The sequence below is a fragment of the Lissotriton vulgaris genome, chromosome 3_1, assembly GCF_964263255.1.
Source record: "Lissotriton vulgaris chromosome 3_1, aLisVul1.2, whole genome shotgun sequence".
In the NCBI taxonomy this organism is placed as follows: Eukaryota; Metazoa; Chordata; class Amphibia; order Caudata; family Salamandridae; genus Lissotriton; species Lissotriton vulgaris.
In genome coordinates this window covers 194,202,812-194,346,990 of record NC_141689.1, presented here as the reverse complement: position 1 = coordinate 194,346,990, position 144,179 = coordinate 194,202,812, and the positions used below count along the sequence as shown (strand labels likewise).

General features: G+C 46.8%; 1 protein-coding gene across 1 annotated transcript; it reads right to left on the bottom strand.

Moving 5' to 3' along the window:
* Nucleotides 1–47,657: 47,657 nt before the first annotated feature.
* Nucleotides 47,658–99,653, bottom strand: LOC147726208 (aquaporin-3-like). The gene is made up of 6 exons (XM_086960308.1): nt 99,311–99,653; nt 63,773–63,899; nt 61,914–62,051; nt 59,919–60,037; nt 57,491–57,708; nt 47,658–49,673 (listed from the first exon to the last, which is right to left on the bottom strand). Exons 1-6 carry the CDS (start codon nt 99,416–99,418, stop codon nt 49,505–49,507), a joined length of 879 nt encoding a protein of 292 aa, XP_086816434.1. The 5' UTR covers nt 99,419–99,653; the 3' UTR covers nt 47,658–49,504.
* Between the last annotated feature and the right edge of the window lie 44,526 nt (nt 99,654–144,179).

Sequence of the window (144,179 nt, the reverse complement as noted above, 5' to 3'; positions counted from 1 at the left end):
CAATAATTACAAAGAAATTAAAAGAATCACAAGGTTGCGTCGTGATTGGGTGGGTCCACAGCAGTTGGCCAGCGGTGCCGTCAGATGGCAATGGCCAACCTAGGTAGTGCGGTGTCACAATTCTTTTACGCAGATCCCTGCCTTTCACTATCCTTAAGACATGAACGCATCCAGAGGGCTGCTATGCCTTTTCTAAACTTTGGCTTGGCGGGCGACACTTTGTGTCGGCTCGGTGTACATGCCTTCAGGATCCAAACACAAATATTTCTCCAGCTCATCCGTCTCATCGCAGAAATCTAAGCCACCCACTAACTCATAGGAGGGGATTGGAACCTGGCAAGGGATGCAGTATTCGACCGCACCAGCTCTATGGATGTAGGTAATTACAGGGATTGGAATGAAACATAGATTTGAGTGCCATCTGCATAGAAATGCACATAAAAACCAAGATAATTTATAATGAATATAAAAGGTAAAGAGTATATCACCAATTTTAATTACAAAGTTTGGTGCAATGGAGGGGGCATAAAACCTTCCAAGACAAAAAAATGAGTTACCAAGAAGATCGGAAGAGAAACTTGAAAGAATGGTACCCTAAATCCCTAAAAAATGGAGGGGAGATATGAATGATTGATGTCATCAGAAGCTGCAGAAAGGTCCATAAATAGCAAAATAGAAAAGAGTTTATAATGAGGCGAGTGAAAAATAGAATTAAACACAGCTTGATGGACTGTCTCAGAGAGCAAAAAAACAAACTGGAAGGCAGGCAAAAGATTGCAAAGAGAAACATCTTCTGCACTTAATAGTGAACAATGCTTTCAAAGTGTTAAGACAAATATAGCAAGACAGAAATGGGAGAATAATTAGAAATAAGTGAAGGAGCCAAATAAATATTTTTTTAAAAACACTAACAGTTGTAGAATGAAGAGGGCAAAATACATGACAAAGAGACATTGAACAGCAAAGTACAATACAGCAAATGTAAGGGATAAAAAATGTTGATAAGAGTTGCAAATAAAGGATGATATGGATCAGCTTTGGGATTTGCGCTACAGATAAATTTGGGGATTTTATGATTAAAGACAACAGTTAAATTCAACAAAAAGGACAAGTTAAATGCCTAAATTAAGCATTACTATTGTGCCACTAGAATGAGTGAGAGAAAATTAAGCATGATTAAGATCTTTTTTAACATAAAGCAAGAACATTCCTCAGCAGAGCTTGAAGAGGAAAGAGAAGGCCCTGGAGGTCAAGAAGCCAGGTGATGATTTAGAGTTGAATAGAGATGACAAGGATTGTGATAACTCTTAGGAATACAGGAATGAAAGTGTTTTTCTTTAGAGCTCTGCTGCCTATCTGCTGTGTTTGCTTAAAACAAATCCACATGCATACATAGAGTTATCGGTTTCTAAAGCCTAATTGTTGGTAGTATGAAATAGAGGAAATGACAGGAGAAGGCTTGGGGGTTTAAATTTATGCCATTTGCACTCCTCCAGCAGTTGAGTTGAAAGAGGAGTAAGTCCGAGTTGAGAAGGCTCATGTGGTGGTATAGATGGAGAATGTACAAGTAGTGTGAAGAGTATCTCCTTCATGTACAATGTCCACAGATGCCATATGGAACCGGGCACTATAGACGGAAACAAGCCATTTAGAATTGCCTGGTCTGGTTCTATATAGACTGGGGCATGCATGTTGCGCTATGTCTTTGTGTGTGTTTCCGCTTCCGGGTCGGAAGCATAGCTTGCGAGAGGTCGGAGGAGGAAGCAATAACGTGGAAGAGGAGAATGTTTGTGGGCAGCATCCAGGAAGGCACCCGGCAGTGTGGTATGCTGGCATCTACGTATCCATGGAGAGACAGGATGCGTTGATTCTATGATACCTCATAACTATTCTAGAATAGTATAAATTCAAGATGAATTATCTATTTTGGTTACATCTGCAGATGTGAAAGGATTGTTGTTCCAGTCACTTTATGAATGAAAGTTTTAGGAATCAATCATGAAGGTCATCTGGGCATCCCTAAGTTAAAATCCAGAAGTAAAATGCTATATTGGTGGCCAGGTTTGGACAAAGATATGGAAAATGTTGTTAGAAGCTGTTCAACTTGTGTTAATGCTGACAAATCCTTAAAAGTATTTAGACCCTCATTTGGATTAAGAACAATTCCAGATAACCCATGGGAAAATGTCAGTATAGATTGGCTAGGTCCCATTGAGGATAATGATGGAAACAATGAATACATTTTAGTTATAATTGATGAATTTTCAAAATGGCCTGGAATTGATGTCACTGAAAACTTTGACAGTTAACATGTCATACATTTCTTGCAAAATGTATTCATTCGAGAAGGAATACCTAAAGAAATCTTAAGTGATAATGGTCCACAATTTTCATCTGAGAAGTACACAACATTTTTGGAAAAATATGGAATTCGCAAGAAATGCCCACCAGTTTATAATCCTGCAGGAAATGGAATTGTTGAAAGGTTCAACAGAGTCATTATGGGCTGTATCCAGGCGGCAGTGAAAGCAGGAAAAAATTGGGAAAAAGAACTGTTGAGCACATTATGGGCTTGTAGGATTACTCCCACAGGCACTGGATATAGTCCTTTTAGAATATTAAGAGGAAGATAACCTTTTTGTAAAGACAATGTAGCTTGGAATAATATGAAAATTAATAACAAATGGTCACCTGCTCTAGTTAGATCCAATATGAGGAAAATGCATGATTCTTACAAAGTTCATTTTGATAAAATGCATAACCCTAATGATATTAAATTAAAGACTGGTGATTGGGTCAAAGTAAAGTTGTCTTATGAAGTTAAGAAAGGTCTCAGCAAATATTCGACACCCTTACAAGTCACTTTACCTTATTCCAAATCAGCCAGATTAAGTGTTGGAAATATATGGTATTACAATAGAATGTCATTGTACAAAAATTCTGAGCATAATGAAGATTATACAAAAACAATTCCTTCCAATTCAAAAGCTATTTCTCCCATGAATTGGATGTGGGATAAAGTGATTCGCTCATCTTCTGATGGTTCAACCAGTGTTTCGTCCTTGTCTAGTCAACAACCTACAAGTATGGGTTCTACAAATTCTACTTGTGTTACTAATGAATCTTCAGAATCTTCAAGTAATTTTACAAAAGTAACACGTGTTGGTAGAACCATAAGTGTACCAGTGAGATTTAGAAGTTATGTAATGTAATTTTAAATGTTTATAAAGAAAGGGATAGCTGCTACAGTATGTACTAATCGTTTATTTCATTCTTTTTAGGTTTTTCCTTTTTTTTATTTAGGTCATAATATTTAATTGTGCATTTATAATATGTTCCTTATTATTTATTATACATTTTTATATAAAGGAAGGCAATGTGGTATCCTGGCATCTACGTATCCATGGATACACAGGATGCGTTGATTCTATGATACCTTATAACTATTCTAGAATAGTATGTGTTCAGTTACCTGCTTGGCTCCTTAGTATGTGGATGTTATTACCTGTACCTGCTTGTCAAATAAACTACATCTTTCTACAAATCCTCTTGAAGCAGTCATATTTACAGGCAGTTCTTGTATGTTGAAGCTCCTGTTTAATCCAACACATGCTCCTCGGCTGTCGTTATTTTGTCTGTTTGGTTTTGAGGCTATAAGTGTTATTTGGTTGAAGTTACTAAAAGATCAAGTTTGCTGAAGTCAACGCTTCTGTAGAAAATCTTTTGCTTACCACAAAAGGGGCCCATTAGGATGGCAGACGGACTTTGTCCGCCCGCCATCCTGTCATAAAACGGGACCGCCTGCCATAAGGGCGGCGGTCCCGTGGGGGCCATTAGGATGCGCCCGCCTCACTGGCGGGCGTATCCCGCATTTTTAACATTGCGGTGTGCGGTGCTTAAAGCACCGCAGACGCAATGCTAAAAATGCACATTGTGCACTTCAATGCACAACGTGACAGGCATCGTGTGGTGCCTGTCACGTTGTACAGTGAAGTGGAGGGGGGTACCTATGTGCACCTCCCACCCCCCGGAGTCCCTGGGGCATGCAATGGGCCCCCACAAGACATTCCCGCATGCCTTGCAGCCACGGAAAAGCATGTCCCCGCCTTCATCCTAATATGGATGGCGGTGTCTAACAGACACCGCCACCATATGAAACCCTTTTCCGCCCTGTCAACTCCTTGACAGGGCGGAAAAGCGGTGGACAGTCTTGCCATCAGCCGCGGTCCCCCCGCCATAGTAATATGGCGGGGGAAATGGGTGGCGGGCGGGGAAGGATGTCAGGCAGATCGCCACCGCCTGCATAGCGGTGGTGATCTGCCCGACATCCTAATGGGACCCTAAGTGTTCACAGTGAGCTTTGAACTGTGTTCGTAGGCTCATCGACGAACTTGTGCTGTCTATATGAGAACTGTGGAAACTGTGAAAAAGATATCCTTTTCTGTTTATCTGTATTTTTGCAGCTCTGGTGAGTAAGAGAGCAGTTAGCACAGGCTCAACACAAGGATTATTTGTCTTTCTTTATTTTGAAAATGTTGTGTGAATGTGTAGTGTCTTAAGTCATATGTTTTGTAATACTGATGTGTTTTCTAATGTTTAACTCTCACTATGCTCTGTAATGTTCTTGGATTGTTTCTTTTCAGTCTCTGTCACTGTGATCTATTTTGAAATCCATCTCTGGCTGCCAGGAGATTGGTCCGTTCCTTCTGGGCCTTTCTTCTGAGCAACTGGACTCATAGCCTTGGGTCTTTTCATTTGGATAAATCTTAGAAAGAAAAGGCTCTGGAATATCCATCGGACTCCCACCTCGTTTGTCAGCTGCCCTGACACTACATCCGGTACCAGGAGTGGGGTGAAGCTCTACAATGACCAACAGGCTGGTTCATCAACTTCTGGAGCCACAGGTTGAAACTGTTACATGGATTAAAGGGACCTTCAGCACCTCCTACATGTATTTACAGAGGCGTGACTTCAATTGTTCCACCTCCGCTTAAACGTCGCCTTTAAAGGCATTGGGGCAGATTTATGATAACTGGCGCATCCCCAGGGATGCGCCAGTTATTTTGCGCCGCTGCTCCGCCACCCATGGTGCGCCGCATTTACAAGGCGGCGCACCATGGGGCAAAAACGGCACAGATGCGTGACGCATCTGTGCCGTAAAGGTGGCGCATTGCTGGAGTTGCGTCGCAAGCGCGACGCAGCTCCAGCAAGGCTCGGGAGTGCCCTATCTGTCCAATGCTGCATCAAGCCATACGCCTGCTTCAAGCAGGTGCAGGGTTTTGGCGCAGCATTGGCCTGAAAGTGACTGAGTGAAATCCTATAGATTTCACTCAGCCACTTTTGCGAGGTGCACCTGCCCCGGAACGCCCACCCTACGTGGAACGCCCACAAGTGGCGCAGGGCTTTACAACGTGACGCATCTGCCTAGATGTGTCACGTTGTAAATGGGTCGTAGGGATGCGCCACGTTTACGGCGCAGTTGCGTGACGCAAACGTGGCGCATTACCAACATAAATCTGCCCCTTACTGTTTGGTCCATCGCCCACTTTCGATAGTATTGTTTTTTTTACTTTGTCTTCATGCACCCATGAGAAGCTCAAGACTGCTACCATTGTCTCTTCGAGCCTTGTGGATCTTGGGATTGCTGCTATTCAGTACTGGTGTCCTCGCTCCATGCGTCCTCCCTCCACCATTGTTAGCTCCTTGCCGCGTTAATATTCAGAGCCCGAGACGACATTGCCTCCTTCTTGCTCCGCCATTGTTTATTGCGTGTCACGGAGTCTGCTGGAGATCGTGACAGCCATTTGATGCATTCTAGCACTGCTTCTTCTCAGCTGTGGGAGCTCCTGGCTGCTTGCTTCATGGCATTCCCGCTCCAGCCCACTGATTTCTGACGCCTTTCCTGTCTTGCGCGGGTTGATGACGTTTTTTTGTTTTGTGCTGCTTCATCTGCAACATGAAGAGCCTATTATTTCTTCTACTCACAGGATTCTTATTTCCGGACTTGTGTACCTCATTAAGCGGCCATATTGCTTCAGGCTTTTTGACTATTACTTTTATGGGCTATCAGTGGGCTTTCCTGTTTTCAGTTTCTATTTTTGGTAAGTTCTGGTGGTGTTTTTCAGTGTTTTACAGTGATTTTAATATCTAAAAAAACTGTACTTTTCAGTCGTTACTCATTTTCGCGCCATAAAAAAACAACTGAAACAGTGTTTTACCGGTGTTTATGGAACTCTTTGCTTTTATTATTGCTTGCTTTCTTCATCAGGGCCCAGGCATGGTAAGGACCACACTGTATGACATTTAAAGTGGATAAGAGGGCGATCATGATGTGTGCTGAAGAGATGAATGCCAGAATGTCACAATCGGACCAGACCAAGCAGTGTATATAAGTACAAATTACAGAGAATCGTTTGTGGCAGCCAGGAACTTCTCACAGTTCAGATAATTTTTTATAATTTACCCTACAATATCACTGGGAGCTTCGGACAACATGATTTACAAGTGTTCATATGTGCCACCAGAATGACACTCTACAAGCATAATACAAAGTTACACGTTGGATGAGCACAACAGAACGTGTATTTAGAAAGTGTATTTTCGCCCCGAAGAGCAGGAGCACCACAGTGCTGAATAACTGATATTTTGTTTCCCGACTCTATGGCACTCATCTTTTCAACCTCAGAAGATGAAAGGCTGAGTGGATGGATGTGCCAGGATTTGAACTAGGTTCCATTAAGTCAAACACGGGTCCCTACAATGGATGTATTAGTCCACGGAGCAACCAGCCCTGGATATTTTCTATTTTATGATTTTTTTCCCTAAATTTTTATATTTTGCTAAACATCGATATACATATATGCCTCTAGGGCCTTAACCTTCAATTTTTTTCTTTTTTTTCTTCTGAAATCGTATACTGCTCTACATTTCAGAAGCTTAATACAGACATGAAATACTTTTCATTGTCCTTTGATTCTGCAGCTCAGATTTAACACGCATTTGCAATGCAACAGGTCTCACATTTATGCGAGTTTAAGCTATTGGCATTGTATTTAAAAACAAAAACAAAAAATAAAAGGCAAGGTTATTTGCAATGTCAATAGCTCAAACTCTTGTAAATGCGAAACCTATTGCATTGCAAATGCTTGTTTTAAATGAAAGCGTGAATTGGGAACTCAGCAAGTTGGAAGTTACAGTCTGTGTTCCAGAGTCGCTACCCCTCTCCTGCTCAGAGAGTCTTGCATTACATTGTATCATCAATATAGCGCACTCACACGTGCTGTGTGAGCGAAGCGCATTTTGGTACTTCATTTGGTGTGTTTCAAACTAATGGCTCACAGCGCATATATTGCATTTCTGTGTTGTTTACGCGTGGGTACCATTGGCCAGCTGTGCAATAGGATGCAATATCTAAATATGGTGCCCCAGCTCACATATAGCTCCAATACCTTTGGGTCGAGTTCCCGCTATATAATACTGCTGTGGCTGCTGAAGTGAATGGAGCGTGTGGTCTATTGCGACTGCAAGGTGTACACGTTCCGTGAATGTGCATACGACTTGCACTGCTATGATTGAGCTGTGCCTCTTTTGTGTGTGCAACGGAAGGTGCATGGCTGTGCTGTGTTTGATAGACTCTTTCACTGCAGCTGCCTGTTATTTACCGTCCCTAGGTGGCAGAAGCTTGCTCACCTAATTAGTGTACTGTTTCAGTTCTAGCGCCTGTTATGTAGCTGCTCTGTGTGCTCACCTCAAGTGACTTTCTGGTGTCTCTCTGCTGTACTTTCTGCTTGTGACAGGAAAGTGTGCTTTGCCTGTTTTATCTGTGTGGGGGACACTTGTTCAGCGGCTGCTTGTGCTTAATTTGAGCCGGTGGTTTTCGGCGCTCAGCAGAATTGTCAACATCGACCCTTATGACAGTCTGCCACGCTGTTAGTCTAATTTAGAAATTAGTACAAAAGTGTATTATTAAATGATATACATTAGAAACGACTAATACCTCTGCTAAAGCCATTCTAACAGCTTTGGGTATCTGGAATGGCCTGACTAGTCACACTTGTAGCAGTGTGATGTTAATAGTTCTGCTGGTACTGTCATTGGCTGGACTCGCAGGTGCAATAAGGTGACGCAAGCTACAGTGGCCTCCTGACAAAGCACTGGCTCTTTTTCTTTTTTTTTACAGACTAAGCACTTCTGCTTGCGCTGTATCTATTTACAGCATGATAGGGAGGTTACACTGCTCCTGCCTGTGCAGTGCCTGTTCTCCATACCTGCGTGTGTAAGTAGGGCAGTCAGCTCCGAAGGTTCCAGTTCATCTTATAAACAAAGGATTTTTTTGAGATGCCTTCGGTTCTTCACAAAACCTTTAACCAAACAAATTTGATGAAAAAAAAGCATGAATGCGGCACTTTTTTTGTGAACAAGGACGGCATGAACAGTTCATTGTGCTCATTTGGTGATTTGGAGCAGCAGGAAGGAAGCATGAGGCGCTTTAACTGCAGTAAATAAATACATGCAGTACTGCACACTGCTTCCGCCGCCCCTTCTCACACAGGGCTAACATTAAGAAATGCTACGAGGAAGAGGTTTACTTCCCAATTGTTTCAAAGCTCTGTCATTTATAAAAGCACAAGCAATAATAAAGATTTGACTAAGACCACACAGCGTGTGAACGTGGTGAAGCCGGGCTTAGACCCACTTGTCCTAATTCCGAAAAAAACAATACACTGCAACAATAGTAATGCTAACACCAGTGACGCGTCTCTTGCAAATATTTTCAGAAGGCGCTGCCATGTGTGCCTCCCGGCATAAAATCGGACGAGGTGTTATTGTTGAATCTCCTTTGAATCTCGGGTGAAAGAACAGCAAAGCCTCGTTAAATGTCTCAACAGGGGTGTAACGCACAACTCAGCACCTCCAGTGGTGTATGTAGCCAGTTCCTCCTCAGGGCACAGACACTGGTGGCGAGTCACAGTCCCACAGTTAATACAAAATACAGACCCCGTGCAACTGGAAGGAGCAGACACTCTAGGCCGGCTTAAAACTCCAGGCTTTGGAGGAAGTTGCACATTTATGGAGAAGACCCGTCTTCTTAAAGGTGGAACTGCTTATAATTGAGTTGCAAAACAATGCCAAATAATTAGCACGAACGGGATGATAACTTTTAAAAATAGGACTGACAGCAGGGTGAGAGGAGGAGCTCTTCTCCTCTTGTTAATTCAATTAAAACAAGGGAACTGCGCTGAGCTCGGGGTTTAACTTAAGCCCCGGGGGAGATATACCCTACAGCGGAGAGGGACACAGAACCAGCGCCGAGTGCAAAGCGCGGCGCCCGTTTCAAGAGCACCGCGCTGAAAGTAAAAGTGGGTTTGAAGGCCATGAACAGCGGGAGGAGGGTGAAATGTTTAATGGAATTACCGATGCCTAGCTCGGATTCTGGGTTTGTACTGCTTTGGATCCCTTTATTGGTCAAAAGGTGCAAATGGCCAAGTGGTGAATCAAATGTGAAAAATTCAGCCATACTCGGTTTAAACCAGGTCAGCTGATTTGCAGTCGGTAGGGTAATGTCGGGCAGAGTCGGTTTTAATCGAATTCCGGACAGCCTAGCTATCAGTTATTAGGTCTTGGCTGTCGAAAGCAGCGCATGCGCTGCTCTTGGCATTCGAGAGCTTCTTGGAATCAATACAGATTCTGAAGCTATTTAAGGCGGAGTTGAAGCCCCACCCATCTTTTTAATTGGCCAGCGTCATCTTCAAAGCAAACGCGGCTTCTGATTATAAAGGAGGCTTCTTGGTCCCTCCTTGTTGCCGCCTTGTCTCCTTTTGGCTACGCCCACCGGGATTTGATCTTTTACTGGTGGCGTGACACTCTCTCCCTCATTAGGTGGTACAAACTTTTTTATTCACATTCAGCTTTGGAAAAGTCAGCCTAAGGAGATCCGTTCGTGGTGCGTAGTACCGGCTATCTCGCACTTTTGCTTCCTCTTCCGCACCGCCTTCAGCCTGCTGGACTTCGAGATAGAGGGGATGAATCTTGCTTGTGGGATACAATTGAGAAGCGAGTGGGACAAAGAACCTAAATACTTTTTCAGTGTGGGATGTACGAGTTCCAATATGTGAGTGAAAATTGTCTAACAAGTGCCTGTTTTACACTCTAGCCGCACATTACAGTGTGGAGAATGCAAACCAGCTGAGCAGCTGTCTATTATCTGTGCACTTTGTGCTTCGCTTTGATTCAGGGGTCCGGCCTGCGTTCTGAAATAGTACAGCTCTGTTTTTTTATGTTTGCAGAAGCTTTATTGATGACATTTTTAACATGCAAAGACATCAGCAGAAAGGACAGAACACAGGTTCAAGCATAATGCTGATATATATAATCAGAAACAAGCAGCTTTTTGTGAGGTTTTAAAGATAAAGAAGGGGGAGGGAATGGAGAAGAAAAAGGAGTGAGAGGGGGAAGGGGAGAAAAAATTAAGTTAAGCTAACAATCTATAAACAATAAACATTAAATACTAAGAATATTAAGTACGCCATATATATAAATAGTATAAACATTCAAGACATAATGTTCAATATAAAAATAATGTGACAGGATAAACCTGTAAGAGATGACAAGAAAGAAGGGAGAGAGTCAAATCCTTGAAGGGGGTTTAAAGTTTTCTGACTTGATATGCGCAGTTTTCTTTAAGGCCAGACAATCCAAATATGAGGTAAAAGGTAACCAAAAGAGATCAGTGTTACGGATTGGTTTACAGGAGGAGGCAAAGGCAACATCCAGTCTGTGAAAATGACATAAAGTATTCCACCAACCTTGTATGGAAATGTTTGTGACGGATTTCCAATTAGAGGATACATATTTGTTGGTAATGCAAGAGCAAGCATGAGATCAAAAAGACCATGAGATTGTGCAGGGAGGTCCAAAGAGTCAAGAAGGCTACCCAAAAAGAGAAGAGAGTTAGAATAAGGAACAGTAAGTGAAAAAATATGTGTAAGATATGACCAAATTCTTTCCCAGAATTTAGAAACGACAGGACAGAGAAAGAAAAGGTGAAGAAGATCAGCATGAAGAGTATCACATGTCCAACATTTAGAGTTAGAGGAGGTTGAAAAACGTGGCAAAGTATGAGGAGAAAAATAAAGTTGATGACAAAGATACAATAAAGATTGGGTGAGAGAAGCAGAACGAGAGATTTTTAGGGACCTGGACCATAATTTATCCCAAAGGGCAACAGACCAAGCACAATCAAAGTCTGCTTCCCAGGAAAGTTCCACTTTAGTTTTAGTACGGTCTGGATTGGGAGAAGTAAAACATTTATAAACAAGAGATGCTTTAGGAAGAGTAGTGAGAATTTTAAGGAGAGGAGAATTAGATATAGGTGTAGAAGAGGATGGAAGAGAATAATAAAGGTCAAGAATTACTGCCATGAGAGTGGTAAACTTCTGTAAAAAGAAACGCAGACAATGAAATAAGAGTTGAAATTGGGGAAAGGAGCAAGGTAAAATTCCATCGAAGAGTTGGTTAGCCCACATGACACCCCTTATTCTCCAAGCGTACCAAAATGGGTCTATTATTTAAAAGGATCAGTGAATTATACCAAATGGGGGAATTTAAAAAAGATTCACGTGTGATAGTGATAGGAGAAACCAGAGGTTTTAAAAGAGAAGTGTGTTTGAATAAGGGAAGTAAAGTATAAGGAGATTTGGCAGAAAATGTATAACGTCTTCAAAGGAGAATGGTAGCAGTAGTGTTTGTTCAATAAGGAGCCAAAGGGGGGTAAAAGGAGTAGGTTCTGATAAAAGCCATCTAGAAACTTGGCGTAATGAAAAAGATTTATGATAAAGGAGGAAATCTGGAAAATTGACTCAACCATTACATTTGGATTTTCGAAGAGATGCAAGAGAGATCCTAGATTGTTTGCCTTTCCAAAGAAACTTTGAAAGAGACGAGTCAATATGCTTAAAATGAATTGCAGGAACATGGACAGGTAACACAGAAAAGATGTATATTAGAATAGGAGCAATCATCATCTTAACTGAATCCAATCGACCCCACCAGGAAAGAAAAAGAGGATTCCAAGCGGAGAATGAGTTATCAATGCGGGACAAAACGGCAGACATATTTAGCTTAATTGAAGAAGGAATAGAATTAGAGAACAAAATGCCTAGATCACAGCTTTCCAAACTTTTCATGTTGGGGGCACACTTTTTGGAGATGCATAATTTTGGGACACAGTAAGGCAGTGTAGCGAGAAAGCGTAGCGTAGCGAGCCCGAAACACGTAAGGGGAGTTCGGGGGTTCTCACTCACTCGGTCTGTCTGTCTCCCTCTCTCTCTCTAACTGTCTTCCTCCCTCTGGTCTCGCTCTATCTGTCTCCTCCCTCTGTTTCTCTCCCTCCCTCTGTCTACCCCGGACTCCCTCCCTCTGTCTCCCTTTCTCCCTCTGTCTCCCTCTGTCTCCCACAGTTTCCCTCTCTCTCTATCTCCCTCCCTCCCTCTGTCTGTCTCCCTCCCTCTGACCCCCTCCCTCTGGCTCCCTCCCTCCCTCGGTCTCCCTCCCGCCCTCAGTCTCCCTCCCTCCCTCTGGCACCCTCCCTCCCACTATCTCCCCCCCCTCCCTCTGTCTCCCTCCGTCCCTCTCCCTCCCTTCCCCTCCCTCTGTCTCCCTCCCTCCCTCTGTCGCCCTCCCTCCCTCTGCCTCCCTCCCTCCCTCCCTCTGTCTCCCTCCCTCTGTCTCCCTCCCTCTGGCTCCCTCCCTCTGGCTCGCTCCCTCCCTCTGGCTCCCTCTCTCTGGCTCCCTCCTTCAGTCTCCCTCCCTCGGTCTCCCTCCCTCCATCTGGCTCTCTCCCTCCCTCTGTCTCCCTCCCCTCCCTCTGTCTACCTCCCAATGTCTCCCTCCCTCTGTCTCCCTCTCTCCCTCTGACTCCCTCCCTCCCTCTGTTTCCCTCCCTTCCTCTGTCTGTCTCCCTTCCTCTGTCTCCCTTCCTCTGTCTCCCTCCCTCTGGCTCCCTCCCTCTGGCTCACTCCCTCTGGCTCCCTCCCTCTGGCTCCTTCCCTCTTTCTCCCTCCCTCGATCTCCCTCCCTCCCTCTGTCTCCCTCCCTCCCTCTGTCTCCCTCCCTTCCTCCCTCCCTCCCTCCGTCTCCTTCCCTCCCTCTACCTCCCTCCTTCTCCCTCCCTCTCCCTCCCTCCATCTCCCTCCCTCTTCCTCCCTCTGTCTCCCTCTGTCTCCCTCCCCCTCCATCCGTCTCCCTCCCTCTGTCTCCCTCTCTCCCTCTGTCTCCTATTGTCTCCCTCCCTCTGGCTCCCTCCCTCTGGCTCCCTCCCTCTGGTTCGCTCCCTCCCTCTGGCTCACTCCCTCACTCTGGCTCGCTCCCTCCCTCTGTCTCCCTCCCTCTGGCTCCCTCCCTCTGGCTCCCTCCCTCTGGCTCACTCCCTCTGGCTCCCTCCCTCTGGCTCCTTCCCTCTGGCTCCCTCCCTCGATCTCCCTCCCTCCCTCTGTCTCCCTCCCTCTCTCTGTCTCCCTCCCTTCCTCCCTCCCTCCGTCTCCTTCCCTCCCTCTACCTCCCTCCTTCTCCCTCCCTCTTCCTCCCTCTGTCTCCCTCCCCCTCCATCTGTCTCCCTCCCTCTGTCTCCCTCTCTCCCTCTGTCTCCTATTGTCTCCCTCCCTCTGACTCCCTCCCTCTGGTTCGCTCCCTCCCTCTGGCTCACTCCCTCACTCTGGCTCGCTCACTCACTCTGGCTCGCTCACTCCCTCTGGCTCGCTCCCTCTGGCTCCCTCCCTCGGTCTCCCTCCCTCCCTCGGTCTCCCTCCCTGCCTCTGTCTCCCTCCCTCCCTCTGGCTCCCTCCCTTCCTCTGTCTCCCTCCCTCCCTCTGTCTCCCTCCCTCCGTCTCCTTCGCTCCCTCTACCTCCCTCCTTCTCCCTCCCTCTCCCTCCCTCCATCTCCCTCCCTCTTCCTCCCTCTGTCTCCCTCCCCTCCATCCGTCTCCCTCCCTCTGTCTCCCTCTCTCCCTCTGTCTCCTATTGTCTCCCTCCCTCTGTCTCCCTCCCTCTGGCTCCCTCCCTCTGGTTCGCTCCCTCCCTCTGGCTCACTCCCTCACTCTGGCTCCCTCCCTCCCTCTAGCTCCCTCCCTCGGTCTCCCTCCCTCGGTCTCCCTCTCTCCCTCGGCCTCCCTCCCTCCCTCGGTCTCCCTCCCTGCCTCTGTCTCCCTCCCTCCCTCTGGCTCCCTCCCTTCCTCTGTCTCCCTCCCTCCCTCTGTCTCCCTCCCTCTGTCTCCCTCTCTCTGTCTCCCTCCCTCCCTCTGTCTCCCTCCCTCTGCCTGTCACCCTCTGCCTGTCAACTTCTGTCACCTCACCCCAGCTTACAGGGCACACACAGCCGCACCAGAGTACTTCACAGGTCTTTAAAAGACCATTTACGGGGGCGTGTCCAAGATGGCGGCCTGAGAGGACGCGACGCGAAGAGGCTCCTCATCCCAAACCCCCATTAAATCATAATCGCATATTCTTTTTCCCCCCGACACGCTCTACAGCCTGCCTGCTTCAAGAGGAATACCTGCCCGGGCACCAGGCGAGATCACACGCGCTAGTTACCCGGGCGCGGATCCATCGGAGGCAGTGGAAGCTGTTCCGGGCCGGGAAGGAGAGCGCGGCGGCTCGGCCTGCCGGACGGGGGCGGCTGACGGAGCTCTCTGAGGCAGACTGGCCGAGACAGCACCGAGACACGGTTGAACCCCGCTTCGAGAAGGGAGACGTGAAGCGAGGAGAGGGAGCCCGTCCGCCCGGTGGGAGGTGCACGGAGCAAGGAGCTGAGCCTGGCGGCACGAAGCAGCACGAGGCCCCGGCTTTGGCCTACTCGGAGGGAGATGAAATGGACGCCGCGGGAGACAGGCGATTCCCCGCACGGAGGTGAGGAGCGAGCCAGCGGGGCTCCTGGGGTCCGGAGCTCGGGGGGCAGGCGCTCAAGCCCCTGGCGTGAGAGCCTAGAGATTGGGGCCCTTCGGCAGCGCCACAAGGCTGCACCAAGGCACAGCAGCGGCCACACAGCTACGCGCCCTCACGCAGGTTGAAAGAAGATGTCTCTAAAGGGCGGATACCGAGCCACCAGGGAAGGCCCTGCGAGAGGCGAGAGGAGGGGAGCTGGTCCTGGTGCCGAGGGTGCGGATTCGGGGGGCACAAATCGATCGAGCCCCCGGTGATCGGTGGTAGCCCAGCACACGGAGTGGCGGTGGTCTGATTGAGAGGACACGACTGCAGGCCCAGCACGGACACAGGCCGACCGGCTGTTGGACGCATAGGACCCATCGCAGCCGGCGCGGTCGGCGCTCGGCTGCCCTCGCGGACCCGCCATTGACTCCGAACTTGCTGGGGGACACAGCAGGCGGGTGGGATACTGCCGGACTCAAAAGGGAGGTAGAAAATGTCATCCACAAACCGCAGAGGGGGTTGTACCATCCCAGAAATGCTGGCTAAGGGCGCATCTAAGGGGGAGAAGAGCCCCGACAAACCAATGCCTAAAGAGAAGGAATGGGACGAGGGGGAAGCTCCGGCAGCTAAGTCATTCATAGAAGCCCTATTCACTTCTCTTAGGGAGGACATTCAAACCCTCAAGCAAGACATGGCGGGAGGACACAAGGAACTGCGCCACGACATTGACGACCTTGGAGAACGTGTGGCGGAGGTCGAGAACACTGGGCAAGCCAGAAGCGGGGAGGTAGAACTCCTACAGCATGAAATTATCCGGCTCCACGAACAACACACGGACCTACAGGCACACACGGAGGACCTCGATAACCGCTCGAAACTCAACAATATACGAGTCCGAAATGTACCATCCAAGGCGGAAGGGGAGAATGGTTTACCTGCAGGGTTTGTTCCGAGACATATTGGGGGAGAATGAGGACTTTGTGATTCGCATTGACAGGGCCCACAGGGTGGGTCTAGCACGCCGAGCGCCCGCTACCCCGCCGGACATTTTAGCCTTCCTGCCAGATTATCCCCTCAAAGAGCGCATTTTGACCCCTTCGCTTTCAGGGTCACGTGGTGGAGCTCTTTCAAGACCTGTCGGCGATCACTCTACAGAAGTGACGAGCATTTAGAGTGGCTACCACCTTCCTGCGCGACAAAGGGATCCCGTATTCCTGGGGACACCCATTTAGACTTATTTTCAAATGGAATGGGGCCCTCTATCAACTTCGGTCCCTGCGAGACACTTGCGACCTGCTGGGCATTCCCCACGAGGGGGATACATCGGATGACGACTCAGGCACGCGGCCCTCTCAATCGAAGTCCCCACGGATGACAAAGGATGGCTGGCAGACAGTACAACGCAAACGCTCATCCAAGAAAGGGCTTAAACCAGATCTCAAGACCGTGGCGCAGGAACATGCAGCAGCGATACAAGAGGTCTCTAAAGACACGAACGCCGGATCCTGAGAGGACACAAACGGGGGCGATATCTTGCACAGTCACAATGCCAGGATGGGGGGGGGGCGGGACGGGGGGCCTCGGGCCGCCATTGCCACAGTTTTCCCTTCATTAGAACTTCTACCACAGGCCTGGACTGTAACTGTATAGGCCTGGGACAATGTTCAGCAGTTGGGGATTCACAGTTGGGGTTCAGGAGGGGAGGGAGGGGCTGGGGGGAGTGGGACAATGGGCGCCTTTAGGAGTGAATGAAGTTGGGGTTCAGGGCAGAAGGGGGGACAGGGGGGCTCCGGTGTGTTTGGTTCAATCAGGCGGCAGGCGTAGGGGTATAGGGTAGCTTCAGACCACGACACGGAGGTACAGGGTGCACATCTCCTCATGGCTGACGAGTCCATCCAGGTTCTTACCCTAAATGTTAAAGGACTCAACAACCCAATCAAGAGAAGGGCAGTACTCTCCTACTTAGAAAACTCAGGGGCGGCTATATGCCTTCTCCAGGAGACGCATCTGCTGGCCAAAGACTGGCATCGTATGAGGTCCAGGGCTTTCCCAACTCAGTTTTACTCCTCCACCACAGAGAAGGTCGGGTGTGAGATAAGGTGGCAGAAATCAAAGGCAAACTCTTGGCCTACACTGTTCTGATTGGAGGACTGTCGATCACAGTGGGGTCCCTTTACGCTCCCAACACCAAACAGGAGGTCTTTCTTAAGGGGCATTATCAGAGGTCATGGGCACAGACACGAGGCACATTTTGATAGGTGGGGACATAAATCTGGTCATGGACAACGAAAGTGATAGGTCAGGCATGAGGTTTGGCGATTCAGGAGCACTCTCCACAGAGGTGAAGCGCTGGCTCACCAGCAGGGGGTTCCTCGACACATGGAGAGAGATCCACCGAGCATCCCCGGGGTACACCTTTTACTCACACGTGCATCGCACATAAGCCAGGATAGACCATTTTCTAGGTTCTACAGAACTGGCCCCCATGGTCCAAGATGTTGAGGTCGCCCCATCGGCCCTTTCGGACCACGACGCGGTGGTGCTTCACCTGATGGTCCCACGAATACAGCCACATAAGGGTAAAGGGCGCCTTTGGGATAATTTGCTTTCCCGCAAGGGGGTCGCACAGCAACTTTCCCAGAGCATTACGGACTATTTAAGCCAAAACGATACGGGTTAGGTGGCCATACCGGCTGTCTGGGGGGCACTCAAGGCGGTCGTCAGAGGGGAGCTCATTGCGATCTCGGCGGCGGACAATAGAGAACGAAAAGAACGTCGTCGCGAGTTGGCAGAGCAAATGCTACAGCTTGAAAGAGTTCACTGTCGGACGGGGGCCCCCAGAATCTGGCGCAAGTTGAAGGCAGCCAGGGCGCAGCTTGCAAGCCTCGATTTAGATCGGGCGGAATACGCAGCACTACTATGTGGGGGGACAAGACTGGCCGCCTCCTGGCTAGTAAACTTAAAGCAAAAATTGTCCACTCCAAGATCCCGGTCATTCGCGCGGAGGACGGAGGGGAGCTCCGAGAAGACGACCGCATTGCGGAGGAGTTCAGGGCATTCTATGCCAAGCTGTACACGGCTGATCGGGCCCTGGTGGATGGGCTAGGGACAACATATCTAGATGAAGCAAACGTAACAACCCTCAACGAGGCGAATGTCCTGGCTCTAGATGCCCCCATACGCCTAGAAGAGGTGATCTCGGCAATAGCACGCCTCAAGCCGTTGAAGGCGCCAGGCCCGGACGGATTTTCCGTGGGCTTTTATAAGACGTTCTGCCCCCTCCTGGCCCCTATTCTAACAACATTATTCAACTCCTTTCAGGGCCCGGGCTCAATTCTGCAGGAGATGTTGGAGGCAGACATTCTAGTCCTACAGAAACCAGGCAAAGACGCATCCCTTTGTGCGGCCTATAGACCGATCTCGCTCCTCAACCTCGACTTAAAGCTTTTCACAGGCATTCTGGCCGCGAGGCTAGGCCCCTGTCTCCCTGGTATAATTGCTTCGTGGTATCCTGGGGCATACTCGTCCGGGCAGTGTGATAAAAAGCGTGGGCTTGAAATTCAGTTGGGTTCCGTCCACTTGACCCACACACTGCAGGAACGAAGTATGAACCAGCCCACTTCCACAACCCATATGCCACTCACAAGAGATAACTATGAGTGTGCGCATGAACCAGGAAAGGGGGTGATATTATGAGGAGACACCAAGTCAAATACCACCCTGGTTAGTATAACGAGACAACAGCTCCCTCCTCCACGCTTCCGCACCTAAACAGACAAAAAACAGCCTTTAAACATATATGTCCCACAGAGTATGAACATTAAACCATGTCCTGTCACCACAATCGCTTTGATCCTACCGGTCACATGTGCAGGTTTTGCTTCGTGGTATCCTGGGGCAGCAAACAGCATAAAATCCTTTCCAAGATAACTCCTCTCGGAATCGGTAAAATATGGGTAGCGTCCAAACAAATCCAACAGTGTCTCGTATTGCAATCAGGGGAAAAATGCCTGTTTACTGGCGTACAAAAAACCCCTGCCAATGTACTCAGGGCAAGTGAGGGGGCAAAGAAATCCCAGGTTCCCAATCTACGAGTAGAAGCAGACTCGCGGAATGACCTAAAACGTCATTTCCGCTTAAAACGACAAGAAGCGCTTCCACAGACGCGAAAGGAAAACTAATCAAACAATTCGTTTTCGAAGCGCGCCAATACACAGTTAGTCGCTTCACAGCAGTCACAGTCAAATAAGGGGAGCAGGAGCCCCTGGGAACCTCCCCCTAATGTTTCAATTAAACTAGGACGGACTGGAAAGAAACGAAGGGGGAACAGGGACAGAAAGCAACTAACTAGCTACGGGGCAAAAAGGAAACAAGGAATGGGACAACAAAGGGGGGAAGGAAAACTCAGGCTTGATTAAGGATTTTAGAAACACACACGAGCCCGTGAGGAAACAGAATCCAATAGAGCACCAAACACAGGACCAGGAACCAGGAACCAGGAACCCTCCATTAACAATATCAGTCAAGGAAATAGAGGTAAGACTAACTTTTATCCTTGCCCTAGTAGGTCATGTGATGACAGGCCATAGTAACAAAAAAGGGACTTGACCCAAATCCTAACAGTACCCCCCCCTGATGACCCTCCCCACCGGGCGGGGTTTTCTGGGATGCAGTCTATGGGTACATGCACCTGACCAAACGAGGTGCATGTACCCCCTCAACTGGCTCCCACGTCCTATCCTCAGGGGCATATCCCTTCCAATCCACCAAATAGTAAAGACGGCCCCTCCTACGCCTGGAATCGAGTATAGCCTGGACCTCGAACTCATCCTGTCCATCAATTACCACAGGAGGAGGAGGGGGCAGCACCTGAGCAGAAGGCACATAGGGTTTCAACAATGATGTGTGGAACACAGGATGGACTTTGAATTCCACTGGCAGCTGGAGCTTCATAGCCACCGGATGGATCACCTGAACCACCGGAAAAGGTTCCACAAACCTGGGTTGCAATTTGTGGGATCCCTGCATTTGCAGGTTACGGGAAGCCAACCATACCTGGTCTCCCACCCGATAAGAGGGGCAGGGGCCCAATGCCTATCTGCCTGTGTTTTCATTGCTGCCTTAGCCTCCAGCAAACGCTCCCTTGCAGCACCCCAGATGTCACTCAACCTCTTACATACATCATCTATGGCTGGCACATGCCCAGTGGGTTGGATAGCTAATGCTCTAGGATGGTACTCCAAGGAACAAAAAAATGGGGTCATACCCAAGGTGGAGTGCTGACTGTTATTATAGGCAAATTCCGCTATAAGAAGAGCAGTCACCCAATTACACGATAAAGACGAAACAAGACACCTCAGGTATTGCTCCATGGTCTGGTTGGTGCGTTCAGTCTGACCATCGGACTGCGGATGATACGTGGAGGACAACCGTATTTCCATCTTGAGTACCAAACACAGCTCCGTCCAGAAATGGGACACAAACTGAGCACCTCTATCAGATATGATTGCCGATGGTAATCCATGGAGCTTCACCACCGAAGATTTAAACACTAAGGCCATCTCCTTAGCCGTAGGGATCTTGGATAGCGGGATGAAATGCGCCATTTTAGTGAATAAATCAACCACCACCAAAACGGCGGTGAATCCCGACACAGATGGAAGGTGAGTCACAAAATCCATACTGATGGTATGCCAAGGAGAAGGAGGAACCTCTAAGGGCTGCAAAAGACCAGAGGACTTACTGTGCGAAGGCTTATTAGTGGCACAAACAGGGCAAGCGGTCACGTAATCCTGAATGTCTCTAGCCAGAGTCTCCCACCAAAACCATCTTAAGCACAACTCCTTTGTCTTCTGCATCTCAGGGTGTGCCACCAATGCAGAAGAATGACACCACTGCAGAACCATTTCCCTCAAAACCGGGGGAATGAACAACAGACTCTCATGATATAGTAACCCATCCTGAATCACAACCCTGGGCAACGCCACCCACGGAGCCAAATCCATCTGACATAATCGCTCTTTCACAGAGGAAGGGAAGTCATTAGCCGTTGTCCCTCCGAGGATCTTCTCACCGGCAATCATAGGTCTGTCTTCTTTCAGAGGACTCACTTCCTTAAGATCTACGTAAATCCGGGAAAGAGCGTCAGACTTGATTTGCTGTGCTGCGGGTCTATAAGTTATGGCAAAGTCATACTCATTAAAGAATAAGACCCACCGCATTTGACGCGGAGTCAAAGCACGAGCAGACCGAAAGAACTCTCGGTTTTTATGGTCGGTATATATCGTGATAGTGTGACGGGTGCCCCATAAGTAATGTCGCCATTCCTCAAAAGACAACTTTACAGCCAATAATTCCCTCTCCGCCACAGTGTAGTTGCATTCTGCCGGCAACAAGGTTTTCGAAAAAAAGGCGATAGGGTGCATGTGACCTGTCTCCTCGTTTCGTTGGGATAACACCCCACCCACTGCACACAATGAAGCATCCGTTTCCACGAAGAACGGCAGGGCAGGATCAGGATTCACCAACACAGGTGCCGATGTAAATGTCATGAGCAACAGTTGGAAAGCGTCCTGAGCCTCATTAGACCATACAAAAGGAACCCCCTTCCTCAACAGCCAGGTCAAAGGTGCCACTATATCGGAAAAATGAGATATAAAACGCCGATAAAAATTGGCAAACCCCAAGAGCACCTGAATGTGCTTAACTGTAGATGGTATGGGCCAGGTCACAATAGCCTGCATCTTTTTTGGGTCCATCCGAATACCTTCCGCTGAAATGATGAATCCCAAGAACTCCACCTCAGAGGCGCTGAACTGACACTTTTCTAATTTGGCATACAGATGATGTTCCTGTAATTTCTGTAGCACTTGTGTCACATGGTCATGATGTTCAGCACTGGTCTCCGAGAAGATAAGAATGTCATCCAGATAGACGATAACAGTTCTATCCAAAAACTCGCTAAGGACCTCATTAATGAAGAACTGAAATGCCGCTGGCGCATTACATAAGCCAAACGGCATTACACAGTACTCAAACAAACCATGTTTGGTCTTAAAAGCCGTCTTCCATTCATCCCCGGGGCGAACACAGATAAGATGATAAGCGCCCCGCAAATACAATTTGGTAAACACCTTGGCCTTGCGGAGCTGGTCCAACAGCACGGGGATGAGTGGAAGAGGGTATTTGTTCTTCACCGTGGCCTTATTTAAGGCCCTATAGTCCACACAGGCCCTCAACGTCCCCTCCTTCTTTGGTATGAAGAAGATCGCTGATGACACAGGCGAACAGGAGGGACGGATGAAACCCATTTTCAACATCTCATCCAGGTATTCCTTAAGATGCAGCTCCTCAGGTTCTGATAACGCATATATGCGGCTGCATGGTAAAGGAATACCCGGCACCAGATCAATCTTACAGTCAAAAGACCGGTGCGGAGGAAGACCCTGGGCTTGTCCTTTATCAAAAACATTTTTGAAGGAGGAGCTACGCGGGCATCCAAGATGGTCGCGGAGCAGAGAGCTCCCGATACCCGTGCCGCCCTCTTGCATCTATCCTTTTGATATCCTGATTATTTCGATGGGCTTTTGAAGTTCTACTTCTGCTGATCCTGCTACACTTTCCAAGGCTGAGATCGGACTTCGGGAACCATTTCTACGTCGTCATTCACTTTCTGGCCTAACCCCGGACGGGACCGGGGTCTCTACTGCTCTGGCTGGCCGAGACGTAACTCAACAACAGCGGTCATCGGACATCTGCTCCACCGGTGTCATTGTCACTTTCACTTTTGGTTTCCCTTCTACCTCCTAATTGACTGCTCTGGACGTGCTCCTCATCCCAGACCACGGTAGCCTGACCCGCTGTGCGTTCTGGCCACAACCCTGGTTTCGCAGACTACAATTTTGGGCAGAAGTGTTGATTTGGCGACCTACAGATCACTGCCATTTATACCAGGTCCAAAAGGCCCTTCGGGGCGCTGCTTTCAATATGGCGACTAAACCCGATATTGAGAAGCGCAAGACAAAGGTACCGACTCGTGGGGGCTCGGTTTAGTCCAATGTCATGGACTGCTACACACAACCGAAAGGTTCCCCCAGTGCTGCTGGCCGTAGTCTTGAGGACCCGAAGACGGACCTGGCGGCGACGTCGGAGGTGTCCCTCCAGGATCTCATGGCCGCCATCACTGGGATCAAGACGGACATGGGGCACCAGTATGGGGCTATTGTCTCGAAGATAGACACGGTGGCGGTTGATGTCACCCTCATAAGAGCGGACTTGGCTAAGACCAATGAGAGGGTCAAAGCCTTGGACCTTAAGGCCTCCAGTCTTGTCACCGACATGGCGGACGTGCAGTCGGAGATCGGCCCTCTTACCCCACCTATTTCCATCGGTTCAGGCCCAGTCTTAGACTCCGCTGTGGGTTTGGCTTCAGCTTTAACATAACTTCCTCGGGACACTTGGAAACGGCTACGTTCCCCTCGCCTCTCTGATAATCGATGGGTCAATTTTAACACGAGATCAATGAATGCAGCATGATCCTCTGGGGGATCTGCAACCTGGGAAACCACATCCTTGAGGTCCTCACAAAGACCCTGGTCAAATAAAGACGTCCTTTTGGCCATCGGCCAATGAGTCTCGGACACCAACCGGTTGAATGTGGCAATATACGACAGTAAATCCTGTCTGCCCTGCCGTAGCTTCAAGAGCTCCGCATCGCTAGCTTGCATAAAAGCATGTTTAGCGAACAATCCCCGCATTAGTTCTTTAAAGGCTGAATAATCATACAGCACACGATCATCACTATCAATTAAGGGAATTGACCACTGGGCAGCGGTGCCAGCCAAATATGAAATAGTAAAGGCTACCTTGGCGGAATCATCAGGAAAGGCGCTGGGCTTGCACATAAAGTGTAATTGGCATTAGTTCATAAACATACCAAACTTATCACTATCACCCGTAAACCTCTCAGGGGGAGCCAATGGTACAGCAACTGGGGTTATAACAGACACTGCTATAGGGGCTCTGCCTCCACTGGTGTTCTGTGCTGACCCACCACCATACTGGAACATCGCAGGCTGCAACACCGATCCCTGTCCCCTATGCTGCGACTGATCCCTGGTCCTCAATTCCTGTCGTAAGCCCACGTTTTCCTGACCTCGGTCCTGTACCTGAGGTTGTAGCGCCACCAGAGCCCCCATTACATCCTGCATAGTAGGTATACTAGCAGCCCCACCCGAGGGATCCCCCAGGTCCTCCTCCATACTCGTCCGGGCAGTGTGATAAAAAGCGTGGGCTTGCTATTCAGTTGGGTTCCGTCCACTTGACCCACACACTGCAGGAACGAAGTATGAACCAGCCCACTTCCACAACCCATATGCCACTCACAAGAGATAACTATGAGTGTGCGCATGAACCAGGAAAGGGGGTGATATTATGAGGAGACACCAAGTCAAATACCACCCTGGTTAGTATAACGAGACAACAGCTCCCTCCTCCACGCTTCCGCACCTAAACAGACAAAAAACAGCCTTTAAACATATATGTCCCACAGAGTATGAACATTAAACCATGTCCTGTCACCACAATCGCTTTGATCCTACCGGTCACATGTGCAGGTTTTGCTTCGTGGTATCCTGGGGCAGCAAACAGCATAAAATCCTTTCCAAGATAACTCCTCTCGGAATCGGTAAAATATGGGTAGCGTCCAAACAAATCCAACAGTGTCTCTTATTTCAATCAGGGGAAAAAACGCCTGTTTACCGGCGTACAAAAAACCCCTGCCAATGTACTCAGGGCAAGTCAGAGGGGGCAAAGAAAACCCAGGTTCCCAATCTACGAGTAGAAGCAGACTCGCGGAATGACCTAAAACGTCATTTCCGCTTAAAACGACAAGAAGCGCTTCCACAGACACCAAAGGAAAACGAATCAAACAATTCGTTTTCGAAGCGCGTCAATACACAGTTAGTCGCTTCACAGCAGTCACAGTCAAATAAGGGGAGCAGGAGCCCCTGGGAATCTCCCCCTAATGTTCTAATTAAACTAGGACAGACTGGAAAGAAACGAAGGGGGAACAGGGACAGAAGGCAACTAACTACCTACGGGGCAAAAAGGAAACAAAGAATGGGACAACAAAGGGGGGAAGGAAAACTCAGGCTTAATTAAGGATTTTAGAAACACACACGAGCCCGTGAGGAAACAGAATCCAATAGAGCACCAAACACAGGACCAGGAACCAGGAACCCTCCATTAACAATATCAAGCAAGGAAATAGAGGTAAGACTAACTTTTATCCTTGCCCTAGTAGGTCATGTGATGACAGGCCATAGTAATAAAAAAGGGTCTTGACCCAAATCCTAACATATATGTTCGAAAATTAAATCAGAAAAGTAATGTCAAAAAAATTTGATGTAGTATTATAATTGTAGAATAAATATTACTAATGGAGAAAGGTAGATGTAAATATATAAATATTATTATAATAATCACAATTTAAATATAACATTTTATTCTTATTTGTAAAATAGGTAGATCTGCAGTTTTTGAAAAATTTTATTGACAGATTGTATTTATAATATGTACAGGACAGTATAAATGTTTTACATTTCTAAAAAAAATTATTTTTAACAGTTTTATTCAAATATTATATACAGTGTTGTTTCAGATTTGTTATAAAGTTTATCAACAGTTTTAAACTTTTTATTCTTTTTTAATAAACATTTTTCTTACATTTTCAATAAATATTTAATTAATAATGTTAATATATAATATATTAATTGTATTAATTAAATATTTCGAATATTTACATGAACAGAAAATAATAAACAGGTAAGTATATATTTGCTACATTTACATGCTAAATATATTTTGTATATCATTTATACATATTAAATACAATGTTGTTAATAATAATTAATATTTGTAATTAATTATTATTAAGTATATACTAAGCTTTTAAATAAAACAATTATTAATACAATATAAAAAAGTACATAATTTATACAGTAGCATACAATGTTTGATATGTATTTTAAAATTATTTACATACTTATATACAATTATTATTAACAATAATTAATATATTATAATACTTATTATTATTAATTTACAAATGTAAATTAATTATGAAATATTTTAACAAATAACAAACATATTTTGAACATGATCAATGAAGTGTAAATTCGGATTTGTATTTATTTACAATATATATACATAAATAGGATTAATAATAAGAATAAATAATATTTATTATTTATTAATATTATTAATTTACAAATGTTACATATTTTTATAGTAAGTTTAAAAATAAAACATAAATGTAAATATTATATAAACTGAAGTTGTATTTGTTATATGTAATTATTACAATGTACATATATTAAATTAAGTATTAATAATAAATAATAATATGTTATTATTATTTATTAATAATTTGCTAAGGAGATTTATTGTAAGATTATTTTTATAAGTGGTAGAAAAAAAATGTATAACATTATAAGTATAGTAGTATATTTTATTTTTACTTTGAACATTGTATTTAATATGTTTAAGTTTCTATTAGTGTTTAAATGGGACTATTTTTTAACCGCGTAAGGTTATTCTGCTTCATTCCGGACTAGAGAAGCTCGCCGTTGGATGGTGCATCGCGTTGCGAAAGGTAAGGTGAATTGTAACTATTATATGTTATAGATTAGTAGTGTTTGAGTGTATTTTGGAGGTGTGTAGTGTTATTGTGTGTGTTTAGTTGTGGCTTTGGTATGTTTTAGGTGGTACTTGGCTTTTACGGAGGTGTTATGAGTGTTTGAGGACTAGTGTATTTTCTGAGTTTAATGGAAAAATATGTGTATTATAATGTTTTACAGTAATGTTTATGTATATTTGGAAATATTTGGGGGCTTTGTGTGGGTGGTTTTGTTTTCGATATTTTTTACAGGTTCCGGGATTTCACCATTTCGTTCCGGAGAAGGATGCGGTTTGTTTTTGGAGAATAGATTGTACTACTTTATTAAAGTATTATTTTTATACTCTCTCTTCTTTTTTCGTGGTTTCATGGAGCGATTTTTACTCTTTTTGACTATTTGTAGGGTTTTTAAGGGTTTCGATTTGGATTGGGAGAAGACTATGCGTTTTTTTTTAACAAACGTGTGTGTATGTTACTTTGATTAATAAAGTGACCATACTTTTTTTCTCAGGATTTCCTGGAACGTTTTTCCTATTTTTACTTGTTTTCGGGTTTTTGAGGGTTCACAAATTGGATTTGTAATGGATTAACAGTGGAGTACACTGATTGCAAGTGGTTGGATTACGTATTCTTCTGCAACATGAATTGTAAGTTATTTAATTTTATTTTCATTTGGGTGGGAAATGTGATTGTTATTATTATTGTTATATTTTATATCATATTAAATATTTCTAATTGTCTACAATTCTTTTTTTGGTACATAAATATGTTAGACAATTATGGAATATTTATTATGATATAAAAATGGTATGCTACTTATCACAATTTTATTAAATAAATGAGAGTATTGTTATTTGTGTGTAGATAATTCACAGTATGCTTTTGGCTATTAAGGATAGATAGTCTAGGCCTCTTGTAGAAGGATATAGGGTGACATGGCTTTGGAGTAGTCTAAACATTTGTTTTGTTTGTTTAGTTAGTTTTGGTCCTAGTTGTGTTACTGATTGTTGTATACGTAGCTCTTGGTAGCTCTGTACTTTTTGTAAAGCTTCTATTAGTTTTTGGACAGTGGGTTTTCCTCTGCTAGTGGTAGCTTGAAATGCATTGTGCCATCCTTCTACACTGTTGTTAGTTTTAGCTTCTTGATTCAGTTTACTTAAATATACATTCCACCAAGCTATGTGAAATTTAGGTTGGCGTCTGTGTCCTGATCTATGTAGCCTTCCCACCCAAGTATCCTCAAAGTAGTCTAGGAGTGGTGCTAGTTTTTCCTCATATTTTTTATAATATGGGCTATCGATTAGAATGTTATAATGTTCTGCTATGTCTGTAACAGGGACATATGATAGGGCTATTAATTTTTGTATTTGGTATGCAAAGGTGCTGTCTGTAGCATATTGTATGCTTAATGTAGATTTTTGGAGATGTCTCCAAATGCTTTGATTAAAATGATAATAGCAACCTTGTATTGCTGTGTGTGGAAAAGTTTTTAATATACTATTGATCATAGCTAGTTCGAAATCAATAATTATTTTCTGAGGAAAATAATTATTTTTTTCCTGTTTATTGTGTTTAGGACTTCTGTGTAAATATTTTGTTGTTTGTTGGGAAACAAGCAGTAAATAAAAGGGATGTTAGAATGATGGTACAATCCATGTATGCTCTTTAGTTGGTAAAATTGTTTAGGACATGTTTTAAAAGTCCCATCCATCATCCAATTTTGGCACTCTTGTAATTTTCTTAGATTGTTAGCAGTACCAAACATTATAATTCGGTTGGTAGGGCATTTGTTGTCAAATAGTAGGAATGGTTCCTTATTATGTGTTATACTCAGTTCAGGGGGAATAACAACTTATTCTAACGTTTTAGGGTTAGGTTGAGTAGTTGTTGTGACTCTTTTTTGTCTTGCAATTGTGCGTTTTAGGGAATCAATTGAGGGGAGTTGGCCAGAAGCATGTTGAGGAACTTTTAAGAGTTCCTCTTTTAATATTTGGGTTGTTGGTTTGTCAGTCCCTGAACTTGCTTCTTTTATGCTTTCAAGGGCATCCCTGACCTCAATTTCAGTTATATTAGGGGGGTGATTGTGTTCTTTGGTAGATAGTACATTAGCTTCTTTTGTTGTAGCCCTACCATAACATTTATTAGAGTAATATTTGCTACATTTCCAAAATACTTTGCGTCCTGACTGTTTTTCTTAGGTATAAACATACCCTATATAAAATAGTAAAATATATTTTAAGTTTAAATACTGATATACATGTTTTATATGCATTCATATTTCAATGATTATACTTACATTTGTTCTTTGTTGTAATTCGAAATGTTGAGAAGGTGTTTTCAAGCTTTTTCTTGTATTTTCTTGTTATATTTCTGTTGGTAGAAAATGAAAATAATTAGATAATCTATTATTTTATTACATTTTGAGCAGTTTCTAGGGAGAATCTCTCTTGTAGTTAGCATTTTAGAGTTTTTAACTAATTTACAAAATATACTTACTATTTTATTTTGTGTAGTCTTTAGCTTTATTGGAGTTATTTTATGGATTTCTTCGAAAATTCCCTTAAGAAGATAGAATAAAGATAAAATGTGTATTAGAAATTTGGGTTCAATTAATGCAGTTGGTGTGTTACAGAACATTTTAAAATACTTACAATATGGATTTTGTAGTATATAATCCGTTCAACTTTTATTGCTGTGTTTTGGAGATGTCTGTAGCAGAAATGTAAAAGGTAACAAAAAAAATGTTATTTAAACTGTTTTGAGAAATAGTTACACTTTTAGCCTACTACTTTACTTTTATTTAAAAATTAGTTTAACTTACTTTAATTATTTCTGTAGGAGTCTTGTATGGAAAAGTAGTTAGAAGCAGGAAATAGCAGTAGCAAAGTAATCTTTTTATAGTGTATATTTGATTAGTTAATTCATTTGATTGGATGATTTAAGAATGGGAGCTTTTCATTAGTTGTTTTAAATTTTTTAAAATTTAATTGATATGTTTGGTGTTGTGGAAATGCTATTTACTTAATACTTTTGCAGTAAACCAGGTTTGTTTTTATTATTTTTAAAATGTATGTAATAATATTTTGCACATATTTGTTAAAAGTATGCTGTTTATTTATAAATTTACTTGCAATGTTTGGATGATAAATGTAAAACAGTTATAATTTTCTTGTATGTGTGGTAAAAAAACGTTTATTCTTTGTGTTATATCTATTGTGGAGTGTATTATATATTTAAAATATATAGTTGGATTGTATTTAAAACGTTTTAGCTATTTTTTATTGAGTCGATATTCCATTATTTTCGATATTAGTGTTATCTATATATTTTGTGTCGATATTTTTGTTGTGTACTGTTTAATTTTGTAATACACGATATTTGTTTATTCTATATTTTGTCTTTCGATATTATTGTTGTCGTTAATTATTATATTCGATATTTAGTAGTCAATATTTTTGTAGGTTCTTCAATAAGTATTGGATGTCGATATAATGGTAGTCGATATTATATCACTGATATTTTATCAACTCGATATTGTGCTCGACGATATTATGTCAGTGATCCTTTGCAGAGATATGAAGCGTGTCAGCATTTCTAAGGCTGAGGTAACTCGCATCTAAGGTAGCGGCATTCCTGAAGTATACTTCTTAGCACCCAAAAGAAAGCAATTATGGTATCATGAAATAAAGGAAAGAAAACCTCCTCATGTGGTTGGTGTTCTTTGAAGGTAAACATTGACTCCCATTAACGCAGGGACCAGTGTGTGAAAGGCATTTTTGCAGGAGCGCTGGATTCGTAATTACATCAATGCAGGTACCTAAGATGGCGGACGATATGAAGGAGAAGAGCCGCAGTAGAAAAGTCATTAAGTGTGTCGCGCTATTTATCTTTAAAAGCTCTCACCAGGGACTCCAGTCGTTCCAAGATTAAGCGCAGAGAAGCACATTTGCGGGTCTGAAAGGCATCCCGGTGCAGCGGAGCAATCCCCTAGGCGGCCATTCTGAACTGCGCCTTAGCCACACCACAGCTCTGTTTTTTTACATCACCGTACACGTGGTTCAGACACAATACATAAAAAGAACTCTTATTGTAACCTCGCCCCCATCCTCCCAAACCTCGCCCCCTCCATTTCCATTCCACAGCACTGCCTGTTAGTCGGATTGTTGCGGTGTGGGTTGCTTGTTCTATCAAACACTAGAAGGTCAGAAAAGACCATGCTTCATCAGCCCTGCATACACAGGACACAGCGCAGAACCCTAGGGAGGTGTGTAGGCAGGTACATCATAGCTGATTTTTTTGTCCACAAATTGTTTCAGTTTCACTTATGATACTTTTGCGCAGTGTCTCGCAGTCTAATGTGCATGACAACGTTTAAATATGCTGTAGTCGAAAGACCGTACAGACCATCACCCTCGAATGTTTGCATAATTTGGGGAGTATGTGGCGACTTTGGAAATACAGGCTGAAATCACATGAGCAAATTTTTTCCATCGAGCACTAGTTGGACAATGAGGGATGCTAGGCTTCGCTGCCTGCGGCAAGCAGTGCCGTTGTTTTGTTTCCCTGTTGGTGCACGGGGATTACAGGACGTCTTTCCCCTTCTGATTAGGTTCTCCCTGCATTCCCTATCAGGTTTGTTTCTAAGGTACTGATTCAATTTGTTCGCCCATTCAGCAGCTAGAAATTACGGACTTCAGTTTTTTTAATCTTCGCTAGTATAAAACTCTCTCATTTTCCAGACAGATTATTAAAGAAAAAATATTCAGGACAATTTTTTTTGTATGTAGTTGTTAAAGCTCTTTCAAAATCTCAAGCAAATGTGGTTATCAAAGAGTCCATTTAGGGCTGGCGTATGAATGGGTCTGATGGGAGTGAGTTTCTATTTATTTACTTCACTTGGCTCATAACTAAATGATTATCAGATTTGTCGCGTAAAAGTTGGTAATTAATTACCTGCAGAATGTTGTGCTTGCCGCACCTAGGGCCTTATTTATGAAGGTCTTGCGCCGCCGGTGCGTCACTTTTAAAATGGGAAAAAGTGACGCACCAGTGGCGCAAGGCCTTCATAAATGGGGCCCCTAGTTCCTTGTGCCGCTGTATTTATTGGGAGTTCTTTCCCCCATTACATTCACAGGTTGCGGGTCCCGAAAGTTACCTGGGTAAAATTGTGAGTTTGCAGTGAGTGTGGCTGCAAATTTCATAACTCCGATCTCCTAGTACATTTTCGTTTTGTGCAACCACTACCTGGAATTGAATAGCCCAGGCATTCATTTACCTTAATTTTAGGTACTTAAAAATGTACCAGGAAAACATACGATTGGATGAAACTAGGCCCAGCAACTCATGTTTATTACAGAGTCGTGAATTTTAGTGGTAAGGAACCGTGGGCTAGATGTAGGTGGCTAAATACAGGTCAGTAACGCCAAAATTCTGTACATTTCAGCGTTACCGACTTGTATTTAGCCATGTGCAAAGTAGGTATTACCGAACGCCATCGGTAAAAAGGAATCGGTAAAAATAACAAAAAACTGTTACCGATTCCCTATTTACCGATTGGCAGACAAAATACTGAATCGGTAATAAGGAATCGATAAAAATAAGGGAAGCCAGTTACCGATTCCTTATTTACCCATTGGCAGTCAAAAATACCGAATTGGTAAATAAGGAATCGGTAAAAAATCGCAAATGCGATGTACCAAAATTCGGTAATACCGAATTAGCTAAAAATCAGTATTAAAGAATCTGTATTTAGCATTGACTCAAAGCAGGTGGTAATCAGGTGCACTGCATATAAACAGCCCCAAAATGCAACTGTGTGAACACAATGGGGGCCCTCTACGTGATAGCACGGCGTCTACGTTTGCGAGCCGCAAGACTGAGGATCTGGAGACCGGAGGAGCGCGTGTACACACTGCGCATTACTCTGTTCCAACTGACTGAGGCTGAAATCCATGTGAGGTACAAGCTACACCCAAACACCATCCTGGACCTGATACGGGACCTGCATCCACTCCTGGAGCACCAGACACCAAGGGTGCACGCAGTACCCACTCATGTACAGGTACTCTGTTGCCTGCACCTCCTGGCATCTGGCAGTTACCAAGAGGTAATAGCTGTGGCAGGTGGAGTCTCACAGAGTTGCCTGTCGCGTTTTTTCAAGAAATTCCTGGATGACATGTTGCAAAGGATGATTCAGAAAAGGGGGTGGTGATGAACAGAGTGTCTGAATTAAGCAGACCACTCTTACCCAGTTTGGGTAAGAGTGGTCTGCTTAATTCAGACACTCTGTTCATCACCACCCCCTTTTCTGAATCATGTTGCAAAGGATGCCACACTACATCAAATTCCCCAGCACACAGGCAGAACTGCTGAAGAGAAAGTTGGACTTTTATCAGAAGGCCCAGTTCCCACACGTCATTGGTTGCATTGACGGGACACATATACCAATCTGCCCCCCTGCTGCGACTGAGTACATCTACCGCAATCGCAAATCCACACATTCGATTAATGTCCAGGTCATATGTGATACGTCTTTCATCATCATCGACATAGTTGCAAAATTCCCAGGGAGCACCCATGATTAATACATATTTAGGAACAGTGGGATCTATACCTGTCTCCTTGCAGGGGAATTCGGAGAAGGCTACCTGCTAGGTAAGTACATATGACACCCCCTGAGGTATACACCTGTTGCTGCGAATGTAGAATGTGAATTACTTACTTACTTCTCACACACAGGTGAAAGTGCCTATGCGGTGCGCTCTTTAATCCTGACTTTGTACCTGCACCCATCCACCCCCAGTGAAAGGCGTTACAATGTTGCACATAGATCGACACGCAATGTGGTTGAGCGAACATTTGGGCTCCTCAAAAGCCGGTTTCGCTGCCTGTCAAAAGTCGAGGTGCACAGCAGTACCAGCCCCTGGTCTGCTGCAAAATCATTGCTGTATGCGCCATGCTGCAAAACCTTGCCACTAAGAGGGGAACACCTGTGGAAATGTGTGATTCTGAAGAGGAGGATGAGGATGAGGAAGGTACACAGCCACAGCACAGCACAGCAGGTGGCGCAGCTGCAGCAGATGGGAGACAGAGACGGTCAGAGATCACACAAAATTATTTCTGAGTAAGTAATGAGACAAAGCCTGTTAATGCATTTGTGTCAAGGTGTTTAATAGACCTTACAGCTGGGAATTGTCCAGCACACCGTAACACCAGCTATGTGTCCAATGGGTTACGTCACCCAAAACAGAATGCAATTAGAGGGCCGTGCCTATCTCTGCGCACCCCCGCACTCCAGTGCTGGGTTCAGCATGCACACTGTCCTCACCAGTGCTGTGTCCTGCAGCAGACCCATGCCTCACACTGCGCCTCCTGCTTCTTTGGCAAGGGGGGAGTTACAGTGCTGCAACTGCTTGCCTCCTCACTGTCGTCCACATCCCCTGTAGCAGTGGCAGCAATCTGGTTAGTCTGCATCACCTCTACGGCACTGGTGACTGTGACCAGGCCCTGAATGACCTCACGGCTGCACTTTGCCATTTCAAGTTGCATGGCTACAGATCTGCGACTAAGCACATGCATTGTTCACAGACTTGGTGAAATCCTGCAAGTATCTTCCTGTCTCTCCGTCTTGCAGCGCGCTCACCATCCAACCTGCCACATAACTGCCTCACTGCCTCCGACACCTCCTTCAATCCCTCTTCCACAGTATTGTTGAGGCAGTAGATGGCCTCCTTCTTGTCGTCAACCTTCCTGTTGTTAGCCACCATCTGTTGTTGAATGGCCCTCATTCTCTTCCCCTGCAGGCGCTGCACATTGAGCATCTGCCCCTCCAGTCCAGAGAAGACACTGGATCTATCAGCGTCACGACTCTGTGCCCTCTGTCGCCGTCTACGGGCACCTGTGGTGGCTGCCTTCATGGGGGACTGTGCCCCAGATGCCTGTGTGTTATCGCCCGGTGTGGTCTTTTGGGCTTCCTGCCTGTCCTCCTCTGTGGCATCCTATCTCCTGGAGTGTGGCCACTGTGTACCTTTTGATCATTATGGTGGTGGTGGGGATGTTGGTGTACTGTCTGCAGGTGACATGACTTCCTCCTCAAAACTGTTTTCCTCCCTGGAAGCCTCGCTAGTCTCCCCTTCTGCAGCCCAGGGCGCTGTTCCGCCTGTGGATACAGAAAGTACTAGTACTCACTTTTCTGCCAGCATCTGTCTGCAAATACATTTTACAACTGACATTCTAGCTGTCCGTCCTCCTCTATCTCATCTATTGCTGTGTGTGACATGCCTATGCTTATTGGGGACTGGCTGATTTGCTACCAGTTGTTAGGGACTACATTTCCCATGATGCATTGCTGATCTTACACAAAACATGTTCCGGAGTGGGATACTTGCATGGGGATTGGGGTTAGGGATGGAAGGGGAGACATCATGCTGTGCATGCATCTTACCTTGTCTCTTGGAAGCTGTTGCCAAGCTATCCACGTCCCCGACACCACTGACGCTCTCTGGCTGGAGGGTGAACTCTACCAGTTGGTCTAGGGTAGTTGGTGCAGGTGCTGTGGAGCTTCCCCCTCCTGTCTTCCCCTCTTGTTTGTGCCGGTCAACCACCCTCTCCTTCGCACATGCCCTCAAGTCGTACCATCGCTTTTTCAAGTCCTCAATTTTGCGATGTGTGACACCAATAGAGTTGATCTTCTCCTGGATTGCCAGCCGAATGCTCCTTTTATGGGACTCAGGGACGTTCAGTGGTCTCTTGCCAAAGAGCTGGTTGTGGTCTTTGACTACTTCCTCTGTGAGGACCTCCAACTCCCCCTCACTGAACGTGTGCTTCCTTTTCCTTCCGGCAGCATCTTTACCCTTCTCCTGTGAGGCCATAGTGCAGTTCCTCTGTGTTCGCTGGGTGGTGCCTGTGCAGCTCCTCTGCTCTTGCTCCTGCTCCCTGTCTCTCCAACAGCTACAAATACAGTGCACCTGCATGGGTGTGGCCACTTCCTGGTTGTGAGGTTATGTGGATGCACAGGATTGGCTGATTCGACAATTACAGATTTTTTAAATTACTGATTCGTTAATTACTGAATCGGTATTACAGAATCGGTAATGCCGATTCGGTAATGGAGAATCAGTAATTTTTTTACCGATTTGCAGTAAATCGCTAATTTTTAGCGATTATTACCGAATCAGTATTTTTTACCAATTTTTTACCTACATCGGAAATACCGAGTCCTTAATAGCGATTCGGTAAAAATCGCTATTAACTTACCTACATCTGGCCCTGTGTTTTTAAATGTTTTACTTAGCTTCCCTATCCCCAAGTATTATAAATGAGATTTTAATGTGAATTGTTATATGGGCAGTAAATGTTTTACATCACGAGAATGTGAATTTTAAATTGGATGTACCAAGGGTGTGTTATTCACTGCGCCTTTCTCACTTATTCAGTGGTCACAGCTGCACGCACATGGCGCTGGAATTTACCCGGTGCGATAGATAGGCTCAAAATCAGCTTTACCGCTGTCGGTCTATAAATTAACAGACAGCCTGTCGGCACAACTAAAGTGTCCCCAAAACGTAATTGCAGGCGCTATGTGCTTTCAGACGGCATCTGCTCAGGAGACACCCCCTATCTCCATTTAGCAGGAGATAGAGAGGGTGTCTCCTTCAGAGCTTAAACCAAAAGGAGCGTGATGTCCGTGTGGAGAGGTGTGGAGTAGTGTGGCTCACTGGTTAGAGGAGGTAGACCTGGAAGCAGAGGTCAGCCCGGGACCAGGGTTCAATTCCCGGCTCGGCGGGGTCTTGAGTCCTAAAATGTCCATGGACTCGGCAATTCTCGCTCTGGTGCCTACTTGATTCACGGGTTCACACTCTGCGACTCTGGGCAATAGCTTGCTTAATCTCCACAACGGCCCCTCGCCGCGGGATGCCTGGCTTTCACCTTGCGGATACCCTGCCGGGGTTATCTCACAGGGGAATGCTGGGATGGGTTTCCTAAGCAAGCGCTTAGAGACTGGTTGGTGATTTGCGCTATATAAATACCTGTACATTTACATTTACATGCCTTTCATTGCACACGTTTCTTATTCAGGTACTCGGTAAACGCTAGCACTGTTATATAGCATTACCAGTCAACCCTGGGCCCTCAACACTCTTGAAAGTGGTTCATATTGTGCACTAGTCACAATATGAACTGCTGTGTGGAGGGGGTGTGCCCCACCACCCGGACCGGCACTGCGTGCTTTTTATTTGTGGGTGTCTATTTCTGTTTATTTATACGAGCACCGGTTCCAGCTTACCCCAGAAGCCCCGGTCGGCACTTCTGTCTTTGGTTTCATTTTGAGGGTTGTACTTAGAGGAATGTTTTACTCTGAGATAATATGGGGCAGCCGGCGGTGACGTGGGGAGGGGGAGGGGCATGGTGGGGGGTAGTAACTATGAATTACGGTTGTTTACAGGTAAGTAAACATATAAATAAATAAAAAGAATTTTGTTGCGCGCACTACATTACATTTGGGAATGCAGTGCACGCAACGAAATTTGTTTTATTTATTTATATGTTTACTAACCTGTATACCTACGTAATCCATAGTTTACTACCCCCCACCTTGCCCCTCCCCATGTCACCGTCCGGCAGGTACTCCCACTACCGACCGCGGCTGATATGGGGTACATTGTAAATCCTAAGGTGCACTGTCAGAGGTCAGCGGTGGGTGCGAGGCTTCGGGCGGTTGGCGAGCACCCATGCACCAGCACAAAAGGCAACACGGGCCCCCACTCCCAGGGGTTAATCGGCAAAGGGGATAACGCTCATGCCCCGTTCAGTGTTTAAATGGCCATCCGTCTTTTGCACACAATGGTCTCGTCTATCGGGGTTTCTTAAAGGGGAAGGGATGCTTAGTGGCCAAGGAGCCAGTGCACCCCCTCCCCACAGCACACCACGCTCCTCACCCTTCAGCGAGTTTGCCACATGTACCTCACACATCCTAATTACTGTTATCATACCCTCACCATCTCCATGTTTTACCGCACTCCCCACTGTTTCAGCATCCACCACACTCTGCCTGCTTAGCACGTTTGCCGCATGCATCTAACTTGCCAAAACTATTGCACTCAAAACGTTCAGCGTGTTTATAAAACCAATGTCCCATATTCTCCACACCAACCACATAATACATACCAGACCCAGATATTCACTGCACTCTCACAGCACACTCATCAGAAAACCCCGGAAATTGTTAAAGGGTATTAGCTCCGACAGATTTCCTCAACCACACCACCGCCATTCCTAAACTTGAATATGGAGTAAATGTCGCACTTCCCTATTGCAACTTACCACACCGCTCGCTGATTTTAGCTTCCTTCCCATTCCGGCTCCGTTTAGTAAACTACCTTCTCCTATGCTGGATACACTAACCAACATTTTTAGCGTTTCTTTTTCCATTGAGTGCAGTAGGTCTTGCCTTTTATTAAGTTAAAGCCATTTGCTTTGCTATACAATACCATTAGTAAAGCACATGGCTTTAACTTAATCAAAGGCGAGAGCTATTGCATTTTCAATGCTTGTTTTTACATTGTTACAGCTCTGATTAGTGCTGCTTACACATTTTAGCTCATGTTTTGAACGCATCCTGCTCATAGCAATATATATGTTTTATTATGGCGGTCATCTTCAATTGGGCTTTTATGCTGTAATTCGTACTTGCTTTTTGCTTTCTCCCACTGTTATTTTATTATTGTTTTGCTGTTTCACTAACTACTTTGTTTTTTAGGCATGGCTACTTCACAGAATGTGTTACACCCACCTCCATTTTTACGAAACCCTGGCAAACCGGAGATCAAATGAAAGCAGTTGCTTCGCAATTTTGAAAGTTATTTGGTTACCATAGATGGGCTTGATTATTCATCTTACAGAAAACTTGCACTTCTTTTTAGTCATTTAGATATTACAGGCCAGAATGTTTTTGACAATCTTCTTGTTATACCTCCCACTATGGGTAATTCTGTATGGAATGTATACATTGCAGCTAAACAGAAGTTTAAAAAACACTTTTCTGAGGTACCTAGTGTGTTATTGGAGAGGCACAGTTTTGTTATGCGCGAACAGGCTAGTGATGAAACTGTTGAAGAGTACATAGCTGCATTACATGTTTTATCCACACCTTGCAGATTTGAGAATTCATTTGACACTCATTTAAGGGATCAATTTGTTTTCAACTGCTTCCCAAAGAAAATGCATGAAAGATTACTTACCTGACGCAATCCATCTCTATCTGAGGTAATTGACATTGCGAAGAGTACTGATCGTTCCATCATGTCTACTCAAGCATTGGCTTGTCAAGAAGGATGTTCCCTAGTTTCTCTGATAACTGGTGATAATGCCATCTCTGCTATCAAATCCAGTATAGATAAAAAGAGACTAACTGTGTGTTATCGCTATGACTCTAGACTTCACATAAGCAGCAATTCCTTATGTCCTGCTATCGGGAAGAAATGTTTCTAATGCCAAAACAATTGACATTTTCAAACAGTTTGCAGGTTTCAGAGCGCTATGTGTAAAACCAGAATTGACGTTTAAAAAGTAACTAGTAAAGATGTGTCTGATAATGATATTCGTGATTGTGCCTACAACTTATCTAATGTAGTCCTGACTATTGATAACGGCCTGGACATGGTCAAAGTAGAGTGTCCATTTTGTCAAGCTGTCACTGGGGGCAAATCTCTACAATTAATGGTTGATTCAGGTGCCCCATAACAGTCTTAGCCAACAGCACTTTTTACTTGTGTTATGGTCTTCTTCCTTCTTCCTTCAAACTTAATGCCCTGGATATATGTCCCAGGGCATGTGAGTACTATTCTTCTATGATGATTTGCAAATTTTAGGCAGAATGGTTCATAGTCAGGATTTATATGGTTATCAATTGAAGAGGCCTGGTTGGCTGGATGGATCTAGAAAAGTTAGGCCTATACCTTGTCATACAAATCCCATTATTCTTGGACAAATGCCCTTACTTTCCCTTACTGATTATTGCAAGACTGGTGTTCTACCTGATTTAATGCTTAAGTTCCCAAGTGAGTTCAAAGATGTGATAGGAACTGTAAATGGTTTTGAGCACAAGATCAGGTTGAAATAAAATGCAGTACCTATTGTCCACAAAATGAGACCTGTTCCGATCAGTGTTCGTACTGATTTGGAAAAATTGCTTAATAAATTAACAGAAGAAGGTTTTATTATTCCCACAGATTCTTCAAAATGGGTATCTCCAATTGTTTTAGCTCAAAGGAAAAATGGGGATCTTCGTCTCTGTGTGGATTTAAGATCTTTGAATCGCAACATAATTTTAGATTGTCACCCACTCCCTCACATTCAAGAGATGTTATATAACATAGCTCAAGCCATATATTTTTCAGCAATAGATTTACACTCTGCCTACCACAAAATTGCCTCAAGTACTTAGTCCCAAGAATTTACTACCTTTAAAACACCGTTTGGGGCTTATCAGTACTTGAAGTTGCCCTGTGGTATTGCCTCAGTGGCCAGCATTTTAGAAGACTAGCAGCCCGTCCCGACGTTGCGCGGGAGCAATTAGGCTTCAGGGCCTCCTCCCGCCCCGCTTTTGTAACCTGCAGACGTCACTTTTTCCTCCTGTAATTTACTTTGCTTCAGGGCCTCCGCCCGCCCCACTTTTGTAACTTGCACACGTCACTTTTTCCTTGTGCACATGTTATCCACCCCCTTCTCTCCACTCCACCCAAGGGACGCAGGTTAAAACCCCTCTGGCTACACGTCACTTTTTCCTCCTTTTCCTCCTGTAATGCACCGTTTGTGTGACATTATGTAGTGCACCGTTTGCGTCCTCTTTCTTGTCCTCAGGCTTCCCCGACCGCCGCCCGCCCGTCCAGTCCCCCGCCCTGCCCGTCCCGTCCCGTCCTCAGCCCGGCCCGGCCTGTCCCGTCACCCGCCTGCCCCTACATGAGTGCCCTTACCTCCGACGGCGCTGCTCCCGCCTGTCCGCTCGCACCACCGCTCCTCCCCTGCGCCATGTCCGCCGCTCCTCCTCCGCCACCGGTCCTCTGCTCCTGACATCACCGCTCCTCCCCCGCGCCATGTCCGCCGCTCCTCGGACGCCGCTCCTCCCCGTGCTCCTAACATGACCACGCATGTCGCGGCCGGCGCTACTTTTGAGGGACTACTTTTTTTTTAATCAAAAATTTTAAATAACGTTTATTTTTTTAATTTATGTAGCCTATAACCATCTACACGCCCTGCCAATTGCAACGGTGTATCGGGTGTGTAGATTGGCGCAGTGGTTCCCGAGTTTACCCGCCTCAAAGCCTGAAAGTTTCTGCTTTATTATAGTAGTATAGATTATGGACATTCTTTTTAAAGATCTCAAGAATGTCCAGGCCTTCCAAGTACTATTCTTGTCTTTACTCAGTTCAGAGAAGAATATTTCTTAATTCTAGACAAAGTATTTGGAATTCCTAGCTCCAGAGTCATAACTATTCAACCTGAAAAGTGTAAATTTCTGGTTCAACACCTAGATTATCTTGGACACACCATAACCTCGAATGACATCAAACCTACATTTTGCAATCTCAAATCTATTTTAAAAGCTCCTCCTCCAGTTTACAGGGATTCTTTAAGGACATTTCTAGGTCTCTGTGAATATTATGCGCGCTTTGTACCATTTTATGCTTCTGCGGTTCAGCCTTTGAGAAACTTACTTAAGAAAGGTGTCAAATTTTTATGGACTGATGAGACTAATGACGCTTTCACCAATCTCAAATAACTTGTTATGAATGCTCCTGCCCATAGTCCTTTTGTTGCAGGTCAACAATGGATACTTTCTGTGGATGCTAGCATGAAGGGCATCGGTGCAGTGTTGGGGCAAAGAATTAAGGGAAAAGAGGTCACCATAGCATTCGCATCCAAAACCCTTTTAGAAGCAGAGACACATTATAGCACCATAGAAAGAGAATTTTTAGCTTGTGTCTGGGATACACAGACATCTAAAACGTATATGTGGGGCTGTTCATTCAAAATCAATATTGACCACAAGCCACTTATTTTTGTCCTACATGGTAATGGTTTAGGTACAGCATCGTCCCTCCTTGTACGTTTGCTTTAAAAACTGAAAGAATACGATTTTACTCTCAAGTATAGACAAGGTGGGAAGAATTTTAGGGCTGATTGCATTTCACGTTTGCCTTTACCTACCAATTATGACATCGAGGAGGATTGTGAATGTGTGGTGGCTGCTCTAGATGTTGTATCTCCTTGCTATAATGTCATTTCTGAAAAGGACTGGTTGGAAGCTTTCTCAAGACGAGGTGCTCAAAAAGGTTATTGAATGCATCAGGAAGAGTTGGTCTTTTATGCGCAGTCTCTCTGATGATTTGAGAATTTTTGCTCAAGTCTCTCCTAAACTCTCTATTGAAAACCAAATCTGCACCAGGGCACTTGGGAATCACGGCCACTTGCAAAAAACTATGGGAACATTATTGGTGGCCTGCCATGAATGAACAGATGTCTTCATTTGTCAACTTGTGTCCCCAGTACATTCTGTATGATAAGCTCTGGAAAATGGTCCAAAAATCTTTGTATTCTGTACCTCTACCTGATGGTCCTCGGTTGAAAGTAGCCTTAGATGGTGCTGGTCCTCTCACCCTCCTCACTTCTTTCAACAAGTTACTTATAGTTCTTATTGACTACTATCCAAAGTGGGTTTATTTTGATGTTGTCAAGTCGGCTTCCACCCAGTCTATTTTAAATTTCCTTCAACATGTTTTTTTCTTTGAAGGAAACCCACGAGAAATAATGACAGATAATGGCACGCATTTTGTCTCAATGCAAAAAAGGGTATGCAGTTCTATGTGGATGAAACAGCTTGAGTAAGAGAGCAGCCACTTTCTTAGTATCTAGATAGAGGACGGGAATTTCTCTATTCGGAATTAGGACCCTCACACACCCAGCCAGCTAGGTGTCATGCTACATCATTGGGTCTGCTCCTCGTTGGGTCGGCGCTACAATACCCGACGGGCACCCATGAAGGAGCTCTTTAGCGGAGATCTTTTAATTCCTGCCGTTAGGTGTAGTGCGTGTGAGGGGCCTAGTGTGTGTAGATGTAAAGGGGGGTGATGTTAAAACAGGAAGAAAGTGTCCAATCAGAACTATTTAATGAATATGGCTCCTCTCCTGATTAAAAACGAAGTGTGGCACATCCCTGCAGTAATGTTACAGGATATAGCTATCTAAGGTCAACCTTTTTCTAGCTTATTCGTCAGGTAGACAGAAATTCTTCATGACCAATTAAAGTATCTATCTACACTAATCGTTGTGCTTTATAATATAAGTGAACCACAAACAGTACCCTAAAAGTGGTAACTGTCGATCTAGAGGCACAACCCCATTGGGGTCAGCAATTCACGTTGATGTGTTCCAGCAGAGATAGACACTGTAACAACTAGTGTCACGTCTTCTCAGAGAATTGGCGGAGGATCTATCCCTTGCTCTGCTGGAACATTTTGTCTCCTCACTTATGAGAAAGTGTCTCACTGATTTTGATATAAAAAATCTTCAGCTTGCTCTGTTTAGCACTTCAGCAAATGGTTTAGTTGAAAGGGCTAACCGTTTCATCAAGGACGGTATTCAATCTGCCCTATCCTCAGGTCTTAACGTTTAGGAATTCCTAAGAATGAATCAATAACTATTTTATATAATGAATATGAATTACTTTTTTATATAGCGCAAACAAATACCCAACGGCGTCAAGGCGCTGAAAACAGTTCCACTATCTGATAGGAGCAGAAAGTCTTTATAGGTCAATATTTAAAAGGCAAAAAGCCAGGTCTTCAAGGACTTTCAAAAAGGAAGATGTAATTCTACACAGGAGATAAATGGTGGATGAGTATTCCAAAGCTTAGCCACTGTGACTGATAAAGCCCTTCCTTCCCATCGTACGTAACCCCCTGTATCTGGGAACAAAAAGCCAATGTTTGTTTGCCAACTGCAGTTGTCTAGTGGGGCATGTCGTTGACAGATATGTCTGATTTCCTCTGGTCCTGAATTATGTAATGCCTTGTGCACAATGCACACGGGTTTAAACAGAATTCTTTTTTTGATGATAGACAGTGTAATTTCTTAATGACAGCATATTTTGAATGATATTTAGGAATATCTAGGCCAATCTTGCTGTCGCATTTTGCACTAGTTGTAATTTTCTGATGGAAGCCTTATTTATATCTAAGTGAAGGGCATTACATGTCCATCTTGGATAGGATCAATGCTACTGCAGCTTGCTTCCGTGCGGCCAATGAAAGACATGGAAATATCTTTCTAAGGGTTCTTATGACCAAAATGCAAGATGACACAATCCTATTAACTTGAAGATTATCTATGACACCAGGATTCCTTGCTGAATCAAGTGGACAGGTACATGATCCGAGCATTTCAGGCCACCAAGAATGTGTCCATGGAGGATTCTGATGTCCAAACATTAGAACCTCAGTTTTGTCCCTGTTTAATTGAAGATAGTTGTTTACCATCCTTAATGCCAATGGCTTCAAGCAATTGTTAAAAATGTCAGACAAGGCCTCTATGGGCCAGAGGTTTCAAGCATTTTTTGTCTTTGCAAACGGCCGATTCACAGAATCGGCTATTTGCAAACCCCAAAAAATGCTTTTCAGATGTAGTAAACACTTTTTTGCGATTCGGTAACCTGTTTTGTGACCATGAATGCGGTCGTAAAACATTCACATTTTACCACCTACTTCAAGTAGGTGGTAACCCATTCGCAAATGGGAAGGGGTGACTGAGGGACCCCTTCATCTTTGGAATGTTAGCAAAAGCATTGTTTAAGAACAAGCAGTGGTCCCACGGACCACAGCCTGCTCTTAAAAAAATGAAAATAAAACTTTTCATTTTTATTTTTGTAAAGCAGCCTTTTTTCCTTTTAGGAAAACGGCTGCTTCACAAAAAAAATATTACTTTATTTAAAAGCAATCACAGACATGGTGGTCTGCTAATTTCAGCAGGCCACCATCTCTGTGATTTTTGCTATTTCTAATTTATTTATTTATTATTACACTTAATTAAGCGCACAGCTACCCGGAGGTTTCCCGGCGCTAGAGCAAACTGATCAGTGATAGGAGGGAGGGACATTAGTTGTTGAAAAGCCAGATCTTTATTCCTTTACGGAATTTCAGAAAGCACGATTCCGTGCGCAAGGACTGAGGAAGAGAATTCCATAAGGATGGGGCCAACAGAGCAAACGAGCGGCCACCCATTTTAGCTCTGTTGATGCGCGGAATTTGAAATTTGTTATGCGATGAGGACCTAAGTGTACGGGGGGGAACATATTGCTGAACTAGAGCAGCAAGATAGCGCGGGGCTCTATCAGTCATGATTTTATGCATGTAGCAGAGTGCTTTAAAGTGCACTCTGCTTTCAATGCGCAACCAGTGCAGGTTCCGCATAATAAATAAAAAAAGAGAATGTAACCATTGCTAAAGACTGGGTCTGCATTGCATGCAGACCAGCATATAGCAAAAGCATTTCAATATTTATCAGACGATCAAGTTTGGGATTCTGCTCATTTTGTCAAGCTGAAAGGAAGGGATAGGTTTAAACCTAAGTACCCTAAACATTTTTTGATAGAAAAGACAATGAATCAGCAGCAATGAAATGAAACTTCCTTTCAATATGGGAATCCATTCATGTTTTCATTTTTCTTTCGTTAAGAAGGTCATTGATGGGACACAGTTAACATAAGCACCTCACCTGTGGTCATACAGGGACAGACAGAATTTGAGGTTTCAGCACATATAACACTGTAAAAGATTTAAGGGAAAACTTTTGTGTTTAGTGTATTGAAAGGAATATGGCTCAGAGGAAAGGTCCTGGAACCTATCAGTTATATTAATTTACTACTATTATTACAACAGTTTCACCAATAAATCCCTTTGAAGTCCAAAACCGGTGGGGAGAGTCTTGGAAGGGGTGTACTGTCATAAGGATCTGGGAACCACAGGTTCTAACCCGCCATTTTGTATTGCCTGGACTGATCCTGCAGAGGCTGGGGCATGTTGCTCTTTCCCTTGTGAGTGTTTCCTCTTCCAGATCAGGTGTGGTTCATGGGAGAACGCAGCGACAAAGTGGAAAGCAAAAGGGGCAGATTTACAAGCCCCTTGTGCCTCATTTGCGCCGCCATTGCGTCAATTCTGTGACACCATGGCGGTGTAAACCATGGGCCACGTTGCGCCCTATTTACAAAGTCCATCAACTGTGTTTTTTGCAATTTTCACCCCGAGCGTGCTGGGTATACTCAGACGTGAGTCCCAGGCTCTCCACACCACTGGAGTCAAGCTATCCAGGCTGATGAAGGCTGATAGCCAGAAACCGGTCCTTGGATGCTTGATTCCGGTCTGGGAAAGACATGGCTTGGTAGTTCGGACTGGACTGTTCCCATGGGGCACAGGGTCAGAGCTGATTTGCACATAGCCAGTGTCTAACCCAGGGTGGTGTGGAGTGCAAAAAGACGATGGATTTAGGCCCAGATCCTTGTACTGGGGTGAATGTATGGCATTGTTCTACATTCTGTCCATCAACTGTGTTTTTTGCTATTTACAAAGTGACGCATCTAGGGAGATGCCTCACGTGGTAAAGCCCTGCGCCACATGAAACCTGCGTCAGATTTCATGCGACAGGCATCTGTTTATCCTTGCACCATGATCCGCTGTATTGTAAATGTGGCGCATCTGTGGGGGCGCTAGGGTAAACTTGCATGACGCATCTTTCCTGGCGCATCCCTGCTGATTTGCAGGGATCTGCCAGGAAACGTAAATCTGCCCCAAAGTATTTATGTTCGGTGTCCAAGAGGGTAAACGATGGTTGTTGTATGTCAAAGCTCCCTGTTGTATCCGACACATACTCCTCAGCTCTCCTCTCGGCTGTCTAGACCCATTATATTGTGCACTTGGGTTTCAGGCTGAAGATGTTGATTTGTTGAGGTTACTAACAGATTATATACCCTGCACTCATCAATTATGCATTTGAATATTTGTCGCCTTCCACAATAAGTGTTCACAGCAAGTTTTAAACTGTTTGTTGGTTCATTGATGAATTGGTGCTGTGAGGGTGACAATTGTGGAAAAGCAGTCTTTTTCTGTTTTTCTGAGCTGCATCCCACCAGTGTCCTCCCAAACTTCCTGGTGGATGCATAACAAACAGCAAGAGGGCAGCAGGTATCCTGTGAGTCAGCATTATGGTCTAATACTCCTGTGTCCCATGAGGGACCACCAAAAAGAGATGTGCCTAGGGTCCCAATGTGGAGAGGTTGTGGCTGGCTTTTAGCTAGTAGCCAGGCAACTGGATCTTACCCTATTGCGCTCACTGAGTTTTAGTCCAACCAGCGATGGACTGGTATTTCTCGCCCATCTACTGCTACGTAGAGGTTGCTGATCCAGGATCCCCTTCAATGTACTATCATCCTTTGCACTTCTTGAACATGGTCTGAGGACTAGGGGGGTCTAGAGCAATCTTCCTGCCTTTGGCTCACACCCGACCTTCTGCAAACCATCAGCTCTTGGGATACCAATCTATATGCCATACATGCTTAGAGCCAGTTAATGAAGATATCTCTCCCCCTGGCTTCTTTAAAATAATTCTTGGAGTCTTCCAGCACACACTCATACGGTTCTCTCAACTCAAACACTCCTCTTCAGATATTCAGCCAATCGCGCACCTGCTGCCGCTGTCAATCCACCAGACTGCAGAGGGTCACTCCGTGACCTCATACTTCCTTCCTGCCAAAGTTAGCATGTTGCTTTTCTCTTCCTGGCTCACTAACTGGCTGCCCAGAGCCCTGCACAAACACTGCACTCAATACAAATTGAAGAGATACCAACACTGGACCATAATGGATTAGATTTGTAACTTGGAAGATACAGATTCCACAAAAGCAAATTTTAATGGAGCGGACACTTCACAACGAGGAAGTAAGACACAAGTGGTGGGTGTAAGACTCGGGTAGGTTTGCACACACTCAAGTTGATACAAGAAATCATAACAATGCTTCACTTTTGTAATAAAATTTATTTTTTATAAAAATGAGGCAAGAATAAACATATTCCATAGTCTGCCTGAAATATTTATAGGCCTATGGAAAATCAACCTAATGTACGACTGCAGACTAGCTGAAGCATATCTATTTGATAGGGATGCCGGACTATCTGAAGCATGTATGTCCCACGCACTCTAATAGTGTGTCTCCCAGAGCCAGGCTGATGGCCGAGGGCACGAATGGCTGAAACATACAAATACGACTACCTGAGAGCATGCCGTAAAACAATTTGATGTTGATCCTAGTCACTGTCATACATAGCAGTAGTATTTCCATATCATCAGTCCCATTACTTTATGGACCAAAAAACGTCATAAGGCATTTACATTGGTGCGGCCACTGTAATGAATACTTCAATGGTGTATTCACCACTTCTGCGGGTTTCGCGATATTTTGGGGGAGCTAGGTCACCAATACCAGGCGAGTCAGCCCATGCTCCCAGACCTACCATAAACATGTTCCTAGAATATTTTGTCTATTAATAAGGCACAGCAGCCTCCATGAGACTGCAGGCAGCACAAAGTGCCCGCTAGTCGTCCCAACAACTAGTAGCTTGATTCGCAGACTGCGGAAGCTTGGGTCTTTGTGATAACTTGAGAGACATCTCTGCGTCCAGTCACTAACTTATGATCCCAAATTTCTAGCAGTATGCTGCCATTTTTGTCGTAAAAAAAAACACAAATATGCAATGTACACAGTCTAAGACAAGCTGGTCCGAGTGCCAAAGGTAATATGTCAGTCTTACGCATTTAATACAATATGGCACTCAGCCTTATTTACAAAGCTGCCAAAACTCTACAAGTGCTTCTAACTAGGTTGACGCTAAAGCAATATCCCGATAAATATGAGTCAGTCAAGTGTTTCCTGATATAGCTCCTTGTTTAAAGTTTGGCGGACAGTATACGCTGTCACAAATATAGCAGATATATCCCATCCACCGTATTACAAGTGCATTGTAGCCTATGGCTTGTAGTGCGGTGGACGAGAAATACGTCACATTCGATGGAGTATCCAATCCGCCAAACTCTAAGTAGGGCCCATAGTCATGAAGGGTGGTGGAAGAGCTGAAACCGTAAAGGCACTGTGAGTGATAAACTTAGATTACGCACGTAAACCTCTTGGTTTAGCACTGGCGTGTGGCTACTGTGCTACGGAGCTTCCAAGTCAGTAGCAAGAGTCAAGCAATCCCATGAACTTTGGATGGGCAGCTGATTACTTTTTGTCATAGGGGGTTTCTAGGTCACTCTTCGAGGCTAAGTCCCCTGACGATCACTCGATACAGATCCGTAATAAACCATTCGAAAATCTAATCCAATGCTTTTCAGCGTATTATGATCAGCTTTCGAGGTCAGTCCCACACAGTCCGCCACATGGTAGAATCTCAACTTCCTCTTATAGCTAACAAGAATTTTCACGGAAAATAAAGGAATTTTGAAGTTGGTGTTCTTATGCAACCTGAAGGGACACATGACCTGTATCTATAGTAAGGATAAATAACTAGTGTGTCTAACAGCCAGTCAGGAAGCTACAAAGCTTCCCAAGAGAAATTGCAAAGATAGTGCTAGCATAGTTACATCAGATGATGTGCTTTAAAAGAAAATGACCTGGTGTCTTTGTGGGTCATACAGAAGACTGGAAGAAAAGGATTGCACACAGTTCTTGGAAGCATCAGGCTTAAGAAACAAATCTAGAATATAAGCCACAACATTGAACACAGCTGTGATTCCGCGTCTTCCTGATCACCGGTTGCTGTGGTGCTGTGTATATTAGGAGTCCAGAAGATGGCAAGTGCTGGCCACTCAGATCCTTTCCTTGTGCTTGACATTGGCCAACTTGACATTTTCCTGCTCGGTGGATTGAGGCTTAGGCTGAAGGTGGAACCCGATCATCAGCTGGTAGACCAAAATGCCGGCGAGTGATCCAAGTATGGGGGACACAATTGGAACCCACCACCACTGTCCGCCGGCCCTGCAGGAAAAACAAAAGTTAAACTGAGACATTTCAAGCTATCTGATTACATGTTTTCCATTAGGAGCAAACTACCGTAAAGATCAGTAGAGTTGATGTAATCAAAAATCAATTGGTAAATGCTGGCACTAAGAACATTTAGGGTCAGTAAGAAAAATATACATAGTCTTGAAGTCACATAAATGACTTTGTTAAAGATACATTATGGCTGGCTCCTTACTGAGGTCATATATTAAAGAATGTTAGGAAATAAGTTTAAAAAAAATACAACTTCAGTTAAGTGTATAGTAAGTTTATGGTGCAAAGCTTAGCACCAGGTGACATTCACCAGTTACAGTTAGCTATGAAACCATATCGCTCCCCAGTTAACTGCTCGTAACATCACACTTGGGCTATAATGTACATCGTTTGCGACACCCAACTTATTGCGGGCTTTAACATTATAGATACAATCCCTGATGTCTGATCAAATTATGTGGCATGGTGGTAATATCTGCAGCTCCACATACAGCAACCAGAAGTCCTTGCAGGGATTATATATTGAAGAACAGCTGCTGCACCAGAGGGAGTTGATAGATGTCCTCAGGCTTGATAAGAAGAATGAAGGCTTAAGTACCACTAAGGTTTATACAATGTCCTTGTAGCTTGTATATGGAGAGGAAAGTCTGCAGTATTACTCACATTTAACAGGTGTACTACAGTTCCTATAGTTGGGCTAAAGGATGAAATTCTCCAGAGCTATCACAATTAAGATCAGCATTATGAATTACATGAGTGCTTACGCTTATGCTTTCTAATATGGTGGTACATCCTAAACAAATGATGGATGTAATATGGTACTATTCTGAAATAACGCATCACTTTTAAGCGAACACGGCAAGACGCCCGGGACCTTTTTGTAGAATATACTGTGTTTTTTCTGCAGCTATTGTGACATTTATGGTTTGTGGACGCCTTAATTGGACCTACATTAGCTATATCAATTATCTATATCAATTAGCTGCTGATGTAGCACATTTCTGTTTATTGCAAATACATGTAGGGGTGTCTGTAGATTGCTCCCTTTTCCCTACACGTAGCAACTGTGAAGACATTTGTCAGTTTTCAGTGCCATTGCAGCCTCCCCTGTTCATTCAATAGCTCTTTAGATGTCTGTTTACTTTTTCTCTGCGGAAAACTTTTGAGGAGGTTTGTTAACTGTCTGCGGAATTTCAGGCTTTTACTTTTAGGTGCATATAATAAATCTGGCAAAAATGATGTTATTGGACACATCATGCATGTCTCCAGTGATGTCATTGATGATGCAATTTATGGTGCTGTGTGAGAGGTCATAAGCGGTGCATGGGACTATACTGACTGAATATTTCTAGGTTGCTGTTCCTGATCATTACAACACTCAATACTCCGTTTTAAAGTATTTTTTATGTTTTTATCATATAATTTACTTTGCAATCTTATCAACCATTTGAACATCCCTTTAACTGTGATATACAGTAGCACCCACCAGCAGAGGCCACTGGGCAAATACATAGTATGGTCTTCAGCAGCCATGCCTTATGCCTTGCACCTCTGCCCTCAGTGTCTATTAGGCATGTCCATTAGTCTGAGCCAATAGTCGCTGAACACTGAGTTTGTCCTTCGCTATGACATGTGATCTATACCCCTAGGCTCATGGTCTTGACCCTATAGTCTGCCCAATATTCCCAACTTACGTTTCTACTGGTGCATCACAGATGTGTGGAACCAGAATGATCAATATTTGAATATGCCATATTCAATTCAATTCAATTAAGCTTTATTCGATTTAAAAATTCAAAATAATAAAAGCATACATTCAAAGACAATTATTGACAGATAAAACTTTACAATTTAAAATGAGATTTACAGGATAAAAAATAGTATATATTGCAGTTCATAAAAACCAAGAAAAACTATTGAGAAAACAGTCCACAGATTTCTTTTTACGCATTCGATGTCGTATTTCGGGAATGAATTACATACATAATTAGCTATTGTAATATACAGAATATGCCATATTTACTAGTATATGGCTTATTCCTGCCTCATCACTACACTGGTGCTATGTGCTGCCTAGCGCCAATGCAGGCACCCTTCTGCCTTGATGGATGGTGCCTGTGTTGCAGGCAGGATTGTGTTTTTTGCAGGAAGGGACATCATCCAGCACAAAAAAACAATCCCTAGGTGTTTCCCACTCTCTAATGCAAAATTCAACACAGTGGAAAGAGTAAAAACGAGGAGAACTAAAGATATTTGGGAAGGCGTACAGTTTTGATGCATTTCCAGGTTTACTTGTCTTGGTAAATCAGAGAATGCGATTAAATACATGGGTGGACGCATGGAGACTCCCACTCTCCAACCATGTAAGGCCTCAGCGGGGCAGAGTGACGCTAGGCAGCGATTGCACCGCCTTGCGTTACTCTATATTTACCAAGCACTGCAGGGTCAATCAAGGTGGCCTTGCGTGGCCTGGTAAATCTGATTTAAGGACTGCATCACCATGCTTATATATTTTATATTTCTATACTATTCCTATATTTAAGTATTATTGTTCTGTCATATTAATATAAGAAAGCTGTTTTAATACTTATAACTTTAATCTATTTCATAATTCTGTTTGTGAATTTGATTTTGGAAAGCTTTGTAGTAATTGATCAAGGGGTAAAAAAAGAGCTAGAGGTACAAGAAATTGTGTGCCTGTTATTCAAATTTACTTAAGAATTTTTTATCAAGAATCAGTAAAAGGCATTACCAATTTTGGGCCACAAGTTAGTGCATTAATCAACACTGAATTGTGATTTTTGTTGGTGAAAAGTAGTCCAGTGTTTTCTAAATGCTAACTAAAAAAGTTAAGTAACGTGGATGTCCACGGCAGAAGTTGAATGAGTGACAAAGCGTGTAATTTGATTGGCACAAAATAACTAATTTCCCTATTCGCTAAAATAAAGGCTTCATTATTTTATGCTCAGGTCACCATCTGAAGAAGTCAACACCTTGTGCTCTAATATTTATATTACTACACTAGACCAACTTTCTCTGAAAAATAGAGCTTGCGGCAAAAGGAATTGAGTACTTTTTTCTCCAAGATTTTATGACTATAAAGTTAGCTTTGAGGAGTTTTTTAGGGACCTAAAAGCAAGAACTTGGACATGTTTGGACCCTTTAGTGAAACTGATATGGGTGGGCATAACTCGCAGTGTTTCACACCACAGAACTTAGGATAGTTTTAAAAAAACTCTGTGAGATTCCATGAAGTTCTGCGAGCAGAATTCAGTACGTCATGCTGCTTGAGCTGATTTGTATTACCAGGAGCTTGTTCCGCATTGCAAAATCAGCGCGAACTGCAACGCGTGGCATGCCAGAGTGCGCTGCTTCTTTCTGCTGCACTAGTAGATTTTCTGCTCAAATGGCAGCTTTCTCAACGCAAACAGCCATGACCTGCCACAACCGTCCACTTGGAGGAATCTCACTGGGATTTGTTCTAGTGCCCGAAAATCATGCCCGGTACAGATATAGCCCAAGCCTAGTTAGTATTAGGAGAGAAGTCTTCATCAAAGGTCGTGTTCTGCAGCCAGTGTCAGCTGGACATAAACAAAGTGTTATAAAGTACAAGGGTGCCCAAAGGAGCAATAGGTAAGGGACCTTGGGTGCATATACTATTTCAAGGAACAGTGGTCCCTAAATCACAAAAGTGTACTTCTTGTAATTGTCTGCAAAACTTGGATTGTATGCAGACTGTCCGTTCTTGCCTCACTTGTTCGTGTATGTCATAATTGTCTCTATACAGTAGTAGGACACAGGTTGTGTTCCACGTTGATATTGTTCGAGATTGACTGACTATACTTGCAATTGTGTTATTAAACCCTGTCCAGCTGAACAGATTACATGGATTACAATCTTGATCTATATTTATTGTGTTCATTATCTTCTACTTGTTAGGGACCACTGTTCCTTGAAATAGGACATAAACATAGGCCATGCCTGGTGGCTACTACAAGAAGGGCCACACAGTGCAGGGCATAGCCAATGACTAAGTCATGTGCCCAGTTCTTAGAGGGCACTGTAATGGCTATAGAGCTTGCCTTGTGCCCAGTGAGTACTTCAAGCAGTGTTGGATGACACAGAGCATTGACAAATGCCATCCCCAACTACGAGCCCCCGGTGATGGCCATGTACACTGAGTACCAGGGACAAGGCTGCAGGACATGTTGTGTAACCAGTGGCACTGCAGGCAGGAGCAATAGGCACTGACCATTGATGAAGGATGCAGACTGCCTCCTGTGGGTAGAAAGAATGTGAGCCAAAGTTTATCCTTTCAAATACAAGAAATTCAACCAAAAACACATTGGGAAATGGAGGTTATGGTGGACTGGAACCATAAAAAAAAAGATGCATATTTCCCCATAGCAAGTCATCTGAAGGGACGATATGGCTACAATTCTAAACCTAAAAATGCTAAAATTACACCGTTTTGTGTGAAGAGTCACAGTACCCCAAACTGATGGCGCGTGGCGGCATCACTAGTAAGATCATTTGTGAGGAGGCACTATATGTCAAAATCTTAAGTTATGAACTCCAAGCCTCTATTAGAACCCTTATCACTTTCTAAAAAACAGCCCAGATTGACTGTGATCAGTGAGTGCTGAACATTGAGGCTATAACTATAGAAAAAATATATATTATGGACAAAGTATCAAAGTTAAACCTATTGAAAGGTAAGTGCACAGAGTAGATTTACTATTTCTAAATCCACGTCTACGTACCATGATGACACATAGATATTGTCACAGGACATATATCTGGAATTAGGCTCAGAAAACGTGTACTTACTTTTCTATATTTTGGATTCAATATTTTGTTCTCGATATGTGTATACCTCGAAATTCTAGCTCAACTCTTTGGCACCAAATTCTGTGGCTGAAGATTCAGTATGCCACGACAGTAGAATAAGACAGGAAAATTAAACTCAGTTCGACTTTTCATGACTCTCCCAGAGAGGTCTAACTCCAAGAGATGTATATTTTTTTCATTAAGGTGAGACTCGCGCATTAGAGAGCTTATTTTTAGCCACACCTTTTTGAGTGTCAGACCAGTACCAAAGTGATGGGCAGTCAAAATTCATTGTTCCATTACATAATCAAAAATGTGTTTTCTTTTGGTAGTTGGTCTGTGACTTCTTTTATTGTAAATGTGTTCACTTTGAACAAGTTTGGGCAAGAGTCGAAATACCAAGTGCAGTCTATGTAAGTGGAGCCTGGGGCGCAAACCGTGCTTGTGCGGCACCCCTGCACATGCCTGTACGTGCACAGAGGCACAACAAATTATGGGTGAGTCTGGAAGCCAGTGAAACCATGTCAAACAGCACCTGATGAGGCTTCTCACCTAGCGTGAGACCCAAGGCTTGCCAACTCTTGGGTGACATCTATTCATGCTCCTCTGGGTCGACTTCACCCATTGTTCGGCAATCTTCTTTTATGACATTCAATGTCAAGGAGTGTCCAAGGCTGAAAGGTCACCTAAAGCATGAGAATAGTTGCCACCCCCTTTACTCAAAGCCTAAAGTAACATTCTCTACTCAGAAATGTAATGCCATGAGAGATCTGGGTAAGTTAACATAAAAAATGTGACTGTATTTTGTTCAAATGTTTAAGATGCTGATAATAACACTGCGTCTAGTGACCTATAAAGTTAGCTTGGAAGTCTTTCCCAACTTTACAAAAGTTTTAAAAATGAAAATAGCCTCCTAACTGCTAAGGAACCAATTTGTTCACTGAGGCAGTCATGTTCACTCCACAAGCCTAAAACACTGTCCAATCCCCAAGTCAAGGGAAAGTGGATGATTTAGCAGTTATCTTTGGGATTTGGGGCCATATGTAGGTGGACAAATACCGGTCGGTACCAGCCGATTTCGGCCGTTACCGACCGGTATTTGTATTTCCAGATGTAGGGGGCCTGAAATTTAGCGATTCTGTATATTTACCGAATCGGAAAATTTACCGAATCGGTAAATTACCGATTCGGTAAATGTGCAGAATCGTCAATTTGGGATGTAGGTGGCACTGGAAACAGTGCCACAGGCCCTGAGAAATTCGTTATTTACCATGAAATACAATGGCATGGTAAATAACGAATTTCTGTGTACATGCACATCTGTGCATGTACACCTGTACCATGTGACACACACACATGTCAGAATCAGGGGTGCAACATGGTGTCAAAGTGACACCCTGTCCCCCTTGACAAATCGGTAAATTTACCGAATCGGTATTTACCGATTCGGTAATTGCCATTGATTCCTATGGGCCTCACGGCCCATAGGAATCAATGGCAATTACCGAATCGGTAAATACCGATTCGGTAATTACCGAATATTACCGATTCGGTAATTGTTTAAGGATTATTACCTACATGGCATTTACCGAATTGTAAATATTGAATCGGTAAAATTCGGTATTTACGATTCGGTAAATGCCATTTACCTACATATGGCCCTTGGAGGTTTGTGGCCAGGGCAGTTGTTTGTCCAGTGTCTATTATGTCACAATACAGCAGGAACTCAGGAGTTCCTTTAGATACAAAATCAGAACCATCCTCCCCTCTCCCTCTGCTTATTACATAGAAGATGATTAGAAAGTAAGATACAAATCATCACCTATATTACCGGTAGCATTAGGGTAATCACGCCCACCTTCTCGGTCCTAGAAGGATTCGCCACAACCTTCCCTTCCAATCCGTTTCAACCCTCATCAAAGCCCTTGTATAAACACCCCTGGTGTAAAAGTCACTTCTGGCCCCCACAATCCTCACTCCTGTTCCTAACCTTAAATATCACCTTTCACCCACTTCTACTTACCTGAATCAAGACGCGAACCCAGTCTCACAGTGTCACTCCAGGTGAAAACTGAGCTTTTAAGAAATTTCTACCAGATACTTAACTATTCACACATGCAAGCAGCCCCTACATCCTCACTCTGCCACTACACATCCTACATCTAAAGAATTGAGAGCTTCCATATTCGCCCAAGCATCCTCTCCGCTCATTCAATCAGAACTTAGAGGTGATACCACAAGTTGTTAAGACAAGGACGATGCTCCTTCAAATGTTTTGGGGCCTAAACTGTGGACCTCACTACCCTCTATGGTCCCCCAGGTTAAGAGCCTGTATCTGAATGGAGAGCTTCCAGAAGAATGTGAATACTGGGCTATTTTAACCTGGCCAGAATTGCGTTGTTCTGTTATGCTAGCGCTTGTAAGCCCTTTGGCTTTGCTATACGCTTTATAAATACCCCATAACATAACATCCAGCAATGCCTGACCATACCCATATGTCTCTGAGTCATCTTTCGGTTCAGATAATTCTTATTTCCATCTCCACTCACTTGGATTGGCTCATCAGCGCCATGAGACCCTCACAGGCGAGTAGTCGTACTTTATAAGTCTCTGATTGTTTGATTGATTGATCATTCACCACTGAGCATTCATGTTCTCAAACTAAACACCTTCATGATGGTCCTCTAGAAGTACCTTTTGCACATGGGAACGCCCCATGACCTTCCAATCATGACCACTAATGCACTAACTGTTCCTAATCCCCCTAATAATTACAACAGTTGAATGTATTGCCAGGTATAGCCCAACTACCAGGATAATTCGCTTCCGTGTTCTCGTTTAATATCACTCCTTCCTTTACTCTTGCAAACATGCCGCTTAATTGTCCCCTGTAGAACATTTCTCACCAAAAGGCTCATCAAGAAATACATGCAAAGTAAAGCCAAAGATATGGTACGGTTCACACTTACGAGAAAACTTCGGTGCCCCAACCAGCGATGGCAGTGAACAGGCGCGGGCCAAAGTCCCTGGCCGGGTTGACAGCATATCCAGAGTTGAAACCCATGGAGAGTCCAATGACAAGCACCACAAACCCCACTGTGAACGCCTCCAGACCCTGGGGGATGGGGTTATTGTTGGGGTCAACGATGGCGAGGACACAGACGACCAGGGCTGCGGTGCCGATGAACTGCGAAGAAGAAAAAGGGGGGTGAGAAACGAGTGTGTACCCACATATCAACAGCACTAACACTTATCATCTCACACAAGCTACTTCCTACTGTTACCTAGTGTGGAGAGGCCAGCAAGACCAACCCCGGCAGAACACAACAGCAAGACCTGAGATGAGCTTTCCAGGACAAAGACTGCATTGAAATGTCAGAAGGGAGCAGACATGGAGACCCTGACACAGGATCACGGTTTATCAGGGCGCAAATGTGGCTCTCTGAAGAATGCTGCTCAAGGTTATCACAAGGTGGGCCAGATAAAGGCGTCAAGAAGACAGGCCGCATGAATGGCGGCTAACATTGGCTGGTGTGCGCCTTATTTTACACGCTATGGATTCCTATGGCAGGTTCCATCAGATCAGGGACTGGGTTTCAATGACAAGGTAAAGGCAGACATTGAGGCCTGCATCAGGGGCGTCTCAAGGACGTCTAGAGGGCGTTGGACACCCCTCACTGAAGAGTCACCTGCAATGATCTTTGGTTGATGTGGACGGATTCTTTATTGCGATTGGCGGAAGGCGCACACCTGTACCCTTCTGTTACCTATTGGAAGGTGGATTAAAAGAAACCCAAATACTGCCATGTTGAGACAAAGTTTCATCACAGGGAGAAGAGGAAAGATTTTCCTCCTATACCGTTCCAAGTGCTGTTGGAGCGCTCCGAAGTCACATTCGCTGTTTCCTTTCACTACATGCATTCTCCTTTCATTCATAAAAGTGACATTAAAAAGTGGAAAGGGCTCAAAACAACTTTCTGCATATTTTAAAATGCGCCTCTGAAAAAGCGCGGTAGTGAGAAGGGTGAGGTGTGGTTAAAACTTCAGACTTGGAAGTTGCAGAGATGTCCATGGTGTGGGCTACTGGGCGTGACTGCTCGAAGGGATCTCTTTGTCTGAAACTGCAGGAGAGGGGGCCTTTCCTGTACTGGCCCCCACCACTTATAACAGCACAGCTTACCTTCTCTGCAATTACTCTTACATTCCTTCAGATTATAAATTCATTCACATTATGGATCTTTCAAGATTACTCCACAGTGCTGAGAAAGTTACATATAATACAAAACACTTTCAAGATCGAATGTGTTGGTGTCAAAATAAAATCTGGAATTTCCTTTTCATTTCTCATTGGCTTACAGGACATTTCTTGGGTGTTGTGTGAACTCTTGAGTTAGGAAGTATCAGATTGTTTTGATAACAGTGGAAGCACTAGAAAGGCCCCCTCTCTTGCTTCCATTGTGCAGTCCATGTGACCCGGAAGTGGAAACGCATGTCCTCTGCATTCATGATAGAAAGATTACTGCTAGGAATACTGAGGCTGGGGAAGGCATGCTTGGTAAGATGGGTGCTACCATTCTTATGTTCCTCTCGAAAGTGTTAACTAGAACCCTCCCCTGATCCAGGGAGCTAAAAGAACATGTGTGCCACTCTGATTTGAGTTCTTACTTCACACTCACTAAATTTAGCTATGACACACCCAACAGGAAGTAATTGATGCTAGCTCTGTGAACATCCTGATTGTCTGAGCCAATATCAGCTTTTCATAGGAGGTTGTTGATTACCCTTCTCCTTTTAAGCCCTCATTATGAGTGATCTGGTAAGTGGACTGGTCCGGAGTCACCACACTGGATGGGAACCTTTTGCTACTGAAGTGGAGAAAATCCATCCCAGTATTAGTGGGACTCAGGGTCCACTAAATAGGAGGCATTACCGGGAGACACTCTAATTCTGAATCTGATATCCCCGTAATTCCTCATTTTAGGCCAGACTCACCTAGAAACGTCCGCTGTTTTCAGCACGCGAAATCTCCATGTGAAAGTTAGGAGACCCGTGGTGTTCTTGCGGGTCACATAATACTGATGGGACGGGTAGGTGTTGTTATTGGCCTCACTGGAATTAAAAGGCCACAGCTAATGAGAACCTAGCTGACCTGACTTCTCGCTCAGGGTCCAAAACTGTGGGACAGGCAATCAGCAGCCATTAACACCCTCAGCATTGTGAAGCCTCAAATCTGACTTTTATTCATGACGTAATTAACATGCTTTACATATACAGTCTTGTTGCTGTCTTTTTTTTTAGAATGGAGAGGGACATAAATGGTGGCCATTTGTCTGAAAAGCTGCCTCACAGAGTTCCGAGGACTTTCGTGTTACTCCAGTGTTTTTACTGCAGCCTCACCTGGTCAAAGAACCCGTTGAGGAGTGTCAGGTGCTCCGTCGGGTAGGTCGCAAATATTCCAGCTGTTCCATTTTCCCCTGTGACAAAGAGCTGCTCACCAGCAAAGGCCCAAATAGCATCTGTAATTTAAACAGAACTCAAGTCAGAAATGTTCCATCTGCCACATTTGGACTTCCCAATTCAACAGCAAAGTTAATGGAGACTCCAAGAAATGGACCCCTGCCGGCATGGCTCGCGTGGCCCAACTCTACGTGTGTATTTATGTCTGGAGATCTCTAGCGGGTGAACCTAACTAGAGAGCGGGGGATTGTGGAGCATGGGTGGGAGCACTGAGGTGGAATGATCATGGGTGGTGATGCTTATTGTGTAGTTCTCAAGTTGACGGGGATGTTGTTCCAGATCCGGGTAGTATAGATGGGGAGGGTCTGTTTTTCTCTATTCTGCAGTTTTTTGCTTCCATTTTGGTAATACTCTGACTTTTAGAGTGGTGCTGTCTGCATGAGCTGGTACATTTCTTGGCCATATATTCAGTGGTGCTGTTTCTGGTGACCTTGTATGTGATGCAGCTGGTCTTGAAGATGATGCTAGCTTCGGGGGGTTAGGGGGGTGTAACGTTATAGGACCTTCAGGGTTGTAGAGCTGTGGTCCAACTTTTGATGGGCAGCGTGTAGGAAAACTGTCAAAGAGGCCAATGAGATGGAAGAACATTGTGTTGCCCCTGTCCAGGTGTGACAGGACTGCTTTGAATGGGTTAAAGGTTTCACTTTCTTTAGGGGGGAAAGTTATTGACATTCTGTCTTGGTTTTTATGGTGTTGCTTTCTTTGAAGAAGAGGTTGGTTTCGAAGGGGAACCCAAATGTTTTTATTGGTATTATGGAAAGCCAGACTTAGATGTGTGGTTGTTTGCTGTTGATGAAACAGAGGCCTTCTGTTTTGGTCAAGCTGAGTTTTTGTTTGGTAATGGACATCTAGAATGGGAACCATATTTAACATAATACAGCGCATTCCTGTCCTTGTCCCTGCACTGGCGCCGTTCTGCCTGCCTATCGCTAACGCAGGGACCTTGCATCATGGTGCGAGGGTGCCTGCGTTGCATGCAGGATTGTTTTTGTGCAGAAAAGGGCACCTTCCTGCACAAAAACAATCCTGGGAGGCGTTTTCCTCTCTCTGTGGGTGCCGCAGCGCACACGGAAACAGGAAGTTAAATAAGGATATCGTTCCTAGTTGCGCCTCCCCTGGGAAGGAGCAGCCTTTCGGCGCATCCCCAATGTTATCAGTTCTGGTAAATCTGGGAATGCGTCAAAATCCCTGGCGGTTGCGTGGGAACACCCGTGCAACGCCCATGGGACGCCTTCCTAGGGCAGAGTGACGCAACGCAGCGATGTGCGCTGCGTTACTCCAGGTTTATGAAGTCCCTTATGGCCCAGCCGTGTGGCTCTACCTGGCTACATACATCTAATGTTTGAGTTGTGTGGTGCATGCACCGCGCTGCATGGTGCAGCTGACCTCGTAAATAGGGCCCATAGCTGTGAACATGTAAGACTTGATGGAAGGCAAGGCCAGGAATTCAGGACAAGAATTAGGTTTAGGGTCAGGAAGGGTCAGCGTTGGGTTCAGGTTTACGGGAAGGGTTAAGTGTTATGGTTAGGAAAATGGAAGGGTTTTACGTAGGGTTAGATGACAGGGAAAGGGATACATCTGTTCAGCCCTAGGCTAGGAATTATGGCTGGAGGATAATATAAACAATGGGGTGAGAGTCAGGGGAGGGGTGAAGGTGGTGATTAGTGAACTGGCGTTGTCAGTAAAGCCCTATGGTTAAGATGACGAGGATCTCCGTGCCGGGGTTCGTTGCAAAGACATCTGATGTGAATTAAGACACGGTTGTGTTTGATTCGTGATTATGGGCTCTCTGTTTAGCTTGGTCGGTGTCATTAAGTGAATAATTTTTAAAAACCAAAGGACAATAACAACACATCTTCCACCTCGCCCACTTACCGTAATACAAGCCATAGACTATGCCAGCGCCAAGAAAAGCGCCGAGGGTCTGTGCCAACGTGTACACGGGGAACTTGATCCACGGCTCTCGCGCCAGGAAGCACATAGCAAACGTCACTGCCGGGTTCAGGTGGCCCCCTGCGAAACAAAGATGCACGGTGAGGCATGGCGCCAAAAACTCACAACGTAGAAATCTGCTGTGACTGCAGTTTGCGCTGGGGCCCAATGTTCTTTACAGTGCCTGGAAACGGCAGCGATTTGATATGAAGCACTATATAAAACAAGCACTGGCAAAGTCAGTAGGTCAGGCTATACAATACATAGAACTGAGTTTGGCTCTGCGGTTGTTTTGAAGTGTGACTGAATGTGAGAAAGGGTGAATGGCTGGCAGGAGGAGTGAATGCATGGATGGATGGAACAGTTGGTGAAAGCCGTGTTAATGGGTGAGTGCATGGGTGCACGGTTGAAAAAGAGAGTGCATGGATGGATGAAATGGAAGACATCACTGTGCTGTACAGTGGGAATGAAATGCAAGCCCTGCAGAGAGCATATGAACAGTGCCCCTGAAGGGATGACGTGCAGCCCCGCCCAGGGAGGGTGCACCCACCGTTTCACTCTGCTGGATGCTGGTGGGTGAGGGGTCTCGCTCTGCCATGCTGAAGTTGAGGGGTTTGTGGCTTCAGGCTGATATTGGCAGGATTTGCCTTTCTCTGTCAAGCTGGTGTTGGGGGCACCTGTCTGACTGTGTCAGAAAGAAAATGGGGACATGTGTGTCCCTCTTTCAGGATGATGTTGGAGGGGGGCTGTCTCACTCTGTCAGGTTGATGTTAGAGATTTGACTAACTCTTAATGGGGGGTCACTCTGTTGACTTATCTGCTTCGCCCATTGCACCCCGATATGTTCCACCGATAAATGTTGTAGACACCCAAGAAATGGCTGCCCACAAGGGCTCACCTGTGGGCTGACAGACAGGGAGCTGCTTTGGGGGGTCGATGTGCACAGGGGTCCTCAACCCATCAAGGCCAGATACCAACGCATACCGAGTTAATATCTCATTGGCAAACACGTGATTTGCAGTTGGGGAGAAATAATTCTGCTGGGTTCTGTGCCAGACACAGTATCACTGCACTCTACAAGGGACTCTTCAGAAAACTGAGTAAAACTGACCATTCTCTGGGCAATACACATTCGACTTTATGTTGTAAAATAAATAACTTTGGGCCATATGTATGAACACATTTTCCCATAGACACAGAATGGTTAAAGCCCTTTGATACATCTGTCCCTTTATCTGTTAATGGCCCTGCTGGTTCACCCTTCCTCCCTCGGTGCTCTCTGGGGCTGGCATTAAAAGTTTTTGCAGGGTTGTCTTTCTCACCAACTCCAGACCTAGAGACTCTGGCTCACATCCTGGCACACTCCAGTGTGCAATGCCAGTCAATAATGCCATCAAAACGGTGCTCATCAATTGGCATACTGAATAATCGTCCACAGTGTTATTTCAATGTTAAAAATATACTATTTGATATTTTTAATGCACATAGTGCATTCTGCAGGGCCTGAAAGCAGAATTCTCCCTCGTTTGATATGTGTAATTGTTTATGGTGCCACGTGGGCGCAGATACGTAAGCATGTGTGAGGGCACATGGGCGCAGATACTTAAGCATGTATGAGGGCACGTGGGCGCAGATACTTTAACATGTATGAGGACACCTGGGCGCAGATACTTGAACATGTACGAGTGCACATGGGTGCAGATACTTAAACATGTATGAGAGCATGTGAGCTCAGATACTTAAACATATATGAAGACACATGGGCACAGATACTTAAACATGTATGAGGGCACATCACGCACCTGACACCTGCCCCGCGATCAGGATCCCGAGCATGACCGCGAAGCCGAAGGCCATGTTCACCGTCAGAAACTGCCCATGAGAGCCCTTGCTGAGCACCACCTGCGCCACTGACCCGCAGCCGAACATCTGGAAGACAAAGGGGGAGAGGCAGAGGGTTAGAAAGCGCCTAGAGGCCCATCGCTTGTTCAACAAAGGAGCACGTGCAGCTATGAACGGATGCATGTTTTGTCGCACTCCCCCTCAATACTACAGGGAGGCAGATGACTTTAAAAAGGATGAACCAGGGACATTTTGCTAGCGCCTAGAGGCCGCTGTAACCATAGTGAATCAATCAATTTGCGCCTGATTTATAGTGATGTGGCAACGGAAAGTCTACAGCTTTCTGGATAAAGTGCTTATGTGGGACGCTAATCCACCAGAGGCATCTCCTCTGCCACAGACAGAGTCTGGTGCATAAAATAGAGGGCCCCAACTATAAGGCGGTGGTCCCACATATGCTATTACAATAACACAGCGGCTACTGCAAAAGGGATTTTTTTGATTGCGGCGGTTGCTGCTGGCTGCAGCACCCGCAGCAGTTGAAAAAAGGCAGGTTTTGCTTTTCCCTGCGCTACCTGGCAGGCACCACGCGGTGCCTTCCACATGGTGTAGGGAGGTGCCCCCCAAGTGCAAAAACCAACTGCCCTTGCACAAGGAGAACCCGCAACGGGGCCCCAAAACCATCCCTGCTGGCCTTTCTATGGCGGGTGAACCAACATGGAAAGGCTGGTGGGGAGCCAGTATCGGAATCCGACCAGCGGTGCTTGCTAGGCACCGCCGGCATGCATTACATGCTGAGGGCCTCCGCAGCATCGCGGGCTCAAGGAGCCCGTCGGATACGTGGTGGTTGGTGTTTCCGCCCAGCACGGTACCGCCCGCCATCATAATATGGCAGGCGGAACATGGCCGAATGACGGTGGTGAACCCGCCACCGATAGCCTGTCCGTGGCGGGTTCATTGCCATTGTAATGACCCCCTAAGTCATGAAAGTGGGGGGATGAGTTAAATCAAGTTATTTAAATGAATTTCCACAAAGGCATCTGGAAGGGTGAAAACATGGGTTAAGTGAGAGACACAGCAAGGATGCCAGACAGCGGCAGCTCCTCCGCTAAGGGGGAGGAGCGTCGACCCACAGGAAAAATAAAATGATAATAACACCATAATATTATCTTTTTTTTTCCGTATTGACTCTGCAAGTGCAGGCGGGGCTGGGCAGCCCACAGAGCAGGGGTAGGAGTGGTGGGCCCTTTGTAAGTGTGCATGATGCTTTGGCCGGCCGTCTTGGGCCGGACAAACAGTCATGTCCACTTAATAATTCTACCCCAGCTGCATTGCACAGACGGGTGGAGAACATGCACAGCCCCGCACTCCCTGTCGCTCGACCAATCACAACGCTGCTGCCAGGCTGGGGACAGCAGCATTGTGATTGGTTAGGTGAGTCTGGGAGCCTGTGTGATCCTGTGTCGGATGGAGGTGAGGCAGTGGCTAGCAGATAAGTAGATTTTTCTTTTTTTTTAACCCATCTCCACACCCCACCATCACTGCCCTGTAGCAGCCTCTACTGATGCTGTAGGTCCTAGTACAAGCAGTGGACATAGTCCCCTTCTCCGGCCTGCTGTTTAGGCATAAAATACTGCCTAAATTAGGGTGCAATGTGGTCGCCAGACCCTTGGGCGTTAGTACCACTGCACGTGAAGCACCTGGTATCTTTAAGTAGTACGTATGGGCAGAGGGGTGGGAATGTGAGCTTATCCAATGGCGATTCCTGAAGAGCGCTGGGGGAGATGGGAGTTCGCAAGTTAAATACGTGTTGACGGTGTTATTGTGATATCTGCATAGAGAAAGACTCCACACATTCATTTACAGGATTGTGTGCCTTCTTAGGGGAGGCAGTAACAAGGAGTCCACCTAATACCAGTGGATTTCTCCTTCGCACCCCTCGATGCATAATTGTTCTGCTGCGCGCCCCACAAAAGGTGGCTGGGAAAGGTGTCATTGTATCAGAGCACTGCGCCATTTTACATTGCACGCTTACATATATTTACAACACCTTCCACATATTCACAAGTTGAGGCGTGCGCAGTGAGATGGAGTACTTTTCTTAGAATCGCACAAATGTTGACGCTGTGATCACAACTCAGGTCTACCATGTTCCAACTCTGATGCTCCACCCCTGGCCCACACCCCCCTTCTCTTTTATGAGTAATTGCCTATTTTGGTGGCTGCGTAAATCCACGTCTTGCAGCTGCTTCCCCACATTAAATTGTTTTATTCAAGCTCGTGAGACTTCATTTTCTGAGTTTTTAATTTTTGTTGTTTACTTCTTTTCATGGGAACATTATCATGGGCCGTACTGATACAGGATTGGGTCGCGTTTGCACCACTTTGCTTAGCTCAAAAGCGTTGCAATCCGTGAAATACTATTTATCAAGCCACTCCATGCCGCCGTGGCATGATCAATCCAGAATGATGCAATGCAGCACAACTCTCTGTGTTACGGTATTCTGCCCCAGGGAAGCATTCCATGGGCGGGGCGTAGGTGTTCACCAGCCAAACCCATGGATTTTGACGCATTTTCCTAGATTTACCATTACTGGTAGAGCTGGGAATACACCAGAATGCTATGTCTGTCCAAAGAAGACGTAACAAGGAGAAATATGTTTATTTCACCTTGTTTTTCCCTCTTTCTATGTATGTTGCATTTTGCAGCACACAGAAAGAAGTAAATGCCTCAGGAGGTTGTTTTTCTGCAGAAAGGTGATCCTACCTGAACAAAACCAATCCTGCTTACAGCGCAGGACCCCGTGCGCCACTGTGCAAGGGGCCTGCGTTGGCGCTAGGCAGCACATTGTGCACCAGCACTGGGAGAAGGCAAGAATGCACTGCGTTGTGATAAATATGGGAAATTCCTACTCTAAATATGGGAAATTCCTACTAGTGAAGTAGTGTGGCTCACTGGTTAGAGGCGGCAGACCCGAGAGCAGAGGACGGCCCGGGACCAGGGTTCGATTCCCGGCGCGGCAGGTTTCTGGACCAGGGTCAGCGGACTCGATAATTCTCTCGCCTCTGTGCCCACTCTGATCAGAGTTCACACTCGGCAACTCTGGGCATTAGCTTGCCTCATCTTCACTAACGGCCCCATCAGACCGCCGGGGATGCCTGGTCTCACCCTGGAGATACCCATTAAAGGACCATCTCTCAGGGAAGCCAGGAAGGGTTTTGCAGCGGTCGAAGCGCCTTGGGACCCTCCGGGTAAGTAGTGCGCTATATAAATGCCTATACATTTACATACATACATTTACATTTCCCTGTAAAGCAGGGCAGCAAGACGTGCTGCGCTTCTATTGGATAAATACGGCCCTATGTATGTAGTTCCACCTGACATGCTTAAAATGGTTTACTCGGGGACTCAATAAAATGACGTCTCCTGTGGATTTGGGACGCCATTCATTCAAAATGTTTGAGATTTCGCAGACATGGGGCGTCTCAGAGTCACATGCGTCCATCAAAGGAGGCTTAAATTATGGTTTCTTTTTGTTTCAACACACTCGAATAAATGACTTTAAAGCGCCGACTTCCTCCGATTTTCCACACTGCAGAAGCTAGACAAATTGAATGTTGTTTCCTTCACCCGTGCCAACAACCCAGGACATTCAAAATGCCCCTAGAAGGTCTGTGAAAAGAGTCATTCTTGCACTGCCAGCGGCTTGAAATCCTCAATACAGTCCTCACAGCGCTGTGAAAGCAGAAACCGTGGTTCACTCCAATGTCTTAATCTCACTGGCGTATCATTTTCGTATTTATATTAGTATGTGGATTCGAATGCATTGGGCGATTGTAGTATCTGTTATTTGTAGTGCTTTGAAGCAACAGAAAAGCAGTAAGAGGCGCTTTAGAAAAGCCTACTTTTATTGCTCTTATTAGTACGTGCTTTGAGCATTTGCAGTGTCTTCCTGCTGGGCGTCAGCTGATTCAGGACGGTGTGCAGAAGTGAGTACAGAAGGGATGCTTGGGCCTTCGGTTGCGGCCTGGGGGGGTCAGAGGAACTAGAGTGTGCTCGGTGGTGGGTGAGCGCCACCCCCCTCCGATGACCCGAGCCATCAGATGACTTATACACTGCAGGCGCCATGGGCCAAACCCTCATATGTAGGGGCTTGGCATTAACACACGTGGTGTGTAGCTTGACATGTTGTGTTTCCTTGGTGAAAGGCTTAGTCGCTAAGTAAGCGTTAGAGATGGGCGTGGCAGCCACACATCATGCAGGGCCACCTAGCAGACAGGCCTAGGGATTCTGGCCTGCCAGCAGCCGGCTGCTGCTGAGGATGCCACGGCAGAGGGCGCCAGAGTACAGACTGAAGCATTTAATGCGGCCCCATTGCCAAAGGAAGACCTCACAAGTAGGGCGTCTGAGACCCGTGCCCCGGTCTACTCTCTACCCTGCTCTGGTGTCCCCCCACCCCACCCCCATCACCTCTTCTCCCCCCCTTCACCCCCCCCCCCCTCCCCCACACTGCTCTGTACTCATCCCCAAGGGTCTGCTTTGTTTTCTTTGTCTCTCCTGAAAGTCTGACATGGCTCAGGCTGTAATTTTATTTATTTATGTATTTTATGCGTTTTTATATAGCGCGGACTTCTTTACCCGAAGGTGTCAGAGCGCTTCACAATAGGAACAGCAATGATACACGAGGAGAAAATTACAAGTGAACAAATTACAAAAGCAAACGTTAAGTTACATGAGGCAAAAGTGACTATTGTGAGCAAACAAAATACAAGAGGTAGCAAATGGTACATTACAGGAGGATAAGGTGATATGTGTGCAAAGTTACAAAAGCGTGCAAAGTACAAGTAGAGGTATAATACTGCAATAAATGGCAGACACTCCAGCACAAGAACAAACGTTCCACAGGAGAGCAGGAGAGATGGAAACACATCCGGGACCCTTGGAGACGGATCTAGCCAGGTGCCAGGTTTGCAGGCTGCCTGGCTGCTTTCCTGCAGCGAGTGGCGTGGAGATGCCAAGCACCCAGCAGCTCTTTGTTTACAGAACACCTGATTCCACCTGCACACACATAATAGGGCGAGGAAAAAATCAGGAGAGTGTGGGGGAATATTCGGTGAATAGCAAGAGCTCTGAGACCCAAGCCGGGGAGAGGTGTCGATGCACCAGCAAAGAAACAGAAGTGATGGGTGGAATGCTTGAAATAATCTCACTCACTGGAAAATACTATGGGCTGCATTCCATTCCATCGTTTTATTGCCCACTGTTCCACTACAAACAGAGAGCACTATTAAGCAAATAAGCCTTGGGTCTGCTCCAGTCCATCCCAACTGCCAGGCCACAAACCCTCTGAAAGAAACAGAAGCAGCTTCACGGGGCTTAATTTGTACAAACATAAGTGCCAGGGCCCTCATCAAGAGGCCGCTGCAGCTTGCACCACACACTGCCCCTCCCAGCACTGCTAAGGGCAGTGCAACACAATTACAAATCAGCACACTCCCGCACGTCGGACACTTCAGTCCATTCCAGGCCCCCAGAGCTATAGGAATGGCTTTTATGTCAGTCAATAAACATGTTTAATGTATATTGAATTAATAAACAACTGTTGTTCTGCTCATCTTTAAATTAGACAACAGCGCCACCACATGACAGACTGTTACAAGCCCTGTTGTTGACAATTAAGTGCTGGTGCCGAGCACCGGAAATCACCTGCTCAAATTAAGCACTGCCAGTCCGTGTCAGCAGGTCCATCTCTGCCGGGACCAGTGGGCCCCAGCACTGCCATGTGTGCTGAAGTGCACAGTACACACCCACAGCAAACATAGCTTCTGAAATGTTTCTAGGCAGAGAACTTTGCACTGGAATGGTATGCTTCCAGTACAATGCCATGCTAGACAGTGCACTTACCTCTGCACCACGGTGCGTGGTTGTGAATGACACAAGGCCGCTTATCCAGAGCACAGGCATAGGGTGCAATATCAACAGAAGGCCATTCCGAGTTACTCTGGCTCGGCACTGTGATTTCCCCTGTACAACACACGCGCCAAATTTAGTGCTGCACTTTGTGGTGTGAAAAATTATTGATCCTGCCCCAAAGAGCTGCCACGCTGCACCGGCCTACAACACATCTGCAGTCCTATCACACCCCGGCCAAGGCAGGTTTAAAATGAGTAACTGTAGAGGCATAATAATATAAATGAGTCAATTCCACCTAAAATGTGTCAATCAATCACCCTAGATTTATTGAGGTGTACACGTCTGTCGGTTTGTTTAAATAATGGCATTCCACAGGCTTCATGGCTAGGCAGACAATTCCCTCAGGCTCTGTTTTGAAGTTCTGAGGGTCAGAGGTCATCACTAAAACCCCCCAAAAAGCTCATTTCTACAGGGTTGGAAACAAGCAGCTGAGATTGCAGGGGTCTGTGATTTATAAGAATATTTGTGCTGAGTCAGCATAACTGTAGCCCTGGGTGGTAGGGTCTGGTCTACTCAACCAGGGCTCTGACATTTCGTTTCTCAAGGAATGGAAGGCTGCCGGGGTTATTTGCAGAGTCAGATGAATTCCGAGATCAAGGCCAGGTGCAAGTGCTAAAGTGATACCACGGGTGGTATTTACTATTGGGTGGGCAAGTGCTCGGGTGCAATGCCACATTTTGCGTTGCCCCACAGGTTTTTTTATGGTATGTAAAAGGACCCAATTCTTTGTGTCACTCATGCGCCTGTGCAAAACCTTGGTAAGTAACCCCTATATCCCCGGGTGGGGTGAGAAGTGTGCGGCTCTCCTTGTAAACATTACCAAACAAGCAATGGCAATGCCAACAGGTCTGCATTGTCGGAAAACTTTTAGCTTTGTCAATGGAGGTGAACGATTTTTGCGAAACTGTACAAAGGGGCTTCATTTTGTATGTCAGGGCACATTGTGCAGCAGGAGAATGTCATCACTCGCGGAGGTAAGCCAATGGAAGAAGTGGGGTGGACCTATGCTCTCTCATGTCTGCTGTGGTTGGTGGAACAAAATGTGAATGACAAACCGACAAACCAGTGGATGAAGAGAGCTGGTTGAAAGCCCGACAAGTAAGTATGACATATATTATTTTATTATAATCAAAAGGTCTTGGATAACATCAGATCTAAAATTGCCTTGTATATGATAAAGGATTAACATTGGGATGGGTGTATTCCAAAACTTACAGCTCCTTACAGCAGCCAATCAAATTAGCCACTGTATGATGCCAAATAACACGTGTTCACAAATAGTTTGCCGTTGTCTGTTGAGGGCTGATATACATGTACAGGCAGGGAGCACTAAAATGCCCCACGGGTACAGTGACTACTTTTCAAAAACGGGAAATGCCATAGACATAGAAGTAGGACTTAACACTACCAGCAACAATGGGCACAGAGAAAGAGCTGCACCAGCAAACTCAAGAAGCAAAGAGTACACCTGGCACGCGGACCTCCTAAACCTAGCACTGGCACACGAAGTATAACCCCTTCGGTGCTCATGACGGAGCGGTTCTGTCATGAGCGCCCGTTGGGCTGTGCTTATGATGGAACCGTTCCGTCATGGCCCAGCCCGCTCAATAGAACGTTCAGCACAGCGCGAAAATTCGCGCCGCGCTGAAGGTGATAAGCATGTTGTGCTGTATGAACTGCGTCCTTTTTTGGCACCTAAGCCCTGTGTCACTGGTTTGATTTGAGGGACATGAGGGCCGCACTTGTGAAAGCAAGTGAGGGGGGGATAACTCGCCTCCTGGAAGGGGTTGGCAGGAGTGGCACAGGGGAAAGTTAAATACATGTGGCAGCCATTTTATATTACTTCTGATGGGCTTATGTGCTGTTTTTCATGAAAATCATGGTTGCACCGATGCTCACATCTCGTAGTTCCATTTTTGAAGCACAAATTGGCTATTGGGGCGAGACCTGACTCCCTTTCGGAACTGAAAAAACAGGGTAACAGAGAACAGTTGTGAACCTGGGATCAGCGGAGTGCTACAACAGACCCTGCCTAGACGAGGCGCTAGAGAGCGACAGCTCTGTTCGTAACTCATGAGAAAGAGAAAACAGCAATGGAAGCTTAAGAATGCAAACAGAGCCTATGATCCCCCATCTTCCCTCTCAAACTCAGGCAGTGGGTTTTACCTGCAGACAGGTAGTGTCAGCAGATAAAATCCATGGAAGGTGGGACAGACGTCCAAAAACTGCAGCTGTCCCGCACATCTGGCCCATATGATCACCCTACCCATTAGCAAATGGAATCCCGCCTGTCCCGCAGCCTCATCTTCCTATTGATGTAACTGCAAAAACCACAGACACTCCTCACACCACATTCTGCTGCCTCCATTTCCATTTCAAAAAGCTTTATTCGATTTTTACAATCATAAAAGCATATACAACCAGCAATACATCAGGAATACAGTTTAAAGCAGATGGCTGGCATGAATTCATATAAAAGCCAATAAAAAAGAGAAGATTTAAGATCAATAAAACCACAGGTTAAAAAGTTAAAACATTGGATTTATCGACATTAAATATGTACAATATAAAAATAATTAAATCAAATCAAGGAAAAAGTGCAATTTGGCGGGCCCTCAAGATCCAAGCACAGCCTAGGAATTTTGCCATAGCCAGTGCAATCGGTAGCGATGTATCTATGCGCAAAATTCGATCAGCCTCCGCCGCTGCCCTGGTACCCAGAAGCTTACAGATAGGTAACAGCCAGGCCCGCCGTGGGGCAGCGTAGACATCACAAACCCAGATAATATGTGCTGTTGTCTCATTATTGACAGTGCATCCTGGGCACCCAGCTGGGGTATGTGGTGACCATTTCAAGGTGAAAGATCTTACAGGGAGGGACCCCACCCTGAACTGGAAGTACAATTAGCGAGGGACCCCACCCTGAACTGGAAGTACAATTAGCGATCCATAGGTTTCGTGATTGCATCCCAATATAATTCCATCCTAGGGACCAGTTTCTGGTCCACAAAGCGGCTAGTAAGGGAAGAAGTCTCAATGTTGCCTTGCATTATTCAGTGAAAACAATTCCCAGTACCTAGCCTTTAACAAGGATTTAGATGGAAAAATGGAGTTTGCAGGATAGGTCCACAATACAGTCAGTCCTAACCCCCCTAAAAGAAGTCGGACTGCCCTGAGCCATTTAATTTGATGTAATTGGTCTGACTTAATGATATCTAGGAAACCCTGGGCATAGCCAACAAGTTCAGGAGTGGTCCACAATCTCCTCCAATAGAGGAGGGGACGCAATTTGGCTATCGCTGCAATGGGTTTCTTACCTAGATCTAACATCAATGGACACATAGGAGAGCTCTGGGGAAGTCTAGTTATATTTCTTAGAAACTTGTTCTATGCTGAGGTAAGAGCTACAAGGTTCTCACAGCCCCAAACCTCTGAACCATACAATGCTGAACTAACAGCCTTCAGATTATAGATTTCAAGGACGGGACCGATAGGCTTGGAAAGGGTGCGATTGTACTCCTGACAGAGCGCTCCAGATATCTGTCTGAGTTTGAGAGAGGCTGTGTCGATTTGCCGGCCCCACTTCATACTACCTTGGAAGTTAACTCCCAGATAGGTGAACTCATTGACTATTTCAAGAGGGCCCTCTTTCATTGCAAATCCTCTTGTGTTTACCTTGCGTGCATTAAACGTCATTAACGTAGTTTTGACACATTGACCTCCAATCCCCTCTCACAGCAGAAATCCTCAAAAATTTGAAGAGCTTTCTTTAGTCCGCTCGGGGTCTTGGAAAGGATCAGCGTGTCATCGGCAAACATCAGGATGGGTACCTTTTCACCAGCAGGTATGGGGGCATCGATCAAAATTCTGCTCATACAATCAGTAATTCCATTAATATAAAGCGTGAACAGCGTGGGGCCATCACACAGCCCTGCCTAACACCACGTTCCACTGGAAATGGTTCAGTGACTTCCCTCTGTCCACCCCATCTAATTTGGGCCTTATTATCTTCGTGACATCTACTGATCAGGGATAAAAGATCCAGAGGTAGGCCTAGTTCTTTAAAAACAAGCCATAATTTCCAACGGGGGACTAGATCAAATGCCGCCCTAAGATCTACGAAGGCGGCATAAAGGCTGCCTTTGCCCAATGTAACTAGCTTCCAGTAAATTAAAATGAATGGAAAAACTTGGTCGATGGTGCTTGTGGCTGCTCTGAATCCGGCTTGTAAAGGTGACAAGATTCCGAACTCCTCGATCCACTCCTGGAGTCCATTGAGCACCATCCTTCCAACTAGTTTCTGGGAGCAGTCAATCAGGCTAATTGGCCTATAGTTCCCCAGGTGGTCTTTATCCCCTTTTTTGAAGACAGGGATGATTTCTGCGCTTTTCCAAGAAGTGGAGCTCAATGCCCCTTGTGCAATTGCATTGGAAAGCAGAAAGATATATCAGCACCAACTAGGTTTGTCATGTAACAAGGTGTCGCCCGGTATGCCATCAGGCCCCGGCGCTTTCCCAGGTAGGATAGAGCTCAGAGCTGTCTCGTCTCACACTCAGACACAAACCCAGGACAGCTTTTCATGCAGAAAAACAAAAGAGTAATGGCTGGGATGCCTGATGAATCTCAGCTTCTGACGATTACTCTCAGTGGCATTCCAAGGGCTCACTGTGTCACTTCTGTGATGGGTAATCCCAGAATCTAGTTTGTTTGTTATCTATATATGTATATATATATATATATATATATATATATATATATATATATATATATATATATATATATATATATATATATATATATATATATATATATATATATATATATATATATATATATATCATGTGATGAGGGCCGAGGACGGCCGAAACGCGTTAAGGCGGACATTCCAAAATAAATATTTCAACACATCAATTTGTGGTCCGTGACCGTATTGTCCTGAGCAGGACTAGGTGAAAGAGAAGGAAATGGTTCAATAAGCATATGTCTGGGACTTCTTGTGGGCTGCATTACTGCGCCAATGCTCACCTTACCTCACCTTGTTTGTGCAAACACGTTTTGGCACTTGTGGACCAACTGCACTTAGAGGCTCCGGGGACCCACCCGCGCCCAAGCCTAATGCAGCCGGGGAGCGCGTCTGGGCCTTGCCTCAGCTATCTGGAGAAGGCCCAGAGAAAGAGCATCTCAGAGCCTGAGTGTGTGCAGGTCAAATGGGAACAAAACCACACTTCATCACATTAACAGACTGAGAGTGGGTCTAAAGGCGTGGGTGGAAACATTCATATCTCTGGGGAGTGGCGCTTTATTAAGAAAAAAAGCTATACAGCATATCAATTGTTGCACAGCATGCTTAAAAAACACAGGTACAATGATGTAGCCACCGGGTATTTTTGAAGGCAAAAAATATACAAGTGTTTTTTTCTTTTTATCTACCGATCTGAATCCAGGTGGGGGACAGATGCAAACGGGTGATAGTGTGCAACAAGGCAGACAGCTGAAAAACACATGCACTCCCATGGAGTGCTTGAACAGAACGAATAAGCAAGCACTGGAAGCATAGAAGCCGGCCATTCAAAGAGATGGTAAAGAGACTATGCTCCATGGGAGGGACAAACATAAGATGGACAGGCTGAAACAAGCAAATCAGAAAACAAACAAATATGAATCATAGTAAACCTAACCAATGGCAATCAATGGGTGGTCTGCAAGCCTCTATGTGTTTTTATTAAGCCTTGAATATGTATTTTCCAACAAGACAGCATGTGCTGTCTAGTAGGCTTGACCTAAAAATAGGTATATAAGTGCAAAGGTCCAAAGTTATGGTTTTGAGCATATTCTCAACATTGGAAGTGCAATCCTTTGACATTCTCATGGGAACACCCAAGGTTCCACTCTCTAACAACACTTACGACTGAAAAAAATGACACCCACCGGGTGTATTTTTCAGCTGTAGTTACTCCAATCGACACTCAAATGTGCACAGATAGATTCTAAGTCTATGGATTAAGATCTTATATTTATGGGAGCAGGTGACACTCTATGTGCACAAATGTGTTAAATAGGTCCCAGATTTCTGAACCCCTTGCGTGCTGTCGTCGGCCGTTGGCTGACGGCAGCACTACCTCACTAGTGCTGTTGTCGGCTGTTGGCCGACGCGGCCCTGCCCATTTTGCGGAAGTGCCGCACTGCCGCGAAATTGCGGCCGCGGCAAAGGAGTTAAAGTAGAGATAAAGAAACATTCGCAAATATCCAACCCTACTTTGTCCCCTTTTTAGGTCTCGCCTGTCGATGCGCATGCGCATCGAGCAAGGCGAGAGTATTGCGACTTATCCACTCTTTATCCACACTGCAAGGAATCGTGGCGATTCCTTGCAGTGCCCGTGACTTTTAAGGTCAATGCGCATGCGCATTGAGCTTATGCGCATGCGCATTGACCTTAAAAGCGCGTGCACGTCCGTCTTTGTTTACCCGCTCCGCCCCCTCCCCTTCCCGCCGTGTCGCATTTCTCCTCCCCCCTCCCCTCTCTTCCCTCCAGCTTGTTTTTTGTTTATTTGACCCGCTCCGCCCCCTCCCCTTTCCGCCGTGTCGCATTTCTCCTCCCCCCTCCCCTCTCTTCCCTCCGGCTTCTTTTTTTTCTTAACCTCCGAGTAGCGACTTTTTTTACCTCATATTTTGGATTAACAAATCATGTGAGTTACTGGCAGAGGATTGCTCCTAGAAAAAATGTATCTCGTTTTCCCGATTATGACAAGTTTTCAAAGTCATCATCGGCGTAGAGGGTCCACTTTCCTTCGTTGCATAATGGCCCACAACACTGTTGCTAAACCACTATCTGTCTTGTCTCACCTCCGAGTAGCGACTTTTTTTACCTCATATTTTGGATAAACAAATCATGTGAGTTACTGGCAGAGGATTGCTTCTAGAAAAAATGTATCTCGTTTTCCCGATTATGACAAGTTTTCAAAGTCATCATCGGCCTAGAGGGTCCACTTTCCTTCGTTGCATAATGGCCCACAACACTGTTGCTAAACCACTATCTGTCTTGTCTCACTCAGTCACCATTCCACAACGTTACTTACTAGCTTCCTTTCTTCTGACTACACCATATCATTCCTCGCACTAATGCCGCCAACTCATTATTTTACGTCCCCAAAGCCTCTTTCATTCCCGCTACACTATACATCAATTAGATGGACACCTTTTGCACTAACAGTCCCAGATGTACCACACATAGGACTCTGCAGAGAACCCCATACTTTGATTTTCAATAGCTACATGTATAACATCTCATGAACCATTTACCAATGCTGGTCAGCACACCCAGGCGTTCCCACCGATCTATACCTGACATTCCCCCAGCTCTGCGTCCGTCCATGGCTCCCTGTATCTTCTTTCCCCGCCGCTCTTTCCGCCACGATTCGAATCTGTTGATGTACACGCAATTCGCGCAACCAAACCTACTGTTAATGTTGCATGAGGCGAACGACAGTCTATGCAACCAACAAAACGCCGAGTTCGCACTACGACCTCTGCCGAACCAGATTTTAACCAATCAGAGATGTAATAGGACATGCCGGTTTGGAACAGTTTTTTTGTAAAGCTTGGTTGATAAAACAGGTTGTCACGGAAACGGCTTCTCTCGGTATTCCAATGGTTTGTTTATGAGGTGGGTATAACCACGTGACACGCACAATGTATTTGTGCAATGAGCATCCAGAGGTTTTATGATTGACGCTTCACCTGCCGCCTGCGATTGGAGACCGCTGAAGGGGAGGATCGTTGTGCTAGACTTCTTTGCAGTTGGGTTGGCGGGCTGAAGGGAGCGTCTGCCGTTGCCATGAGGATTGCGGTGTTAGCAGTTACAGTCTCAGAAAAAAACTTGTGAACATGCGCTTTGTTTTTAAACTCGTAAACCGTAGCCCCCAGCCCCATTTCCCTGTTAAATGAGATCAACCCACCCCGTATTTGTCTCCAAAACGCCTTGCACCCTCACTCACCCTCACCCTCACTCACCCTCACCCTCACTCACCCTCACCCTCAACCCCTCACCCTCACTCACCCTCACTCACCCTCACCATCACTCACCCTCACTCATCCTCACCCTCACTCACCCTCACCCTCACTCACCCTCAACCCCTCACCCTCACTCACTCACCCTCACTCACCCTCACTCACTCACCCTCAACCCCTCACCCTCACTCACCCTCACTCACCCTCAACCCCTCACCCTCACTCACCCTCACTCACTCACCCTCAACCCCTCACCCTCACTCACCCTCACTCACCCTCAACCCCTCACCCTCACTCACCCTCACTCACCCTCACTCACTCACTCACCCTCAACCCCTCACCCTCACTCACCCTCAACCCCTCACCCTCACTCACCCTCAACCCCTCACCCTCACTCATCCTCAATCACTCACCCTCACTCACCCTCAACCCCTCACCCTCACTCACCCTCAATCCCTCACCCTCACTCACCCTCAACCCCTCACCCTCACTCACCCTCAACCCCTCAGCATCACCCTCACTCACCCTCACTCACCCTCAACCCCTCACCTACCCTCACCCTCAACCCCTCACCCTCACCCTCACTCACCCTCAACCCCTCACCCTCACTCACCCTCAACCCCTCACCCTCACTCATCCTCAATCCCTCACCCTCACTCACCCTCAACCCCTCACCCTCACTCACCCTCAATCCCTCACCCTCACTCACCCTCAACCCCTCACCCTCACTCACCCTCAACCCCTCAGCATCACCCTCACTCACCCTCACTCACCCTCAACCCCTCACCTACCCTCACCCTCAACCCTGCACCCTCACCCTCACTCACCCTCAACACCTCACTCGCCCTCACCCTCACTCACCCTCAACCCCTCACCCTCACTCACCCTCACTCACCCTCACCCACCCTCACTCACCCTCACTCTCACTCACCCTCAACCCCTCACCCTCACTCACCCTCACTCACCCTCAACCCCTCACCCTCACCCACCCTCAACCCCTCACCCTAACTCACACTCACCCTCACTCACCCTCACCCCCACTCACCCTCACTCTCACTCACCCTCACTCTCACTCACCCTCACTCACCCTCACTCTCCCTCAACCCCTCACTCACCCTCACTCACTCACCCTCACTCACCCTCACCCACCTTCACCCTCACTCACCCTCAATCTCACTCACCCTCACCCTCACTCACCCTCAACCCCTCACCCTCACACAGTGCAATAGGTCTCGGAGCATTTGAGTTAGAGCTTTTAGATTTGTTTATGGCTTTTTTATTTGTAATTCTTTAGCATTGGCTACAGGAAACAAAAATGCTAAAGATTTACAAAAAAAAACCATAAACAATTCTAAAAGCACTAACTCTAATGCTGCGAGACCTATTGCATTTCCAATGCTTGTTACTATCTTCTTCTATTCAGTGCCTGGAAACCATCACTTCTGTATCAGAGCACTTAATTAAACAAATATACAATAAATAAATGCACAAATACATAAATAAATAATAAATATGATGTGCTCACACCCCTAACAACAAGGCCATTTTGAGGATTTCTGTTGGAACCTGGTGCCCTCCTGTGGTGGTGCTGCAAGGCATCTTCCAGGAGTGGTCTTAGTTTCAGAGGAAATTAAAGAAGGCAGCCCCATACCTTCCAGCACCCTCTGATTTTAGAATGAACGCTTCTCATTTTGCAACATGTTTTTAAGCATGCCATTCTGCACGGTAATGTATCTTTTTGTGCAAAACTGCGGTCCTTAAATAGATCAGGCTGCTCTGGAAATAGTAGTGGAGGTGGTGGTGAGGGAACACCAATTTAATCAGATATACAAGCCCCATTCACGAAACATTAGCTTCAGCCCAATCTCTACGGAGCCCTTCTGCGGATGGGCTGCGCGTGGTGCAACCGCTGTGACATGGTGTCTCCCAGGCCTGCGCATTCAGCCCCACCCCCTACAAGTACCTGCTTGCCCATTGGTCTTGAATTCTTCTCCTGTTTCGGTAACTTTACCCTGCAGGTCCAAATTCTTGAAACAAGATTTATATTTTGCAAATTGAAGGGTTGTCCAAATCATGTTTTTTGGGCTGAAGATTGTGAGGTGGGGTATCCATCTCTTACCCCAGCGTCTCTTTGTTGTTGGGTTGCCCTTGCTACCATTCATGGCGCCTAGACTACTGCAATAGTCTCTTTGAGCCACTCTCCATATTTGCTTCAATGCCTCCTGAACTTGCACCAGGCTGCTCCCTGCCTGGTTTTGGGCCCTACTGGGGCACCATGGTTTACCAGTCCTGTGTCAGCTGCACCGGTTGGTGAGAACAAAATGGATTCAACTCAAGGCAACGCATGTTGGTCATAGTGCTACCTATAAAAATGGCTTGTCATACCTGGTATCTAGCTGACTTTTTGGCACCCTCCTTATCACTAAGAGAGAAAAAGAGGATGAAATAGACTGCACGTCAGCCTCCAGCAGTATATCACATCACACATTGACGTGGCAGCCTGTTAAATAGCCACCTGTGTGTCTCGAGTGGCTCTACAGAAATTCTGTGTACCTGTCCCACTTTCTAACTCTAGATCTGGGCCAGTCCAAGAATTGGATGAGGTAATGTGACATGCTTCATCATAGGCCACCTCATCCCACCATGGTGATATGACACTACGAGGGCAGACTCGACCTTAAGTTGGACTATCTTGAGGGAGTTCTTAGAAATTACTTCTTCTGGACAATTACCTGGGATCCAATTATTTTAGCTAAAAATACAGCAGGTTGTACCCTTGGTGTATATATAAAAATACTAAAAAGTATACTCAGAAGACATTATTGGTTACCATGGCTCTTACGTACCTCTCTGGTGCAAATATGTTTCTGCCCTTGGATAGCCAAGCTTGGTCTCTGACCTTCATCAGGGCTTATCTAAGGATTCCTATACTAATCTGTATGATAATATTAAAACATATGGAGGGGACCTAACTCTCCCTGAAAAGACAAAAAGTATTTTACCTAGTCCAGAGAGACCCTGCGGCTCGTCGTCTGTTCAGGGCCGGTGACTCCTACTGTCACACTTTCATCAAGGAGATTCGCCCTCCGTATTCCTACCATGCCTACGAGTAGAGCCGTCTTGGTGCTGCATCTGCTCTGCAGACTAGCTTTTTATGTTACGGTTTCAGAAAGCTCCTGGGATGTACGGTGTATATAAGGGGATGTCCCAGGGTAAACTTGATGTCATTATCTGCTTTCTTAGCCTTACTGTACAGCCTAACACAGGCTCATAAACCATTCATTACCTGACAGGCTGTCCACCAATGAGAACGTGAGGTTGGCCCTGTGAGTCCATCCTCAGCACAGTAACTTTGTTCCAGAAGCCATCAAGGAAGGGCCTGACTGGAGACTAGGGCTCATGTCTGTGCATGACTATGAGAGTGGGATGTTTCTGCCGGCTCCTAGGGGATGCCACAGCCAGTGTGTCCTGACAGAGGGAAAGGCATCCGTGCAGAGAGGGTGAGTGTGCATCAGGCCTGGGCCTGCTTTGAGTGACAGTACCTGAAGGTGGCTGAGTAGAAGTTAGGGTGACCAGCTCACTCCAGGCCATTACTGGACCTATCTTCAGTCCTGAACTTTTCACGTGCAAACCATTCATTTAGTCTAATTAGTTCCATGTAAGCAAAACAAGACTACAACACCCAGAATGCTATAGTATATTACACAAAAGGCCAGGCCTGGAAGCTGCGGGTCATGCAGCGCCCGCTTCGGGTTGGAATGTGGGGGCTTTGATTCCTCCCGGGGGCTCCACAGCTGGGAAAAAGACCACCACTCACTCCTTTTCAACACTTTAATGTTTTGCTCTGTGTGACACAAGAGATCTTTCAGTTACTGACTTGAAAACTGAATATGGGATCTGTACTGTGGAAATAAACATGCCAACATGCAGCTTGTACTTTGTTGGAAACATATTCTAAGACAAACAATGTTTTGTAGCTGTATTTTAAAGACAGCATTGTGATTTAAAGTGTGTGATGACTTGCAGAGGGACCCCAGTTTTCCTGTACTGAACTTCTGCAGTGAAAAAAGCAAAGTACTGTAAATACCTCTGTCCACTCCTGACTGTGAAGTGTACAGGCCAGCATGTAAATGTAGAAATTTAAACTGCAGCTAACAGTCAAGCAGATCCAGACTAAATGATAGAAGTGTGATGACACTTAATCAATTCAAATGAAATTTACAAAACCTGCCAACAGAAAGGACCTTGCACCACTGAGACACACCGGAAAAAAGTGAAAGCTGAAAATAAGAGAAAATGGCCTTGCTACAAAGAGATAAAGGCTTTCAGGCACACTCCTCTGGGAACTATGGAGAGAAATACATTTGCTAACAGAAGTCCTATAAATAAGGATATTAAGTGATCGATCCGAAACATGTCTGCTTTAGGAACTGCACCAGGAGTTCATGACGGATATATTACAATAATTTCATTAAAAAGAACTTTTGAGTGGGAAGGTTGTTTTCAATTAATTGTCTTATTTCTCTTGTTATGGGATGACCCTCGCCCATGCTTTGAAGCAGACCCATGTATCAAACATAAAGACACAATGATCTAACCGTGATCACATTATGCCTCTCAGAACATTATTCACACAGCTCTAAAAAGAAATATCGTTGTTGGTACCAAGCCAATACAACAGAATCTTTTAAGACCTAATTAGCATATTGCTCTGGAATCTGAAGTATCTGAAGTGACTACAAACAGCTGTGTCAAGATTGGCAATCTAACCAACACGAGTAAGCATATATATCCCCTGTATGAGTACAAATTCATTAGTTTCAGGTGCATAACATATCAATTGTAAGGCTCTGTGCTTTCTACATGGGGCATATCATGGTACTGGACCATGTTTTCTTATGAAAACTTTTCAGAAATACAAATCAATCAGAAGTCTTATCTCTGCAAAGGATCATCTATTGCATGGGTACTCGCAAACATTTTCCATGAGGCTGAAAAGTTAGGTCTTTGACATGACCAAGGGCAACATTGATGCCAGGAGGGTGAGTGTCGATTGGTTTAGGGTGGGGGTAGGAGAAGCAAAGCATGTACATGGAGTGGACACTGAGTAGTGGAGTTATTTTAAGGGTCAAGACATTTACTAAGTTGTGTGATCCTAGGCAAATGGTTTATTTCGCTTTGCCTCCTTTTTCTTCGTTATCACCTACGAGAGCACCTTGAAATATATCAGCTCATGGTGTGCTCTGTACAAAACCTTCTGTTGTATTTGAGTTATTAAACTATAACGTTGTTTCAAGTATGATAAAAATGTACGCCTCCCTGAGGGTGAACATGGCAAGTGACTTGCCTCTTGATTCACTAATGGAATTGTTGTCATGGTGGGGGAGGGTGAATGTCTCTTATCACTTCTCTAACAAATGCCCCTCACTGCAGGGTTAGAATCTGATTTACTAAGGAAAAACGGTTCTGCATGTTACTGAAATACACATTTTTTTTTAATTTTGAAGACACTTTATTATATTTTTACAACTTTGTTGAACATTGGCTTTAAAAATGAACGTGTTCCTAAAGATACCAGGTGCAGAACACCCTCTTATCCTTTGAGGCCCCCGGGGGGTCTCCGAGAATCCCTGATATATTGACATTGTGTCCCTTTCTGGCCCCGCCTTCTGGCTACCACATAAGAACACCTGAAACTTAGAAAACTTCTCAAATCCTGGCTGTTCCAAGAAGCCTATGTGGGGTCTCTGACCGCCAACATCCCTGGCGCCAGGAGCCCTTGAGTGTGCCTACAATAAATTAATTCATGCATTAACACTCAAATAAAATATATGTTGATTAGGCCTGGGTGGTAAATTCCGTTCCGCTTGCAGAATTTGGGTAATTTGCTTTCCGAAGAGAACGCGGAATTGCCCAAAATTCCACGATCCGCGGATTTGCAGAATTTTTTGCTTGATTGCGCTTTCAAAATGAGTGTTTGCGAGATATTTCCCCCCGAGCACGCACACAGCGTTTGCGAACAGGAAAAAAGCATCGCGGACGGGCTGATCAAGCAATTCCACGTGTTCGTGGAACTCTGCGTGCTTGCAGAGATTTTTTACCATTTTGCCGAGCTTTGTGTATCGCGACTACGCAAATTCCGCCCACCGCGCTCAATGAGCTCACGCAGGCGGCTTACGCAATAAAACCCAAAGCCCTGCGAGGTATCGATACGTTTCTGTGGAGATTTAACATAACCCGTTCTTATCTCAAAAGGAGTAGTGTGAATAATGGGATACGAATTTGGAACAGTGCCACACTGCAAAATTCCACGGTTCGTAATCCATCACATATACTTCACTTTTTCAAACGCGAACTTGCCCTAAGGGCCAAATGACTTTACGATTTTGTTTATCACAGTATGTCAAGCCTAGATCAGAGTTTGAACACGGTTCTGCAGGTGTAACCCCCCGGGCCATATCTCCACTCCCATCAACTCTACAACTATGGGAAAGGATTTGCCAAGAATCACACCGTGCTTCAGCCATGTAAAAGCAAGCACTAGAAGCCATGTTAACAGAAGGCCAGCCGCCTGATCCTGTGCACCTCCCAGTCAGGGGGTCTGCGCTATAGAGTGTTACCTCCGCCCCTCGAGCCCCCAGCTCACAGGGAGAGGGGCACTGCCGAGGAGGCCTGCTCACCCAGCCATGACCCGCACAACAATGGACGTCGCTCCGGCTCCACGTCACATCAAAGCGCGCTGAGGCCTCTATGGAGGCTGACAATACGGGCCAGTGACCTCGCCAAGCCTTTGGGCGCTTCTAATCGGGGCAGCGGGAAAGCAGGCTGTGTGTGGGGTCACTGGTGTCCGACTGACACACTTCAAAGACAGACACCGAGTGTGGTCAATAAAACTGGGGCAGCGCGGGCGGCCTTCAGTGAAGAGAGGGTGCCCGCCTTACCCCGAAAAAAATGCCACCTTTGTTCATGTTTTAGATTCTGGGAGGGCCGGGCGGTGGTGCTTGGTATTATGTTGGGCACAGTTTTCCGTATTCTGTTCTCTCGTGACAAATCTGACTCTTGTTCACTTTAATAACCAATTAGGAACAGTTTACAGAGCCCCATGACCCTTTCAAAGCATTGTTTTCTTTTACTATATGCTTTAATTGTATTTCCATGGTGACTGGAGTTATGTGATTCCGTGACCGCGGCAATCTCTGCATAATTATGAATCTGCCGCGTTTGTCACACAACCCACCATCGACTGCATAATTTCCCGATTCGCCATAAACACATTTTGTGTCTAGTTCATACGGATGAAAAGTGAATAAATAAGAACAACAGATGATTCTACGGCTGACGCTTGCAAGGGTGAACTGTTCAACGTTCAGTTGCTAATTGCTGTATTTAAGTGTTAAACTCGTATTATTGGAGTGCACCTTTTACCAAACAGTAGTAATAGATGTTAAAATGACAAAAAAAACGAAATGTTACTGCTTTAGACTATGAGGCATCATGCCGCATAATTTACCTTTTACTGCCGCATAATTATTTTAACGTTGTCACATTATTGGCTCCTACATAACTCAGTGACCCCGTTTACATTCCAAAAAATAGGCAAATATGCCATACATTATTCCATATACTGCAATGTGTGCAGTTGGGACAGCGCCGGACTATGACGTACATTGCAGCCTTGTGCATATGCCAAAACTATAGCATTACATACATTGCAGTCTTATGGAGATATGCGTCCCGTGCTAGTCATTATACACGTGTGCCAACAGTGACGCTGTGCTCTAATATGCACTGCTGTCTTGTGCAGCAAGGCCGGTGCTGTGCTGTTACATGCATTGCCATATTGTCCACATGTACCGACACTGGTCTCTTGCACGTGTGATCTTGTGCAGCAAGGCCAGTGCTGTGCTGTTTGTTACATGCATTGCAGTCTTGTGCCGGCAGGGTATTGCTGTGCTGTTAATTAACTGTCAACAGTGCCTACGAGGCCTATTGAGCATTTCATCATTTCAAGGGCGATAAAGTGAGCACCAAAACAACTGCCCAGAATTAAGCTATACTATTGAGCGGTTAGATGCCGCCCGCCTCAGCGTTGGTACGTGTTACTGAATGCCTAACTTGGCCGTGTGCGGAGAAGGGCGTGGTGTGGTCTCGTGCGGTCTAACGGACCCCCTGGGGTGTGGTATGGTCTCGTGCGGTCCTCTTATCTCCCTGCTTTGAATTGAAAGGGGCCCTAGGGGCGGGAGCCTGATAAAACATGCCGAGTCATCATCTCCGTGTTATCATCCCGGGCTGTGCTCAGATGAGACCGAGTCGGCATTTTTTAAACATTTCTCGTTAGCCAGTAGAGGGCGTGCGAGCACAGTAAACAGGCGCACGAAAGGACTGCAAAAAGGAAACTCAATGAAAATACACTTTATATGAAAAGCGTATCGAGTAAAAGTGCATGGAGTCGTACGAAGCGAAGGAGCGCAGATTCCTGCTCCATCACTGAACGTGCCAATTGTATGAGCGTCGGACTCACAGGCGGCTCCCACAGCAACGCCTGTTGCACAAATGCACTTAGGGTCGCCTGTGGGTCACGAGGTCAGTAACTGGTAACGATCCTCTTGAGAGGGGCTGCTGTGATGACAGCTCAGCAGGGAAGACAGGAGACGAGAGAGGACGCCAGCCGGCTTCTGGCCCCCTGCAGGCTAGTCTCCAGCTAAAAGCGACCCCTGAGCAACAACCTCCAGTGTAGACAGCCCCCCTCTGCTGCACCTGTGCCCAGGCCACCAGCGCCTCTCTTTACCCAGCTGCCTCCGTGGTGCCCAGTGACATGAACTTTTGCCTCCCATAAATACGGCGACCTCCCGCCCCAAGTTCAACTCCCAGCAAGTGAACACAGCCCTTCTTCTTTCAGAGGCCCATACATCGAATGGCATCATAGTATTTAGTTACAAGTAGCGTTTGTTATTTACAGTGCTTAGAAACGCCAGAAGTGCGATCTGAAACGCTATATAAAAGCAATGTATTATTACAAGTGAAATACATTTGGTTTGCTATTTATGAACCACTATGTTCAATCGCCAGTTGTATTTTTTTGTGCACTACAGTATTTTTTAATTTTTTTATTTACATAGACTAAGTCAGGCCTGCACATTCAGGGGTGTGTCATTCTAAGCCGGGTCACTGCTGGACCGCCTCCCTGCTCCTGCCAGTGCGATTGATGACAGCTGTCCGTGCCCAGGGCTTGGCTCACAGTAGAGCAGGTACTGCCCACTGCCACCTGAAAGGGTTCAAAGACGGAGGGAGCCAGCCCCAGATGACTCCCGAGATTCCGCAAAGCCTGCACGCCTCTCAAAAGTGTACCCTATAACATCAAGTGTTTTAAAAAAAACTACAATCATGTTGTAATGTTTGTGTTTACTCTCTGAAAGAACCCCTTTCTTTGCTTGCTAATTAATTTCTCAGGCGTAATGCTTCAGAGGCTGAAAAGTGACTGTGTTTGAAAAGATGAAAGGCTGAGTCAGCCACTGGAGGAGCTAAACCCATGATCAGGAAATCCTCTACAGAGAATGCACCAACCCTCCGAGTTACCCGCCTGATCTCTAGCGCCCGTGCAGCACAAACACAGCGTTTGCTCTCCGTTTAGTTTTAGAATAAAGTGAAACTCCCTAACGTTGACCCTTACTTTGTTTCTATTTCCAGGCAGGGGCTTGATTGGCCAGTCCCGCACATTGGTCCCTTCTGTTTCTCCAGGAATAAGCTGCCTTGCTTCCCTATAACTGGACTTTCGGCACAAGTCGAGTCATAAATGTGGGGCTAATGTCTGACAGCACAAAGGGCAGTGTGTATTTACCCTCCTGACTTGTTTACAGTTTCTACATGGGGGAAGAGTTATCAAACTCTGTCAGATCTTATCAAGATGGTGACTTCGCCTTTTGTCGCGTAATATGGCTCAGACTTCACGAAGGATTCCTGCAGTTTCTGTCTTGGAGCTCTGCCATCAGCTTCCTGGTGAACTTTACCTACCTTCAGTGGGTAGATGAGCCTGCGGTCATGTTATCTGCAGTTGAACCCTTGATCAGGTACCGCCGCCAGAGTGCCTCCTTCCGCCTCAAGGTGTGTTCTTCACACGCAGGCACAGCCCCCAGAAGCGCTCTTTCCGTCATGGGTGCAACGGTGAGGCCATCTCAGGCCACAGACTCAATCTCTACTGTTGAACCCCAGCCACACTCTAGCTCCCCTCTCTGGCTTGTCACTTGAAGGTGAGCAGATATGTTTCTGTAGTTCCCAGATGGCTGAACGGCTTCATGGACTTCACAACAGCACATCCAAGCCTCTCTAAATCCCTTGGGAAAACTGCACCCTCAGCGCATGGCGTTTCCTGCAGTGGGCCAAGATGCAGTGATCCGGAAGGAGAAGGTGGTGTGATCTGACAGGAGACACATTGGGATAGATCAGGAGAAACAAGTGTGATCCACCAGGGGAAGATGGTGTGACTCCGCAAGAGAAACCAGTGTGATCCACCAGCAGAAGATGGTGTGACCACGCAAGAGAAACCAGTGTGATCCACCAGCAGAAGATGGTGTGATCCACCAGGAGAAGATGGTGTGACCACGCAAGAGAAACCAGTGTGATCCACCAGCAGAAGATGGTGTGATCCACCAGGAGAAGATGGTGTGACCACGCAAGAGAAACCAGTGTGATCCACCAGCAGAAGATGGTGTGATCCACCAGCAGAAGATGGTGTGATCCACCAGCAGAAGATGGTGTGACACAGCTGGAGAATCCAGTGGGATCCACCTGCAGAAACCAGTGTGATCTACTGTGGTGTGACCAGGCAAGAGAAACTGTGTCTGATCCACCAGGTGAAGATGGTGTGACAGCACAAGAGAAATAGCGTGATCCAGAAGATTGTAATCTGGCAGGACAAGCCAGTGTTATCGACGGAGAAAAGATGGTATGACCATGCAAGAGAAACTAGAGTGATCCAGGAGAAGTCAGTGTGATCTACCAGGAGAAGATGGATCAACATGACTAGAGAAGCCAGTGGAGTCCACCAAGAGAAAATGATGTGATCAGGCAAGAGAAACTAGTGTGATCCCACCAGAGGTTTGTGTGGCCAGGCAGGACAAACCAGTGATCCACCAGAAATAGAGTGGTGTGACCAGGCAAGAGAAACCGGTATGTTCCACCAGGGTGCATTGGTTCAACGTGGCAGAAGATACCAGTGTGGTCCACCAGAAACAAATGGTGTGTTTGGGCAGTAGAAACGACAGTGAGATCTCCCTAGCAGTGATACAATCCATCTTTAGCACTAGAAGTGTGTGACCAGACCCCTGCATAACTCGACTCCACACTAAACGCTGCCTTTCCCGGACCCGGCATTCTGGAAGGAGTGAGGGGAGTCTGCATTGACTTGGCTTTAGTGACCATTAGCCGTCGCCTCGCCAGTGCATTTCTAGTGTAAGGTATGTGCAGGTGGCCACTGGCCAGCGCCATCAACGGGGCACCCATATCCTCAGGATGTCCTCGTGTAGGGAAAGCCGGCAGGTTGTATTATTCCCCGTGGGCAACAAAATTCCCTGCACCTGCCATCTCTCACCACTTTCCACCTTCATTCCTCATTTTCCATCTATCTCTGAAAAATAAGTCCTGGGAAAGACCTTTGTCTCTTAGCACACGAGCATCTGTAGCTCCAAACCTTTCTGCTCTTTCATTTGTCAACACAACAAAGAGCAGGAGATCCCTGGGGGAAAGTGAAGTCGACCAGTTACAAATGGTTTTTACAGAATTTAATGTGTGCATTACAGATTCTGTGCATTTACTACATTGCCAGCAGGAGCATTCCACTGCTTTCCAGTTGCATCTTGAAACCGAGTATTGGTGTCTTGTATTATCTGTGGGTTTAAGATGTATTTGTTTTTGACCGCTAGACTTACTTCGTATGGTGCCCAAAAAAGTAAGATAGCTCATTGGACTATTGCATCTACTGCAGGGACCTATCATTAACCGGAAGGACATGGGTTTGAATCCTGTCAGACCCATTCATACGTTCATCCTTCTGCTGTGGATACTTCTTTGAGATGGGTGATAATTAACACCTGCTATCAGTGCCCATGGATAAGACGTAGAATCTACCCTGTAAGTGTACTAATTATTAAATGCTGTAATTAAATCCATTAGAGACCAGCAACTGACACTTGCTCCAAGGGCCAGAGGTTGACACCTGTGCCACCCACATAGATGTTGCACCCTGAGTTGCTGCAGGTTTTCCAGACTGTGTGACATCACTGGCCAGCCCTCTTTAATGCCAGGCTGAGGGACGTGATTGCTGGCCTGCGCTGTCGGCTTACACTCGAATGTTTCTTCCCTCTGAAATCAACAGCGCTAAATATAAGATTACAATGTGCTTGTCGAGGCACTTTACTCTGCTGATTAAAGGCGCAGCAGTCTGGGAGCGGTCCTTCCGGTATGGGAACTTGCACGTGCACTTTAGATGCCCATTCCTTGGGGTGGGCAAGGAAGGAGGTGTCAGTCTGCACCCTGTTCCTTGCCGCCCTCTCCAAGCAGACATGGAGGGGTGCGAACACAAACACGTCGTGTGGCCAAACCCTAACAATGCTGCGTGTCAGAGATGAAATATGAGGATTGCCCTCGCATTCCTTTCGGCGTCATTAATGACTTACCAGAGCTGAGGCACCGAGTATTTTTGTTTGCTTTATTTGATTGACACAAATATCTTCTTATGCAACAAAAAAGTTCAGCAAATTGATTCAACCACAGAGGAGTATGACACATGTAGGTCAGGTCCCTCCCTATACGTGCAAGTGACAGGTTGAGCCACACCAACATGTCTGCCGTCCTGACACGGACCCATGTATGAATGTGTGAATGAGCCTCTTCGAGGAGCTGTATTTCTGTGCTTCCTCTGAAAATAAGGGGAGAGACAGAACTATTCTTAACTATTCAAAGACAAGATAATGATACCCTGGACAAGTGCCTGCCAGGCACGCCCTCCCCGCTCAGTGGGCCTACCACTGACTGTTACATTGAACACTCCTTCCATGGTTCCGTCAAACTGAAAGAGCACCTATTCATTCAAGATGGCTACCGGAAATATGAGCCTGGAAGCTGGTTCTGCTCAGTAGCTCAGTGGGTTAACTCATCTGCTGGTGGAATTTTTTGGCACCCTGCATGTGACAGGCTCAAAAGCAGTTGCATGGCGAATCAAAAAGAAACATAACATTGAATTTGAACATTAATACTGTGGCAGTTCCAAAACACCAGTTGTCACTAACCTAAGTCAACGCATACAAGAGGCACTGCTTGGTCATGCATTTGGAACTGCCCAGTGCATTTTGGGTTGGTCGGACTCCCCTTGTGCAAGACATGGGTTAAATCAGGCTTCTGAGTCCATGGCCATTAATGACGCCTTCTCATTGGCTCTGAATTTAAAATATGTCTGCCTATATTTTGGTCTGATAGACAGGGTTTCCGCCCATAGGTGAAAGCTGCCTTAAAGTTTGAATGCACTATTTCTGGAATTAGGGAATTTCTACCATAAACTGATGCGGTACAAAGGGAGTGAGGCAGCAGACACATACTTTGACCCGTATGGAAACAATATTTTATTATTGACAGCATGAATTAAACGTCCTGAGCTCAAGTGATGGGCAAATCCTGAGATACCAAGCCCTTTTCAACCACACGGTATCAACATCTTTAGAGATCAGTTTCCGCTGGCTACCAAACCCCGGGATTGTACCCTCATCAGCTCCAACAAATCATGTGTCTGTTGCAACAGGTAAGGTCTTGAATCCAGGAGGACTAAATGCACATAAGGTCACCTCAGGGTCTCAAACACTAGAAGTGAAGCCCTCCTCCATACTAACTCGTAAGTGATTGAATCAGATGGGTGTGAAACCCTGAGAAGCCAAGTGTTCTTCCAACACAGGATAACTTCTCAGCACAGGTGGTAGAACTTGAGAGACCCGCAATCTGTAACCTGGATTCACGGGGGATCTCGTCAGGTGGTGCCACAGTGCGAGAGACCCGGTTCTCTTCCAACCCAACTCATGGGCAAGTTGTGAAACTTGTTCTGAAACCTTAAGAGTGAAACCTCTCTACAGCACCAGCTGATAAGCGATCTTTAGACCGGAGGCTGAAGGTCTGAAGAACCTGCGCTGACAGCTGGTCTGTTGAACCAGGTCTTAAACTCTGAGAGAGCTAGCCCCTTTCACTGCCAATCGGGAGAAGGCTGTGAGTAGGGGTGTGCAAAGTTTTACACACAATACACCAGCAAAAGTTTGTGTAGGTTCCTATCCTTGGCTTTCAAGTATTTCAGAATGTCTCCTTTGCCCTTTCCTAAACCCGAGCATAGATGTCGCTCCCTCACAGGTGTTGGCTGGTGCTAAAATGCCTGTGCCTTCTTCTCAGCGATACAGTGAAACTGTGTTGCACTAGTGACTCACAAGTACATTTGTTCAGCTTTTCCTCATGAGAAACTGAACATTCACAGGGCAAAGATGCATTAAATTACACTTGAGGGCAAACTGGTTGCAAAAGTTCTAATGGGTGAGCTCTTGAGACAGGCGCCAATATCATAGAAACCAAACAGTCTACTACGTACAACTCATGGGTGATCTATTGAGACAGTAGCCAAACCAAGCGAGACCAAAGTCTTATGTATGGCAACTCATGATCTGTCTCCTAAGACAGGCGCCAACCTCATCGAGACCCGGCCTTCATCCATCCTTGACCCCTGGGTGATGTCTTGAGATAGGTTTCAAACTCCTAGAGACCGAGCCCTCTTGTAACCCATCTCATACACTCTTTTGTGACAGGTGTCAGTCTCGCTGAGACACTTCTTCCTTCATCTGCCGCTCATGTGTCGACTTATGAGACGCCCAGCCCTTCCAAACCTACACGAAGAGCGATCTCTTGGGACAAGAGACAGACCCATGGAGGTCTGGATGTATGACGTTACAACGCATACTTTTACTCCGCATACCATTACAACGCGGTATTCACAACGCATACCACTACAACGCATAGCGCTTTGGGGTGCTGGATAGTGGTAAGTATAATTTACTATTCTAACTCCAGTCCCCGTGGACCCTAGGGAAGGTGTTGGATAGTAAATTAAACTTACCTCTTATCCTAGAGCGCCCCCCAGCGCTATGCGTTGTAATGGTATGCGTTGTAATGCCTGCGTTGTAGTGGTAGTGCGTTGTAAAAAATGCGTTGTAACAGGTGAATACCGACCAGGGGCCCTCTTGCTGCCTCCTCTGTTGGGATGGTGCTTCCAACCCCAAATCATGAATGCTGTCTTGAGACAGGTGTCAGAGTCAAAGAGACATCCTCGTGCACACGCGATGTGAAGGTCTTCGTCTGAAACCTTGGGTGAAATAACCCCAAAGACTGAGAGACTTTTTTTCCTGCAAGGTTTCGAAACAAGAGAGCCCGGCCCTCTTCAGTGACGTCTCACGAGCGCTCTACTGCAGAGTGAGGCTGTTTACCAGAGAAGCGTCTTAATTGCATGTGACATGCTCGGTTCCCGCCTTGGGAAGTCCTGGGGTGACCTCTTCCTGCTGGCACGCGCACCCCCTGTGTGCTCACCACAGAGAGGCGGAGGCTCCTGGTGCAAGGGGACACCCCCGCAGAGAAGGGGGCTTCTGGGGCTGCCGGGACCGCCCCGGGGGGCCTGCCCTGCCCCGGGCATGTGCTCTCGGGTGCTGCCTGCCTCGTCTCTCGGCAGACACCCGCCTGCTGGGTCCTGGCCGAGGCCCGAGCCAGCCAGCTGGGGCGGGTGCAGCCCTCTCCAGCGCCTGGTGCATGTCCACTGCCCGTTTACACCGGCTCGCACCTTCCCCAAAAGGCATGTGCGTGCATTAATATTGTAAGCAGGTTTCTCACATACATCGGACGGATACGGTATGGGATGGTAGTCTGTTCTTGGACATTGTGATATGAATTAAGGCGATTTAGGATATGGTATGGATGGATGTAGTGTTGAGTTATGGCATCTTGTACGTATTGTGGTATGGTGCTGTGTGTGTTATGTTTGGTTGTAGCATGTTATTGTATGGCGCGGCATGCTATGGCATGTTGTGTACTGCCATTTCATAGGACACCATGTATGCACGGGGCAGGTGCACTGACGACTGCACCAGCGCGCTGCACAGAGTTCAAAGGTGAACTGCAGCAGGGGCTCTGATGGCAACTATGCGTTAATGACCGCATCTGCGAGCAATAACTGCTGTGAGTTTCCCGTCCTCGCAACTATGCGTGAAGGCAGCGTGCATACAGAGGGGGCCGTTTATTCATCATAGCGGGGGTAGGAGGGGGGAGAGGGGTCCTGCACATGCTTCGACCCCGGGGTCAGAATAAACCTTCTCCAGACCCTTTCTGCCTGTGCATCCCACCGGTGAGCGCTGACGCGGACCCACACCTGTCAGGCAGCCGCGGCGCTTCATGGATGCATGCCGCATAACACTGCCCTGTGCCCATTGAAGTATGCCGCATAACACCCCACCATGCCCATGCCGCATAACACAGCCCTGGGCCCATTGAAGCATGCCGCATAACACCGCACTGAACTACCCTGCTATGCATGCCACAGCACTCCCAGCTTGCTATGCCACACCGAGGCACACCATAGGCGCTACCCTATGCCCGTCACGCTGTGGCACGCCCCGGATCCTAGCCCACATTTTGCTAAACAATCGTAATGTATGGTACTCTGTAAAATGGTCAGGCAAAAACAGTTGAACTGTGACTTGTTTGGAGCCCCAGAAATCATTAGGATGACGGTGTGTGTGTGTGTGGGGGGGGGGGGGGGGGGTTGGGGGGGAGGGGAGGGGGGTGTAGGAGGGGTATTTATTAGAGCTTGGCTCGAGGTACAGGTGGATAGAGAAGGAGAGAGGTCTTGATAGACAAGTAAAAAAAGGCAGATGTTAAACAGAGCCAAGGCTCGCTTTCCAGAGGGGCTCCTTGGCGGGCGGGCGCCCTGTGCCATTGCCCGCTCTCCCCAGTCTTAAAGCGCAGGCCTGGACCCAGAAGTGACGGCAATTTGCTGGCCACATGCGCCACCCATCGTGATGACTTTCGGTGCCAGCTTGAGTGATGCCCTCTCAGCAGTGGGTGCCAGGCCAACAGTGCCAGGTTATGGCGTTTGGGCACCACAGGGTCCCCATCCCCCGTTCCTTCCGGGTCAGAGCAGCCGAGCTCTGGAACTCCCTTCCTGTAGAGTTGCGACTGTTAGATGATCTGCTAGTTTTTCGTAAAGCCTTGAAAACCGTTTTGTTTTAATAAATTCACTTTTTTTCCCTCTGTTCTGTTTCCTGTGGTGTTGCATCTTTACCTGCCATGCGCCTGGACGCCCCTTAGCTGGGGCAGCAGTGCGCATTACAAATGTATGTAACATAACATAACATAACTAGTGTACGCAGTGTGTGTGTGTGTGTGTGTGTGTGAGGGTCTCATCGCGGGGGTGGTGTTTGTTGCTGGGCTCCGAGTGTGTAGTGGGGAATGTCCAACCTAATCAAGGCGAACCAGGCCGGTTACCACACCCACACTGTGCCATCCGTCAGATACCGCACAACACTGAACTATGCGGTGCCATGCCACATAACACCCCCACTCAGTGCCGCCCATCGGATTTATTATTTATTTATGCGTTTTTATATAGCGCGGACTTTACCGAAGGTATCAGAGCGCTTCACAATAGGGATACCCCACCACACTGAGCTATGCGGTGCCATGCCACATAACACCCCCACTCAATGCCGCCCGTCAGACACCCCACAACACTGAACTATGCGGTGCCCTGCCACATCACACCACCGCTCAGCCCCGCACCACACTGAACTATGTTTCCATTCTACCACTGTAATGCACTTTTTAAAAATTTCGGGCGTCTGAAAGAAGGAGCCACACTTATCTAAAACATAAGAAAACGCTATTTGGGAGGTGAATTGTGACCGACATACGTTTCACTGGTCACCGAGAGAGCTGGATTTCTTGGATACCTAGAGCCCAGAAGCAGCCCTCGGTGCTTCACACGCAGATCTTGCCGGGCCCGAGGACAGTGGTCGGGGCCGTGTCTGAGCGCATTCCACAGAGAGGAGCCCCAGCACGTCCGCAGACCCAGGGCTGTGCACCACCAGCCGTGCGTGCACATACACGCACGCCTGCTAGTGTGACGACCCCTCCCCCACCCCGCTACCCTCTGGGCCCCCTTCACAGCAGGGCTGCTCTCCTGTGCCAGAGACCACTCTGCAGTGGGTGCGGTTGAAAGGGTCCGGCGGCGATGGAACCAGACGGGCTGGTTTTAATCCCGGCTTTGCAGAACAAAAGTGTGTGAGCCCAGGCAAATAAAGCCATCCACCGGTGACCCCGTTCTCGTGCTCAGAAGCATTCACAAATGATGCGCACGCCAACACGAAGCGAATGTTTGTGATAAAGCGATTGCCCCGTTGAGCCTGGATGCGCCTAGAATCCAACGGCTCCATTGCGCTACTATTACACAAGTTTCCAGGTGAGGGGGTAAGTTAATGTGCACTCAATAAACAACATGCGTCGCAGGGGGGTTCTACTCTAAAAAATTAAAACCAGGGACACCTCCATATAATCAGTAAAGAACTATAAAAACTAATTCCTGAAATCCATACGGTGCATTGTCTGACCTTTCCCTGTTACTGTTTTATTAATCTTTCCTTTTTTCTGTGATATCTTCAACAGTCGGTTGTTTGGTGTGTTCTGTTTGGCTCTCCTGGAGCTGCCTTTGGCGAAACGCAGCGCTTTATAGGCAATAATACAGACAAATATATAAACGGTTTAAAAATGAAAGCAACATCGTATCTCTCTGACCCCGACCCTTATGCAACCCACCGACTGTGTGGTCGGTGCTGTCAGAGTGCTGAACCATCACAAAGGAGATGTCGACATCTATATGATTCAACTGTGTGTTGCTGTTTGGTATAGCGCCAACAATTTGCCTTTCAGACACTTCAGAGCGCACGATGTTCCAGAGCAGAAGAGCAGAGTGCACTCTCGTGTTTTCCAACAGGATGCACATAAATATTACTAGACTACTGGATCGTATTTTATAGCGTGTCAACGTGGTGCCTTCAAGGCACATCCGAATATTTTGAGAATCTAGAGCGATAGAGGGAGCTAGGTTCGCCATGCTGTATTCCTACCCAGTAAAAGACACATTAATGCAGTTATTGGTGTTTTGCGTAGCGCCAACACGCTGCCTTCCATGCACTTCAGTGCGCTTAGATAGCCTGCAACGATTGATGAAACGCTAAGTACGTACCGCGATCTCGCTTGCGAAGCAGAGACACATTTCTTTAGTTAGGTGTGTATTCATTTATTCATTGGTATTCTGTGTAGTGCCGACATGCTGCGCCTATACACTTTATAGCGGTTCAAATGGGGAGGGGGGGGGGGGGGAATAGCGCCAGTCTCGTGCTAATCTTTATGGTAAATAGATAGGTTTATTTTTTGTACTTATTGGAGCTTGATATAGCTCCTATTCTCCACTTAGGGAGTCTGGAGAGGCGAGGGGTGACATTTGGGCGCACCCCATCATTTGCATGCAAAAAGATATACGTATTTTACATTTAACCAGGGCTGACTTTTGAAATTTGTGTAGCGCTGGCATTTTGCCTTTCAGATACTTCAGTGAGCCTCAATTTATTAGAGTAGACAGAGTTGTGCACAGTGCATTGGTTTTACCTGGAGAGACCTTTATTATTAATCAGTCCAATCCAAAGCGCCATGTTACCTTAAAGCGCCTTGCGACTCTAGAGCGAGAAAAGGCAGAGCTAGGCACGCGGCATTATTTTCCAGCTGACATGCATGTACTATTAGTTCCTTCCATAACGCGCTTAGATGCCCTGTCCTGAAGGAGAAGGAGGGTGGGGCGGGCGGCGGAGGGGTGGTACCGCACGCTGAGAAGGAGATGGGTCGCTTCACCTTCCGGGGGTCTATCTGGAGAGTTTCTTTAAACACGTCTTCAGTGTTGCGTCAACCGTGCCACATTGTAAGCTCCCGTGCCCGCCGACTGGCATGGCGCACCCTGGTCGATAATGAAGAGTGTCCTCCCAGGACAGGCCCCTTGCACACGATCACACGTCGCTTCACTCACGCACACGGACTGAGCACCACTGTAAGTTCCATGCCCACCGGCTGGCACAGCGGATGGTGCCATGTGCTCGTGAAGGCACCCCTCCCAGGACAGACACCGCACCAGGGACCCGTGCACAAGATCACACCCCGCTTCACGCACGCAAGCACACACGGTCTGAGCACCACCACCGGAGACAGCAGGGACCGCAGTCTGCAGCAAAGGACACGTGTCTGTCTGTCCTTCCTCTGCAGTGAACGCGCGCACCTGCTACCCGTCTGCCAAGTTCACTGCACTCCTGCAGCAAGCAGGCAGAGTCTTCTGTCTGCTAAACACGGGTCGGGCGAGTTTTCAGCCCCTCTGTCTGTTGCAGATCAGTAAACCCTGGTAGTACGGACGAAAATGGACTTGCCCAAGATCACACAAGTTGGTCAATGAAGTAGACACTTGCTGCTGGGATCCATGTGCAGCCACCAATTCGACAGGACTGCCCCAGCCTCGCGCCTCTCCGCAGTACATAGGCTTAGCAAACTGTGTCCTCCGAATCAAATGCTACACGAAAACGCATAGTATGTGAGTATGGTGGAACGTGTGGCCTGTGGACAAATACCCACTCACTAAGACGCCCCCCACTGTTGATGCTGCGTTCCCCCAGCTGGCGATGCAGGGACTGTGAGCAACACCTCTCTGTTTACCTTCAACAATAACACCTGCCCCAGAAAAAAATGTTTCCACAAACCCGGAATGCTTGCATCTGCACAGGTCAGAGGCTGACATCTGTCTGAACACGTCTGGCATTCTTGTACGTGACTTCTATGCGCTCCCCTTTTTTTAGGGTGAGCAGAGTGATGCGTGTTACATTTCGGTTACGCCACTGGCACATAACGCATCTCAATCAGCATAGCGCCGATCGCGGTTTGAACACCACTTCGATGCGCTAGAACTAATACAACAGGAAGAAGCACTATATACTAAAGAGCCGATACTATTAAGATTATTCCGTCGTTTGAAAGGCAGCGAGTGAGGCAGGGTCGAGTTGATTCGCCGTAGATGAACCACCTGCTGTTACAATTAGCGCTTTGCAACAGGCGCTGAACCTAAGGAGCTATACTAAGTAACTGACTTGGTGGGTGCTGATTGTTGGAGATCCAGCGGGGGCTCGGCACCTTTGCTGCCTCCGCTCCTGCCCCGACCCTGGACCAGAAGTACCCCCTGCCCCTCGCCACGAAGATGAGGGTCCCCAGGCACTCGGCCAGCGCCTGCCTCATCAGCTCCTGCCCCGACCCTGGACCAGAAGTGCCCCCAGCCCCCTCGCCACGAGGATGAGGGTCCCCATGCATTCGGCCAGCGTCTGCATCATCAGCCGCCCTGGGCCAGAGGCGCCCCCTGCACACTCACCACGAGGATGAGGGTCCCCAGGCACTCGGCCAGCGCCTGCCTCATCAGCTTGCTTCGGATCCGCAGCATGTCCCCGATCTTGTTCACAAGTTCCTTTTGGCGCCCCATCTTCTGTGGATGTACCCCTGGCTCCTGTGTGCTTCAAGCGCTCGAGTTGCCGGTCCAAATGCTCTCTGTCCGCCCCAAGGGTGCTTATAACTAAGTGCAGATATGATGAAGTGCCCTCCCCTCTGTAGCCACGCCCACGGGCCTCCCCGGCTGGGAGCTGCACCTCACCCTTCACGAGGCGGGTGGCCGTGAGGCGCTGCGCGGCCGCTGTCACCAGCTAGGCGCTCTGTCTGTCACTCATGTTTACACACGATGAAGCGGCGGTGGCTGCGGCCAGCACCCGGGCCCCGTGTGACGTGGTGCACACAGGCCTGGCCATTCATTGCTGTCAAGGTATCCCCGACCGGCTCCACACCTGCGAGAAGGAACGGCAGTGGAAGGCACCACGTGCTGCCAATGACCACACGCACACCCACTACTGGCAATGATGCACGCCTGCTCCAGGGATGCACATTTACCTGCCTGCTCAGGAAGAACACCTCATATGCCTGCTCCAGGAAAACAACTCCATACGCCTGCTCAAGGGAACAGCTTCATGTGCCTGCTCAAGGGAACAGCTTCATATGCCTGCTCAAGGGAACAGCTTCACATGCCTGCTCCAGGAAAAGAACTTCATATGCCTGACCCAGGGAAACAACGTCACATGCCTGCTCCAGGAAAACAACTTCGTATGCCTGCTCCAGGGAAACAACTTCACATGCCTGCTCCAGGAAAAGAACTTCAGATGCCTGCTCCAGGAAAAGAACTTCATATGCCTGCTCCAGGAAAAGAACTTCACATGCCTGCTCCGGGGAAACAACTTCATATGCCTGCTCCGGGGAAACAACTTCATATGCCTGAAAAACAACTAAATATGCCTGCTCCAGGAAAACGTCATCATATGCCCGCTCCAGAAAACAAACTTCGCATGCTCATTACCGGCACACCTACATGTCTAATCATGAAAAATACCTTTACGTGCCTATCCCTGGAAAATATACATGCCTGCTTATGGAAAATAATATTATGCACACGCTCCTCGTAAAGACGTGAGCCTCCTCCAGGGAAACAACTACAGAAGACTGCACCAACTGGCAGCGTTACACGTCTACTGCAAAAGTGCACACCTGATTCTGGAAAGCAACTGTCCCTTCATGATCCAAGCAAGCAGGCTTATATGTTTGCTACGCCTAACTATACATGTCTGCTCATGGGCAATAGATTTACCTGCAGCAGGCAAAGCAACATAAAAGCAACATTATATGCTTTTTACCGAGGAGTATTGATTTGTTTCTGATCATGTAAAATTGCTTTATTTGCCAGTTCCTGGTTAACTTGCATGCCTGCTCATAGAATACAACTTTACATGCTTGCTCATGCATTCCGGCTCCTGAGAAATAGTTTTACATGCCTGCTCCTGGTTAACTTGCATACCTGCTCATGGAAAACAACTTTGCATGCTTGCTCTTGGTTAACTTGCATGCCTGCTCATGGATAATAACATTACATGCCTTCTTCTGGTTAATATGCATGCCTGCGCCTGAAAAATGACTTTGCACACTTATTGCTGGCAATGATATGTTCCTGTTCCAGGAAAAAAATTAAATGCCTGTTTCTAGTAAACAATTTTACATGCCTATTACTGGAAAATCTACATGTATATGGAAATAACTTTTAGAAACATACTTCGAGCAAAGAATGGCTGGAGGCGGCTAGGGGGTGGGCCTGGCCTTGGAATGGTTTAGCTCCTTTTTATCTGACAGGTCATTCCAGGTTTCGCCCCCCCCCCTTCCTCTCACAAGCCCATGTCATCAAGCAGGGGGTTCCCCAAGGCTCGGCCTTAAGACCCATGTTGTTCAACCTTTATGTTCAACCCTTGGCGGCGGTGGCGAGGGATCATGGCTTGACCATGATCTCGTACGCCGATGATACGCAACTAGTGGTGGCCCTCTCCGATGACCATATTCTGGGTGCTGTACGATTCCGGGATGGCCTAGCGGCAGTTGCGCATTGGATGACGGTAAACTGCCTGCAACTCAATACCAACAAATCAGAAGTCCTGCTGGTGGGGAAGGATAAAGGGCTGTGGAGCAAGCACTGGTGGCCGGCTTCTCTGGGGACTGTCCCCAACCCTAAGTTGGCAGTAAAACATTTAGGTATCTGGTTTGACTCCACTCCAGGAACACACAAAGAAGATCGCCGGTACTTGCTTCGTACTTGCTTCGGACTTAGGCGCCAATAAGGCTGAAGTTACTCACTTGCTGCGAGTACAGAACGCGGTCGCTCGAGTCCTGCTGAGGCTCCCTAGGACCAGCTCTGCGTCACGTGCCTTACAGTGCCTTCACTGGCTACCCATGCCCCAAAGGATTCAAATTAAAGCGCTATGCCTTTCGTTCAAGACTCTAAAGCTGTCTCCCCCTGAGATCCTGTCAAATCTGCCAGTTCCCTATGTCCCTACACGCCAACTACGCTCATCAAAGCTATCCCTTGCAGCCGTCCCCTGTGTGAAACGCCTCAGAGCGGGGAGGGGGCAAGTAATTTCTTTATCTGGCCGCAAGACTATGGAATTCTCTTCCTGTTCAGATCCGGCGTTTAGATTGCCTGCTGTCGTTCCGCAAGGCTATCAAGACCTACCTATTCCATACAATCTAGCCCTTGCTTTCCATTGGCACTGCTGCAAGCGCCGGGACGTCACTTCATTGAGACAGCTGTGGGCTATATAAAATTACCTAATAATAACAATAACAATAAGTGCCCATATCAGCAAAATAATATTACATGCAGCTGTATATGCCCTCTCCTGACAAACATACATGCCTACTCACAGAAAATAAATTTACATTCCTACCCCTGGCAAAGATACACACCGACTCTTGGAAAATTCCTTTCTTTTCCTGCTCCTTGCAAGCAACTTTATATGTCCTCTACTAGAAAACATGTATGCATGGTTAGAGAAGAAAATGTAAACTCCTACTCCTAGCCAATGTATGTGCCTGCTTCTGGAATATATGTTTGCAATTTAAAAATTAATATGTGCTTTCTCATAGCAAATATACATGTCTGTTTCTGGACTATAAATTATATGCATACTGCTGGGCAAGATACAAGCCAGCTTTAAAAAAAATGGCTTTACATTCCTATACATGGCAAATGACTAAAAGAGCCCCGCCCAATGCCCAGATCCTACTTATGGAGGCCGCCACGCAGCAGCTCAGTGGACATGCACCGCACGCATGCCAAAAGCAAGTCCATCTGTGCCGTCCAAGCCTGGACCTCGCCAAGCCGCAGGATCCTTGGCCCTGACACCCCAAGCAGCTACATTGTCGCAGAACTCTGAGTCCTGGTACGACAACAACCACTGCTGCTGCACATCTCCACGCCAAACCAGAGGGTCATTCTCCTGCCAGCACTGCCACTTCACCTGCAGCACAGAAGCAACCAACCACAGCGGAGACACCACAAATGCCACCACGTCCATCACGCCGACCAAGACCCCCACGGCACAGCTCCAGTGCATTCTACTCAGTGCTCGAACACTCGGCAAACATGCCAGGGAGATTTTTTACTTGATCTCATACTTCACTCCAAAGGTCATCTTTCTCACTGAGACCTGGCTGAACCCCGCAGCCACTCCAGACATCGTCATAGCCACCATGAAGGATACAATATAACATACCAGGACCGAACCAACAAGTACAGTGGTAGAATGACCATCATCTACAGGGATACCATCCGCTGCACAACCTCCCCAGAAGACTCGACCTCGACAATGGAGCACCCCAACTTCTAGCTCCACAAAGACTGAAAAAGCACCGTCAGAGGCCCCTTTGCCTACAGACCTCCAGGACTACGCCCCACTTGCTGCAACGCCATCCCTGAACTCATCGCCCTGATCGCCATAGACTCTGAACACTGCATCTTCCTAAGGGTCTCAACTTACACCTCCACGACCACAGCGCCACCAACACAATCAACCTCCTGAAAAGAATGAGCAACATCATCCTCAAGCAACTTGTCACTGACCCTACCCACATCACAGGACACACCAATTTTCACGTCCAGTGACAGAGTCAAGTACAACCGCGCCACGCGGCTCACCTGGACCGGCCAATGCTACGTCCACTTCACCATCGCAGGACGTACCAACACTGGCACCATGCCCCAAACTCCACTCGCAGACACTGGACAAAGTTTTCAGAAGACTAGTGGTTCAACACTCTCAAATCCCACAGCACAGACACAACATCCGACCCAGAGCAGTCTGCAAAGAATTTCTCCCACTGGATCACATACTGCACTGACACAATTACCCCCGGCAAAGTCAGCCAAGTCCAAAGGACCCCTCAGAAGAGCCAATTGGTTTACAGCAGAACTGAAATCCACCAAACGCAACTGCCGTCAACTAGAAAGGAAGTGGCGCTCCAGCAAAGAAAAAGGACTGCACTCAGCCAGTCTCACCGCCTACTGCCTACAAGGAGAAGGGGGATAGGGAGGTCCCCCTTCTCCTTGACACTAATAGTAGAAATAGAAGGTCCAGTACCCACGCTCCCAAAAAGGCAAACGTATTACTCACTGGGGGTAGCTATTCCTAATGAGAAGAGGATAGATCAACCTAGTATGGTTGGGAAGGTGTGACTCTCTCAGGAAGGTTGGATATGGAAACAAATGGGGGAACTGCTCCTTTTGGAATAAGTGCCCTCGCACACCCTTTTGAGTGTCATGCTTCATCATCGGGCGTTGTTCCTCGGGGGATGGCGCTGCTGTCCCCCACGGGCCCCACAAGAGGGCTCTTTAGCGGAGAACTTTTGAGGAGACGCCGCAGTGGTGCATGTGGGTCTAAAAAAGGGAAATGGTGGGAGACAGGCGACACGAAAAACCCTGGAAGTGAGGTCCCTTTAGCCCCTCCCCAACAAAGGGACAGAGCATCATAAGAGCATGTAGGGGGCCCGTCCTATGATGAACCTGAGTCATAATGCCCCGCCCCTCTAAGGCGGTGTGGCGCTCTGGTCATAGGTGGAAGAAAAATGTAAAAGGCACAAACCAGACCAATGGATGGAGAGGGCTATCTGAAAGTCAATATCAGTAAATATGTTGTACAGATAATTTTAATACAATTACAAGGTGTTAGCCTTCCAACCCTGTCACTGAAGTGTAAGTGAGAGTGCATTTGTAATCAGATAAAACGCTGTCTCTCACGGTTTTAGAGAGGCCATGAGAGGCCATGACTGAAGTGGGTTCGCCTTTGGGTCCATGCTGTATGCTATGGAGGCGGAAGTAAAGTGTGAATGGCATTCGAACAAACCAATGGACGAAGAGGGCTGCCTATGCGTTTTTTAATTTCTGATTTTTTTTTAAATACGAGACTGGAGAGACAACTAAAGCTGCCTCTAGGCCAAACTTTGAAGTAAAGATGCTATCCTGAAAAAGGATGCAATTCCCTCTTCTCATAAACCAAACAGAGCGCATAAATTCACAAAAGAGAAATACTTTAAACAAGTGTGTGCGATTAATACATAAATTACAGCACAGATGTCCCGGTAGATTACACATGTATTGTAGCGCTCTGATAAGATTTCAGCGCGCACAGGCGCTAAGATTGTAACATCCCTAGCAGGCCCGTTGCCTGGGCAGCTCCCTGCTTGCAGCCTGGCTGCTGGGTGGGTCAGCTGCATGTTCCTTCCATGAGCATCTGTCTGTCCTGACGACCTGCAGCGCCTGGCCTGGCACTGCTTCCAGCGGTGACTCTCGTGGGAGAGGGGGGGGGGGGGGGGGGTCGGGGGGTTATGCGAGCCGACGGAAATATGGTGCTGCTTGCATGCGCCTGGTTGTGTAGCACACAAAGGAGGTGGGAGGGGGTCTCAGTCATTCCCTGCGTGTCACTTCTCCCGCCTCTTCCTTCCAGCCTGCCCGGGAAATTAGGGGCGCCAAGTCCAACGCCCACCCGCTGCTTTTTTAGCACATTCGTGGCACATCACAAAAGAGAGGCACCGTGCCCATGGGCTTGGGTGGGAAAGGCTCGATATTTCTTTGGTGAGGGCCCAGCTTCGATCTCGTCCGTGCCAATGTGCCTCTGGTACGTGGTGCCAAGGTGAGTCACACTGATACACACACAATGGAGTATATGGCGCCTTTCAGTTCTGCCACAGCTATGCCAGGCACTGTCGGACGGATGTATTTGTTGCCAAGTGTTACAAAGAGGCTGTGAAACTCCTGGGTTCCTCAAAATGAATGGGCACACACACCAGGCCGCTCATGCCAAGTCCAAGAAACACGCTCTCTAGTGCATAGCGGTGTTTGAAAGCGGTGCAAGGAGGAGGGCTCTGCCTTCAGCTAATTTTATTTTATTTTTTATTTATGCGTTTTTATATAGCGCGGACTTTACCCGAAGGTGTCAGAGCGCTTCACAATAGGAACATAACTGATACATGAGAACATAACAAGTGAGCAAAATACAAAAGCAAACGTTACATTAAATGAAGCAAAAATGACAATCGTGTGCCAACAAAATACAAGAGGTAGCAAACGGTGCATTACCAAAGTGACAATCGTGAGCCAACAAAATACAAGAGGTAGCAAACGGTGCATTACAGGAGGAAAAAGTGACAAAAGCGTGCAAAATAAACATAGAGGTATAATACTGAAATATATGGAGGACACTCAAGCACAAGAACAAACGTTACGTAGGCACTGGTGGCACTTGTGCAGGTATCGAAAACAAACAAATGTAAGAGGTAGAAAACAGTGTGTTACAAGAGAAAGTGAATGGTGCATGTTACACACGAGTACAAAACACAGGTAGAAGGATAACACTGCAAAAAATGGCAGACTCTCAAACCACAAGAACACACTGGGAAGACACTTCCATAGTCAAGTTAGTAGATTTTCTATAATGGAAGGGTTTCCTTCAGATAATAGAGAGGGCATGGATTACATTTGGAAGTGTCTTTGAAGGAGGAGAACTTTGTGGTCAGTTTTGAAGGCCTAGGAGGAGGTGGTGGTCCGGAGCTGAGGCGGAGGTGAGTTCCAGATTCTCACTGCGCAGCCTGAAAAGGATTGGGCCATCGATCTTTCCTTCTTGAAAGTGGGAGGTTCAAGCAGTAGATTTTCCACATTTCGTGATGGTCTAGAGCCTCCAGAGAGTTTCAGTTTATTCGCCAGGTAGCGTGGAGAGGAGGAGTGCAAGGCTTTGTGGGTGATGCAGGCAGTCTTGTAGATAGCTCTAGCCTCGATGGGAAGCCAGCAGAGGGTGGATAGCATGGGAGTGATGTGGTCACTTCTTTTGGCCCCAAAAATGAAACGAGCTGCTGAATGGAGAACAGACTTAAGGGGGGACAGGTGGGATTTGGGGAGGCCGGTCAGAAGAGAATTGCAGTAGTCCAGTCTGGAGAAGACCAGCAATTGGACCAGGGTTTTAAGGTCATGCTCCGGGAAGAAGCGACGAATCCCCCAAAGAAGGCGCAGTTGGTATCGGGCAGACTTTGCAATTGAATTAATATGGGAGAGTAGATTGAGTTTTGTGTCGAGTATGACACCAAGGGATTTTGCACTGTCAACAATGATGGGTTTATTGTTCAGCAGATTCATCTGGTCCATCCATGATTGAACCGGGGGAGGAGAAAGTGAGGAGGAGAGGAGGAGGAATTCAGTTTTGGAGGGGTTCAGAATCAGTTGATGTGTTGACATCCAGTTTTGAATGGAGTCGAGGGTAGAGCTTAGGACAGAGAGATCGTGAGTGGAGGCAACCTTGAGGTAGATTTGAGTGTCGTCTGCGTAGAGATGATAGTTGACCCCAGATTTACTTAGGAGATTTCCCAGAGGTTCTAAATAGAGATTGAACAATGTGGGTGCAAGAATAGAGCCTTGGGGAACACCTTGACCCACCGCCGAAGGAGATGAAAGACTGTCCGCTATTTTGATCATTTGGGATCTGTCAAAAAGGAAAGAAGCAAACCATTTAACAGCAGGACCAAGTGTTAACACTTTAGTCTCACACCCAAGTTGTTAGGGCCTCCCTGAAATGGGCGAGTGTGACTCAGACCTGTCAACTCACATGGTCCCACCATGTCTCACATAATTTAATTTCCCTTCACCGTGTCACCTTGTGAAGAGCCAAAATCACGCAAGGCAGGGAGGACACGCTGGAAACCACCGAACAAAGGGGCTTTCCAGCTGGTCTTTGGAGGTTGTAAACAGCCGATGTCCATTAAGTGCTGTGAAAACACCCCAGAAAAACGGCGACAGCATCAAAAATAATTTGCTGTTCTTATTTTTTTGGTGTGGACAAGAGAATTGGAGGAGGGTGAAGTGCCTCTAAGGTATTTCTCAGCACGAGGCCTTACCCTTCCAAAGACCCACCCACTCCTCACATGGTGACTTTTAGTTATAAGTTGTTACATCTGTGATTGACACCCATACAGGAAAAGCCTCTATAATGCTCAGGCTTCAAGTGGGATGGACAAAGTGGGCGGTCTCTAAGCGGGGCGGGGCCTAGGAAGCATAAACTCTACTCTCTAAAAGGTGTGGCCTATGTATATAAGAGTGTGATTTAAAACAGGCAATTTAAAATCATGACACACACTACCAAGTAAGAAAGAGGGTCTGAGGGAGATTACATACCTGTGCGGATAAGTCCCCCTACCATATATATAAATCCCGTAGAATCGGCGGGTCCCTAAACAAATTATATATAAACAGACAAGTAAACAGCGCAGACCAACAGGACACCAAATATTGGGGGAAGTCCTCTTTAAGAGTATGGGATCCCATCACCCACCAAGGTGGCATGCTTCATCATTTGGGAACTCCTCTTGGATGCAACCTGATGACCAAGGAGTTGCAACTCCTTGCTAGTGTAAAGGAGGAGCTCACAGATGTTTTAGTGTAATCCGGGGGCTAGATCTCCTAAGATCGAAGGAGCATGAAACAGTGTGGTGAGAATGCGTAGTGTAGTGCATAAGAGAAGTGAATTAAAATTGACTACCAAGGGAAAAATTAATTCATTAAGTATCCTGTGGTGTCAAAAGTTAAAAGCAGTCAGGGCACGGTCTGAATAAATGTGGGAGCGCACAAGTGAAGAGTATTGGAAACGTCTACATGTTTCAACCAATCTTGATCATCAATTGATCATGGCTTTCTTCAGGACCTAGTTGTTACTACTGCAGAATTCAGTGAGTGAAAACTATCACAAAACAAAAACAAAATATTTAGGAGCGATACAACCACCAGTATACCTGTGTAATACTTGTATACCGCTCTTGACAGCCAGGATCGAGCCCGGGGTAGCGACAGACAGAGCGTGTCAGTTACTAAAGTTTTCCCCTTCACATCAGTTTCCGTCAGTCTCTCACTCTGTTAAGCAATTACACCGTTTTTATGTCCTTGAATATTTTTTTAATTCTCCATCTGCACATCTCTCACCTCATGTATTTCCCCTTCAGCATTCTCTTCTCTCTCCTCTGTATGTAGTTCTTTGTGACAGACGGAAGCCACTCACATATAAGCACAGGTTTTTCTTTAGCTTTTGCCCTTGTAGTATTATAGACAGCTGTGCGCCTGCTTCACACTTTTAAGTGTATTCATCTCCTTCCTCTGTGAATTCTGCAGAAAGGTCAAGGATTGGTTGAGAATGTATTCTGAATACTTTTAAGTCCTATTGACAGGAACTGTATTTGAACTCATGGTCCCAGGTTCAAATCCCAGTGGGCTCACTTAGCCTTTCATTCTTCTGAGTTGATATAATGAGTACCCTTTGAGTTGGGTAACAATAAACATCTGTTATTCAATGCCAAGATGCCCACGGGTGAAGGTGCGCTTTACAAATACACTGTTGGACAGGCCTCGTGAAGGGGCCGCTCCCTCCCCGCATAGTAAGGCCCGAACACCGGCTCTCCCGGTGTCCCCAGAAGAACCACCCCGGCAACCCACAGAAGCAACCCGCAACCCGTCCCCAACGGGACGCCTGCTCCCGAACACCCCGACATCGGCTGGCCCGGGCCTCCATCAGCAGCATTGCCCCGGCCCAGCCGCCATCTTGGACACTGTACCACGAGGCCGCGTGGCCTCAGCTCGACCCCAACCCTGGGCCTGGCCAGGCCCCGACATCAAGGCACCACCATCCACCCAGGAGGTGAAGAGACCACTTGGCAGGTCAATGGGAGAGAGGAGTGTCGATGGCTCTCCCCCGCCAGGTGCCGATCGCCCCCAGCCTCCCCGGGCGCTGGCTCCACCCCCCTGCTGGGTATCTGGACTCCCTCATCCCGGACCTCCCGACCTCCAAGCGCGAGGGTCCGGACATCAAAGGAGACCAGACCTATAACTGGGGCAGCTCCAGAGCAGGAAGGCAGTTGTATCCTGGAGTCGAGAGACACCTTGAAGAACTCATCCTTGACGGACTGCTGGCGCTGCCGCAGCCCTGCCTTGTGAATCATCGTTCCTGCCTGCTGGCGCTGCCGCGGCCCTCTGCAAACCTACACCTTTGTCGGGACCTGCTGGCGCTGCCGCGGCCCATCCTCGTGAACCATCGTTCCTGCCTGCTGGCGCTGCCGCGGCCCTCTGCAACCTACACCTTCGTCGGGACCTGCTGGCGCTGCCGCGGCCCATCCTCATGAACCATCGTTCCTGCCTGCTGGCGCTGCCGAGGCCCTCTGCAACCTACACCTTCGTCGGGACCTGCTGGCGCTGCCGCGGCCCATCCTTGTGTGAACCATCGCCTTTGCCTGCTGGCGCTGCAGCGGTCCTTCTCAAACGAGACTTATCATCCTAGCCCGCTGGCGCTGCCGCGGCCCGACCTTCCAGAACTCCGAGCTCGAGGATTGTGAGCTACCCATCTTGCCACCCCCGTACCGGACCGGTACCAAGACTGTCCCGCTACCTTTTCCCCTTCAGAGACTAGAATTGAGAGGACCCTCGTGTCCCGACCTCACTGCATCGCTGATAACTTTGCTTCAAGAATCGTATATAAAGAGTTGATCTCATCCTTGTGTGGTGTCCATCTGTGGGGGGGGAAGTTACTCGTCTGTACGATCGCTGGAGACGGCCCTCTCCGGAGGCCTCTCCCCCTGTCCTCGGCCGACCCTCCGGGTCCCCGTCTAACATTGGTGGCCAGCGGCGCGATCCGAACCAACGCGTAATCGTACAGAGAATAACTCACCCCACGACTCAACCACAATGTCAACAAAAGAGAGCGGAACCACAGAAAACTTCCAGATGGAGAAACTAGAAGAGTACAACCACAGAGAGCTAAAACAATTTTGCATAGAACTAGGCATTGCTACCACAGGACTGAGCACGAAAGAAGACTTCAAAAAGGCCCTAGAATCTTGGGCGGAGACGGGTACGGCCGTACCCCAAAACCAAAGCCTCGAGGCACCGGAAACAAACACCACTCCGACAGAAGGAAGGAGATCGGGTCTCTCCCCAGAGGAGATCCGAGAACGAGAAAGAAGCAGACTCCATGAATTGGAGCTGGCGCGACTTCGGTTGGACGGAGAACTGAAATTGGCGGAACAAAAGATAACATTGGAACACTTGCGGCTCCGAGAGGAGCGGGAAGAGAAGCAAAAACAGAGGGAGTTAGAAGAGAAAAAACTAGCCTACGAACATGAGCGCAATCTAGCAGAAATAGAGCTTCGGAAACAGAATAAAGATCTCGGGGTGCCCGAGCGCCCGAACACTCCTGGCACTACAGACCCTAAAGTCCACATCCCCAAGGATGTTGTCAGAGAATATTATCGGAACGACAATATCCAGCAGTGGTTCAAAGCCTACGAGATCGCCATGACCTCTCACCGGATTTCTCGAAGTGACTGGGGAGCCGGGTTATGGGGGAGGTTCGTCAAAGAAGGGCGCGACACCCTGCTGCAACTCCCGGACCATCAGATGACGTCCTACGACCACATGAAGGCCGCCCTCCTCACTCGATACGGACTCACGCCCGAGATGTACCGCCAGCGGTTCCGCGACTGCAAACGGATCCCGGGTACAACTTGGGTGGAGTACGTGAACTTTATCAGCAGAGCATTCGAGGGGTGGATCAAGGGCAGCCAGGTAACCACCTATGAACAACTCTTTAACCTCATTGTGTGGGAGCACCTCTCCAACAATTGCTTAGTCGAGCTCAGGCAGCACCTCCTCGACAGTAAACTGACTGAACCTCGGCAACTCGCCGCCGAAGCTGACCGATGGGAAAGCACTTGAGTTGCCCGAAGCGGGCCCAGCGAGCCAAACAGAACCAACCAAGGTCCCCATCGCCCCCGAGGAGGAGGAGGCCAGGGTCGGGGCAGAGACGCCGTCCCGGCGGCTCCCGCCAGCCACACCCCGCCCCTGGCCGGCAGGGGAAACCCCCCGATGCGTCCGGGGTTCCGAGCCAACGTTACGTGCCACCGGTGCCAGCGGCCCGGCCACTATGCCAACGACCCTAATTGCCCGAAGAACCAGACTCCTATACCCCGCCAGGTCGCTGCCGCCGCCCTGGGAGAAGAGCAAACCCCAGAGGATTATGAAGAGTACGAACCGGACCAGCCCGAGTGGGAACCAGCCGCCATGTCCCTGGTCTGCCTAGGGGAAAGAGACATGATTCCGCGGGCTCCCCTACCCGCCAATACGAGAAAATACAGCCAGTGGGTAAACATAAATGGGCGCCAGGCTGAAGCCCTACGCGACACCGGGGCCAGTGTGACGGCAGTCCGCTGTCACCTGGTAACCCCGGAGCAGATCTTGCCGAACGTCCTTTGCCCCGTCCGGTCAGCCGACAACTCAGAAAGCCTGTGTCGGATGGCCTGCGTCCCCTTCGAGTGGGGAGGAGTGTCCGGAATGCTGAAGGTGACTGTCCGCGATGATGCCCCAGTGGACTGCCTCCTGGGAAATGACCTCGAAAGTTCCCCCTGGGCAGCCGTCGAAAGAAGAGAGCACCTGGGGATGTTGGGCCTCCCTGAATGGGCCTGCATAACGACCCGGTCCATGGCCGCCCGCGCCATCTCCAGTCCTGAAGAACCCGAATGGCCAGAACCTCCTCCCCCGATCGTCCCGGAGGGAGACGCTCTAAGCACCAATCCCCCAGAACACAACGAAAAAGGGCCCGTTCAACTCCAGGACCTTCCCGAACTGGCCCAGTGGCGTCAAGAGGGTGGTCCCACCCAGGAACAATTCCGACAAGAACAGAAGACCTGTCCCTCCCTCGAGGGACTCCGGCAGCAAGCCCTCGCCCAGAGCGCAGGAGACACCGCAGGGGCCCACTGGATTTATTGGGACAATGACCTGCTCTACAGTGAGCAAAGAATCGCTGAGCTGGGGGCCAGTCGGGTGCTGGTGGTGCCCCTCCGCTTCAGAGACTTCCTCTTGAACTTGGCACACGATGTCCCTCTTGCTGGACACTTGGGGCAAGACAAAACATACAGCCGCCTGGTAACCCACTTTTACTGGCCCAAAATGCGAAATGATGTCTCCAACCACTGCCGGGCCTGCCCCACCTGCCAGGCCAGCGGGAAGAGCGGCCGAAAGATCAAAGCACCCTTGCAACCCTTTCCCGTCGTCACCACCCCGTTCGAACGGGTGGGAATAGACATTGTGGGGCCCCTAGACCCCCGAACGGCCCAGGGGCACCGGTTCATCCTAGTCCTGGTGGACCACACCACCCGCTATCCCGAGGCCATTCCTCTTCGGACCGTAACAGCACCCGTGGTTGGCCGAGCCCTAATGGGGATCTTCTCTCGAGTGGGCTTCCCCCGGGAGGTCGTCAGCGACAGGGGCACGAACTTTATCTCAAAGTACATGAGGTCTCTCTGGCAGCAGTGCGGGGTCACCTACCGGTTCACGACCCCTTATCACCCGCAAGGAAACGGACTGGTCGAGCGGTTTAACCGCACTCTCAAGGGGATGATCATGGGCCTGGAAGAACCCCTACGTCGCCAATGGGACGTGCTGCTCCCGTGCCTCCTCTTCACCTATCGAGAAGTTCCCCAGAAATCCCTCGGCTTCAGTCCCTTCGAGCTCCTGTACGGACACCCCGTCCGGGGCCCCCTCAGCCTGGTCAAGGAAGGATGGGAGAAGGCCCCCCAGAAGACCCCTCCGGACGTATATAAGTATCTCCTGACCCTCCGCAACCAGACCCGGCGATTCAGGGAACTCGCCAAAGCCAACCTGGAGGCCAGTCAGGAGGACATGAAGAAATGGTACGATCAACATGCCTCCTCCATCGAGTTCGAACCAGGCCAGCAAGTCTGGGTGATGTCTCCAGTCGAACCCTGTGCCCTGCAGGACAAATGGACAGGACCCTTCAAGGTGATAGAGCGCAAGGGCCCTGTCACCTACCTAATAGACATGGAGTCCCCCCGGAACCCCCTCCGAGTCCTCCACGCCAACAGACTCAAACCCCACTTCGTACGCTCGGAGCTCAGCCTACTGATGGCAACAGATAGTGGGACGGAAGAAGACTCCGAGCCCCTCCCTGACCTACTGAGGACCCGTGAAAAAGATGGCTCAGTGGAAGGGGTCAGACTCTCCGAGGCCTTGTCCACGGAACAACGCCAAGACTGTCGGGCTCTCCTGCTACAATTTGCGAACCTATTCTCCCTCACCCCAGGGGTCACCCCCTGGTGCCTTCACGACGTGGACACTGGGGATAGTCCACCTATTCGACACAGGGCGTACCGAGTGCCAGATCGGGTGCGCACCTGCATCCAGGACGAAGTCTCCAAAATGCTGGCCCTAGGAGTGATCGAGCCATCCGACAGCCCTTGGGCCAGCCCATTCATACTGGTCCCCAAGGCTGCCGCCCCGGGCGTTACCCCCGAGCTCCGGTTCTGTGTAGACTATCGGGGCCTGAACGCTGTTACCCGAACCGACGCTCACCCCATCCCCCGGGCGGATGAGCTGGTTGACCGCATGGGGGCTGCCCGCTATCTGAGCATCTTCGATCTAACAGCAGGCTACTGGCAGATCGGCCTCACCCCCAGGGCCCAAGAACGATCCGCCTTCTCTACCCCAGATGGCCACTACCACTTCAAAGTGATGCCATTCGGCATGAAAAACGCTCCAGCTACCTTCCAACGACTCGTGAACCAGGTATTGGCGGGCCTCGAAGAATTCAGCGCCGCCTACCTGGACGATATCGCTGTATACAGTCGTCACTGGGCAGACCACCTTTACCACCTCCGAGAAGTCCTGCACGCCCTCCAGCAGGCCGGCCTCACCATCAAAGCCAGCAAATGTCAGATTGGCCAGGGGTCCGTGACCTACCTCGGACACCAAGTGGGGAGCGGTCTGGTGGCCCCCCTTCAGCTCAAGATCGCTGCCATCCAGTCCTGGCAACCTCCTTTCACCCAAACCGAGGTCCGAGCCTTCCTAGGGCTCACCGGATACTACCGGCGGTTTGTAAAGGACTATGGCAGCATTGTGGGGCCCCTCACAGAACTCACATCCAAGAAAAACCCCAAAACCGTCAACTGGACTCCGGACTGTCAAGCGGCCTTCGAGAAGTTGAAGGCCGCCATGTGCACCGCCCCCGTGCTCCAGGCCCCCGACTACAGCCGAGAATTCATCGTCCAGACGGACGCCTCAGATCATGGCGTTGGGGCAGTACTCTCTCAACTCAACGCCGAGGGAGTCGATCAACCAGTGGCCTTCATCAGCCGACGCCTGCTGGCTCGAGAACAGCGCTGGAGCACCATCGAGCGGGAGGCCTTCGCAGTGGTATGGGCCCTCAAGAAACTCCGGCCCTACCTCTTCGGTACTCACTTCAGGGTACAGACAGACCACCGACCCCTGCAGTGGCTGATGCAGATGCGGGGGGAGAACCCAAAACTGTTGCGATGGTCCATCTCCTTGCAGGGGATGGACTTCTCTGTGGAGCATCGCCCTGGCCAGGACCACGCCAACGCGGACGGCCTGTCACGCTTTTTCCGCCTCGGTGAGGAGAGTACCCAAGAAGATGGGCGACTCTCCCTACCCTCAGCTGGGGGGGACGCATGTTGGACAGGCCTCGTGAAGGGGCCGCTCCCTCCCCGCATAGTAAGGCCCGAACACCGGCTCTCCCGGTGTCCCCAGAAGAACCACCCCGGCAACCCACAGAAGCAACCCGCAACCCGTCCCCAACGGGACGCCTGCTCCCGAACACCCCGACATCGGCTGGCCCGGGCCTCCATCAGCAGCATTGCCCCGGCCCACCCGCCATCTTGGACACTGCACCACGAGGCCGCGTGGCCTCAGCTCGACCCCAACCCTGGGCCTGGCCAGGCCCCGACATCGAGGCACCACCATCCACCCAGGAGGTGAAGAGACCACTTGGCAGGTCATTGGGAGAGAGGAGTGTCGATGGCTCTCCCCCGCCAGGTGCCGATCGCCCCCAGCCTCCCCGGGCGCTGGCTCCACCCCCCTGCTGGGTGTCTGGACTCCCTCATCCCGGACCTCCCGACCTCCAAGCGCGAGGGTCCGGACATCAAAGGAGACCAGACCTATAACTGGGGCAGCTCCAGAGCAGGAAGGCAGTTGTATCCGGGAGTCGAGAGACACCTTGAAGAACTCATCCTTGACGGACTGCTGGCGCTGCCGCAGCCCTGCCTTGTGAATCATCGTTCCTGCCTGCTGGCGCTGCTGCGGCCCTCTGCAACCTACACCTTCGTCGGGACCTGCTGGCGCTTCCGCGGCTTTCCTCGTGAACCATCGTTCCTGCCTGCTGGCGCTGCCGCGGCCCTCTGCAACCTACACCTTCGTCAGGACCTGCTGGCGCTGCCGCGGCCCATCCTCGTGAACCATCGTTCCTGCCTGCTGGCGCTGCCGCGGCCCTCTGCAACCTACACCTTCGTCGGGACCTGCTGGCGCTGCCGCGGCCCATCCTTGTGTGAACCATCGCCTTTGCCTGCTGGCGCTGCCGTAGCCCTTCTCAAACGAGACTTATCATCCTAGCCCGCTGGCGCTGCCACGGCCCGACCTTCCAGAACTCCGAGCTCGAGGATTGTGAGCTACCCATCTTGCCACCCCGTACCGGACTGGTACCAAGACTGTCCCGCTACCTTTTCCCCTTCAGAGACTAGAATTCAGAGGACCCTTGTGTCCCGACCTCACTGTATCGCTGATAACTTTGCTTCAAGAATCGTATATAAAGAGTGTTGATCTCATCCTTGTGTGGTGTCCATCTGTGGGGGGGGGGAAGTTACTCGTCTGTACGATCGCTGGAGACGGCCCTCTCCGGAGGCCTCTCCCCCTGTCCTCGGCCGACCCTCCGGGTCCCCGTCTAACATACACGATATATTATGTTATGTTACTATGAGATACTTGCACTGCTCTCAGCCTCAACTCCATATGTCTCAATCGAAGCCTATTATAAACAACCACCCACAACCAGAGTTTAGGCAGACGCCTAAAGGCATGTCAGTTGACAGTACACACTTTTGAAGAGTAATATATGGCACAAAAAATATAAAACACAACATTCTGTAAAAAGCAAACACTTACGGAATGCAAGGTTAAGCAAAATATGTGAAATATGTGCAGTAACTACATGCCTGACATGAATTACCTCAATGGGTTTTACAATCATTGTTCAGAAATTGATCCACATTTTTTCCTGCAAAGCTAGGGACATGAATATAGAGCCCGAAATGGACCCTGTTGCAATGCCAGGTTTTAGTTCCTGCCAGGTCTGAGACCCACTTAAACCTCTGAGAACACTCATCCACAATAGTACACGTGGCAGTGTTGCGCTTGTGCATGCGCACTGCTAGGTCCATGTTGATATTCCTATTGTCCTGTGATGTAGTAAGTAGAATAAATAGGCAGATAGCTCTTGCCTTGACTGTTCCTGGGCCTCCTCTGCAAGCAGCCACTGTATCCTTATCATTGAGCGACGCAGCGCGAGGACTGCTGTGCACATTCGTTATGAAGGCAAGTGTCGTCATGCATCCTCGCTCTGTAAACGCACATATATATGTGTGTAAGCTTTTTTCCCATACTGACCCGACACAAATTGTGCTCGCTATGTCGCAGGCCGCCAGGCCCTTTCCTGAGCCCTCCATCACCGCTGCCTATAGCAGAGGCTGGCATGCTGTCCTGGCATGCAAGGGAGTAGCCAGCAATTTAAAGTACCCCAAACTTTGATTCATGCCTCGAGTCCCATTGGGTGAGCGAAGCCAGTAAGCCCCACCTACTCTAGATGAGGTCCATTATTAACCTCCGCCTTTCATCTTTAAGCCTTTCACGTATACATCCATCTATCCATCTTTTCATACTTTCATCCATTATTTCACCATTCATCTATCCACCCGTTCATTATTAGTTGTCCATCCATCCGGCCTTCCTCTCACACTTCCAAACAGACGTACATCATTTTATCCGTCCGTTCATCCATCCATTCTACTGCATCCATTCACAAATTCACCCTCCTGTTATCAATCCAGCAATCCATCCTTCCACACTTCCACCCAGGTGACCATTCATTCATTCAGACTTTTATAAGTTCAGCCACTTTCTTTCTCTCACTCTTGCAAATATTGTTTTATCCTTACATCATTCCATTTGCCCTTGCATTCATCCTTTCTTCCTTTTTTTACCCTTGCTTCTTGTCACAGTTTCTTCCTTATTTTCACATGCCCTTCATTTCACTCTTCCTTCCTGCCTTATCTCTCCCTTATTTTATTTCCCTTTCTTTTCCTCTTCCTTTCTTTATTGTAATGAACTTTCTTTGCTTGACCTCTGTTATAGGTTTTTCCTATTTTTAAGAGCTTTTGTCTTCAGAGCTGCAGACAGGAAGGGCTCATAAATAACAGTGAGTGTCTAGAGCACCCCCGCTTGAGCTGCAAAAGGGGGGGAGGGGAGGCGGGGGTTCACGGCGCCACTGCTGGTCTGTGGTTCTTGATGCCAGTCTCTTGATCTGCACAACATCTGTATCCTATGAAGGTCTGTCAAGCAGTGGCCCCTTAACAGCCTCAAGTGTGATCTTCACCACAGATAGGAATTAGACAAAAAGCCACACACACTACTCACATGGCGCTCTCACTTGACCTTTGCAACTGTGGGGCAGATATTCCCACCCAGGTGCCTGCATTTTCCATCATCTAGTGCCTGTTTGTGGGGGCCTGCTTCTAGGTGTGAGTATACACCTCCAGAGTGACTGTGTTTGGCCTGTACTGCATCTTGCATCTGTGAGACCCCCTCATCTCCTCCTTCTGGGATCACCCATTGTCACTGTGTAACCTCCACACCTGGGCGCCTGTCGGCCATCACCACACGTGTGCCACCTCCTGAATTCCAGCGATTCTCCAGCCTCAATGAAGCCAACAGCAAGAACATCACCCACGCCTGCCAGCACCCCCTTTCACATTCCTGGCCCATCGTCATCATACGCCTCCAAGTAGAAGCTGTGGGTCAAACACCTTAAAATGTACTTCGCAGCTACTGGTGTAGAGGAGGAAAAGAAGACAGCCATGCTCCTACACTTGGCTGGGGAAGACATCTTCAAACTATTGCGCATTCTTGCTACGACCGGTCCACCATTCACCTATGTCATGGCCGAGGGTGCCCTCAATAAGCAGTTTGCTTCCCTCACACACCTTGAGTAGGAGAGGTTCCTGCTACTCCAATCCAAGCAATTCCAGGATGAATGGGTTGATGCATTCCACGCCCTGCTCAAAGAGATGGCCAGCACATGGCCCCAGAAAGATGAGACAGGAAAATTGAGCGCAGTTCATTCAGGTGTGTGCAACTATCTGCAAATGTATGCCAGTAGATCTTGAGGGAACAAAGCAAGTCCTTACTAGACAATCTACCACTGGGCCAATCATTAGAACTCTCCATTTCCTGGGCATTACACATGGAAGCAATCAAATCACAGCTGGGGTACCAAGCCAATAGATCCAGTGCATTTAGTACATAAAAACCAACTCCATGACCAGTGAAGACACGTTCCTGTGGACACTGCAATGGCACCCTCCCACAGCAAAGTCAATGTCCTTCGCAAGGGAAGAAATCTTCGGCCCGCTGCAGATTCAAATACTTTGCCAAGGTGTGTTGCTCATCCAGCCAAATAAAACAGCCTCCTACCTACTGAGACAGAACCTTCAGAGGACAATAAGGATGATGACGAAAAAAACGAAGAGGTGCATATGGTATAAGGCCTCGGACACGACAGGAGCTTAAACCGCGCCGACCAAAAATGCGAAATCCCAATAGGCGGTCCGCATGTGACACCAGGGCCTCCACTAAAGTTATGTGCAAAACAGCCACAGACTGGCCATAAGAGCTGAGGAACCATGCCGCTCATCTTTTGGCCATTAGGAAGAATGTCTGTCAGGCTGAGCAAAAGTGAGCCTGATGGACACCGGTCAGGCAGACGGGAGCACAACAAGCGCTAAATGCGCAGGGATCTGGCTGAGCGGAACTTTGCCAGGCTAAAGATGTCAGAACTCCTGTGGGCATGACCTCTTTAGCCCAAAAAAGTACCTCAATGCCCTCCCCCTCATGATGGGGGGGGGGAGAGGGAGGGGGGGAGTGTCACTGGTTGCCACTTTAAGACCTGAAGAGCCCAAGGCCAAGTGTCAGTCACTGACACCTCCACACAGAGTGGAGTGGGGTCAGCAAGTTCTCACTGACCCCATCCCACTCTGTGACATAGAATGACTGCTGCCTGTCCTCACTGGCTGACCTTATGTCAGCCAGTGAGGGAAGGCAGCAGTCCCAACCTTCCTGGGACCTCAAAGGCAGAGCTGCAGGTAAGTGTGATTTTCTTTTAATTAATGTTTGGTGCATACATGCTTGCATGCGTGTATGTATCAATATTTCGTAGTGAGTATTGTGTATAAATATGTGTGTGTTGTGTATAAATATGTGTGTGTGTGTGCGCCTGTGCGCATGTGTAAATGTATGGGTGTGAGTGAGTGTGTATGTATGCATGTGTGTGCAATTAAAAAGAGACTTATCAAACAAAAAATATTTTAAATATCACGCAGATTATTTTAGGAATAAACTACAGAGTAGAGGATATCCAAATAAACTCATTAAACAAGCATATAAGCGTGCTAAATATTTTAATAGAGACATTATTTTTGTAGAAAAGGATAAAATAAAAACGGACAAAGATCAAAGGATAGTTTTTGTAACTCATTTTTCAGGGGCTAGTAACACAATTAAAAACCTGACAAATAGATCCTGGACCTACTAAATGGTGCAGGTAAACCTTTACTTCCTAAACCTATTTTTGCCTCCAGGAGAAACGGGACAATTCATAATGAATTGATACAGGCATATAAAGAACCGAAGGGGCCCCAACTTATCAGTGTACTCAATGGTAAAAAAAAATAGAAGGAAATTACCCATGTGTAAATTGTGTCAACTGTAGATCTATAATACAAGGTGATTGCATATAATGCAACAACACAAGCCATAGATATAGTCCCCTTTTGAATTGCAGAACCAAAAATGTAATCTACATCATCATATGTCCATGTGGCAAAGGGTATGTAGGTGAGACGAGCAGAGAGACAAGTATACGTCGTAACGAACATAGATCAGCCCTTAGGATTAATAATAAGAATGCACCCCTGACAGAACACTGGGTACAAAATAATCATAGCTTAGATGAGCTCAAATGGGTACTTTTAGAAAAGATCACCTGCCCCTTGAGAGGGGGTGATATAGACCTTAAAAGAAAACGAAGAGAACAATTTTACATGAGTACATTTGACACATTTAAGTCAGGTCTAAATAGCAGGGAAGAATGGGAAAGACTAATACTGTAGAAACGTCATTTAAGTGTTCGACCATATTCATCAGTATTGGGAATACTTAATGAGGGCAAGTTTAATGAGGGTAGTTATGAAACATGTAAGTTTGTCCGAAGTATTTATATTTAGGGCAACCGGATCAAAGAGTTGTTTTTATATATTATTTTTTACTATCCTATAATTCGTACAGGAAGAATCGTATAGTTATCATACTAACACTCGTTAGTGTTATATCTAGTTTTACCCGATTGATGTTCCAATGCGTGGACACATTTGCCTCCTTATGTGGATCTACAAACTATCATTTGGAGACAAAAAATAAAAATAATATTAAACTACTCCGTTAGTGGGAATAGTAATAATATGAGTACAAGTCATGTTATGTTTTAGGTTTTTTTATTACTGAGAATAGCAGATGGTACTTTACTAAAATCATTGAGAAAAGGAACCACCAAATGTAGTAATGTATTGTATAGTACCTCACATCGGTTGTTTGTAAATAAAGTTACATTGAAGTTGAAAACATGTGACTCAGTCTTTAGTGAGTATAAAAGAAGGACTAGGGAAGTGGCCCGGCTTCATTCTACACAAACACAGAAGCAGGTCACAGTGTTGCCAGATTGGGCAATTTCCCGCACAATTGGGAGACATTTTTCCCATTTGTGCGAGGAAAAAACCCACCTGGCGGGTGGCTACTTTTTGGGCTTATTTTCCCCAGTTGTGCGCAAATTTTTAGCTGGGGCGGCGCCAACACTTTGCCGCTCGCAGGGCAGGCAGCATGGTGGAAACCAAGGAGTAACTGAGCCAACCAGTGGTGGCAGTGGCATGAATGTCAGCAGCCAATGAACGTGAAGCGCGCTGCATGGCTGAGACATCATTGGAGGAGGACACAGCATGGGTGTGATGTGTGATACTTTTGAGATGTTCTGCTGATGGCAGCAGTGCGTGTGTGTGCATTGCAAGTGCAAGCGCACCTGCTGCTGTCAATCTAGTAGCACGCGAAAGTGCTACTAATGACGGTCCTGGGAATACTGGTTGCCCATCCCCTGCATGCTTTATTAAAAGATCCTGACCGTCTCTTGCACGCCACAGGCTCTCCTCAGGCTCTCACCAGTTTCGGTGCACGTACCGGACTCTCTCTACTCAGGAGGAGCGTCTTTCACCCGACTCGTGGTCGGCGATGACAACGTGGTCAGGCTGTGTGATCGCCTGCCTGCAGACTTGCTCCTCTCTGTGTGGTCTGGTGCCCTGCTGTCACAGACACCTGTACATTGTACTGCACCGTCGCTCTCAGACAGTCATAGGCTATGGCTGGGCTCCGCTGACTGCTCATAGCTGGCTGCGCTGCTGCCCTCCTCGCTAGGCCTGGTCCCAGCCGCAGACTGGCAGTATAAGGCTTGAGTGCCACTGCCTTCGGCTGTAGCCTTCTAATATTCCATACGCATTTCTAACTATCTTAGTCCTTCTGCATTGATCCAGCGGCCAGCCTGGAAGAGGCCAAAAACCATTGCAGGGTAGGGACCAACGGGGTACAAGAGCTTGGTGAGTCCCCGACTCCCACTATGATTGCCCCTCCCCCTACGATCGGACTCAGTCTCACTCACACGGCGGGTCATCAAGGTTGGAGAGAGACTCGAGACTAGTAGTATCTGTTGCACTGTGACTGCAGTCGCAGACAGTAGCAGGCACTGGTGGTTAATCTTCTCGTTGTCTCTCTCGTGCATGCCCGCGTGCAATGGGCTGCCTGGCCTGGGCTGGCTGGCCTGTGTCTGTACTGTCTGCTGCCAACAGGTCGCGGGCCAACCCCAGCCTTCAATCCATGTCCTTGAGTAGCTGCCTTCTTCAACTTCAGGAGGACGCCAGGAGTGAACAAGGATGGTTCGGTTGCAACCGTGGCCGGTAGTGGGAGTACCTGCCGGGCGGTGACGTGGGGAGGGTGAGGGCAGGGTAGGGGGTAGTAATGTATGGATTACGGAGTTTAACAGGTAAGTAAACATATAAGTAAATAAAACGAATTTCGCTGCGCGCACTGTATCGCATTTGGTGATGCAGTACATGCAACAAAATTCGTTTTATTTATTTATATGTTTACTTACCTGTTAAACTCTGTAATCCATACATTACTACCCCCTACCCTGCCCCTCCCCCTCCCAACGTCACCGCCCAGCAGGTACTCCCACTACCGACGGCGGCTGTTCGGTTGACTGACTGTATCCTGCCCTAATCTAAGTAAGTGACATAACATTTCATTTTTACCTCTCCGTCCAGGCTACCTATACAGAAGGAACTTGTCTAGGTTGCGATTCATGCCACAGAGGTAGGGTGACTTTCACAAGCTGTCCCGGCAGATTTCTGCAATTTTGGCTCATGTCCCGGTTTTTAGAGTGTGTAGACGGAAACCATTGAGAAGAACTTATTGGGAGTTGTAAAGTTGTACTAGTTAGCAGCGGTTATAAGTGTAAAGTTGTACTAGTTAGCAGCTGTTATAAGTAAGCAATTCAATTAACGGATATGCTGCTGGTTCTTTGAAAGTACCTTTTTATTTATTTTCTTAGTGCTTCTCTGTTTCTATGTTGATAAGAGCTGTCATTCTGCGGAGTACCATTGATGTAAAATTGTAGTCCTTCTATTTTTGCAAAATGTCCTGGTTTTAAGTTGTCAAGATCTGGTCACCCTACACAGAGGGTGTGTGTGCACTGACCAATGCGTCGATCCAACCAACCTCATTTGTTAAAATAATTTCAGGGTGGCTGCTTTTTTAAGGTATCTCTCTGGTCTGGTCCCGTTTTCATTATGGATATTGGGTGAAAGTTGGAAGGACACCACATGTGAAGTTACCCAAAGGCGAGGGGCAGGCCTGTGGAATGTCTGTGTGGATGTGAAAGCATGGAACTGCCTACCCTTTACTAGTCCCCTTTTCCAGGGGATGCGTGTGTTAATTTGCCAAATCATTAAAGGGGAAATATGTAAATTGTATTTTTTGTAATATTGGACTTAATAGTTGGTAGTTTTTAAAAAAAGTTTTCAAAGCAGGTTTTGAGTTTGGGTAAAATTATTCCTTCATAAAATCGAAGGCATTGAAGGTACAGCTTTAGCACGTGGGTGAATAACCTAGTTAGTCAGTGACCTAGTTAGTCGCGTGTGCCGTCACAGCCCATGACGTCACAATATGTGGCATCACAGTAAGTGACATCACGCTAAGTAACATCAGATAAGATCCCACACATTTGTTTTTATAGTAGATCTTGAGTTCATTAAGCATATTATGAGATTTAACAAATTGTGCTTTTGGCGTGTGCTGCAAAAGTGGCACAATCCCAATGTAAAATGTGGAGTTCAACAAATAGTTCTAAAATTGTTTTTAAAACCCTGCCCTAAAGAAACTGGCAACAAGGAGAAGCATGGTACTACATCTGTTATGCTTAATTGGTTGCATAGTCTGCATTTTCTAATATTTTATGGGGTTAAGACATCTGCAGAGGTGCCCAGTAAATATCAGGGAATAATAATTAGTGAGAACTCTGGAGGTTAAAGTGTTTTGTCGGAGAGATCTCTGCTTTGTGTAGTCCCAGATCTGAATCAAAGTAATGTAGAAGGTTAATGTGTTTCCTGCAAAGCACATCATGTAATATGCAGATGACAGATTTTTCTTTTTAATGTAGCTATGTTAGTGGGCTAATGCTTTGAACACAGATTATTTTGTTCCTTGCAGTTCATAATTAGTAAGCCTTTCACTATTGCACAGTGAGCTATGTGTGACTGCTACATTGTTTAACCTTCAAGCAACACATCTTGCACATTGATTTACACACCTGCATGATTTATTGTCAATGTGTCTGTTATGTAAAGCACTCTGATACCCTGCATTGCACTATAAAAGAAATAAAATACCGCTATTTAAATTGTGTGTAAATACTGGGCAGACCAACACATCTGACATTCTTATATTTCATGCACTTACATGAAGGGACCGAAAAAAAGTCAAGCATGCCTCTCAAGTACCTGTGAAGAGATGAGCTGTGTACTTTTGTTTCCCTCCATTGCATTTACATTTAAGAGTGGGGTTTCAGGTCACTCGATCAAAAGGAGGCCTGATGGTCCCTTAACTTGGCCTTTCTCTATAAATGAAAAACAGGGACTAGACAAAACATGGATCCCTCCAGCAAATACATCATCCTCCAGAGTTTTATTGCCAGGGGCATATGTGCAAGGAAAAAGAGCATTCTGGATGTTAAATGAGATGTTGTTTTTTACAAGTCTAATATGCATTTTTAATCAATACATCATGCATAAAGTGCAGTCATATCAGATGCATGGGGTAATGCTGAATAGACTAACTCTGACCTGTTCTGTCGGGGCATGTTCCCAGCGTTCTAAGTATTGAAATGTTGTACTAAAGGAATGTGGTTGTATAGGATTCATTTTGTGTTCTGTAATGGTTCAATAAAAAGTGCATAACAATCCATTAGATAGGGCTATTGATGGGGAAATACTGGCACCCTCCCAGGAGCACATGAATGAAACTCACCAGACATAGCAGGTTTGCTCAGAAACACAGTGAAATGTATTTAATGGTACCAAAAGCATGCATCATTGCTAATTAGCAAGGAAGAAGTCAGATCTGCCACCTTAGGGGCTCTCAGACCGCTTCTTCCCAGAGTGACAGATTTCTAGGTGTTATATACAGTATGAAATGCCATATCAGCGGAACTAGAATGAAGCACCAAGCCAAAAATGGCTGACATGGATGTGCAATGTCTGCACCATGCAAAACAGCCAGATATGGGCAGACCAGAAAGGCAGGCTCTGCACTGTGTAACACTTGAATATCATGTAGTCAAAGACAAGCAAGGTGACCTGTAAGGGGGTATAGAATAGCTTGTTGAAGCTTGTCCAGTCAAGGTCAGACAGGAAGCCCTGAGCTCCAGGCCTCATGTTAAGGTGATCTTATATAAGCATGAAATCTTTTGAAGTACATGCAAATGAATTTATATGGATATTCATATATATTTTGCAACAGCTATTGATTACAGTAGGTTAATGATGTAGCAAATGTTACCTTTGCATGTTGGGAGTGACATTTTATTGGGATTAACAGTACTTGTAGTGTAAAATGCAAAGGGGAAAGATATCTGCTTGTCACAAACTTGAGTCCGACATGGAAAGTTGAATAAGTATGGGTATTCCATTAGGATGTATTCAATTTTGCTGAGATCACTAAGCTGGCCTTGTTTATTATAAATAGTTTAAAAGCTAGAGCATACTTCTTAATACTCCCTGAATAAGAGGGAGTCACCACCCTTTGGCCCCACCCTCCATTTCAAAATATGACAAATCCCACTCACTCAATTGTCAGCCCTAGAGTAGCATTAAGCAGGGCCGGACTGGGAACTGAAAGCAGCCCTGGCAAATTTTTCCAGAGCAGCCCCCATCTGGCAAGCGAGCCTGGCCACTACTAGGAGGGTTTGGGGGGACAGTTTAGGAAAACGACAGACCAAAATAGTGCATTTTACAGCACATTTTTCATTACAAATGTAAGTGTACTCACTTTTAAAGCACAGTAAATAGTACATGATGACCTTAAAGAGCACCTGGTTATCCAGTCATTATGACTACAATTAAGGCAGGTCAGGTGCCTCAGTGCCTGCCTGGTCATGAGGGGAGGTGGTGGTAGACAGTGGTGTGGCGCTGAAAGTAAGTGTACACGGGCCGCAGCCTACACGCACAGTGCAGTAGCTGGGTGGATTGGTATGGTAACTTGGGTTGAATTTAGTATTGCGTGTGTGAGGCACATGCACTACTACATTCAACCCAACTACCGCACTGCAGCACCTCTGTCTGTCTGTGCGGGTAAAAAGCACCACTGCCATTTATGATTGAGAGGTCACCTCACCAATGGCAGTTGTGCTTTTTCTCCGCAGAGCAGAGGCAGGAGTGCACACTGCACTGTGCATTGCTGCCAAGGTTTCAGATTGCTATGTGTGACATTTTCATAAATTCAGTGTAATTATGTGTGATATTCAATGACTATGAGTGACATGTTCTCGTGAGCAGAAATCGAGCAATGAGCATTAGGGAAACATATAAATATCTGAAATTGCACCTATTTGAGCAACCAGAAACTCTAAGATGTCAAACTGCTGCACTAGTACTGCTGGGAAATCCCATCTTTAACTGGCTCTGAGTGAGACTGCGATTGCGCCAAGCAACCCACCCACTGCTCTAGTGGTCTCAAAAGGACAGAATATAAAAAAAATGGCAGTAGTCTGAAAATACAGACAATTAGAGCTTGTATGATAGCGGTTATAGTTAGTGGAGCTCTGTAAAGCTATGCAGACCAATGATTTGTCAAATTTCCAGGATTTCACTTCTGAAGTAGGCTGAAAAGTGCAAAGATGCATTTTAGCTTCCAGTACAGCGCTATAAAAAGTTCACAAATAAATATAGTCAATAAAAGTGTAGCATAATCGTTATGTGAAATATTAATTCTAAATAAAACATTAATGTGAGGCAGGGCAGTACAAGAAGTTCAGGCAAAAAGCTAACAGCAACTGGTGGTGCTGTGGTTTGTGTTTACGCGCATACGCCAGACCCCTTTCGCATAGCTGCCAAGGTTTCATACTGCTTATGTGTGACATTTTCTTAACCCGTTCCACGCTGATGACGAGCCCAGCTCGTCATGCAGTACACTGGTCGTGCGCTGATGAGGAGCTGGGCTCATGTAACGCGGCTTTTTTTTAAATGCCGAGCACGGCGGGAAAAGCCGCTGCAGCGATGCGGATAAAATCTGTGTAATTATGAGTGACATTTCAACAACTATGAGTGACACTTTATCCAGAGCAAAATTAAGCAATGAAGATAAGGGAAACATAAATATCCGATATTACACCCATTTGAGCAACAAGAAACTCTAAGAAGATGTTAAAACTGCTGCAAGATCACTAACCAGAGACAGACTGCATGACTGCAGTTCACAGTAACAGAGGGCAGCAGGCACTGCAGCAGCTTAGAAGATGATCTCATTGATCTGATCATTCATAGCCACACACTAGCCTAAAAGCTGAATTTATAGCATAGCAGTCACATTTTCAGATTGCTTATGTGTGAGATTTCCATGGTTGTAGTGTACCTGTGAGAGACATTCTACTGCCTAATGAGTGGCAAAATCAGTGGCACTTTCTCCACAGTAGAAATAAGCAATGAAGTCCATATTGAGAGTTAAATATCACAAATGACTCACCTTTTGGGTAATGAGGAGCACTTACCAGACAATATTGTCCCTTTTAACACCTTTAACAGCCAATCAGAAGTAGCTTGACCCACTCAGTGCATCCTAACTTCTTTGCCCGGATCAGAAACAGCCAGGACCAGCCCAGTGTGTTGGAACCCTGAACACTTCCAGCAGAATTGCCCCCGCTCAATGCACTCTAACCCCTTTACCTCCATCAGAGCCATCCTGGCCAGCTGAATTTCATTCTAGCTCATTCGTATCCACCAGAACTAGTGTGACCCTGCCCAGTGCATTCTAAACCATTTAACCCTCAACACAACCATCCTGGCCCTGCCCAGTCCAATCTAGTAGCCTTTTCCCAGTATGATTTAGTCAGCCCTGCCCAGTGCATGCAAACACCATATCTATGCAACCCAGTCAGTTTAAGCAAATCCGGCCCACAGATACAGCAACCAGAACCAAAGTTGGTGCCTGGCTGTTTTTAAATCTGTCTGATTACAATTTTAATGTCTCAGCACACAAATCACCAAAAGTTTGCATTTTTTCAGTGCACATTTAAAACAGCAAACATAAGAGTAAAAACACTTTAAAATGTGAGGAGGAGCTGCTTTGATGGTCCGTGACTAATAAAGTAATAAAAGGCAGAAACTCAGTGTTAAAAAGGAATACGAACTATTTTTTATAGAGTCCTATTTATCATGTCTAGGTTTATGGAGAATCTTCCAACATTAGAAAGTGCCGGTATTATTCCCTGAGTAAGGTGGCAGCCGTACTCGTCTATCCCTCACCACCTTATCCCATTCACAGCACAACTCACCGGTGACAAGTGCCCCTCATTGCCTAACTGCCAGGATGAGCATCAACGTGTCCTCATTGGGCCGGGCTGGGGGCGACCGGTCGGTGCTCTTCTGTGCTGAATATTTATTTTTTTCAGACTTAATGCATTTGTATTTTGAAGTTATTGCTGGGTTTGTATTTTTCTCCCACTGTCTGATTCTCACCACCCCGACCCACTCTCCACCCGCTGTGTATTTTTGCTCAGTGCACAGGAGTTTGTGAATGCAGTGATCAGAGAACGGGCTTAATGCGTTTTTATTTTTGAAGTTATTGCTTTGATACCCAGCCTTACCTGCCTTCAGCTGCTTGAATAGATCCCTCAGAGCACAGCACTGACCCTCTCTCATCCCGATACCCACTGTCCTCAAGAAGAACCATGCCTCTCAAGCTTTCGGAAGGATGCAGGACTTTGGGTTTGTGCTGCTGAAAGCAAGTCAATTGACCTGTCCTCCTGATTTTGGAAAATCCAGTGCTTTGCCATGATGCACATGATTGCCCAAGCACTAGTTTGCCTCTTCCTGCGCGTTGAGATCGCTGTGCTTGACCTCACATTAGTAATCTGTTGAAGATGCACCTGAAAGCAACAGGGCCTCACCATGAGATCTATGCTGTACTGTGGACTTTCAAATTCGTCCAACAAGAGTTGGGGCCATGAGGAGCTATAAAGCAAATAACCCCTTTACTTACCCCTTGCCAGCTTTGAGATTAAAAACCGTATTTCACTGACTTGGATAGAACGAGAGGCATTGATTGTAAAACATATACAGCAGCTACAGTTGCTGAAAGAAGTGCTGTTGACAACAGTCCTTAGAGTACAATTGCTCCCATTCTGGATGCATATGGCCTGATGTCTTCATACATATGGGTCCATCACATTTGAAGGTTGATTGGGTTTGAACCCGGTTTTTAAGTTTTTTTATTTTTTGGGTAAGTTGTCCTTTTAAGATAATGGAAAAAAACTATTTCCTTTCAGAAAATGCTCCACATTGACAGTTATGGATATGTTAGGCATTGCGCTGGTGTTGTATACTGTATCTCATGCCCCACCGCCTGCTGTTCTTTGTCCTTCTCCTCTGACATCGCTGCCAAGGAGAAAGAATGAAGCAGAGAATGCAGGATGACCCCGATACTTACTAGTTCTCTCAGCATTATCATGACTGGCAGCCCAGACCCAAACTACAACACCCCGTACCTAAAAACAAAAGTGCCTTTAACTAGGGTAACAACACACAAGCTCAACAAAAGGGCTTCCAGACTAGGTACTTCCAAACCAGATTCTGTGCTGAATATTGCACAGAGAGTGAGTCCAGGCTGCCTTCCTTTAGAGCCTGCGTTGCTGCTAAAAAAAGGCCGCCCTGCTACCCAGCACCTCACACCTCACACTCTGTGTGAGACCTGGGAGTGACCCGGATGTAGGTAGAGAGCACGTGCAGTACTCCAACAGCGATGCTCTAAAACACCTTCTTGAATGTGTGATTTCTGGCTGAGTTTTTATCATATGGATCAGTAAAATACTGTGAGGCAGATAATGTTAATTCCCCAAACACCTAAGCAGGCGGGGTATACTGCTGCCGCCTGTTACTGTATTTTATTTGTTTTATTGAAATGTTTTCGTTTTACATTGGGAACATTTCAGTGTGAATATTTTGAGGTGCCCCGGACATGTCAGGAGCAGGGTCGCTGACACCTATTCTGTTTGTTTAATCCCAGCCCGGCTCGGCCCCCAGTGCCAATGCCATGATAAATCTGGTGATTGCAAATGCAATTTTCCAAAATACAAACAACATTAGTGACTCACGTGCGGGCGGCGGACGGCAGACAGTCGACAGCAGGGAGGGACAGGCAGGCAGGCGCGAGGACAAATTAGACTATGTGGTGCTTGGACCTCACTCAGTCTCTGGCTCAGTTGTTCTGGAATGCTCCTCTCGACCTGGCCTCACGTCACGGGTCACACAAACTTTTTAGTGTGTGAACTCCAATGCGCATGTCACCCCCACCAGCCGCCCCTCCCTAAGGTGGGTGAACTGAGATCTTGCAGACAGAAGCGGCGGCAGAGACATGTGCGCGCTGCGCGCAACCCACCCCCTAAGCACAGACATGCTCTCAATACATTTTACAGATGATAAATGATAATGATTGAGAAAAAGAATTCCGAGATTGTGCTTTGTTTTGCTTCTGCATGGAGCGCGGAGCGAGTTAACGTCTCAGATTTATTTTATCTGACTAACGCCAGACCAAAAATCTCCCCGAGGCCGAGCAACAAAAACGGCCCCCTGCCAATAAAACCGGCCCCCACCCCTGGCAGCCTACCGGGGGATTGCCCGGTGCCCGGCATTGCCAGTCCGGGCCTGGCATTAAGGCAGGTGCCCAGTTGACTCCCTCCCACTATTTGTATAATGAATAGAATGTATATTTGTCCTTAAAATTGTTTCTGATGACTAGTTCTGTATAATTTGAGACTTGCTACTTTGGGCTGGTTTTTAGTCAATGTGGATTCACCCAATAGGGAAATGACACAGGAATAGAAGCAGAATCAATGGGAGAACATGTCTCTCCTAATAATATTTTAAACGACCTAAATGATGATACTGTCTCTGAAATAGAATTCCATTATAGTTTTATTTATACAATACCTCCCTTTCTTTCGTTTTAAGTATCAGAAGGGTGTTAACTGACCTAGACAAGCGAGAAATCTGGCAGTTATGCCGTAAATGTGCCCCTCATGCTTACATTTTTAATGTATAAACCATAATGAAACAATTGAGCGTGGTATTTCTTATCTGAGGTGAAGACCTTACTGAGAATATAATAAGAGTTTCTCGACTAGTAAGGGGAGATCAGAGTTTTGAATTGTCTTAACTTAACTCCTACAGGTTTCCTTGATTTTAGAGGAATTTGACCCTCCTTATACAGACATATCTGAGGTTCATATTAAAAGAACAAACTAAAGGGTAAGACAAAAAATCACACGTAAAAAGTTATGGAAATTTACAAATTACATATTAAATACAGATTATTAAGATATGGGTTTCTTTAACTGACTCATCATCGTTAAGGAGCATATAAAGTATAATATGCTGAGCCTGAACAATTATCCGAAAACGGTAATTTATGTCCGTTTATGTAGAGAATGTGGATGGCTGTAGTTCTACCCCTGGGGTAAATAAGTCCCCTAAACAAAAGAGTTGAAGTTATACAATTAGTTTTAAATAAGAACATCCTTTTTCCTTAAATTTTTTTTTAAAGAATAATTCTTAATAGTAGTGTTGAATGAAATATGTTCATAATGAACTGTAATGAGGATTTCTCATGAATAACAAGCATAAATGTTTGTACCCCTGTGTGACCGGTTTAGAAATGGACTGAACTCTATATTTGTAAATATGTCATTGTGATACATGTGATATGTAATTTGTTTTATTATATATTTTCTATAGATAATTGTTGTCAATAAGTAACAGTCCTGAAGAAGGTGGTGTATTGATCTTCGTCCACCGAAACTCCGCGCCGACAGCTTTTTTATTACACAGACAATCTTTTAGCATGAAAATGTTTTTATGTAAATTTTACTAGTATCTGTAACCAATTGAATGCAATTGTGTTCTCTTTCTCATGTATACCCGTACACTGTGGAGACCAACATTTTTGGTATAACGCATTATTTCATGTCTCTCATGTCATATTGATCCATCATTTTAATGTAAAAGTGAGTGTCAACTTGAGAATATATGCATTGATGGTACAATACTGTTGGTTTTTTTAATTGTTTTTAAATAATTTCTTGAACATGTATCTGGAATCAATATAATACATTTTGGACTATTTTTACTAAAAGTGAGTAAATAAGTGTGTATAACAGTTGATTAATGATGGTGATCAGATTCTATATTTTTTAGAGTAGGGAATTCCTCCTTGTTGAATGTGTATGCATGTGTGTCCAGTCCACCCTCTCCCTGTTAAAATTACCAGAGGCCACTGGTGCAAAGCGTAGTTTGACTACCCAAGGCCACCCCCTCAACAAAGTCCTGCAAAGGTCAGAATCTTTCAATATGTCAACAGAATGCCTCTGTCACTGTGTGGCTTGGTCATTGGGGAACTTGTATATGAAAACTCTATAACCACTGCAAAAATGTATGTTACTGGGTAAGAGTGGTCTGCTTAATTCAGACGCTCTGTTCATCACCACCCCCTTTTCTGAATCGTTTTTGGCCACTATAGGTGTGGCAGGGTATACTCAGACATGAGTCCCTTTCTCACTGCACCATCAGGATTCAAGCAAGCCGGGCCGAAGACGGCTGAAATGCCAGAAACCGGTCCCCGGTAGCTTGTCTCCTTTCTGTTAAAGAATTGGCTTGGTAGTTTAGTCTGCCCTGTTCCCATGATGCACTGGGCCAGGGACAGACTGATTTGCATATAGCCAGGTTCTGAGCTGGGATGGTGCAGTGAGATAAATAACGGTGATGGATCAAGCCCTGATCTTTGGACTGGGTAAGAGTGGTCTGCTTAATTCAGACACTCTGTTCATCACCACCCCCTTTTCTGAATCGTTTTTGGCCACTATAGGTGTGGCAGGGTATACTCAGACATGAGTCCCTTTCTCACTGCACCATCAGGATTCAAGCAAGCCGGGCCGAAGACGGCTGAAATGCCAGAAACCGGTCCCCAGTAGCTTGTCTCCTTTCTGGTAAAGAATTGGCTTGGTAGTTTAGTCTGCCCTGTTCCCATGATGCACTGGGCCAGGGACAGACTGATTTGCATATAGCCAGGTTCTGAGCTGGGATGGTGCAGTGAGATAAATAACGGTGATGGATCAAGCCCTGATCTTTGGACTGGGTAAGAGTGGTCTGCTTAATTCAGACACTCTGTTCATCACCACCCCCTTTTCTGAATTGTTACTGAAAGAGGCATAGGGTCAGGGGCGGCTCCTCCACTAGGAAGGAGGAGCGCCACCCCACTGCTTCCTCGCAGTGCGAGAAGCAGAAACATAAAATGGTAATTACTTTCAGGTATTACCATTTTATGTGTGGTTGCAGGTGGGTGGGTGGTCGGGGGTGCTCTGCGAGCAGGGGAGGAGTGGTGTGCCCACTCCTGCCTTGAGTGCGCGAAGACTGTTTGGTCAGCCCTCTGCGGCCGCCCAAACCAGTCATGCGCACTCTATAGTTCTCCATGCAGGCTGCAATGCAGCCTACATGGAGTACATGGCCTCCCCATAAGCACCTGGCTGGGCGCTAATCCGACCAATCACAACGCTGCCTGCAGCATTGTGATTGGCTTAGGGGAGGGGACCTGGCTGCCTGCTTTCCTGTTCCTGCTGGAAACAGGAGAGCTGGAACCAGAAGACGCAGGATCCAGCCATCGGAAAGGTGAAGTAATTTTTTTTAAAATTATTATTAAATGTACACTCTCCCGCCTGCCACCTCACCTGTGAGCCATGCCGGCTGTAGCTGCATAGGGATGCTTCTGAGTTGTCAGGAGACAGAGGAACTGCATCTTTAGGCAGACCAAGGACCTAATGACCTTCAGGAGGCTACTTAAGACCTGGCTGTTCGAGCAGTAACAGCACCTCCTCTCCCCCCCTCCCCCCCCACAGCACCTTGAGACCCTCAAGGGTGAGCAGTGCGCTTTACATGTGCTGATTGATTTATTGATTGATTGATGGATTGATCTTCTGCAGTTTGCTTACAGCATACACCCAAAAGGGCTAGATAATTAGGTCTGGGCAGAATTGTATTGTGCCGAAGTAATCTGTGTAATGCGGTAATTCTGTGATATTTTTTGACATGGAATTACCGAAAATTAGCAATCACTCTCACTTGTGTAATTAAGAGTAATTTGGGGCACACAATCCTACAGCGAGAGCACATTTAGCAAGTGCAAATGACCGCTCGCTCTCTCTATTCGTGGTCTGCTGCAATTAGCACTATTCCTTAGTGCAAAATGAATCCTCGCATCCATTTTGGGCGGGAGGGAGGATTTTTGCACTAAGAAAAGCACTAAATGCAGACTTACCCTTTTCACTTAATTCAAGTGTAATCTTGCAGAATTCTTAGGAAATTCCGTGTGAATCCGCTAAACAGACTTACTTGAGTTACGCTCATCCCAATAGATAATCTACTAAGATACTATGACAAATGATTCCACAAAGGAGGTTGCCTTAACAGGAACACTGTACGATTGCACATCAAACACACAATACAGGGTATGGAACTGCAACATCCCTTACATCGTCAAGCTGCTTTCCATCTGAGTTCAATGGTGGAAGCCAAACCTTGCAAGTTCTAATAGGCTGACGTTATTGAGTGAGTAGAAGTACATACCTCGTAGAGGTCATTTGAAAGCCCAATTAGTTGAAAGGACCGTGCATCTGCATTGACACGAGCCTCCCAAACAATTGTCACAACCAAGAAGGCCATGTTATGCCAACAGTGGATGATCTTGGGCAGAGGTGACCGGAGCCTGTTGGTTTGCCAAAGTTGACCTCAACTCAGAATGCTACCAACTCCTGCTTCACCCCAGATCAGGGTATAGCAAAATGTTCTCCACCCACTTTGGATACCAGAGATACACATTACTCAATTTTAGGATCTCCAGTGCAGCTGAGGTGTTTCCTAAGACTATCTGAATGGTCCTATCAAGGGTCACGAATATCAGTGATGGCGTTCTCCTGCATGCCAAAAGACTAGCAGAAAGCCACATCCTACTCTGCCATGTCCTACTAATATTAAAAGACCGACGCCTCACTTTCAATTGGAAAAATGTGAATTCCGTATGCCTGGCATCCGCTTCTTTGATTAAAGATTTTCAGCTGAAGGTGTTGCACATGACCCAGTGACAGTCGAAGACATACAATTCGACCCCCCTCTCATGTCTGTGCGCAAGCCTTTTTGGAACAGTCAAGGTTTGTTGGACGTTTGTCAAGAACCTGCTGTACTAGACCTGCCCGCTGACATAACTTACAAAATCAACAACCTTTTGGGACTGGGGCAAGGAGCACCAAGCTAGCTTTCATGCAATAAAAGACACATTTATAGGTGGAAACCACTTTCCCATACCTTGATCCGGTTAAAGACTCTGAATCGGTAATAGATGCCAGTAACACTACTTAGGAGCCATTCTATCCCAGTGGAAAGCCTGTTGCATTTGGTAGCCAGGCTGTAACCCTTAGTGACCAAAGATACTCCCATATAAAAAAAGAAGCAATCCCTGTCCACTAGAGATGTCAATATGTTTTTTCTATTTATACCAACACTCCTTCACAGTCAGCACAGACCACAAACCACTTGTTCCACTAACCAAAAGGCTGTTTTCTTAGGGTACGTGGCCAGTAATTGCTCAATCTCTCACACAAAAAGCAAAACACTTAACTCGGGATGGGCATCAAGGGATTGTTAAGACCAAGAGTCGTCTTCACAATAAAGTCTGGCTTCAACAGCTAGATGAACAAGTCGAGATGGGCTCCCTGCGGTCATTATTCCCCTACTCCTATGGGTGAGAGCCAGAGTGACTTGAGGAGTTTGATGGACAGCTGCCACCTGGCAGTATTGATAGATTACTATTAAAAGTATCTCAAGGCAGATTGTGAACACCACACTGGCAGATAAGGGTATCATGGCTGCCCACAGCGTATTCAAGAAACTCTGGTTTGCTGGCTCAATCAATCAATCAATCAAAGACATTTATAAAGCGCACTACTCACCCGGAGGGTATCAAGGCACTTGGGGGGGGTGGGGGGGGCCGCTACTGCTCGAACAGCCAGGTCTTGAGCTTCTTCCTGAAGGAGAGGTGGTCTTGGGTCAGGCGCAGGTCGGTCGGGAGGGAGTTCCAGGTCTTGGCGGCCAGGTAGGAGAAGGACCTTCCTCCTGTTGTCGCTCTTCGGATGCGGGTGACGGCGGCAAGGGCGTGACTGGTTGATCGAAGATGGCGTTTGGGAGCGTAGAAGTTGAGGCGGTTGTTGAGGTAGCTCGGGCCTTGGTCGTGTAGGGCTTTGTGTGCGTGGGTGAGGAGACGGAAGCTGATTCTCTTGTTGACGGCGAGCCAGTGCAGGTCTCTCAGATGTCCGGAGATGTGGCTGCTTCGGGGGATGTCGAGGATGAGTCTGGCTGAGGCATTCTGTATCCGCTGGAGTCTCTTCTGGAGCTTGGCGGTGGTCCCGGCGTAGAGGGTGTTGCCGTAGTCCAGTCGGCTGGTGACGAGGGCCTGGGTGACCGTCTTCCTGGTCTCTGTGGGGATCCACCGGAAGATCTTCCGTAGCATGCCCAGGATGTTGAAACAGGACGAGGAGACGGCGTTGACTTGTCTGGTCATGGAGAGGGAGGAGTCCAGGATGAAGCCCAGGTTGCGTGCGTGGTCTGTTGGTTTGGGTGCGGTGCCCAGGACGGGGGGCCACCAGGAGTCGTCCCAGGCGGAGGGCGAGGAGCCCAGGATGAGGACTTCCGTCTTGTCTGAGTTCAGTTTCAGGCGGCTGGTCGTCATCCACTCGGCTACGTCTTTCATCCCTTCGTGGAGGTTGGCTCTGGCGGCGGCGGGGTCGTTGGTCAGGGAGAGGATCAGCTGGGTGTCGTCGGCGTAGGAGATGATGTTGAGTTTGTGTTGGCGTGCGATGGTCGCAAGGGAGCTCATGTAGACGTTGAAGAGGGTGGGGCTGAGCGAGGATCCTTGAGGGACGCCGCAGATGACTTCGGTGGCCTCTGACTTGTACGGTGGTAGGCGGACTCTCTGTGTCCTTCCGTCGAGGAAGGAGATGATCCATTCCAGTGCCTTCTCCTGGATTCCGACGTTGCTGAGGTGCTGCACTAGGGTGCGGTGGCAGACAGTGTCGAATGCTGCGGAGAGGTCTAGGAGGATGAGGGCCTCTGTTTCTCCGTTGTCCAGCAGGGCTCGGATGTCATCGGTGGCAGCGATGAGGGCGGTCTCGGTGCTGTCATATCATTTCACAGCACACACCTCAAGATCACTTTAGGGTGGCTGTTGGCTGCACGTCAATCCAGTGGCGGGCAGATTAAAGTGGACGACCCCTAAAGCAATCCAGATCTCTGGGCAAAATATAGAGTGGGTGGTTTCTTCGAGAATATCGCCAGACCCCTCATGCAACCGTGGGGAGTGTGTGTTGGCCGACAGGTGCACAAAGCACTGCTATGAACCAAAAACCCTCATAGGTTAAGAGAGGAGGAGATAGAAGGTTCAGCGCTTCGGGATTGACGCCCTCCAACACATAGCTAACAGAAGAGAGAGCGCAAGCCCGCTCTATCAGTGCTATACCCAGAGGGGGGTTATTTATACATGGACTGGGTACAGTAGTATGTGTCCTGTGTGCATAGGGGATCTGGAATTTGTAAAGAACAGGCATCCTGGCAGCCTGAAGTTTCACCTTCTCTTCGAACTGTCCCATGGAAGATAACACATGTTCAGAAGAAGAAAAGGACAGAAACAAGGATAAGCAATGTGTTTTTGTTCAAGAAGCTATGAACATCTGCAGCAGCCCCACACCACAGTAACCCCAACAACGTGAGTGAGTGTAAGATTCGGCTTTCTGCCAATGGAAGGTAAAGTAGATTCAAAGCCATCTGTGTCCAAAAGTTGCGCGTCTCTTGAATCTTACTCCACCACTACCCAAGAGCTCCCATATTGCCTGAGAGGCAACGCAGCCACATATTCACACTACAAAGACTTTGTATAATAATATGTTCTGTTTTAATAGGTTTTTGTCTTTTCCAGTTGGATGCTGTGTTTGTGTATTTTGCTGTGAATTTTTGAAGGATGGTACTGTTGTGCATGTGCACATCAAGTTTTGTTCTGCATTACTTTTTATGCCAATTTATATTGCACAAACTCAACCCGGAGCTATTGGAGCACTTTAAATGAGCACTAGTTACGTTACACAAGGACACCCTCATTTTTTTATGGTCTGGATGCTGAGGCGACACCAAGGCTCGTACCTGGTTCCCCAGCTCTGGCCCACCATTCCTATGTTATTTCTACGATCATCCTAGTGATGTAGCAAGTAGAGTACATAGGCGGCAAGCCCACACCTCAGCACTCCTTCTGCCCCACTATTAGCAGCCACTGTGTCCATGTGTATCGTCACACCTCAAGCCCTGTTACACAACACTAACCATGACCCAGTCAGGAGTGCATGAAGGAACTTTGCCGATGGGACACTGGTCCTGACCTACTTTAGTCAAAACTGCCATCTTGCACAATTTTGATGGCGCAATGTGCGTACCATGGCACTCCCTTTGGGGCCTAGGACCGTACTTTTCATCATCATATTTTGATGCAGAGTGAGAGAGAGAGGCAGAGAATGACAGGAAACTCTGAAGAAGGGATGAAAAAGCACATGTAAGAGTGAAGTAGAGAATGGTGGACAAAACTGACCAGAGGTGGAATTAAGAAAAGACAGCCTTGGCATTGACTATTCCTGGCATGCCCTCTAAATAACAGTGGCTACTGTCCCTGTCCTGAGTGTAAGCATAGACTAGTGATGTCAGCGTACAGTGGTTTGTGAATTTCCAGTGTGACGCAACATGGACACAATGGTAGCATCACTTCATGCATAGGCTGTGTCTGGAGAGCAGCCTGAGAAGGACACTTCAAAGAGAACCAGTCCAAACAGGTCATGAAGCTTGAGACAGTGTATCCATATCCTCATGATGCATTTATATAGGGTCGCCACTAGGTGGATATATTTGCTTACGTGCAGAGTAAGGCCGGGAGGGTAGCTCTTCCATATGGAAGGAGGATAATGAAAGCTTAAACCTTTCACCCAAAAGCAGAGTTCAATCATCAGATAAGATTCACTCAGCCTTTCATCCTTCTGAGGTTGATCAAATGAGTACTAATCCCTTTGGATACTAAAGACTGTGCCTACATTAACACTTATACCGACACCAAGTGGGAAGAATGATCTAAATGACAGCTGAAGGCAAGTAAAGTACCATAGTTTTAAATCAGCCACAAACAACATTTGCACCTAATTGTGCTCACCCACAGGTTGTTTGCAGTTTTCTTCAGAAAATAAAACTGCATGTGCAAACCATGTGTTAGGAGGAATAGCAAGTAGTAAAACTGGCTCGAAGACAGTTTGTGAACATCGCTTGATACACAGTGCACGGGAAAAAACTCCTTAACTAGGCCCAGACCCCGACCTGATGCTGTGCACTAACAGTATCCCCTGGAATGTTTGCATCTCTTTCAGTTGAGCTGCACGGCTTTCAGATGAGACGACAAGAAAGCAAGTGTGCGACGGTTATATGATTATACCACGCTAACCAGTACCACGCATGGCATTACCACGCGAATTTTACTTCGCAAGTGGCTTTAGCACGCAGCATTTTTGTTCGCAGGATTATTCTACGGAAAAAAACATCTTCGAAACATCTTACGTCCCTAGTACATAATGATAGTGATAGGCTAAAAAATGTGTGCATATTATTATTAGCGTTAGTAGGCTATATCTAGGGAAATGAGGCATGGAGAGGGTCAGTCTACAGAAGGAAAGGAGAGAAACACTTCATACTTTTAAGTCAGGATAATTTTTATGATCATAGATTTTTTTTCTTACCCGACACCTGCACCCTTTCATCAGCAGCCCTTACTTCCATCATCCACAGAACCAAGCGTCAAAACACGTCTAAGAAAATAAAAAAAGGACTGCTATAATGACGGACACGCTACGCTACGACGTTGTGGAGGCTCTTTCATTGATGACAGGGTCACTGAAGTCCGTTTTAATGTAAGTTTTCCTTTTTTATTTCCGCTTTTTTTTGTTTTTTTTGGGGGGGGGGGGAGACTCCACCCCGGCCCACCCAAGCCCCCTCTTCTTTATTTGACCTTTAACTCACATTCCTTTACTACGTATTTCGTAGTAAAGGAATGCGTGGTAAAGGTTATAGTGGTAACCACGCATGCGTTGTAAAGCATGCGTGGTTACTGCATTCGTGGAAACGGCTTCGTTGTAGTGGCTGTTTCCCGTGTGCGACAGCGTCCTTCACCAAGGCTTGTTTACCGCACCCACAGTGCTTGCAGGCTGATTCCTGTGTCAGAACAGCCCTCCCAACCACACAAGTCCCACAGTGCATAGAAAGAGAAAAGAATGCAAGATTAAACAGCCTGTAAAATCAAATTATGAATGTTTTAATTATTATTGCGTTTATCGTGAGATTTGCTCCTCTCTGATCGTGTTAGGTTCTGATTTGTGTCAACACAGAAGTCTGCATTCTGTGTGCCAAGAAGCACCTTCGGCTACCTGGACAGCACTTTCATGCCTTGTTTGGAGCCGCCAGGTAGATCTGTTGCGACAGAAAAGTGTGTAGTCTTCTCAGTCATACATAGGGCCTTATTTATGAGGCCCTCGCGCCGCTTGCCCCATGTGAAATGACGCATTGCTGGAGTTGCGTCTGTTTCCAGACACACTCCAGCAATGCGCCATTTTTGCGGCTACTGATATGTCAGGATTCCTGAAGTATCGGTCAATCCTTGCAACATGGAGCGCCTTAAAGTAAATACGGCGCATCCATGGTGCCGCAAGGAGGGCGCACTGAAAAGTGTTGCAGCGCTATTTTATTGCAGCGATGCAACACTTTTCAGAAATGAGGCCCATAGTTCATAGTGTTGCTTTATTTAAAAGCTATGTCAATCCTGTTGCGATAAATTACTTTTTTGTCACTGTCACTTTCTTCTGTCAGTTGTATTGCAGGCCGCTTTTCTTCTGTTTTGTGCTTGCTCCCTGTCAGGGCTGTGGGTGTGGTAAGGCAGGGTCTGGGCTGGTCGGACCCTCCGCCTGCTCCAGTCTCGACCGGTTTTGCTGCCTCAGAGGACTGACGCGTCCTGGTGCTGAGGACAGCCCCAAATTCAAAACGTAAATAGAAGGATACTTGTGTGAAGAGCCCTCCAACCCACCCGAAGAAATGCCCCCGAGCACCACTAGCCCCCGCCTCAATGCGATTTTAATGAAAAACGGGTCTGGGGGGGCAACAGTTTCAGGGGCTTTTGATCCCAGGAGCGGCTTCCCGTGGGGTGGGCTAACGCAAGCCCCCGGCCATGAACGCCATCAGGCAAGTCCTCCTTGGTCACCTTCATTACAGGCTCTTGGGGCTCTTGAGCTGGGGGACGGGGGCTCTGGCCGTGTCACTGCAGGTGACCCCCGCCCTCCCTTCACCCCCACCGAGATAGGGGTTCATTAGCATCAGTGAAGGCCCAGGGGTCCGTGTGAGACACCTCCCGGCGCCCAGCAGCCTTCTTCATCCCTAGAAGCAAGCTGGAGACATTTTAAATGATGGAGACAAGAAATTGCAGTTTCAGAGGGCGCACTAGTGCCAATAATCCGACAGGTGGCGTGCCCCTGTGTCTATGGCTACCTTTAAGAGCTTACCATAATGGTAGCCGTGCTGTCCTGTTTGGCAAATGACGCCACTAGGCTGAGAGATATTGCGAGGCCAGAGACGTCCACGTGGTTGTTCGAGGTGATGGGGGGTCTGGAGGTGGGGGGGGGGATTGTGTGTTCTTGAGGATGGTTGCTGTGCTGGTGAGATGGGTGCAAAGGGTTAGCTTTATCCAAGATGCAGTGATGCTTGTGTTGTGTTGAGGGCTGGTCGGGGTTCAGGTGGGGGCGGGGCCTCCAAGTATGGACGACTTTACAAACGCTGCGCCCCATTGAGCACGAGCCTCCTGTCCCTTATGCAAAGAGGACGTGACGCTGGGGTATGAACTCTGTAGTCAGCTATAGATCTGCAGCAGAGAAAGATGAAGTAGAATAGGGTGCCTTGGATTTGCAGGATGCCCTAATTCTAAATGAAACCAGAAACAAACAAGCTGTAAGAAAGTATTGTGCGAGATCACTATAAGTGACCGGTGTCATCGTGGCAAAATTACGCATCTCGCGCGGTTTACACCCAGGCAATTCTGTGCACTTTGGAATTAGTATTGAGTGTTTACCTTGTGCAAATCTCACGCGAGGCACTACTTGTTCGCCTTTGCCTTTAGCACAATGCCTTGCGTTATTCTAAAACCGCTTTGTAGTGACACCCCCAGCATGGAACCATTGCTAGATATGGAGCTGCGCACTGTCTCACGTAGAGATGAACTGCCAGAACAATAGTAAATCTAGTGACACTATCCTAAAACATTAGGGCATATTTTTTAACACTTTGCTTCAGCGCAAAGTCACAAAAAACATTGCAAACCAGTGCAAAATGTTGATAAAGTATTTACTTACCAGTTCAAAACCTTTTTATGCTGCAAATAAGCCATAAAAGTAATACAACTACCAGTTTGCACCATTTAAGGCTCCTCCGCGTCAAGGGGGAGCCTCGCTGGTGGAACATTGAAGTTCCCACTAAACCATCATGGTTTTTAATCCTGGGAAAAATTAAACGCAAAGTCTAACTTGCATTGGTTGCAAAAAAGAAAGCAGCAAAGCAAATTAGCTAAAAGACAATTGTCATTTCAACTGACTAGACCTCTGGCTAGGAAAGGGTCAGTTGAAACTTGTAAAAATCCCTACAATTTAGGTCAGTTTATATAGGTTTTCTCTCAATGCCAGTCTATGGAGCCTTACCACGTGCCAGAAACTGCATTAAGCATACACATATGGTGGCAGGATCTTCTCCAAGACGTCCTTGAGAAGACATCCTTCATGAATACAATGCTGAGCTCTTTATTCTCCAGACATCCCACCTGCAGTTGTCAGGACTGGAACACAGGCGAGGCTTTACAGACATGTGCACCTGTACCGCCCTCAATAAAGTGGCTTCTGGGCCTCGTTGAGCAGACAGCATATTTGAGGCTAATGGACGCTTCAAACCAATAAGACATGACACCCACACTTGTTTACACAATGTATTGCTACGCTCTTTGTCATACAAAGATATGAAACAATAAGACTATAATACTTGGCAATAAATGATTATGTTTTTTCCAAGACAAAGCCCTTTGTAACAAAGGTAGAAGCTGCTTTGCATAAAAATGAAATGCATCTGCCAAGCAGGTGTTAACAAGGAGAGATGGT

Bases quoted from the DNA above. Each gene is read 5' to 3' on its own strand.
- LOC147726208 (XM_086960308.1), bottom strand. From the start codon at position 99,418: ATGGGGCGCCAAAAGGAACTTGTGAACAAGATCGGGGACATGCTGCGG. The intron at 62,052-63,772 runs GTGCGTGATGTG...TTTGTTTCGCAG, and splicing joins GATCGCGGGGCAGGTGTCAG to GGGGCCACCTGAACCCGGCA. The intron at 60,038-61,913 runs GTAAGTGGGCGA...TTTAAATTACAG, and splicing joins AGTCTATGGCTTGTATTACG to ATGCTATTTGGGCCTTTGCT.